At 43.6% G+C, this 144,179-nt stretch overlaps 1 protein-coding gene across 1 annotated transcript; it reads right to left on the bottom strand.

Moving 5' to 3' along the window:
* Positions 1-42,709: 42,709 nt before the first annotated feature.
* Positions 42,710-133,484, bottom strand: LOC131760859 (contactin-associated protein-like 3). The gene is given in 10 exon segments (XM_067041073.1): positions 42,710-42,843; positions 45,775-46,036; positions 49,191-49,305; positions 49,307-49,332; positions 50,390-50,565; positions 51,528-51,731; positions 63,738-63,885; positions 114,073-114,266; positions 127,515-127,625; positions 133,379-133,484. Coding segments are annotated over 10 exon segments (1,476 nt in total).
* Positions 133,485-144,179: the final 10,695 nt, after the last annotated feature.

Below are 144,179 nucleotides of genomic sequence, written 5' to 3'. Positions count from 1 at the left end.
TGACTGTACTTAGAACACAGTAAACTACGCTTTCCATTCGAAGAGGGCAGGCACGGAATTGGAAGCCTCTGTTCTCTGGGACAAGTGGGTGGTGCGACTTCGCCTGTGTATTTGGTGGCTCACTGCCCACTGGCAATGTTTCTCCTCGCCGCTGTAGGACAAACGTTGTTCAGCTCAGCTCACTTAGGAAGTACAAGTGCCAGAGTTCCTTTCTGGGGCACCATCGAGATATCACATTCGTAGCATGTGGGTACTTTCCTCCTAAGCTCTGCATTCGGAGCCAGCTTCAAGGTGTTCCTGTTGTGGATAGACTCTCTTGGAGATGCCGCTGGAGACGGCCTCTGCTCTATGCTCTTTGAGAAGTCTGCTATGAGGAACCTCTGACCGTAACCTCTGCCCAGTAGAGGCTTCTGCATCTCTCAAATACTCACTTACCTGTAAGAGCTTGTCTTTCATTTGGAGAAACAGAGAGACCTTTTCCTGAAGGGAAAATGTCCGTTCTCTGTTCTTCTTTGGCACACATTGAATTGCCTTCACGGCTGGTGTTCGGCCTTCAACCACTCGAGGGAGGGTAGCTTCCCATTCACTTTGGAGATGGCACTCCTGCAGCGCTGTGGGCCATGACTGCACTTCGAAGACAGTAAACTACCCTTTCCATTCGAAGAGGGCACGCACGGAATGGGAAGTCTCTGTTCTCTGGGAGAAGTGCGTGGTGCTGCTGCGCCTGTGTATTTGGTGGCTCACTGCCCACTGGCAATGTTTCTGCTCGCCACTGTAGGGCAAACGTTGTTCAGCTCAGCTCACGTAGGAAGTACAAGTGCCAGAATTCCTTTCCGGGGCACCATCCAGATACCACATTCGTAGCATGCGGGTCCTTTCCTCCTAAGCTCTGCATTCGCAGCCAGCTTCAAGGTGTTCCATTTGTGGATAGACACGCGTGGACATGCGGCTGGAGACGGCCTCTGCTTCTATGCTCTTTAAGAAGTCTGTTCAAGGAAACACTGACCGTAGCCTCTGCCCAGTAGATCCTTCTGCCTGTCTGAAATCCTCACTTACCTGTGAGAGCTTGTCTTTCCTTTGGAGAGACAGAGAGCCCTTTTCCTGAAGGGAAAATGTCCGTTCTCTGTTTTTCTGTGGCACAGAGTGTAATGCGTTCACGGCTGGGTTTCCGCCATCACCCAGTCGAGGGAGGGCAGCTTCCCATTCACTTTGGAGATGGCACTCCTGCAGCGTTGTCGGCCATGACTGTGCTTCGAAGACAGTAAACTACCCTTTCCGTTCAAGGAGGGCACGCAGAGAATGGGAAATCTCTGTTCTCTGGGAGAAATGGGTGGTGCGACTGCTCCTGTGTATTGGGTGGCTCACTGCCCACTGGCAATGCTTCTGCTCGCCACTGTGGGGCAAACGTTGTGCAGCTCAGCTCACTTAGGAAGTACAAGTGCCAGAATTCCTTTCCGGGGCACCATCGAGATATCACATTCGTAGCATCCGGGTCCTTTCCTCCTAATCTCTGCATTTGCTGCCAGCTTCAAGGTGTTCCTGTTGTTGATAGACTCTCATGGAAATGCCGCGGGAGACGGCCTGTGCTTCTCTGCTCTTTGAGAAGGCTGCTTTGAGGAACCTCTGACCGTAGCCTCTGCCAAGTAGAACCTTCTGCCTCTCAAATACTCACTGACCTGTGAGAGCTTGTCTTTCCTTTGGAGAAAGAGAGAGCCGTTTTCCTGAAGGGAAAATGTCCGTTCTCTGTTCTTCTTTTGCACACAGGGAAATGCCTTCAAGTCTGGTGTTCTGCCTTTACCCACTCGAGGGAGGGCAGCTTCCCATTCACTTTGGAGATGGCACTCCTGCAGCGCTGTGGGCCATGACTGTGCTTCGAATACAGTAAACTATCCTTTCCATTCGAAGAGGGCATGCACGGAATGGGAAGTCTCTGTTTTCTGGGAGAAGTGGGTGGTGATACTGTGCTTGTGTATTTGCTGCCTCACTGCCCACTGGCAATGTTTCTGCTCGCCACTGTGAGGTAAACGTTGTGCAGCTCTGCTCACTTATAAAGTACAAGTGCCAGAATTCCTCTCAGGGGCACCATCCAAATATCACTTTCGTAGCATGCGGGTACTTTCCTCCTAAGCTCTGCATTCTCAGCCAGCTTCAAGATGTTCCTTTTGTGGATAGACTCTCGTGGAGATGCCGCTGGAGATGGCCTCTGCTTCTATGGTCTTTGAGAAGGCTGCTTTTAGGAACCTCTGACCGTAGCCTCTGCCAAGTAGAGCCTTCTGTCTCTCTCAAATACTCACTGACCCGTGAGATCTTGTCTTTCCTTTGGAGAAACAGAGAGCCCTTTTCCTGAAGGGAAAATGTCCGTTCTCTGTTCTTCTTTTGCACACACGGAAATGCCTTCACGGCTGGTGTTCGGCCTTTACCCACTCGAGGAGGGCAGCTTCCCATTCACTTTGGAGATGGCACTCCTGCAGCGCTGTGGGCCATGACTGTGCTTCGAAGACAGCAAACTACCTTTTCCATTCGAAGAGGGCACGTACGGAATGGGAATTCTCTATTCTCTGGGAGAAGTGGGTGGTGCTACTGCGCTTGTGTATTTGGTGGCTCACTGCCCACTGGCAACGTTTCTGCTCGCCACTGTGGGGCAAACGTTGTGCAGCTAAGCTCACTTGGGAAGTACATGTGCCAGAATTCCTTTCCGGGGCACCATCCAGATATCACATTCATAGCATGCGGGTACTTTCCTCCTAAGCTCTGCTTTCGCAGCCATCTTCAAGGTGTTCCTGTTGTGGATAGACTTGTGGAGATGCCGCTAGAGACCGCCTCTGCTTCTATGCTCTTTGAGAAGGTTGCTTTGAGGAACCTCTGACCGTAGCCTCCGCCAAGTAGAGCTTTCTGCCTCTCTCAAATACTCACTGACCTGTGAGAGCTTGTCTTTCCTTTGGAGAAACAGAGAGCACTTTTCCTGAAGGGAAAATGTCCGTTCTCTGTTCTACTTTTGCCCACACGGAAATGACTTCACGGCTTCAGTTCTGCCTTTACCCACTGGAGGGAAGGCCGCTTCCCATTCACTTTGGAGATGGCACTCCTTCAGCGCTGCGAGACATGACTGTGCTTGGAATACAGTAAACTAGCCATTCCATTCGAAGAGGAAACGCACGGAATGGGAAGTCTCTGTTCTCTGGGAGAAGTCGGTGGTGCTACTGTGCCTCTGTATTTGGTGGGTAACTGCCAACTGACAATGATTCTACTCGCCACTGTGGGGCAAACGTTGTGCAGCTTAGCTCACTTAGGAAGTACAAGTGCCAGAATTCCTTTCCGGGGCACCATCCAGATATCACATTCGTAGCATGCGCGTCCTTTCCACCTAAGCTCTGCATTCCCAGCCAGCTTCAAGGTGTTCCTTTTGTAGATAGACTCTCGTGGAGCTGCCGCTGGAGACGGCCTCTGCTTCTATGCTCTTTGAGACCCTGCCTTGACCAACCTCTGACCGTAGCCTCTGCCAAGTAGAGCCTTCTGTCTCTCTCAAATACTCACTGACCCGTGAGATCTTGTCTTTCCTTTGGAGAAACAGAGAGCCCTTTTCCTGAAGGGAAAATATCCATTCTCTGTTATTCTTTTGCACACAGGGAAATGCCTTCAAGGCTGGTGTTCGGCCTTTACCCACTCGAGTGAGGGCAGCTTCCCATTCACTTTGGAGATGGCACTCCTGCAATGCTGTGGGCCATGACTGTGCTTCGAAGACAGAAATCTACCCTTTCCATTCAAAGAGGGCACGCACGGAATGGGAAGTCACTATTCTCTGGGAGAAGTGGGTGGTGCTACTGCACCTGTGTATTTGGTGGCTCACTGCCCACTGGCAATATTTCTGCTCGCCACTGTGGGGCAACATTGTGCAGCTCAGCTCAGGTTGGAAGTACAACTGGCAGAATTCCTTTCCAGGGCACCATCCAGATATCACATTCGTATCATGTGGGTACTTTCCTCCTAAGCTCTGCATTCGCATCGAGCTTCATGGTGTTGGTGTTGTGGATAGACTCTCGTGGAGATACCGCTGGAGATGGCCTCTGCTTCTATGCTCTTTGAGAAGGCTGCTTTGAGGAACCTTTTACCGTAGCCTCTGCCAAGTAGAGCCTTCTACTTCTCTCAAATACTCACTTACCTGTGAGAGCTTGTATTTCCTTTGGAGAAACAGAGAGCCCTTTTCCTAAAGGGAAAATATCCGTTCTCTGTTCTTCTTTGGCACACAGGAAAATTCCTTCAAGTGTGGTGTTCGGCCTTTACCCACTCGAGGGAGGGCAGCTTCCCATTCATTTTGGAGATGGCACTCGTGCAGCGCTGTGGGCCATGACTGTGCTTCACATACAATAAACTACCCTCTCCAGTGGAAGAGGGCACGCACGGAATGGGAAGGCTGTGTTCTCTGGGAGATGTGGGAGATACTACTGCGCCGGTGTATTGGGTGGCTCACTGCCCACTAGCAATGTTTCTGCTTGCCACTCTGGGGCAAGTGGAATGGAAAAGTCACGTGCCGGTGAACTAAAGCAGATGACCGAATCAGGGCTTTCGGAGCTGCTGTACGCCTTCCGCTAGGCAAGGAAAATCATGACCTTACTTCGAAGCTAGTGCTCTCATTGAGGTTCCCATTGGGTATAGAGCAGAGCAGGATGAGCTTCCTACTAGGAAGTGGAAGCACAAGGTTTCTCTCCAGAAAACTCATTGTGTTCCCCGAACCAGGCCGGCAGAGACTGAGAGTCCTGCAAAAACAGTGCTGTTCAGGTGGCTTCCACGCCGCATAAAGGGAGCATTGAAAATGGGATCGAAAGCCTTGTGCGATCACTCTCACGTTTCCACATAGACTCGCAGCCGAAGTACATGTTGAGTCTAGCAAGTTACATGGGACACCATTTAGCCCCTTGGCCCTTCGCTGACTCACGTTTTTCTATACCCCCTGTTCTGTGTGTGGCGAACTGCCTCAACGAAGGATGCTCGAGGTCATCCAAGAGGCCTGTGCGCCTTGACTAATCCTGCAGTGTCACACCCCGAGCAGTGCTTATGTTGAAGTTGGAATGCAAGCTGACCCTCTCCGTGAGGAAGTGGTGACTTCTCCTAAGAGGTGTTTGAAGGATATATAAGCAGAGTGTATTTCTCAGTTGAGCTCGCCTAGGGCACGGGGGTTGAATTACTCGGCGAGTTAGGGATTCCAGAACAGTGCTCCCGAAGCTGTTTGAGAGCTTTAGAGTATCTAGCTTTCCAGGAATACTGCACTATGTTGCCTCTCACTCGGCATACACAGGGCTACTCTTTAGGTCCTACGAGGCAGGATGTGGCTTAAGTGGCCCAGAGCATCGTGGAGGTGTGGAGTGTTCTGAAACCGAAATGCTGGCTGACGCGAGGGCCCAGGGAGACCGGAAAAGCTTCCTGCCGGGAAAGTAAAGGAGGACCGCGATGAAGGGCTCACGGAGCTGCTGCACGCCTTCCATTAGGCACGGCATGTCAGAGAATTACTTCGTGGCTACTTCTCACATTGAGGTGCACATTTGGTATAGAGCACAGCAGGATGAGCTTGCAACTAGGAAGTGAAAGCACAAGGTTACTTTCCAGAAAAATCTGAGCCATGCCGGCAGAGACGGAAAGCCCTGCAAGAAAAATGCTTTTCAGCCTGCGTCCACGCCTCATGAATGGAGCATGCAAAATGGGAGGGGGGGAAAGCCTTGTGCGATCACTCTTCCCTTTCCAGGTTGACTCGCAGCGTACATACATGTTGTGTCTAGCAAGTCACAAGAGACACGAGTTAGCCACTGGGCCCACCTCTCATTCACGTTTTACTATACCCGCTCTTCTCTGTGTGGCGAAGTGCCTACACGAAGGATGCTCGAGGTCGCCCAAGAGGCCTGTGCATCTTCCCTAATCCTGCACTGTCACACAACGAGCTGTGCTCACGTTGAAGTTGGAATGCATGCTGACACTCTCTTTGACGCATCGGTGGCTTCACATAAGAGGTGTGTGAGGGAAATAGAAGCAGACTGCTTTTCTCAGTTGAGCTCACCTACGGTAAGGGGGCCGAATGCCTTGGCGAGTTAGGGATTCTAGACCTGTGTTCCCGAAGCTGTTTTAGATCTCAGAGAATCTAGCATTCCCAAGGAAAAGTGCAGTGTTTCCCCATCTCTGGGCAAACACCAGGCTACTCTTTAGGGACGACGAGCTTGGATTTTGCATGAGTGGCCCAGAGCACCGTGCAGGTACGGAGTTTTCTGATACGGAAACAGTGGCCGACGCGAGGTGCCGAGAAGACCAGAAAGGCCTCCTGCCGATTAACTAAAGCAGAACCGCGATTAAGGCCTCACGGGAGCTGCTGCACGCCGTCCGGTAAGCAAGACAAGCCATGGCCTTACTTCGAGGCTATTGCTCACGTTGAGGTTCACATGTGGTACGGAGCAGAGCATGAGGAGCTTCCACATAGAAGTGGAAGCACAAGGTTTCTTTCCAGGAAACTCATTGTTTTCTCTTAGCCATGGTGGCAGAGACTGCAAAGCCTGCAACATCAATGCTTTTCAGGTGGCTTCCAACCTGCATGAGTGGAGCTTTCAAAAATGGGAAGAAAAGCCTTGTGCGATCACTCTCCCGTTTCCAGGTTACTCGCAGCCTAGGGACATGTTGAGTCTAGCAAGTCACAAGAGACACAGGCTGGCCACTGGGCCCTTCTCTGACTCACGTGCTCCTATACCCGCTCTTCTGTGTGTAGCGAACTGCCTAAACGAAGGATGCTCGAGGTCGACCCAGAGATCTGTGAATCTTCCCTAATCCTGGACTGTCACACAACGAGCTGTGCTCATGTTGAAGTTGGAATGCACGCTGACACTCTCTTTGACGACTTGGGGGCTTCACGTAAGAGGTGTGTGAGGGAAATAGAAGCAGACTGCTTTTCTCAGTTGAGCTCACCTAGGGTAAGGGGGCCGAATTCCTTGTCGAGTTAGGGATTCGAGAACTGTGCTCCCGAAGCCGTTTGAGAGCTCAGAATATCCAGCTTTCCCAAGGAAATGTGCACTGTGTTGCCCCTCACCCGCCAAACACCGCGCTACTCTTTAGGGCCCACGAGGCTGGATTTTGCTTAAGTGGCCCAGAGCCTCGTGGAGGTATGGAGTGCTCTGAAACCCAAACGGTGGCTGACTCGAGGTACCAAGGGGAATGGAAAAGTCACGTGCCGGTGAACTAAAGCAGATGACCGAATCAGGGCTTTCGGAGCTGCTGTACGCCTTCCGCTAGGCAAGGAAAATCATGACCTTACTTCGAAGCTAGTGCTCTCATTGAGGTTCCCATTGGGTATAGAGCAGAGCAGGATGAGCTTCCTACTAGGAAGTGGAAGCACAAGGTTTCTCTCCAGAAAACTCATTGTGTTCCCCGAACCAGGCCGGCAGAGACTGAGAGTCCTGCAAAAACAGTGCTGTTCAGGTGGCTTCCACGCCGCATAAAGGGAGCGTTGAAAATGGGATCGAAAGCCTTGTGCGATCACTCTCACGTTTCCACATAGACTCGCAGCCGAAGTACATGTTGAGTCTAGCAAGTTACATGGGACACCATTTAGCCCCTTGGCCCTTCGCTGACTCACGTTTTTCTATACCCCCTGTTCTGTGTGTGGCGAACTGCCTCAACGAAGGATGCTCGAGGTCATCCAAGAGGCCTGTGCGCCTTGACTAATCCTGCAGTGTCACACCCCGAGCAGTGCTTATGTTGAAGTTGGAATGCAAGCTGACCCTCTCCGTGAGGAAGTGGTGACTTCTCCTAAGAGGTGTTTGAAGGATATATAAGCAGAGTGTATTTCTCAGTTGAGCTCGCCTAGGGCACGGGGGTTGAATTACTTGGCGAGTTAGGGATTCCAGAACAGTGCTCCCGAAGCTGTTTGAGAGCTTTAGAGTATCTAGCTTTCCCAGGAAAACTGCACTATGTTGCCCCTCACTCGGCATACACAGGGCTACTCTTTAGGTCCTACGAGGCAGGATGTGGCTTAAGTGGCCCAGAGCATCGTGGAGGTGTGGAGTGTTCTGAAACCGAAATGCTGGCTGACGCGAGGGCCCAGGGAGACCGGAAAAGCCTCCTGCCGGGAAAGTAAAGGAGGACCGCGATGAAGGGCTCACGGAGCTGCTGCACGCCTTCCATTAGGCACGGCATGTCAGAGCATTACTTCGTGGCTACTTCTCACATTGAGGTGCACATTTGGTATAGAGCACAGCAGGATGAGCTTGCAACTAGGAAGTGAAAGCACAAGGTTACTTTCCGGAAAAATCTGAGCCATGCCGGCAGAGACGGAAAGCCCTGCAACAAAAATGCTTTTCAGCCTGCGTCCACGCCTCATGAACGGAGCATGCAAAATGGGAGGGGGGGAAAGCCTTGTGCGATCACTCTTCCCTTTCCAGGTTGACTCGCAGCGTACATACATGTTGTGTCTAGCAAGTCACAAGAGACACGAGTTAGCCACTGGGCCCACCTCTCATTCACGTTTTACTATACCCGCTCTTCTCTGTGTGGCGAAGTGCCTACACGAAGGATGCTCGAGGTCGCCCAAGAGGCCTGTGCATCTTCCCTAATCCTGCACTGTCACACAACGAGCTGTGCTCACGTTGAAGTTGGAATGCACGCTGACACTCTCTGTGACGCATCGGTGGCTTCACATAAGAGGTGTGTGAGGGAAATAGAAGCAGACTGCTTTTCTCAGTTGAGCTCACCTACGGTAAGGGGGCCGAATGCCTTGGCGAGTTAGGGATTCTAGACCTGTGTTCCCGAAGCTGTTTTAGATCTCAGAGAATCTAGCATTCCCAAGGAAAAGTGCAGTGTTTCCCCATCTCTGGGCAAACACCAGGCTACTCTTTAGGGACGACGAGCTTGGAATTTGCATGAGTGGCCCAGAGCACCGTGCAGGTACGGAGTTTTCTGATACGGAAACAGTGGCCGACGCGAGGTGCCGAGAAGACCAGAAAGGCCTCCTGCCGATTAACTAAAGCAGAACCGCGATTAAGGCCTCACGGGAGCTGCTGCACGCCGTCCGGTAAGCAAGACAAGCCATGGCCTTACTTCGAGGCTATTGCTCACGTTGAGGTTCACATGTGGTACGGAGCAGAGCATGAGGAGCTTCCACATAGAAGTGGAAGCACAAGGTTTCTTTCCAGGAAACTCATTGTTTTCTCTTAGCCATGGTGGCAGAGACTGCAAAGCCTGCAACATCAATGCTTTTCAGGTGGCTTCCAACCTGCATGAGTGGAGCTTTCAAAAATGGGAAGAAAAGCCTTGTGCGATCACTCTCCCGTTTCCAGGTTACTCGCAGCCTAGGGACATGTTGAGTCTAGCAAGTCACAAGAGACACAGGCTGGCCACTGGGCCCTTCTCTGACTCACGTGCTCCTATACCCGCTCTTCTGTGTGTAGCGAACTGCCTAAACGAAGGATGCTCGAGGTCGACCCAGAGATCTGTGAATCTTCCCTAATCCTGGACTGTCACACAACGAGCTGTGCTCATGTTGAAGTTGGAATGCACGCTGACACTCTCTTTGACGACTTGGGGGCTTCACGTAAGAGGTGTGTGAGGGAAATAGAAGCAGACTGCTTTTCTCAGTTGAGCTCACCTAGGGTAAGGGGGCCGAATTCCTTGTCGAGTTAGGGATTCGAGAACTGTGCTCCCGAAGCCGTTTGAGAGCTCAGAATATCCAGCTTTCCCAAGGAAATGTGCACTGTGTTGCCCCTCACCCGCCAAACACCGCGCTACTCTTTAGGGCCCACGAGGCTGGATTTTGCTTAAGTGGCCCAGAGCCTCGTGGAGGTATGGAGTGCTCTGAAACCCAAACGGTGGCTGACTCGAGGTACCAAGGGGAATGGAAAAGTCACGTGCCGGTGAACTAAAGCAGATGACCGAATCAGGGCTTTCGGAGCTGCTGTACGCCTTCCGCTAGGCAAGGAAAATCATGGCCTTACTTCGAAGCTAGTGCTCTCATTGAGGTTCCCATTTGGTATAGAGCAGAGCAGGATGAGCTTCCTACTAGGAAGTGGAAGCACAAGGTTTCTCTCCAGAAAACTCATTGTGTTCCCCGAACCAGGCCGGCAGAGACTGAGAGTCCTGCAAAAACAGTGCTGTTCAGGTGGCTTCCACGCCGCATAAAGGGAGCGTTGAAAATGGGATCGAAAGCCTTGTGCGATCACTCTCACATTTCCACATAGACTCGCAGCCGAAGTACATGTTGAGTCTAACAAGTTACATGGGACACCATTTAGCCCCTTGGCCCTTCGCTGACTCACGTTTTTCTATACCCCCTGTTCTGTGTGTGGCGAACTGCCTCAACGAAGGATGCTCGAGGTCATCCAAGAGGCCTGTGCGCCTTGACTAATCCTGCAGTGTCACACCCCGAGCAGTGCTTATGTTGAAGTTGGAATGCAAGCTGACCCTCTCCGTGAGGAAGTGGTGACTTCTCCTAAGAGGTGTTTGAAGGATATATAAGCAGAGTGTATTTCTCAGTTGAGCTCGCCTAGGGCACGGGGGTTGAATTACTCGGCGAGTTAGGGATTCCAGAACAGTGCTCCCGAAGCTGTTTGAGAGCTTTAGAGTATCTAGCTTTCCAGGAATACTGCACTATGTTGCCCCTCACTCGGCATACACAGGGCTACTCTTTAGGTCCTACGAGGCAGGATGTGGCTTAAGTGGCCCAGAGCATCGTGGAGGTGTGGAGTGTTCTGAAACCGAAATGCTGGCTGACGCGAGGGCCCAGGGAGACCGGAAAAGCCTCCTGCCGGGAAAGTAAAGGAGGACCGCGATGAAGGGCTCACGGAGCTGCTGCACGCCTTCCATTAGGCACGGCATGTCAGAGCATTACTTCGTGGCTACTTCTCACATTGAGGTGCACATTTGGTATAGAGCACAGCAGGATGAGCTTGCAACTAGGAAGTGAAAGCACAAGGTTACTTTCCGGAAAAATCTGAGCCATGCCGGCAGAGACGGAAAGCCCTGCAACAAAAATGCTTTTCAGCCTGCGTCCACGCCTCATGAACGGAGCATGCAAAATGGGAGGGGGGGAAAGCCTTGTGCGATCACTCTTCCCTTTCCAGGTTGACTCGCAGCGTACATACATGTTGTGTCTAGCAAGTCACAAGAGACACGAGTTAGCCACTGGGCCCACCTCTCATTCACGTTTTACTATACCCGCTCTTCTCTGTGTGGCGAAGTGCCTACACGAAGGATGCTCGAGGTCGCCCAAGAGGCCTGTGCATCTTCCCTAATCCTGCACTGTCACACAACGAGCTGTGCTCACGTTGAAGTTGGAATGCACGCTGACACTCTCTGTGACGCATCGGTGGCTTCACATAAGAGGTGTGTGAGGGAAATAGAAGCAGACTGCTTTTCTCAGTTGAGCTCACCTACGGTAAGGGGGCCGAATGCCTTGGCGAGTTAGGGATTCTAGACCTGTGTTCCCGAAGCTGTTTTAGATCTCAGAGAATCTAGCATTCCCAAGGAAAAGTGCAGTGTTTCCCCATCTCTGGGCAAACACCAGGCTACTCTTTAGGGACGACGAGCTTGGATTTTGCATGAGTGGCCCAGAGCACCGTGCAGGTACGGAGTTTACTGATACGGAAACAGTGGCCGACGCGAGGTGCCGAGAAGACCAGAAAGGCCTCCTGCCGATTAACTAAAGCAGAACCGCGATTAAGGCCTCACGGGAGCTGCTGCACGCCGTCCGGTAAGCAAGACAAGCCATGGCCTTACTTCGAGGCTATTGCTCACGTTGAGGTTCACATGTGGTACGGAGCAGAGCATGAGGAGCTTCCACATAGAAGTGGAAGCACAAGGTTTCTTTCCAGGAAACTCATTGTTTTCTCTTAGCCATGGTGGCAGAGACTGCAAAGCCTGCAACATCAATGCTTTTCAGGTGGCTTCCAACCTGCATGAGTGGAGCTTTCAAAAATGGGAAGAAAAGCCTTGTGCGATCACTCTCCCGTTTCCAGGTTACTCGCAGCCTAGGGACATGTTGAGTCTAGCAAGTCACAAGAGACACAGGCTGGCCACTGGGCCCTTCTCTGACTCACGTGCTCCTATACCCGCTCTTCTGTGTGTAGCGAACTGCCTAAACGAAGGATGCTCGAGGTCGACCCAGAGATCTGTGAATCTTCCCTAATCCTGGACTGTCACACAACGAGCTGTGCTCATGTTGAAGTTGGAATGCACGCTGACACTCTCTTTGACGACTTGGGGGCTTCACGTAAGAGGTGTGTGAGGGAAATAGAAGCAGACTGCTTTTCTCAGTTGAGCTCACCTAGGGTAAGGGGGCCGAATTCCTTGTCGAGTTAGGGATTCGAGAACTGTGCTCCCGAAGTCGTTTGAGAGCTCAGAATATCCAGCTTTCCCAAGGAAATGTGCACTGTGTTGCCCCTCACCCGCCAAACACCGCGCTACTCTTTAGGGCCCACGAGGCTGGATTTTGCTTAAGTGGCCCAGAGCCTCGTGGAGGTATGGAGTGCTCTGAAACCCAAACGGTGGCTGACTCGAGGTACCAAGGGGAATGGAAAAGTCACGTGCCGGTGAACTAAAGCAGATGACCGAATCAGGGCTTTCGGAGCTGCTGTACGCCTTCCGCTAGGCAAGGAAAATCATGACCTTACTTCGAAGCTAGTGCTCTCATTGAGGTTCCCATTGGGTATAGAGCAGAGCAGGATGAGCTTCCTACTAGGAAGTGGAAGCACAAGGTTTCTCTCCAGAAAACTCATTGTGTTCCCCGAACCAGGCCGGCAGAGACTGAGAGTCCTGCAAAAACAGTGCTGTTCAGGTGGCTTCCACGCCGCATAAAGGGAGCGTTGAAAATGGGATCGAAAGCCTTGTGCGATCACTCTCACGTTTCCACATAGACTCGCAGCCGAAGTACATGTTGAGTCTAGCAAGTTACATGGGACACCATTTAGCCCCTTGGCCCTTCGCTGACTCACGTTTTTCTATACCCCCTGTTCTGTGTGTGGCGAACTGCCTCAACGAAGGATGCTCGAGGTCATCCAAGAGGCCTGTGCGCCTTGACTAATCCTGCAGTGTCACACCCCGAGCAGTGCTTATGTTGAAGTTGGAATGCAAGCTGACCCTCTCCGTGAGGAAGTGGTGACTTCTCCTAAGAGGTGTTTGAAGGATATATAAGCAGAGTGTATTTCTCAGTTGAGCTCGCCTAGGGCACGGGGGTTGAATTACTTGGCGAGTTAGGGATTCCAGAACAGTGCTCCCGAAGCTGTTTGAGAGCTTTAGAGTATCTAGCTTTCCCAGGAAAACTGCACTATGTTGCCCCTCACTCGGCATACACAGGGCTACTCTTTAGGTCCTACGAGGCAGGATGTGGCTTAAGTGGCCCAGAGCATCGTGGAGGTGTGGAGTGTTCTGAAACCGAAATGCTGGCTGACGCGAGGGCCCAGGGAGACCGGAAAAGCCTCCTGCCGGGAAAGTAAAGGAGGACCGCGATGAAGGGCTCACGGAGCTGCTGCACGCCTTCCATTAGGCACGGCATGTCAGAGCATTACTTCGTGGCTACTTCTCACATTGAGGTGCACATTTGGTATAGAGCACAGCAGGATGAGCTTGCAACTAGGAAGTGAAAGCACAAGGTTACTTTCCGGAAAAATCTGAGCCATGCCGGCAGAGACGGAAAGCCCTGCAACAAAAATGCTTTTCAGCCTGCGTCCACGCCTCATGAACGGAGCATGCAAAATGGGAGGGGGGGAAAGCCTTGTGCGATCACTCTTCCCTTTCCAGGTTGACTCGCAGCGTACATACATGTTGTGTCTAGCAAGTCACAAGAGACACGAGTTAGCCACTGGGCCCACCTCTCATTCACGTTTTACTATACCCGCTCTTCTCTGTGTGGCGAAGTGCCTACACGAAGGATGCTCGAGGTCGCCCAAGAGGCCTGTGCATCTTCCCTAATCCTGCACTGTCACACAACGAGCTGTGCTCACGTTGAAGTTGGAATGCACGCTGACACTCTCTGTGACGCATCGGTGGCTTCACATAAGAGGTGTGTGAGGGAAATAGAAGCAGACTGCTTTTCTCAGTTGAGCTCACCTACGGTAAGGGGGCCGAATGCCTTGGCGAGTTAGGGATTCTAGACCTGTGTTCCCGAAGCTGTTTTAGATCTCAGAGAATCTAGCATTCCCAAGGAAAAGTGCAGTGTTTCCCCATCTCTGGGCAAACACCAGGCTACTCTTTAGGGACGACGAGCTTGGATTTTGCATGAGTGGCCCAGAGCACCGTGCAGGTACGGAGTTTACTGATACGGAAACAGTGGCCGACGCGAGGTGCCGAGAAGACCAGAAAGGCCTCCTGCCGATTAACTAAAGCAGAACCGCGATTAAGGCCTCACGGGAGCTGCTGCACGCCGTCCGGTAAGCAAGACAAGCCATGGCCTTACTTCGAGGCTATTGCTCACGTTGAGGTTCACATGTGGTACGGAGCAGAGCATGAGGAGCTTCCACATAGAAGTGGAAGCACAAGGTTTCTTTCCAGGAAACTCATTGTTTTCTCTTAGCCATGGTGGCAGAGACTGCAAAGCCTGCAACATCAATGCTTTTCAGGTGGCTTCCAACCTGCATGAGTGGAGCTTTCAAAAATGGGAAGAAAAGCCTTGTGCGATCACTCTCCCGTTTCCAGGTTACTCGCAGCCTAGGGACATGTTGAGTCTAGCAAGTCACAAGAGACACAGGCTGGCCACTGGGCCCTTCTCTGACTCACGTGCTCCTATACCCGCTCTTCTGTGTGTAGCGAACTGCCTAAACGAAGGATGCTCGAGGTCGACCCAGAGATCTGTGAATCTTCCCTAATCCTGGACTGTCACACAACGAGCTGTGCTCATGTTGAAGTTGGAATGCACGCTGACACTCTCTTTGACGACTTGGGGGCTTCACGTAAGAGGTGTGTGAGGGAAATAGAAGCAGACTGCTTTTCTCAGTTGAGCTCACCTAGGGTAAGGGGGCCGAATTCCTTGTCGAGTTAGGGATTCGAGAACTGTGCTCCCGAAGCCGTTTGAGAGCTCAGAATATCCAGCTTTCCCAAGGAAATGTGCACTGTGTTGCCCCTCACCCGCCAAACACCGCGCTACTCTTTAGGGCCCACGAGGCTGGATTTTGCTTAAGTGGCCCAGAGCCTCGTGGAGGTATGGAGTGCTCTGAAACCCAAACGGTGGCTGACTCGAGGTACCAAGGGGAATGGAAAAGTCACGTGCCGGTGAACTAAAGCAGATGACCGAATCAGGGCTTTCGGAGCTGCTGTACGCCTTCCGCTAGGCAAGGAAAATCATGACCTTACTTCGAAGCTAGTGCTCTCATTGAGGTTCCCATTGGGTATAGAGCAGAGCAGGATGAGCTTCCTACTAGGAAGTGGAAGCACAAGGTTTCTCTCCAGAAAACTCATTGTGTTCCCCGAACCAGGCCGGCAGAGACTGAGAGTCCTGCAAAAACAGTGCTGTTCAGGTGGCTTCCACGCCGCATAAAGGGAGCGTTGAAAATGGGATCGAAAGCCTTGTGCGATCACTCTCACGTTTCCACATAGACTCGCAGCCGAAGTACATGTTGAGTCTAGCAAGTTACATGGGACACCATTTAGCCCCTTGGCCCTTCGCTGACTCACGTTTTTCTATACCCCCTGTTCTGTGTGTGGCGAACTGCCTCAACGAAGGATGCTCGAGGTCATCCAAGAGGCCTGTGCGCCTTGACTAATCCTGCAGTGTCACACCCCGAGCAGTGCTTATGTTGAAGTTGGAATGCAAGCTGACCCTCTCCGTGAGGAAGTGGTGACTTCTCCTAAGAGGTGTTTGAAGGATATATAAGCAGAGTGTATTTCTCAGTTGAGCTCGCCTAGGGCACGGGGGTTGAATTACTTGGCGAGTTAGGGATTCCAGAACAGTGCTCCCGAAGCTGTTTGAGAGCTTTAGAGTATCTAGCTTTCCCAGGAAAACTGCACTATGTTGCCCCTCACTCGGCATACACAGGGCTACTCTTTAGGTCCTACGAGGCAGGATGTGGCTTAAGTGGCCCAGAGCATCGTGGAGGTGTGGAGTGTTCTGAAACCGAAATGCTGGCTGACGCGAGGGCCCAGGGAGACCGGAAAAGCCTCCTGCCGGGAAAGTAAAGGAGGACCGCGATGAAGGGCTCACGGAGCTGCTGCACGCCTTCCATTAGGCACGGCATGTCAGAGCATTACTTCGTGGCTACTTCTCACATTGAGGTGCACATTTGGTATAGAGCACAGCAGGATGAGCTTGCAACTAGGAAGTGAAAGCACAAGGTTACTTTCCGGAAAAATCTGAGCCATGCCGGCAGAGACGGAAAGCCCTGCAACAAAAATGCTTTTCAGCCTGCGTCCACGCCTCATGAACGGAGCATGCAAAATGGGAGTGGGGGAAAGCCTTGTGCGATCACTCTTCCCTTTCCAGGTTGACTCGCAGCGTACATACATGTTGTGTCTAGCAAGTCACAAGAGACACGAGTTAGCCACTGGGCCCACCTCTCATTCACGTTGTACTATACCCGCTCTTCTCTGTGTGGCGAAGTGCCTACACGAAGGATGCTCGAGGTCGCCCAAGAGGCCTGTGCATCTTCCCTAATCCTGCACTGTCACACAACGAGCTGTGCTCACGTTGAAGTTGGAATGCACGCTGACACTCTCTGTGACGCATCGGTGGCTTCACATAAGAGGTGTGTGAGGGAAATAGAAGCAGACTGCTTTTCTCAGTTGAGCTCACCTACGGTAAGGGGGCCGAATGCCTTGGCGAGTTAGGGATTCTAGACCTGTGTTCCCGAAGCTGTTTTAGATCTCAGAGAATCTAGCATTCCCAAGGAAAAGTGCAGTGTTTCCCCATCTCTGGGCAAACACCAGGCTACTCTTTAGGGACGACGAGCTTGGATTTTGCATGAGTGGCCCAGAGCACCGTGCAGGTACGGAGTTTTCTGATACGGAAACAGTGGCCGACGCGAGGTGCCGAGAAGACCAGAAAGGCCTCCTGCCGATTAACTAAAGCAGAACCGCGATTAAGGCCTCACGGGAGCTTCTGCACGCCTTCCGGTAAGCAAGACAAGCCATGGCCTTACTTCGAGGCTATTGCTCACGTTGAGGTTCACATGTGGTACGGAGCAGAGCATGAGGAGCTTCCACATAGAAGTGGAAGCACAAGGTTTCTTTCCAGGAAACTCATTGTTTTCTCTTAGCCATGGTGGCAGAGACTGCAAAGCCTGCAACATCAATGCTTTTCAGGTGGCTTCCAACCTGCATGAGTGGAGCTTTCAAAACTGGGAAGAAAAGCCTTGTGCGATCACTCTCCCGTTTCCAGGTTACTCGCAGCCTAGGGACATGTTGAGTCTAGCAAGTCACAAGAGACACAGGCTGGCCACTGGGCCCTTCTCTGACTCACGTGCTCCTATACCCGCTCTTCTGTGTGTAGCGAACTGCCTAAACGAAGGATGCTCGAGGTCGACCCAGAGATCTGTGAATCTTCCCTAATCCTGGACTGTCACACAACGAGCTGTGCTCATGTTGAAGTTGGAATGCACGCTGACACTCTCTTTGACGACTTGGGGGCTTCACGTAAGAGGTGTGTGAGGGAAATAGAAGCAGACTGCTTTTCTCAGTTGAGCTCACCTAGGGTAAGGGGGCCGAATTCCTTGTCGAGTTAGGGATTCGAGAACTGTGCTCCCGAAGCCGTTTGAGAGCTCAGAATATCCAGCTTTCCCAAGGAAATGTGCACTGTGTTGCCCCTCACCCGCCAAACACCGCGCTACTCTTTAGGGCCCACGAGGCTGGATTTTGCTTAAGTGGCCCAGAGCCTCGTGGAGGTATGGAGTGCTCTGAAACCCAAACGGTGGCTGACTCGAGGTACCAAGGGGAATGGAAAAGTCACGTGCCGGTGAACTAAAGCAGATGACCGAATCAGGGCTTTCGGAGCTGCTGTACGCCTTCCGCTAGGCAAGGAAAATCATGACCTTACTTCGAAGCTAGTGCTCTCATTGAGGTTCCCATTGGGTATAGAGCAGAGCAGGATGAGCTTCCTACTAGGAAGTGGAAGCACAAGGTTTCTCTCCAGAAAACTCATTGTGTTCCCCGAACCAGGCCGGCAGAGACTGAGAGTCCTGCAAAAACAGTGCTGTTCAGGTGGCTTCCACGCCGCATAAAGGGAGCGTTGAAAATGGGATCGAAAGCCTTGTGCGATCACTCTCACGTTTCCACATAGACTCGCAGCCGAAGTACATGTTGAGTCTAGCAAGTTACATGGGACACCATTTAGCCCCTTGGCCCTTCGCTGACTCACGTTTTTCTATACCCCCTGTTCTGTGTGTGGCGAACTGCCTCAACGAAGGATGCTCGAGGTCATCCAAGAGGCCTGTGCGCCTTGACTAATCCTGCAGTGTCACACCCCGAGCAGTGCTTATGTTGAAGTTGGAATGCAAGCTGACCCTCTCCGTGAGGAAGTGGTGACTTCTCCTAAGAGGTGTTTGAAGGATATATAAGCAGAGTGTATTTCTCAGTTGAGCTCGCCTAGGGCACGGGGGTTGAATTACTTGGCGAGTTAGGGATTCCAGAACAGTGCTCCCGAAGCTGTTTGAGAGCTTTAGAGTATCTAGCTTTCCCAGGAAAACTGCACTATGTTGCCCCTCACTCGGCATACACAGGGCTACTCTTTAGGTCCTACGAGGCAGGATGTGGCTTAAGTGGCCCAGAGCATCGTGGAGGTGTGGAGTGTTCTGAAACCGAAATGCTGGCTGACGCGAGGGCCCAGGGAGACCGGAAAAGCCTCCTGCCGGGAAAGTAAAGGAGGACCGCGATGAAGGGCTCACGGAGCTGCTGCACGCCTTCCATTAGGCACGGCATGTCAGAGCATTACTTCGTGGCTACTTCTCACATTGAGGTGCACATTTGGTATAGAGCACAGCAGGATGAGCTTGCAACTAGGAAGTGAAAGCACAAGGTTACTTTCCGGAAAAATCTGAGCCATGCCGGCAGAGACGGAAAGCCCTGCAACAAAAATGCTTTTCAGCCTGCGTCCACGCCTCATGAACGGAGCATGCAAAATGGGAGGGGGGGAAAGCCTTGTGCGATCACTCTTCCCTTTCCAGGTTGACTCGCAGCGTACATACATGTTGTGTCTAGCAAGTCACAAGAGACACGAGTTAGCCACTGGGCCCACCTCTCATTCACGTTTTACTATACCCGCTCTTCTCTGTGTGGCGAAGTGCCTACACGAAGGATGCTCGAGGTCGCCCAAGAGGCCTGTGCATCTTCCCTAATCCTGCACTGTCACACAACGAGCTGTGCTCACGTTGAAGTTGGAATGCACGCTGACACTCTCTGTGACGCATCGGTGGCTTCACATAAGAGGTGTGTGAGGGAAATAGAAGCAGACTGCTTTTCTCAGTTGAGCTCACCTACGGTAAGGGGGCCGAATGCCTTGGCGAGTTAGGGATTCTAGACCTGTGTTCCCGAAGCTGTTTTAGATCTCAGAGAATCTAGCATTCCCAAGGAAAAGTGCAGTGTTTCCCCATCTCTGGGCAAACACCAGGCTACTCTTTAGGGACGACGAGCTTGGATTTTGCATGAGTGGCCCAGAGCACCGTGCAGGTACGGAGTTTTCTGATACGGAAACAGTGGCCGACGCGAGGTGCCGAGAAGACCAGAAAGGCCTCCTGCCGATTAACTAAAGCAGAACCGCGATTAAGGCCTCACGGGAGCTTCTGCACGCCTTCCGTTAAGCAAGACAAGTCATGGCCTTACTTCGAGGCTATTGCTCACGTTGAGGTTCACATGTGGTACGGAGCAGAGCATGAGGAGCTTCCACATAGAAGTGGAAGCACAAGGTTTCTTTCCAGGAAACTCATTGTTTTCTCTTAGCCATGGTGGCAGAGACTGCAAAGCCTGCAACATCAATGCTTTTCAGGTGGCTTCCAACCTGCACGAGTGGAGCTTTCAAAAATGGGAAGAAAAGCCTTGTGCGATCACTCTCCCGTTTCCAGGTTACTCGCAGCCTAGGGACATGTTGAGTCTAGCAAGTCACAAGAGACACAGGCTGGCCACTGGGCCCTTCTCTGACTCACGTGCTCCTATACCCGCTCTTCTGTGTGTAGTGAACTGCCTAAACGAAGGATGCTCGAGGTCGACCCAGAGATCTGTGAATCTTCCCTAATCCTGGACTGTCACACAACGAGCTGTGCTCATGTTGAAGTTGGAATGCACGCTGACACTCTCTTTGACGACTTGGGGGCTTCACGTAAGAGGTGTGTGAGGGAAATAGAAGCAGACTGCTTTTCTCAGTTGAGCTCACCTAGGGTAAGGGGGCCGAATTCCTTGTCGAGTTAGGGATTCGAGAACTGTGCTCCCGAAGCCGTTTGAGAGCTCAGAATATCCAGCTTTCCCAAGGAAATGTGCACTGTGTTGCCCCTCACCCGCCAAACACCGCGCTACTCTTTAGGGCCCACGAGGCTGGATTTTGCTTAAGTGGCCCAGAGCCTCGTGGAGGTATGGAGTGCTCTGAAACCCAAACGGTGGCTGACTCGAGGTACCAAGGGGAATGGAAAAGTCACGTGCCGGTGAACTAAAGCAGATGACCGAATCAGGGCTTTCGGAGCTGCTGTACGCCTTCCGCTAGGCAAGGAAAATCATGGCCTTACTTCGAAGCTAGTGCTCTCATTGAGGTTCCCATTGGGTATAGAGCAGAGCAGGATGAGCTTCCTACTAGGAAGTGGAAGCACAAGGTTTCTCTCCAGAAAACTCATTGTGTTCCCCGAACCAGGCCGGCAGAGACTGAGAGTCCTGCAAAAACAGTGCTGTTCAGGTGGCTTCCACGCCGCATAAAGGGAGCGTTGAAAATGGGATCGAAAGCCTTGTGCGATCACTCTCACGTTTCCACATAGACTCGCAGCCGAAGTACATGTTGAGTCTAGCAAGTTACATGGGACACCATTTAGCCCCTTGGCCCTTCGCTGACTCACGTTTTTCTATACCCCCTGTTCTGTGTGTGGCGAACTGCCTCAACGAAGGATGCTCGAGGTCATCCAAGAGGCCTGTGCGCCTTGACTAATCCTGCAGTGTCACACCCCGAGCAGTGCTTATGTTGAAGTTGGAATGCAAGCTGACCCTCTCCGTGAGGAAGTGGTGACTTCTCCTAAGAGGTGTTTGAAGGATATATAAGCAGAGTGTATTTCTCAGTTGAGCTCGCCTAGGGCACGGGGGTTGAATTACTTGGCGAGTTAGGGATTCCAGAACAGTGCTCCCGAAGCTGTTTGAGAGCTTTAGAGTATCTAGCTTTCCCAGGAAAACTGCACTATGTTGCCCCTCACTCGGCATACACAGGGCTACTCTTTAGGTCCTACGAGGCAGGATGTGGCTTAAGTGGCCCAGAGCATCGTGGAGGTGTGGAGTGTTCTGAAACCGAAATGCTGGCTGACGCGAGGGCCCAGGGAGACCGGAAAAGCCTCCTGCCGGGAAAGTAAAGGAGGACCGCGATGAAGGGCTCACGGAGCTGCTGCACGCCTTCCATTAGGCACGGCATGTCAGAGCATTACTTCGTGGCTACTTCTCACATTGAGGTGCACATTTGGTATAGAGCACAGCAGGATGAGCTTGCAACTAGGAAGTGAAAGCACAAGGTTACTTTCCGGAAAAATCTGAGCCATGCCGGCAGAGACGGAAAGCCCTGCAACAAAAATGCTTTTCAGCCTGCGTCCACGCCTCATGAACGGAGCATGCAAAATGGGAGGGGGGGAAAGCCTTGTGCGATCACTCTTCCCTTTCCAGGTTGACTCGCAGCGTACATACATGTTGTGTCTAGCAAGTCACAAGAGACACGAGTTAGCCACTGGGCCCACCTCTCATTCACGTTTTACTATACCCGCTCTTCTCTGTGTGGCGAAGTGCCTACACGAAGGATGCTCGAGGTCGCCCAAGAGGCCTGTGCATCTTCCCTAATCCTGCACTGTCACACAACGAGCTGTGCTCACGTTGAAGTTGGAATGCACGCTGACACTCTCTGTGACGCATCGGTGGCTTCACATAAGAGGTGTGTGAGGGAAATAGAAGCAGACTGCTTTTCTCAGTTGAGCTCACCTACGGTAAGGGGGCCGAATGCCTTGGCGAGTTAGGGATTCTAGACCTGTGTTCCCGAAGCTGTTTTAGATCTCAGAGAATCTAGCATTCCCAAGGAAAAGTGCAGTGTTTCCCCATCTCTGGGCAAACACCAGGCTACTCTTTAGGGACGACGAGCTTGGATTTTGCATGAGTGGCCCAGAGCACCGTGCAGGTACGGAGTTTTCTGATACGGAAACAGTGGCCGACGCGAGGTGCCGAGAAGACCAGAAAGGCCTCCTGCCGATTAACTAAAGCAGAACCGCGATTAAGGCCTCACGGGAGCTTCTGCACGCCTTCCGTTAAGCAAGACAAGTCATGGCCTTACTTCGAGGCTATTGCTCACGTTGAGGTTCACATGTGGTACGGAGCAGAGCATGAGGAGCTTCCACATAGAAGTGGAAGCACAAGGTTTCTTTCCAGGAAACTCATTGTTTTCTCTTAGCCATGGTGGCAGAGACTGCAAAGCCTGCAACATCAATGCTTTTCAGGTGGCTTCCAACCTGCACGAGTGGAGCTTTCAAAAATGGGAAGAAAAGCCTTGTGCGATCACTCTCCCGTTTCCAGGTTACTCGCAGCCTAGGGACATGTTGAGTCTAGCAAGTCACAAGAGACACAGGCTGGCCACTGGGCCCTTCTCTGACTCACGTGCTCCTATACCCGCTCTTCTGTGTGTAGCGAACTGCCTAAACGAAGGATGCTCGAGGTCGACCCAGAGATCTGTGAATCTTCCCTAATCCTGGACTGTCACACAACGAGCTGTGCTCATGTTGAAGTTGGAATGCACGCTGACACTCTCTTTGACGACTTGGGGGCTTCACGTAAGAGGTGTGTGAGGGAAATAGAAGCAGACTGCTTTTCTCAGTTGAGCTCACCTAGGGTAAGGGGGCCGAATTCCTTGTCGAGTTAGGGATTCGAGAACTGTGCTCCCGAAGCCGTTTGAGAGCTCAGAATATCCAGCTTTCCCAAGGAAATGTGCACTGTGTTGCCCCTCACCCGCCAAACACCGCGCTACTCTTTAGGGCCCACGAGGCTGGATTTTGCTTAAGTGGCCCAGAGCCTCGTGGAGGTATGGAGTGCTCTGAAACCCAAACGGTGGCTGACTCGAGGTACCAAGGGGAATGGAAAAGTCACGTGCCGGTGAACTAAAGCAGATGACCGAATCAGGGCTTTCGGAGCTGCTGTACGCCTTCCGCTAGGCAAGGAAAATCATGGCCTTACTTCGAAGATAGTGCTCTCATTGAGGTTCCCATTGGGTATAGAGCAGAGCAGGATGAGCTTCCTACTAGGAAGTGGAAGCACAAGGTTTCTCTCCAGAAAACTCATTGTGTTCCCCGAACCAGGCCGGCAGAGACTGAGAGTCCTGCAAAAACAGTGCTGTTCAGGTGGCTTCCACGCCGCATAAAGGGAGCGTTGAAAATGGGATCGAAAGCCTTGTGCGATCACTCTCACGTTTCCACATAGACTCGCAGCCGAAGTACATGTTGAGTCTAGCAAGTTACATGGGACACCATTTAGCCCCTTGGCCCTTCGCTGACTCACGTTTTTCTATACCCCCTGTTCTGTGTGTGGCGAACTGCCTCAACGAAGGATGCTCGAGGTCATCCAAGAGGCCTGTGCGCCTTGACTAATCCTGCAGTGTCACACCCCGAGCAGTGCTTATGTTGAAGTTGGAATGCAAGCTGACCCTCTCCGTGAGGAAGTGGTGACTTCTCCTAAGAGGTGTTTGAAGGATATATAAGCAGAGTGTATTTCTCAGTTGAGCTCGCCTAGGGCACGGGGGTTGAATTACTCGGCGAGTTAGGGATTCCAGAACAGTGCTCCCGAAGCTGTTTGAGAGCTTTAGAGTATCTAGCTTTCCCAGGAAAACTGCACTATGTTGCCCCTCACTCGGCATACACAGGGCTACTCTTTAGGTCCTACGAGGCAGGATGTGGCTTAAGTGGCCCAGAGCATCGTGGAGGTGTGGAGTGTTCTGAAACCGAAATGCTGGCTGACGCGAGGGCCCAGGGAGACCGGAAAAGCCTCCTGCCGGGAAAGTAAAGGAGGACCGCGATGAAGCGCTCACGGAGCTGCTGCACGCCTTCCATTAGGCACGGCATGTCAGAGCATTACTTCGTGGCTACTTCTCACATTGAGGTGCACATTTGGTATAGAGCACAGCAGGATGAGCTTGCAACTAGGAAGTGAAAGCACAAGGTTACTTTCCAGAAAAATCTGAGCCATGCCGGCAGAGACGGAAAGCCCTGCAACAAAAATGCTTTTCAGCCTGCGTCCACGCCTCATGAATGGAGCATGCAAAATGGGAGGGGGGGAAAGCCTTGTGCGATCACTCTTCCCTTTCCAGGTTGACTCGCAGCATACATACATGTTGTGTCTAGCAAGTCACAAGAGACACGAGTTAGCCACTGGGCCCACCTCTCATTCACGTTTTACTATACCCGCTCTTCTCTGTGTGGCGAAGTGCCTACACGAAGGATGCTCGAGGTCGCCCAAGAGGCCTGTGCATCTTCCCTAATCCTGCACTGTCACACAACGAGCTGTGCTCACGTTGAAGTTGGAATGCACGCTGACACTCTCTTTGACGCATCGGTGGCTTCACATAAGAGGTGTGTGAGGGAAATAGAAGCAGACTGCTTTTCTCAGTTGAGCTCACCTACGGTAAGGGGGCCGAATGCCTTGGCGAGTTAGGGATTCTAGACCTGTGTTCCCGAAGCTGTTTTAGATCTCAGAGAATCTAGCATTCCCAAGGAAAAGTGCAGTGTTTCCCCATCTCTGGGCAAACACCAGGCTACTCTTTAGGGACGACGAGCTTGGATTTTGCATGAGTGGCCCAGAGCACCGTGCAGGTACGGAGTTTTCTGATACGGAAACAGTGGCCGACGCGAGGTGCCGAGAAGACCAGAAAGGTCTCCTGCCGATTAACTAAAGCAGAACCGCGATTAAGGCCTCACGGGAGCTTCTGCACGCCTTCCGGTAAGCAAGACAAGCCATGGCCTTACTTCGAGGCTATTGCTCACGTTGAGGTTCACATGTGGTACGGAGCAGAGCATGAGGAGCTTCCACATAGAAGTGGAAGCACAAGGTTTCTTTCCAGGAAACTCATTGTTTTCTCTTAGCCATGGTGGCAGAGACTGCAAAGCCTGCAACATCAATGCTTTTCAGGTGGCTTCCAACCTGCATGAGTGGAGCTTTCAAAACTGGGAAGAAAAGCCTTGTGCGATCACTCTCCCGTTTCCAGGTTACTCGCAGCCTAGGGACATGTTGAGTCTAGCAAGTCACAAGAGACACAGGCTGGCCACTGGGCCCTTCTCTGACTCACGTGCTCCTATACCCGCTCTTCTGTGTGTAGCGAACTGCCTAAACGAAGGATGCTCGAGGTCGACCCAGAGATCTGTGAATCTTCCCTAATCCTGGACTGTCACACAACGAGCTGTGCTCATGTTGAAGTTGGAATGCACGCTGACACTCTCTTTGACGACTTGGGGGCTTCACGTAAGAGGTGTGTGAGGGAAATAGAAGCAGACTGCTTTTCTCAGTTGAGCTCACCTAGGGTAAGGGGGCCGAATTCCTTGTCGAGTTAGGGATTCGAGAACTGTGCTCCCGAAGCCGTTTGAGAGCTCAGAATATCCAGCTTTCCCAAGGAAATGTGCACTGTGTTGCCCCTCACCCGCCAAACACCGCGCTACTCTTTAGGGCCCACGAGGCTGGATTTTGCTTAAGTGGCCCAGAGCCTCGTGGAGGTATGGAGTGCTCTGAAACCCAAACGGTGGCTGACTCGAGGTACCAAGGGGAATGGAAAAGTCACGTGCCGGTGAACTAAAGCAGATGACCGAATCAGGGCTTTCGGAGCTGCTGTACGCCTTCCGCTAGGCAAGGAAAATCATGACCTTACTTCGAAGCTAGTGCTCTCATTGAGGTTCCCATTGGGTATAGAGCAGAGCAGGATGAGCTTCCTACTAGGAAGTGGAAGCACAAGGTTTCTCTCCAGAAAACTCATTGTGTTCCCCGAACCAGGCCGGCAGAGACTGAGAGTCCTGCAAAAACAGTGCTGTTCAGGTGGCTTCCACGCCACATAAAGGGAGCGTTGAAAATGGGATCGAAAGCCTTGTGCGATCACTCTCACGTTTCCACATAGACTCGCAGCCGAAGTACATGTTGAGTCTAGCAAGTTACATGGGACACCATTTAGCCCTTTGGCCCTTCGCTGACTCACGTTTTTCTATACCCCTGTTCTGTGTTTGGCGAACTGCCTCAACGAAGGATGCTCGAGGTCATCCAAGAGGCCTGTGCACCTTGACTAATCCTGCAGTGTCACACCCTGAGCAGTGCTTATGTTGAAGTTGGAATGCAAGCTGACCCTCTCCGTGAGGAAGTGGTGACTTCTCCTAAGAGGTGTTTGAAGGATATATAAGCAGAGTGTATTTCTCAGTTGAGCTCGCCTAGGGCACGGGGGTTGAATTACTTGGCGAGTTAGGGATTCCAGAACACTGCTCCCGAAGCTGTTTGAGAGCTTTAGAGTAGCTTTCCCAGGAAAACTGCACTATGTTGCCCCTCACTCGGCATACACAGGGCTACTCTTTAGGTCCTACGAGGCAGGATGTGGCTTAAGTGGCCCAGAGCATCGTGGAGGTGTGGAGTGTTCTGAAACCGAAATGCTGGCTGACGCGAGGGCCCAGGGAGACCGGAAAAGCCTCCTGCCGGGAAAGTAAAGGAGGACCGCGATGAAGGGCTCACGGAGCTGCTGCACGCCTTCCATTAGGCACGGCATGTCAGAGCATTACTTCGTGGCTACTTCTCACATTGAGGTGCACATTTGGTATAGAGCACAGCAGGATGAGCTTGCAACTAGGAAGTGAAAGCACAAGGTTACTTTCCGGAAAAATCTGAGCCATGCCGGCAGAGACGGAAAGCCCTGCAACAAAAATGCTTTTCAGCCTGCGTCCACGCCTCATGAACGGAGCATGCAAAATGGGAGGGGGGGAAAGCCTTGTGCGATCACTCTTCCCTTTCCAGGTTGACTCGCAGCGTACATACATGTTGTGTCTAGCAAGTCACAAGAGACACGAGTTAGCCACTGGGCCCACCTCTCATTCACGTTTTACTATACCCGCTCTTCTCTGTGTGGCGAAGTGCCTACACGAAGGATGCTCGAGGTCGCCCAAGAGGCCTGTGCATCTTCCCTAATCCTGCACTGTCACACAACGAGCTGTGCTCACGTTGAAGTTGGAATGCACGCTGACACTCTCTGTGACGCATCGGTGGCTTCACATAAGAGGTGTGTGAGGGAAATAGAAGCAGACTGCTTTTCTCAGTTGAGCTCACCTACGGTAAGGGGGCCGAATGCCTTGGCGAGTTAGGGATTCTAGACCTGTGTTCCCGAAGCTGTTTTAGATCTCAGAGAATCTAGCATTCCCAAGGAAAAGTGCAGTGTTTCCCCATCTCTGGGCAAACACCAGGCTACTCTTTAGGGACGACGAGCTTGGATTTTGCATGAGTGGCCCAGAGCACCGTGCAGGTACGGAGTTTTCTGATACGGAAACAGTGGCCGACGCAAGGTGCCGAGAAGACCAGAAAGGTCTCCTGCCGATTAACTAAAGCAGAACCGCGATTAAGGCATCACGGGAGCTGCTGCACGCCTTCCGGTAAGCAAGACAAGCCATGGCCTTACTTCGAGGCTATTGCTCACGTTGAGGTTCACATGTGGTACGGAGCAGAGCATGAGGAGCTTCCACATAGAAGTGGAAGCACAAGGTTTCTTTCCAGGAAACTCATTGTTTTCTCTTAGCCATGGTGGCAGAGACTGCAAAGCCTGCAACATCAATGCTTTTCAGGTGGCTTCCAACCTGCACGAGTGGAGCTTTCAAAAATGGGAAGAAAAGCCTTGTGCGATCACTCTCCCGTTTCCAGGTTACTCGCAGCCTAGGGACATGTTGAGTCTAGCAAGTCACAAGAGACACAGGCTGGCCACTGGGCCCTTCTCTGACTCACGTGCTCCTATACCCGCTCTTCTGTGTGTAGCGAACTACCTAAACGAAGGATGCTCGAGGTCGACCCAGAGATCTGTGAATCTTCCCTAATCCTGGACTGTCACACAACGAGCTGTGCTCATGTTGAAGTTGGAATGCACGCTGACACTCTCTTTGACGACTTGGGGGCTTCACGTAAGAGGTGTGTGAGGGAAATAGAAGCAGACTGCTTTTCTCAGTTGAGCTCACCTAGGGTAAGGGGGCCGAATTCCTTGTCGAGTTAGGGATTCGAGAACTGTGCTCCCGAAGCCGTTTGAGAGCTCAGAATATCCAGCTTTCCCAAGGAAATGTGCACTGTGTTGCCCCTCACCCGCCAAACACCGCGCTACTCTTTAGGGCCCACGAGGCTGGATTTTGCTTAAGTGGCCCAGAGCCTCGTGGAGGTATGGAGTGCTCTGAAACCCAAACGGTGGCTGACTCGAGGTACCAAGGGGAATGGAAAAGTCACGTGCCGGTGAACTAAAGCAGATGACCGAATCAGGGCTTTCGGAGCTGCTGTACGCCTTCCGCTAGGCAAGGAAAATCATGACCTTACTTCGAAGCTAGTGCTCTCATTGAGGTTCCCATTGGGTATAGAGCAGAGCAGGATGAGCTTCCTACTAGGAAGTGGAAGCACAAGGTTTCTCTCCAGAAAACTCATTGTGTTCCCCGAACCAGGCCGGCAGAGACTGAGAGTCCTGCAAAAACAGTGCTGTTCAGGTGGCTTCCACGCCGCATAAAGGGAGCGTTGAAAATGGGATCGAAAGCCTTGTGCGATCACTCTCACGTTTCCACATAGACTCGCAGCCGAAGTACATGTTGAGTCTAGCAAGTTACATGGGACACCATTTAGCCCCTTGGCCCTTCGCTGACTCACGTTTTTCTATACCCCCTGTTCTGTGTGTGGCGAACTGCCTCAACGAAGGATGCTCGAGGTCATCCAAGAGGCCTGTGCGCCTTGACTAATCCTGCAGTGTCACACCCCGAGCAGTGCTTATGTTGAAGTTGGAATGCAAGCTGACCCTCTCCGTGAGGAAGTGGTGACTTCTCCTAAGAGGTGTTTGAAGGATATATAAGCAGAGTGTATTTCTCAGTTGAGCTCGCCTAGGGCACGGGGGTTGAATTACTTGGCGAGTTAGGGATTCCAGAACAGTGCTCCCGAAGCTGTTTGAGAGCTTTAGAGTATCTAGCTTTCCCAGGAAAACTGCACTATGTTGCCCCTCACTCGGCATACACAGGGCTACTCTTTAGGTCCTACGAGGCAGGATGTGGCTTAAGTGGCCCAGAGCATCGTGGAGGTGTGGAGTGTTCTGAAACCGAAATGCTGGCTGACGCGAGGGCCCAGGGAGACCGGAAAAGCCTCCTGCCGGGAAAGTAAAGGAGGACCGCGATGAAGGGCTCACGGAGCTGCTGCACGCCTTCCATTAGGCACGGCATGTCAGAGCATTACTTCGTGGCTACTTCTCACATTGAGGTGCACATTTGGTATAGAGCACAGCAGGATGAGCTTGCAACTAGGAAGTGAAAGCACAAGGTTACTTTCCAGAAAAATCTGAGCCATGCCAGCAGAGACGGAAAGCCCTGCAACAAAAATGCTTTTCAGCCTGCGTCCACGCCTCATGAACGGAGCATGCAAAATGGGAGGGGGGGAAAGCCTTGTGCGATCACTCTTCCCTTTCCAGGTTGACTCGCAGCGTACATACATGTTGTGTCTAGCAAGTCACAAGAGACACGAGTTAGCCACTGGGCCCACCTCTCATTCACGTTTTACTATACCCGCTCTTCTCTGTGTGGCGAAGTGCCTACACGAAGGATGCTCGAGGTCGCCCAAGAGGCCTGTGCATCTTCCATAATCCTGCACTGTCACACAACGAGCTGTGCTCACGTTGAAGTTGGAATGCACGCTGACACTCTCTGTGACGCATCGGTGGCTTCACATAAGAGGTGTGTGAGGGAAATAGAAGCAGACTGCTTTTCTCAGTTGAGCTCACCTACGGTAAGGGGGCCGAATGCCTTGGCGAGTTAGGGATTCTAGACCTGTGTTCCCGAAGCTGTTTTAGATCTCAGAGAATCTAGCATTCCCAAGGAAAAGTGCAGTGTTTCCCCATCTCTGGGCAAACACCAGGCTACTCTTTAGGGACGACGAGCTTGGATTTTGCATGAGTGGCCCAGAGCACCGTGCAGGTACGGAGTTTTCTGATACGGAAACAGTGGCCGACGCAAGGTGCCGAGAAGACCAGAAAGGTCTCCTGCCGATTAACTAAAGCAGAACCGCGATTAAGGCATCACGGGAGCTGCTGCACGCCTTCCGGTAAGCAAGACAAGCCATGGCCTTACTTCGAGGCTATTGCTCACGTTGAGGTTCACATGTGGTACGGAGCAGAGCATGAGGAGCTTCCACATAGAAGTGGAAGCACAAGGTTTCTTTCCAGAAAACTCATTGTTTTCTCTTAGCCATGGTGGCAGAGACTGCAAAGCCTGCAACATCAATGCTTTTCAGGTGGCTTCCAACCTGCACGAGTGGAGCTTTCAAAAATGGGAAGAAAAGCCTTGTGCGATCACTCTCCCGTTTCCAGGTTACTCGCAGCCTAGGGACATGTTGAGTCTAGCAAGTCACAAGAGACACAGGCTGGCCACTGGGCCCTTCTCTGACTCACGTGCTCCTATACCCGCTCTTCTGTGTGTAGCGAACTGCCTAAACGAAGGATGCTCGAGGTCGACCCAGAGATCTGTGAATCTTCCCTAATCCTGGACTGTCACACAACGAGCTGTGCTCATGTTGAAGTTGGAATGCACGCTGACACTCTCTTTGACGACTTGGGGGCTTCACGTAAGAGGTGTGTGAGGGAAATAGAAGCAGACTGCTTTTCTCAGTTGAGCTCACCTAGGGTAAGGGGGCCGAATTCCTTGTCGAGTTAGGGATTCGAGAACTGTGCTCCCGAAGTCGTTTGAGAGCTCAGAATATCCAGCTTTCCCAAGGAAATGTGCACTGTGTTGCCCCTCACCCGCCAAACACCGCGCTACTCTTTAGGGCCCACGAGGCTGGATTTTGCTTAAGTGGCCCAGAGCCTCGTGGAGGTATGGAGTGCTCTGAAATCCAAACGGTGGCTGACTCGAGGTACCAAGGGGAATGGAAAAGTCACGTGCCGGTGAACTAAAGCAGATGACCGAATCAGGGCTTTCGGAGCTGCTGTACGCCTTCCGCTAGGCAAGGAAAATCATGACCTTACTTCGAAGCTAGTGCTCTCATTGAGGTTCCCATTTGGTATAGAGCAGAGCAGGATGAGCTTCCTACTAGGAAGTGGAAGCACAAGGTTTCTCTCCAGAAAACTCATTGTGTTCCCCGAACCAGGCCGGCAGAGACTGAGAGTCCTGCAAAAACAGTGCTGTTCAGGTGGCTTCCACGCCGCATAAAGGGAGCGTTGAAAATGGGATCGAAAGCCTTGTGCGATCACTCTCACGTTTCCACATAGACTCGCAGCCGAAGTACATGTTGAGTCTAGCAAGTTACATGGGACACCATTTAGCCCCTTGGCCCTTCGCTGACTCACGTTTTTCTATACCCCCTGTTCTGTGTGTGGCGAACTGCCTCAACGAAGGATGCTCGAGGTCATCCAAGAGGCCTGTGCGCCTTGACTAATCCTGCAGTGTCACACCCCGAGCAGTGCTTATGTTGAAGTTGGAATGCAAGCTGACCCTCTCCGTGAGGAAGTGGTGACTTCTCCTAAGAGGTGTTTGAAGGATATATAAGCAGAGTGTATTTCTCAGTTGAGCTCGCCTAGGGCACGGGGGTTGAATTACTTGGCGAGTTAGGGATTCCAGAACAGTGCTCCCGAAGCTGTTTGAGAGCTTTAGAGTATCTAGCTTTCCAGGAATACTGCACTATGTTGCCCCTCACTCGGCATACACAGGGCTACTCTTTAGGTCCTACGAGGCAGGATGTGGCTTAAGTGGCCCAGAGCATCGTGGAGGTGTGGAGTGTTCTGAAACCGAAATGCTGGCTGACGCGAGGGCCCAGGGAGACCGGAAAAGCCTCCTGCCGGGAAAGTAAAGGAGGACCGCGATGAAGGGCTCACGGAGCTGCTGCACGCCTTCCATTAGGCACGGCATGTCAGAGCATTACTTCGTGGCTACTTCTCACATTGAGGTGCACATTTGGTATAGAGCACAGCAGGATGAGCTTGCAACTAGGAAGTGAAAGCACAAGGTTACTTTCCGGAAAAATCTGAGCCATGCCGGCAGAGACGGAAAGCCCTGCAAGAAAAATGCTTTTCAGCCTGCGTCCACGCCTCATGAACGGAGCTTGCAAAATGGGGGGGAAATCCTTGTGCGATCACTCTTCCCTTTCCAGGTTGACTCGCAGCGTACATACATGTTGTGTCTAGCAAGTCACAAGAGACACGAGTTAGCCACTGGGCCCACCTCTCATTCACGTTTTACTATACCCGCTCTTCTCTGTGTGGCGAAGTGCCTACACGAAGGACGCTCGAGGTCGCCCAAGAGGCCTGTGCATCTTCCCTAATCCTGCACTGTCACACAACGAGCTGTGCTCACGTTGAAGTTGGAATGCACGCTGACACTCTCTTTGACGCATCGGTGGCTTCACATAAGAGGTGTGTGAGGGAAATAGAAGCAGACTGCTTTTCTCAGTTGAGCTCACCTAGGGTAAGGGGGCAGAATTCCTGGTCGAGTTAGGGATTCGAGAACTGTGCTCCTGAAGCCGTTTGAGAGCTCAGAATATCCAGCTTTCCCAAGGAAATGTGCACTGTGTTGCCCCTCACCCGCCAAACACCGCGCTACTCTTTAGGGCCCTCGAGGCTGGATTTTGCTTAAGTGGCTCAGAGCATCGTGGAGGTATGGAGTGCTCTGAAACCCAAACGGTGGCTGACTCGAGGTACCAAGGGGAATGGAAAAGTCACGTGCCGGTGAACTAAAGCAGATGACCGAATCAGGGCATTCGGAGCTGCTGTACGCCTTCCGCTAGGCAAGGAAAATCATGACCTTACTTCGAAGCTAGTTCTCTCATTGAGGTTCCCATTGGGTATAGAGCAGAGCAGGATGAGCTTCCTACTAGGAAGTGGAAGCACAAGGTTTCTCTCCAGAAAACTCATTGTGTTCCTCGAACCAGGCCGGCAGAGACTGAGAGTCCTGCAAAAACAGTGCTGCTCAGGTGGCTTCCACGCCGCATAAAGGGAGCGTTGAAAATGGGATCGAAAGCCTTGTGCGATCACTCTCACGTTTCCACATAGACTCGCAGCCGAAGTACATGTTGAGTCTAGCAAGTTACATGGGACACCATTTAGCCCCTTGGCCCTTCGCTGACTCACGTTTTTCTATACCCCCTGTTCTGTGTGTGGCGAACTGCCTCAACGAAGGATGCTCGAGGTCATCCAAGAGGCCTGTGCGCCTTGACTAATCCTGCAGTGTCACACCCCGAGCAGTGCTTATGTTGAAGTTGGAATGCAAGCTGACCCTCTCCGTGAGGAAGTGGTGACTTCTCCTAAGAGGTGTTTGAAGGATATATAAGCAGAGTGTATTTCTCAGTTGAGCTCGCCTAGGGCACGGGGGTTGAATTACTTGGCGAGTTAGGGATTCCAGAACAGTGCTCCCGAAGCTGTTTGAGAGCTTTAGAGTATCTAGCTTTCCCAGGAAAACTGCACTATGTTGCCCCTCACTCGGCATACACAGGGCTACTCTTTAGGTCCTACGAGGCAGGATGTGGCTTAAGTGGCCCAGAGCATCGTGGAGGTGTGGAGTGTTCTGAAACCGAAATGCTGGCTGACGCGAGGGCCCAGGGAGACCGGAAAAGCCTCCTGCCGGGAAAGTAAAGGAGGACCGCGATGAAGGGCTCACGGAGCTGCTGCACGCCTTCCATTAGGCACGGCATGTCAGAGCATTACTTCGTGGCTACTTCTCACATTGAGGTGCACATTTGGTATAGAGCACAGCAGGATGAGCTTGCAACTAGGAAGTGAAAGCACAAGGTTACTTTCCAGAAAAATCTGAGCCATGCCGGCAGAGACGGAAAGCCCTGCAACAAAAATGCTTTTCAGCCTGCGTCCACGCCTCATGAACGGAGCATGCAAAATGGGAGGGGGGGAAAACCTTGTGCGATCACTCTTCCCTTTCCAGGTTGACTCGCAGCGTACATACATGTTGTGTCTAGCAAGTCACAAGAGACACGAGTTAGCCACTGGGCCCACCTCTCATTCACGTTGTACTATACCCGCTCTTCTCTGTGTGGCGAAGTGCCTACACGAAGGATGCTCGAGGTCGCCCAAGAGGCCTGTGCATCTTCCCTAATCCTGCACTGTCACACAACGAGCTGTGCTCACGTTGAAGTTGGAATGCACGCTGACACTCTCTGTGACGCATCGGTGGCTTCACATAAGAGGTGTGTGAGGGAAATAGAAGCAGACTGCTTTTCTCAGTTGAGCTCACCTACGGTAAGGGGGCCGAATGCCTTGGCGAGTTAGGGATTCTAGACCTGTGTTCCCGAAGCTGTTTTAGATCTCAGAGAATCTAGCATTCCCAAGGAAAAGTGCAGTGTTTCCCCATCTCTGGGCAAACACCAGGCTACTCTTTAGGGACGACGAGCTTGGATTTTGCATGAGTGGCCCAGAGCACCGTGCAGGTACGGAGTTTTCTGATACGGAAACAGTGGCCGACGCAAGGTGCCTAGAAGACCAGAAAGGTCTCCTGCCGATTAACTAAAGCAGAACCGCGATTAAGGCCTCACGGGAGCTGCTGCACGCCTTCCGGTAAGCAAGACAAGCCATGGCCTTACTTCGAGGCTATTGCTCACGTTGAGGTTCACATGTGGTACGGAGCAGAGCATGAGGAGCTTCCACATAGAAGTGGAAGCACAAGGTTTCTTTCCAGGAAACTCATTGTTTTCTCTTAGCCATGGTGGCAGAGACTGCAAAGCCTGCAACATCAATGCTTTTCAGGTGGCTTCCAACCTGCACGAGTGGAGCTTTCAAAAATGGGAAGAAAAGCCTTGTGCGATCACTCTCCCGTTTCCAGGTTACTCGCAGCCTAGGGACATGTTGAGTCTAGCAAGTCACAAGAGACACAGGCTGGCCACTGGGCCCTTCTCTGACTCACGTGTTCCTATACCCGCTCTTCTGTGTGTAGCGAACTGCCTAAACGAAGGATGCTCGAGGTCAACCCAGAGATCTGTGAATCTTCCCTAATCCTGGACTGTCACACAACGAGCTGTGCTCATGTTGAATTTGGAATGCACGCTGACACTCTCTTTGACGAATTGGGGGCTTCACGTAAGAGGTGTGTGAGGGAAATAGAAGCAGACTGCTTTTCTCAGTTGAGCTCACCTAGGGTAAGGGGGCCGAATTCCTTGTCGAGTTATGGATTCGAGAACTGTGCTCCCGAAGCCGTTTGAGAGCTCAGAATATCCAGCTTTCCCAAGGAAATGTGCACTGTGTTGCCCCTCACCCGGCAAACACCGAGCTACGCTTTAGGGCCCACGAGGCTGGATTTTGCTTAAGTGGCCCAGAGCATCGTGGAGGTATGGAGTGCTCTGAAACCCAAACGGTGGCTGACTCGAGGTACCAAGGGGAATGGAAAAGTCACGTGCCGGTGAACTAAAGCAGATGACCGAATCAGGGCTTTCGGAGCTGCTGTACGCCTTCCGCTAGGCAAGGAAAATCATGGCCTTACTTCGAAGCTAGTGCTCTCATTGAGGTTCCCATTTGGTATAGAGCAGAGCAGGATGAGCTTCCTACTAGGAAGTGGAAGCACAAGGTTTCTCTCCAGAAAACTCATTGTGTTCCCCGAACCAGGCCGGCAGAGACTGAGAGTCCTGCAAAAACAGTGCTGTTCAGGTGGCTTCCACGCCGCATAAAGGGAGCATTGAAAATGGGATCGAAAGCCTTGTGCGATCACTCTCACGTTTCCACATAGACTCGCAGCCGAAGTACATGTTGAGTCTAGCAATTTACATGGGACACCATTTAGCCCCTTGGCCCTTCGCTGACTCACGTTTTTCTATACCCCCTGTTCTGTGTGTGGCGAACTGCCTCAACGAAGGATGCTCGAGGTCATCCAAGAGGCCTGTGCACCTTGACTAATCCTGCAGTGTCACACCCCGAGCAGTGCTTATGTTGAAGTTGGAATGCAAGCTGACCCTCTCCGTGAGGAAGTGGTGACTTCTCCTAAGAGGTGTTTGAAGGATATATAAGCAGAGTGTATTTCTCAGTTGAGCTCGCCTAGGGCACGGGGTTTGAATTACTCGGCGAGTTAGGGATTCCAGAACACTGCTCCCGAAGCTGTTTGAGAGCTTTAGAGTATCTAGCTTTCCAGGAATACTGCACTATGTTGCCCCTCACTCGGCATACACAGGGTTACTCTTTAGGTCCTACGAGGCAGGATGTGGCTTAAGTGGCCCAGAGCATCGTGGAGGTGTGGAGTGTTCTGAAACCGAAATGCTGGCTGACGCGAGGGCCCAGGATGACCGGAAAAGCCTCCTGCCGGGAAAGTAAAGGAGGACCGTGATGAAGGGCTCACGGAGCTGCTGCACGCCTTCCATTAGGCACGGCATGTCAGAGCATTACTTCGTGGCTACTTCTCACATTGAGGTGCACATTTGGTATAGAGCACAGCAGGATGAGCTTGCAACTAGGAAGTGAAAGCACAAGGTTACTTTCCAGAAAAATCTGAGCCATGCCGGCAGAGACGGAAAGCCCTGCAAGAAAAATGCTTTTCAGCCTGCGTCCACGCCTCATGAACAGAGCATGCAAAATGGGAGGGGGGGAAAGCCTTGTGCGATCACTCTTCCCTTTCCAGGTTGACTCGCAGCGTACATACATGTTGTGTCTAGCAAGTCACAAGAGACACGAGTTAGCCACTGGGCCCACCTCTCATTCACGTTGTACTATACCCGCTCTTCTCTGTGTGGCGAAGTGCCTACACGAAGGATGCTCGAGGTCGCCCAAGAGGCCTGTGCATCTTCCCTAATCCTGCACTGTCACACAACGAGCTGTGCTCACGTTGAAGTTGGAATGCACGCTGACACTCTCTGTGACGCATCGGTGGCTTCACATAAGAGGTGTGTGAGGGAAATAGAAGCAGACTGCTTTTCTCAGTTGAGCTCACCTACGGTAAGGGGGCCGAATGCCTTGGCGAGTTAGGGATTCTAGACCTGTGTTCCCGAAGCTGTTTTAGATCTCAGAGAATCTAGCATTCCCAAGGAAAAGTGCAGTGTTTCCCCATCTCTGGGCAAACACCAGGCTACTCTTTAGGGACGACGAGCTTGGATTTTGCATGAGTGGCCCAGAGCACCGTGCAGGTACGGAGTTTTCTGATACGGAAACAGTGGCCGACGCGAGGTGCCGAGAAGACCAGAAAGGTCTCCTGCCGATTAACTAAAGCAGAACCGCGATTAAGGCATCACGGGAGCTGCTGCACGCCTTCCGGTAAGCAAGACAAGCCATGGCCTTACTTCGAGGCTATTGCTCACGTTGAGGTTCACATGTGGTACGGAGCAGAGCATGAGGAGCTTCCACATAGAAGTGGAAGCACAAGGTTTCTTTCCAGAAAACTCATTGTTTTCTCTTAGCCATGGTGGCAGAGACTGCAAAGCCTGCAACATCAATGCTTTTCAGGTGGCTTCCAACCTGCACGAGTGGAGCTTTCAAAAATGGGAAGAAAAGCCTTGTGCGATCACTCTCCCGTTTCCAGGTTACTCGCAGCCTAGGGACATGTTGAGTCTAGCAAGTCACAAGAGACACAGGCTGGCCACTGGGCCCTTCTCTGACTCACGTGCTCCTATACCCGCTCTTCTGTGTGTAGCGAACTGCCTAAACGAAGGATGCTCGAGGTCGACCCAGAGATCTGTGAATCTTCCCTAATCCTGGACTGTCACACAACGAGCTGTGCTCATGTTGAAGTTGGAATGCACGCTGACACTCTCTTTGACGAATTGGGGGCTTCACGTAAGAGGTGTGTGAGGGAAATAGAAGCAGACTGCTTTTCTCAGTTGAGCTCACCTAGGGTAAGGGGGCCGAATTCCTTGTCGAGTTAGGGATTCGAGAACTGTGCTCCCGAAGCCGTTTGAGAGCTCAGAATATCCAGCTTTCCCAAGGAAATGTGCACTGTGTTGCCCCTCACCCGCCAAACACCGCGCTACTCTTTAGGGCCCACGAGGCTGGATTTTGCTTAAGTGGCCCAGAGCATCATGGAGGTATGGAGTGCTCTGAAACCCAAACGGTGGCTGACTCGAGGTACCAAGGGGAATGCAAAAGTCACGTGCCGGTGAACTAAAGCAGATGACCGAATCAGGGCTTTCGGAGCTGCTGTACGCCTTCCGCTAGGCAAGGAAAATCATGGCCTTACTTCGAAGCTAGTGCTCTCATTGAGGTTCCCATTTGGTATAGAGCAGAGCAGGATGAGCTTCCTACTAGGAAGTGGAAGCACAAGGTTTCTCTCCAGAAAACTCATTGTGTTCCCCGAACCAGGCCGGCAGAGACTGAGAGTCCTGCAAAAACAGTGCTGTTCAGGTGGCTTCCACGCCGCATAAAGGGAGCGTTGAAAATGGGATCGAAAGCCTTGTGCGATCACTCTAACGTTTCCACATAGACTCGCAGCCGAAGTACATGTTGAGTCTAACAAGTTACATGGGACACCATTTAGCACCTTGGCCCTTCGCTGACTCACGTTTTTCTATACCCCCTGTTCTGTGTGTGGCGAACTGCCTCAACGAAGGATGCTCGAGGTCATTCAAGAGGCCTGTGCACCTTGACTAATCCTGCAGTGTCACACCCCGAGCAGTGCTTATGTTGAAGTTGGAATGCAAGCTGACCCTCTCCGTGAGGAAGTGGTGACTTCTCCTAAGAGGTGTTTGAAGGATATATAAGCAGAGTGTATTTCTCAGTTGAGTTCGCCTAGGGCACGGGGGTTGAATTACTCGGCGAGTTAGGGATTCCAGAACAGTGCTCCCGAAGCTCTTTGAGAGCTTTAGAGTATCTAGCTTTCCCAGGAAAACTGCACTATGTTGCCCCTCACTCGGCATACACAGGGCTACTCTTTAGGTCCTACGAGGCAGGATGTGGCTTAAGTGGCCCAGAGCATCGTGGAGGTGTGGAGTGTTCTGAAACCGAAATGCTGGCTGACGCGAGGGCCCAGGATGACCGGAAAAGCCTCCTGCCGGGAAAGTTAAGGAGGACCGCGATGAAGGGCTCACGGAGCTGCTGCACGCCTTCCATTAGGCACAGCATGTCAGAGCATTACTTCGTGGCTACTTCTCACATTGAGGTGCACATTTGGTATAGAGCACAGCAGGATGAGCTTGCAACTAGGAAGTGAAAGCACAAGGTTACTTTCCAGAAAAATCTGAGCCATGCCGGCAGAGACGGAAAGCCCTGCAACAAAAATGCTTTTCAGCCTGCGTCCACGCCTCATGAACGGAGCATGCAAAATGGGAGGGGGGGAAAGCCTTGTGCGATCACTCTTCCCTTTCCAGGTTGACTCGCAGCGTACAAACATGTTGTGTCTAGCAAGTCACAAGAGACACGAGTTAGCCACTGGGCCCACCTCTCATTCACGTTGTACTATACCCGCTCTTCTCTGTGTGGCGAAGTGCCTACACGAAGGATGCTCGAGGTCGCCCAAGAGGCCTGTGCATCTTCCCTAATCCTGCACTGTCACACAACGAGCTGTGCTCACGTTGAAGTTGGAATGCACGCTGACACTCTCTGTGACGCATCGGTGGCTTCACATAAGAGGTGTGTGAGGGAAATAGAAGCAGACTGCTTTTCTCAGTTGAGCTCACCTACGGTAAGGGGGCCGAATGCCTTGGCGAGTTAGGGATTCTAGACCTGTGTTCCCGAAGCTGTTTTAGATCTCAGAGAATCTAGCATTCCCAAGGAAAAGTGCAGTGTTTCCCCATCTCTGGGCAAACACCAGGCTACTCTTTAGGGACGACGAGCTTGGATTTTGCATGAGTGGCCCAGAGCACCGTGCAGGTACGGAGTTTTCTGATACGGAAACAGTGGCCGACGCAAGGTGCCGAGAAGACCAGAAAGGTCTCCTGCCGATTAACTAAAGCAGAACCGCGATTAAGGCATCACGGGAGCTGCTGCACGCCTTCCGTTAAGCAAGACACGTCATGGCCTTACTTCGAGGCTAATGCTCACGTTGAGGTTCACATGTGGTACGGAGCAGAGCATGAGGAGCTTCCACATAGAAGTGGAAGCACAAGGTTTCTTTCCAGGAAACTCATTGTTTTCTCTTAGCCATGGTGGCAGAGACTGCAAAGCCTGCAACATCAATGCTTTTCAGGTGGCTTCCAACCTGCATGAGTGGAGCTTTCAAAAATGGGAAGAAAAGCCTTGTGCGATCACTCTCCCGTTTCCAGGTTACTCGCAGCCTAGGGACATGTTGAGTCTAGCAAGTCACAAGAGACACAGGCTGGCCACTGGGCCCTTCTCGGACTCACGTGCTCCTATACCCTCTCTTCTGTGTGTAGCGAACTGCCTAAACGAAGGATGCTCGAGGTCAACCCAGAGATCTGTGAATCTTCCCTAATCCTGGACTGTCACACAGCGAGCTGTGCTCATGTTGAAGTTGGAATGCACGCTGACACTCTCTTTGACGACTTGGGGGCTTCACGTAAGAGGTGTGTGATGGAAATAGAAGCAGACTGCTTTTCTCAGTTGAGCTCACCTAGGGTAAGGGGGCCGAATTCCTTGTCGAGTTAGGGATTCGAGAACAGTGCTCCCGAAGCCGTTTGAGAGCTCAGAATATCCAGCTTTCCCAAGGAAATGTGCACTGTGTTGCCCCTCACCCGCCAAACACCGCGCTACTCTTTAGGGCCCACGAGGCTGGATTTTGCTTAAGTGGCCCAGAGCATCGTGGAGGTATGGAGTGCTCTGAAACCCAAACGGTGGCTGACTCGAGGTACCAAGGGGAATGGAAAAGTCACGTGCCGGTGAACTAAAGCAGATGACCGAATCAGGGCTTTCGGAGCTGCTGTACGCCTTCCGCTAGGCAAGGAAAATCATGACCTTACTTCGAAGCTAGTGCTCTCATTGAGGTTCCCATTGGGTATAGAGCAGAGCAGGATGAGCTTCCTACTAGGAAGTGGAAGCACAAGGTTTCTCTCCAGAAAACTCATTGTGTTCCCCGAACCAGGCCGGCAGAGACTGAGAGTCCTGCAAAAACAGTGCTGTTCAGGTGGCTTCCACGCCGCATAAAGGGAGCGTTGAAAATGGGATCGAAAGCCTTGTGCGATCACTCTCACGTTTCCACATAGACTCGCAGCCGAAGTACATGTTGAGTCTAGCAAGTTACATGGGACACCATTTAGCCCCTTGGCCCTTCGCTGACTCACGTTTTTCTATACCCACTGTTCTGTGTTTGGCGAACTGCCTCAACGAAGGATGCTCGAGGTCATCCAAGAGTCCTGTGCGCCTTGACTAATCCTGCAGTGTCACACCCCGAGCAGTGCTTATGTTGAAGTTGGAATGCAAGCTGATCCTCTCCCTGAGGAAGTGGTGACTTCTCCTAAGAGGTGTTTGAAGGATATATAAGCAGAGTGTATTTCTCAGTTGAGCTCGCCTAGGGCACGGGGGTTGAATTACTTGGCGAGTTAGGGATTCCAGAACAGTGCTCCCGAAGCTGTTTGAGAGCTTTAGAGTATCTAGCTTTCCCAGGAAAACTGCACTATGTTGCCCCTCACTCGGCATACACAGGGCTACTCTTTAGGTCCTACGAGGCAGGATGTGGCTTAAGTGGCCCAGAGCATCGTGGAGGTGTGGAGTGTTCTGAAACCGAAATGCTGGCTGACGCGAGGGCCCAGGGAGACCGGAAAAGCCTCCTGCCGGGAAAGTAAAGGAGGACCGCGATGAAGGGCTCACGGAGCTGCTGCACGCCTTCCATTAGGCACGGCATGTCAGAGCATTACTTCGTGGCTACTTCTCACATTGAGGTGCACATTTGGTATAGAGCACAGCAGGATGAGCTTGCAACTAGGAAGTGAAAGCACAAGGTTACTTTCCGGAAAAATCTGAGCCATGCCGGCAGAGACGGAAAGCCCTGCAACAAAAATGCTTTTTCAGCCAGCGTCCACGCCTCATGAACGGAGCTTGCAAAATGGGGGGGAAAGCCTTGTGCGATCACTCTTCCCTTTCCAGGTTGACTCGCAGCGTACATACATGTTGTGTCTAGCAAGTCACAAGAGACACGAGTTAGCCACTGGGCCTACCTCTCATTCACGTTTTACTATACCCGCTCTTCTCTGTGTGGCGAAGTGCCTACACGAAGGATGCTCGAGGTCGCCCAAGAGGCCTGTGCATCTTCCCTAATCCTGCACTGTCACACAACGAGCTGTGCTCACGTTGAAGTTGGAATGCACACTGACACTCTCTGTGACGCATCGGTGGCTTCACATAAGAGGTGTGTGAGGGAAATAGAAGCAGACTGCTTTTCTCAGTTGAGCTCACCTACGGTAAGGGGGCCGAATGCCTTGGCGAGTTAGGGATTCTAGACCTGTGTTCCCGAAGCTGTTTTAGATCTCAGAGAATCTAGCATTCCCAAGGAAAAGTGCAGTGTTTCCCCATCTCTGGGCAAACACCAGGCTACTCTTTAGGGACGACGAGCTTGGATTTTGCATGAGTGGCCCAGAGCACCGTGCAGGTACGGAGTTTTCTGATACGGAAACAGTGGCCGACGCGAGGTGCCGAGAAGACCAGAAAGGCCTCCTGCCGATTAACTAAAGCAGAACCGCGATTAAGGCCTCACGGGAGCTGCTGCACGCCTTCCGTTAAGCAAGACAAGTCATGGCCTTACTTCGAGGCTATTGCTCACGTTGAGGTTCACATGTGGTACGGAGCAGAGCATGAGGAGCTTCCACATAGAAGTGGAAGCACAAGGTTTCTTTCCAGGAAACTCATTGTTTTCTCTTAGCCATGGTGGCAGAGACTGCAAAGCCTGCAACATCAATGCTTTTCAGGTGGCTTCCAACCTGCATGAGTGGAGCTTTCAAAAATGGGAAGAAAAGCCTTGTGCGATCACTCTCCCGTTTCCAGGTTACTCGCAGCCTAGGGACATGTTGAGTCTAGCAAGTCACAAGAGACACAGGCTGGCCACTGGGCCCTTCTCTGACTCACGTGTTCCTATACGCGCTCTTCTGTGTGTAGCGAACTGCCTAAACGAAGGATGCTCGAGGTCGACCCAGAGATCTGTGAATCTTCCCTAATCCTGGACTGTCACACAACGAGCTGTGCTCATGTTGAAGTTGGAATGCACGCTGACACTCTCTTTGACGAATTGGGGGCTTCACGTAAGAGGCGTTTGAGGGAAATAGAAGCAGACTGCTTTTCTCAGTTGAGCTCACCTAGGGTAAGGGGCCCGAATGCCTTGGCGAGTTAGGGATTCTAGACCTGTGCTCCCGAAGCCGTTTGAAAGCTCAAAATATCTAGCTTTCCCAAGGAAATGTGCACTGTGTTGCCCCTCACCCGGCAAACACCGGGCTACTCTTTAGGGCCTACGAGGCTGGATTTTGCTTAAGTGGCCCAGAGCATTGTGGAGGTATGGAGTGCTCTGAAACCCAAACAGTGGCTGACTAGAGGTATCAAGGGCAATGGAAAAGCCACCTGCCGGTGAACTAACGCAGATGACCGAATAAGGGCTTTCGGAGATGCTGTACGCCTTCCGCTAAGACAGGGAAATCATGGCCTTACTTCGAAGCTAGTGCTCTCATTGAGGTTCCCATTTGGTATAGAGCAGAGCAGGATGAGATTCCTACCAGGAAGTTATAGCACAAGGTTTCTTTCCAGAAAACTCACTGTGTTCCCTGAACCAGGCCGGCAGACCCTGAAAGTCCTGCAAAAACAGTGCTGTTCAGGTGGCTTCCATGCTGCATAAATGAAGCTTTCAAAATGGGATCGAAAGCCTTGTGCGATCACTCTCACGTTTCCTCATAGACTCGCAGCCTAAGTACATGTTGAGTCTAGGAAGTTACATGGGACACAATTTAGTCCCTTGGCCCTTCGCTGATTCATGGTTTTCTATACCCCCTGTTCTGTGTGTGGCGAATGAAGGACTCACGGATCTGCTGCACCCCTTCCATTAGGCACGGCATGTCAGAGCATTACTTCGTGGCTACTTCTCACATTGAGGTGCACATTTGGTATACAGCACAGCAGGATGAGCTTGCAACTAGGAAGTGAAAGCACAAGGTTACTTTCCAGAAAAATCTGAGCCATGCCGGCAGAGACAGAAATCCCTGCCACAAAAATGCTTGTCACCTTGCGTCCACGCCTCATGAATGGAGCTTGCAAAATGGGCTAAAATGCCTTGTTCAATCACTCTTCCGTTTCCAGGTTGACTCGTAGCGTACATACATGTTGTGTCTAGCGAATCACACAGACACGAGTTAGCCACTGGGCTCGTCTCTGATTCACGTTTTACTATACCTGCTCTTCTCTGTGTGGCGAAGTGCCTACACGAAGGATGCTCGTGGTCGATCAAGAGGCCTGTGCATCTTCCTTTATCCTGCACTGTCACACAATGAGCTGTGCTCATGTTGAATTTGGAATGCACGCTGACACTTTCTTTGACGAATTGGTGACTTCACATAAGAGGTGTTTGAAGGAAATAGAAGCAAACTGCTTTTCTCAGTTGAGGTCACCGAGGGTAAGGTCATTTACTTCCTTGAACTCTGTTTCCGAAGCTGTTTTAGAGGTCAAAATATCTAGCATTCCCAAGGAAAAGTGCAGTGTGTTGCCCCTCACGCAGCAAATACCGGGCTACTCTTTAGGGCCTACGAGGCTGGGTTTTATCATTTTTAAATGCAATGCAGTCCCCAAAGTTCAAAAATAACATGACTTATAAGTGAGTCTATAAATAAATAGGTTCTTCTCAGAAAATTACAGAACATTCACCCAGTTAGATGAAGCCTTATCAAAAACAAGTAGGTACAAAGGAAGCAGTGGCTCTGATGTAAGAGGGAAAAACAACTTATATTATTTTGAAAATCAGTGTGTATATAGGTTAAAAAGGCAGTTCAAAGAAATCTATTTTCTCAAGACCAGTTGGGATTAGGCTAATGTCTTCTAGTATTTCATGTTTACTGCTAGTTAATGACCACAAACTTATAAATAATTTTTTTCTTTTTTTTTAATTTTATTTTTTTGAAGTATAGCTGATTTCCAATGTTGTGTTAGTTTCAGGTGTACAGTAAAGTTATTTAGCCATATGTAAATACATATATTCATTTTCAGTTTCTTTTCCCTTGCAGGTTATTACAAAATATTGAGTATAGTTCCCTGTGCTACACAGTAGGTCCTTGTTGGTTATCCATTTTATATATAGCAGTGCATATCTGTTAATCCCAAACTCCTAATTTATCCCTCCCTCTCCTTCACCTTTGGTAACCATAAATTGATAATCATTTATTTTTAAACTTTTTGATAATTATGCTTTGCTGTAGGTAAACTTCTGTCACATTGACTGACCCACCAGGAGCCTGGAGTTACCTATTTCAAAGGAAAAAAGAATCTAGTTCCCTCTAGTAGGATTATGAATATCTCATGGATTCAGTCATTCATTTATTTTAGAGATCACCAATCTTAGGTTTACATGTAAGAAGGTACAGTCATGGCACATACCTATACATCATCTCAGAGAAGACGTTTATTACCTGCTGTGACATCCCTTACTGGATGTCCAGGCTGGGAGAGACTCAGCTTGAGTTTTCCATCATTAAGAACAAGGATGAAAGCTCCTGGTCTGTGTTGAAACTGACTGGTCAGCAACAGCCCTGCTCTGTTCCACGTTCGAAATTGGAAGATGGCAGACACTTTGTCCTCTCCGGAGGTGCCTGGCAAAACCAAGTAACTCCTGGAGCTCAGAAAAGTCATGGGAACAGTTTGAGGGTGCGAGCAGGAGAAGGACACATTTCCCTGTGAAAACAGTGAAAGAGGCTTTAGGAAGGCATAGGAGGGATGTTTCCATTTCACTGACAACAGATTTTCCAAAATTTACAGAATTCCTTATCAATGATCCAGCAATCTAGGCCTTTAAAAATTAGGCTTCCCCATGAAACTTACATCCAGATTTACCTTATAGGTCCTTCTAAGCACTGTTCAGCTGGGCAAACCTATTTCTGAGTCTCTTAGAAACTGTCCATCTTCTCCATTTCTCAGCATTTGCAAAGGAATCCCAAGCCACATCTCTCCCAGGCCTAATGCTGGGTGTGGGATACAAGAGTAGAAGAGACAGTTTTCTTCCCTTGAGGTGCTAGATGTTTTTATCCAATGTGAAGCCTAGCACCAAGCATAACTTACACCAAGAACTTTCTTGTAGTTGCCTTGGTTATGTAAATGTGATTATAAGTTTGTCACTCAGGTAACAGATACATCTTACTCTAGGTAGGAGATGCACTTCTGTGCATCTGAAGAAAAGGATATGGCCAGGCTGGTCCTGCCATAGACAGGCTGGTATTGTCTCAGAAGCTCTCAAAAACCAAGTCACCCAGGGCGATCAGTCAGCCTAAGATCTGACCTGCCTCGCAGGTTGTTTTTATTTTTTATATAATTCTGTTTTTAAAGATGCTTTTAATCCCTAGGATACCTCTATTGCTTCAGGAAGAAACTATTTTTAATTATATTGTCTGGATGGGAAGGACTTAATGTAACTCCAACTAAGCTCTCTACAAAAACTTCCCCTGGGATTAAAAAAAATTTCATAAATTTCTGATAGAAGAATAAATGCCCAAACATTGCCCTTTCTCTCCGAAAAATACAATGCAAAGAAAAACAGTGAGGCAGAACTTAACTTACCAGATAGCAAAGCATACTATGAAGTCACTGTAATCAAGTCACTGTGTTATTACTATAGGAATAGACATAGCAGTGGAACAGAATAAGGGACCCACAAAAAGATGTGAGAATGTATGTAAAGTTAGTATGTAATGAAATTCAACTATGTGGGATAAAGTTTGGGTTAGTTACTAAATAGTGTAGGAACAAATGGATATCAATAAGGCAGCATATAAAAATTAAACTTTATCATATATCACGTGAAGAATAAATTTCAGACAAAGACTTAATTTTTAAAAGATTAAAAATAAATAGATAAATAAAATTGAAAATTAAAAATTTTTACAATTAAAAATTCTTACAAGAAAATCCATGAGACCATGTATAGGTTATAGGCATTTAGAGACATTCCAAAGCTAGAAAGAAATACACAGACCTACTGATCACATACAAATAAAAATATTTATATACTTAACATATCATATAATATTTAATATAGAATTAATAAATCTGAAAAAATATATGGACTATGAATGACAAAGGATTATCTATCAAATATAAAACTCTCTTGTAAATTAACAAAAAGTTAAAAAAATAAAATAAAAAATAGGGAAAAGAGTAAGGCTGAACAATGATCAGAAAAGCAAATCCAAATGGACAAGAAACAGGTGAAAAGATTATTTAATTCACCAGTAGTCACATAAACATGAAGTAATAAGTAACGATGAGATATTAGTTCATGTTCCTTGAGCTGGCAAGAGTCTAACAGATGTGGAAGATGTGGCTGCCTGAGATGTAATGGAAGGGCTCTATCATACTTTGCTGGTGGGAAGTGTCATGTTATAGCTTTTTGGAAGGTAATCCAACAACATTTATTAAAATTTAGAACTGTTTCAAACTTTCAACCAAGAAACTCTACTTTTGGAACTTTGTCCCATCAAAATGAAAGCCCCCAGTATCTGAAAACACATGTGCAATTGTGAGCTTATAGTTGTATAAAAGTAAGGATAAAGCAGATGCCTTGGGTAGGAAATGACTAGATAAATAATGGTACACTTTCATAATGGAAAATGATGTACAAATTCTAATGTGGAACTATTCCTGATAGCTTAAAAGAATTCCTACAAGTTATAGTTGAATCAGAAAATCAAGATGGAGAAAAGCTTATATAAAATGATTTTTTTACACAATACCAAAGGTGGAGGCATATAAATTCATAAATACATGTGTGAGTATGAGTGTACCTATCTATAGAGAATTCCTTTATAGATCGGTATAATATTATGGACCAAAGAAGGAAGGACAAATGCTAGCTTAGTAACATCTCAGCTTGATGGAGGGACTAGCCATGTGGAAAGAAGGGAGAAAGAAGGAAGAGGAAACCAATCAAAGAGAAAGACATGGACTTCCCTGGTGGCGCAGTGGTTAAGAATCCGCCTGCCAATGCAGGGGACATGGGTTTCATCCCTGGTTCAGTAAGATCCCACATGCCATGGAGCAACTAAGCTCGTGCGCCACAACTACTGAGCCTGTGCTCTAGAGCCCGAAAACCACGACGACTGAGATCACATGCCACAACTACTGAAGCCCACGTGCTCCGCAACAAGAGAAGCCACTGCAATGAGAAGCCCGTGCACTGCAACGAAGAGCAGCCCCCACTCTCGGCAACTAGAGAAAGTCTGCATGTAGCAACAAAGACCCAAAGCAGCCAAAAGTAAATACATAAATTAATTAATTTTTAAAAAAGACACTGCATTAAAAAGCTTTATATGATTGTACTTTAACATCTTTGTGAAAGTATTCATCTGTTTCCATACCTATATAAAAATTAAACCAAACATGAACGAAAAAGTACAGTAGGCTCTCTTTATGCTGGGTTCTGCATCCTCGTATTCAACCAACCAGGAAAATATTTAGAAAAAATATTCCAGAAAGGTCCAAAAGGCAAAACTTGAGTTTGCCCTGCACCAGCAACTATTCACATATCATTTGCATTGTATTTACAACTATTTATATGCCATTTACATTGTATTAGCTACTATAAGTAATCTAGAGTCAATTTAAAGTATATGCGAGGATGTGCCTAGGTTATATGCAAATGCTGTGCTATTTTATACAAGGGACTTGAGCATTCTTGGATTGCTCCAATAGGGGGGTCCTGGAACCAATCCCCCAAGGATACCTGTACATATGATTTGTACCTTCCCTGCCTTCAGAAGAGGTATATTTTAAAGATGAATCAATCAAAAAAAATTACAGCTCCCTTTTCTCTTGAACTTGCATATAGACTTCTTACCATGATGAGGACCTGTGGTTTGTGTTTCTTGGACAAATCAATGATATCCACCCCATTATAACAGAGATTTTCAAAGCAGCCATGAAAGTTTTTATGTGGGAACGCCACTGATTTTGTGTCGAGGAAGCCCTCCGAAGCTGATCTTAGAAAGAAAAAAATGACATAAATAATATTGTTTAATGATTTTCTGAGTACCTGCCTAAACATATATGATTAGCAGGTACAGTGACAATTGTCTCAAATCTATTTGTCATTATTTTACATTATCATGTTAATTTCAAATGAAGCTTCATAGGAAGATTTACCAATGTTTTATTTATTACATTTAGATAAATAAGTTAAATATCCTTCTTACAATTTGCTGCTCATATGGCTCTGTCATTTTTGTTGATGAAGAATGCTGCATCTTTATGTCCATGGTAAATCTTGATTTGTGCGACAACGCAGCCTACTGTGATGATATTCTACTTTATAAACCAGTCTGTAGGATCCTGGTCTTTGCCATGACTCTGATAGGTTAGAATAATAAAGCCACTGATAATATCATTCAAGACCAGAATCTCCAGCTGGTCTTTGCTGCTGAGGACACTCACACCAAACGAATGTTGAAATCTGGCTTGCTGAGAGATGCACTAAGCAGAACTGGCAGAACAAATGCTGCATTTCAGTGTAGGTTAGACACACATAGGCAACATGCTGCAAGTATTGTTAGGCCTTTAAAAATCCCAAGAAACAGTATTCTGAGTTGTGAGCATTTGGCTTTCTTGTTACTTAAAAAATCAGGTTGGAATATATGGTGATTACTTCTCCAAGTTATCCTAAGTAGCTATTCTTTTTGGATTGCCCTAGAACACAGAAATCTCCAAGGTAATATTCACAGCCAAACACCAGATGGAATACAGAAGAACTGTGCAAACAATTGCATTTAAAAATGTTCCTTGTTTTATTGGTACCTCCTCAGGTATAGGTTTCCTAAACTTAATGACTATTTACTCTCATGTGAAGACTAACATCTGTAAGGGATAAAATGTCTCAATAGCTCAAGCATGCATCTCCCACTGTGCAATTATCACCCATAGGGAATATTTTACCAGAATTCTGAATTACTAGGAAAGGGAATTTCTCTGTGTAGTAGTATTTTCTATAGAGGGTTACTTTGCATTTAAGTGATAAAATCTGTAATACTTTAAAAGTCACACCTTATAATCAATATCCACATAGCTGGACTCTCCCTTTGCCCGAAAATGATGAGTGTGCGTGTCCACGGTGAAGTTGACATCTGTATCGAGGAGCTCAATGAGGACAGAATGCCAGTGCTGGTAGTCCAGCAGGCTGCCCAGCATGAGGGCATCAGGGGAGGGCAGGTTAGCATCGCCTGAAAAGAGAAGAAGCGTAAAGGCACTGCTCCATCCAGTTCAATACCAAGATTTCTACAATATTTTGAAGTTCAGCACTTCCCACAATGGTTACACTTTCCTGACATCATTTTATCCCACGAACTGGTCAGCTGCTTTTATCTTAGTCTTAAATACAATCTTCTTTTGATCTTGAGTAACATATTCTATCTTGTTTTATTATTATTATGCACTGAATTTTCATTTTTCTTGAAAATAGTTTCTTCCTCGGACGTCATTCATAAGACTACTTCAAAAATTTCCGATAAGCCACTCTTGTCTTTATGATATTATCAGGTTATTTACTGAGCATCTGCTACTGATCTTATACAATTATCAAGCTATAAAGCTTTTTACGTAAAGACGTACTCAAGATACACAAATGTTGTTCTTAGTATAGCTCAGCTGTAGGTGACCATGTTTCCATTTGCCTGGACAGTTCTGGTCTTCAGAGTAATTATTTATAGGGTCTGCTTTCTTTCTTAAAAGATTTTTTTTTAATTTAAAGAAAAGCAGACTGCCACATGCAGTGCCTCATTTGGATGTGTCTGGAGTCTTGGAAGCTTGACTACCCTATGTTCTCTGACAAATGGACCTTGAGAGCTTGTTTGGAGGTTCTAGCAGGGGAGCAATGCTACTCGTATAGCCTTGACTGAAGAACGGTCCTTCTGTATCGGGGAAGGTCGTCGTCTTCGACCGAGCCCACAGCCTCGGGAGGGATGCACATGGAGCAGTGAGGGAGGAAGGGGACACCTGCCTAGACAGCCAGATCAGCCGAATCAACACTGGCGATCAATGGGGTAACAGATGTCACAGCCAGATCGCCCTCACATCCAAAAGTATTCTGGTTTTAAATTAACTACTTAACTGTGAAAGAATTCATTATAAAAAGATACTTTCGTCTAAATAGTATGTCCAAAAACACCACCTTGTAGTTTTTTACCTGAATTAATGAATAAGATGAGTTTTCCTTTAACTAACTCCAGGGTGATATGTTTACCATTGGGTCCTTCTCTGTGGAGTAGAATCCCATTGTTTTCTCTGGTTTTAAATTTCAAAGAAATAACTTCTTTTGTTGGATTCATGGATTTCTGTTTAAATGTGTACAGCAAGGAACTTTTCCCATCAAAATGAACCATCTCAGATCCTACAGTGAAGACATTAAAAAGTGGTCTAAGTATAATATATTCTTATTAGTGCATTGAAATGTGTAAGTCAACATACACATACACACATACATAGCATATCTCTGGTTTGTTTAATGCAGGGGGAAAAACTCTACTGCTAATTTTCTCTTGATACTGGTAGTTGATATATCTAAACTCCACTCTTAACCTTTTCTGACATTGTCCCAAAAATGTATCATCTAGAAATACTTTCGATGAATAATTCTAATTGCTCCTGTCTTTTATTGGCCTATTTTCATCCTGTAAATAATAAAGATCAGGAAAAAAGCTGAAGTCAATCTCCCTTGAATAAAGTCTCCTTGCATGTTTAACAATCATTCAACATTTCTGTTTTTCTGAAAATTTATAGGTGTTCTCACACACTGGTAAGAGGTAAAATACCAGTGTCACTCAATGTAAATGGCTTAATTGTTTCTGAACAAGCAGCTTTGACTTTTAACAATTTCCACATAAGCAGTCACTTCGATATACTTTTGTCTGTCCATAAAAGACACACATAAAAACACCAGACATACTAAATACTACTCTAAACTCATATTAAAATGTCTTCAGTTAACAGGATGAATTTTTCTCCCAACATTTTGGCCCAGTGACAGCACAAAAGGGTACACCTATTTTGTGTTGTGCCTTAAGCATGCTATGAAAATTGTTCTGCTGCAGCAGGCCATTGCTACACTGCTGCCATGTTCTCGCGACTTTCTCACAGCGTCTTATCTTTCCAACTATCAAGGTCACTTGCACTCAGTTTATATTAAGTAGTTATATTTTATCATTAGTATAAAAAGGACAGTGAAACCAACTGAAGACAGAACAAGATACACACAAAGTCATTTTTATTACTCAGAAAAATCTCATATTTTTCCTATTTCACAAGTAAAAAGAAAAGGCATAATTGTCCTTTAATTAATAATACATTTGTCATAAATAAAGGTCTAAGAGAAAGCCAATAAAATATGAAGCTGACGTCTTTCAAGCCAATGATAGGATGTTGTTTATTTAATTTCACAAAAAGTTGTGACTAATGGACCTGCATTTTATTGAGATTAACTAAAATATTTCCAGAAAACCCTTTATGTTCACAACTTAGAAGAATCATCCATTTTATGCAGCTAAAAAATTTAGAAAATTCACAAGTTTGATTCACATACATAGTGTAAAACATATAAACACTGCACTCTGTCTATAAGTTGTGTAAGCAAATAATTATTCTTCATTGCATAATTAAATAAACATGCCTGATAAAAACATAACTGTCAAATTCAAACGATGTCCCTTCGAGTATTAGATGACAAACTAATGAAAACTTGATAATAAAGAATGTAAATGCTTTCACATTTTTGAGCTACAGTTTATGTGTCACTGAAAGGCAATGATAATAATTAAGGCTTATTATTTCAGTCAGCTAATAATTTTTTTTCCATAAATGATTTTGCCAGGGTTATTTTGATCGAATGATTTTTGTCCTCATCTTCCCTGTTGCTGTTGTGTTTTGTAATAGTAATATTGATCTTCTTGGGATCAGAATCTCCTGGAGTGTTTGTTAAATACAGATTGCTGGGCACCATCTCAGAGTCTCTGTCTAACCAGGTTTGGTGTGGGACCTGAGAATTTGCATTTTTAACAAGTCCCCTAGTGATGTTGACACTGCCTGTCTGTGACTATATTTTGAGAACCACTGCTCTAAAGCACCTAAATTATATTTCCTGGAATATTCCCCTCAAGCAAAATGGAGTAGTGAAAAATTTATTAGGTGACAGAAACGCAAAAGAATGGTCTTAAAAAACCTCTTTTGTCCTAACGTTTTGACTTTCCTTCTACTGTGCTCACTAACACTTGTACCTAGAACAACAATTAACCACATGTGAGTCATCAAATTATATCTTATGAGGCAGATTCAACATGTATTTTGACAGATTTTTTAAGCCTCAAGTGGCTAAATTATAATATAGATAGCCAACTGAGTAAAGCAAAACCACTTAAAAATAATGTACTTTGTAACAGTCCTGAGATTTTAACTAAAATCTTAAATGATAATTTAAGAGGTTTAATATTCAAGAGGTTTAATAGAGATGGATAAAATTAAGGAATTGTTTTCAGAACTCCGGAATGTTAAGCTTCCCATATCCCTCTGCAGCCTGTTATTGTACAGTCTCATGAGCAAATTTTTAAAGATTTGTTGAAAAACGAGCTTAAAAACCAAGAGTAGGTGGCAGAGAGCACATGTGCCTGCAAAGCCTAAAATATTTGCTGGCCAGTCCTTTACAGAAGAAGTTTGCCATCCCCCAATCAGCAGAACCATCCAGTGATGGTTGCTGTGCTTGGTTTCTGATTGTTAAGCAGTAAGAATCAGCTCACAACCAGACATTTTGCAATCTTTCTATGATTGAAAAATTGAAAACCCTATTTTATATAGGAAATCACAAATTTCATTTTTTTTTGACCTTCGTGTTGCATAATTCAATACACTTTGTGGCTATTCTTGAATATATATTTTATAAGGTAAAGAATAGGTCAATACTTCAGATCCTGACTATATATTTTTTGTATAATATTGAAGATTGGTTTCTATATAGACAGTCTTCCATAGCTTCAAATTCTACTTTGGCAAGCATTTTGCTTTGGAGTAATATAGCTTTGTTATTAAAAGACCATTTTCTTTCCATCTTCCCTCTCCCCCAACCCCAACCCAATTTCCATCCATTCCACAAGTACAGTTTTATTTTCAGTTGATATTGATGTAGCACCTTCTAAGTATCACAAACTCTGCTGGATGCTGGGATAAAACATGGCCAGACATGGTCCAGCCTTCCTGGAGCTGATGGTTCTTCCCTCACTTTCTCACTTCTACTGTCGTGAAAAAACATATTGCACCTGTGATATCCTAGTGTCTTACTGTGGGTTGCTAGGAAACTACAGTGACAAGGAAATAGCTTACAGCCTAGGACGGAAGTAGGAGAAAGAAAGGCTCTTCTCTAGTGAAAATGTTTGAAAAGAATGCAAAATATCAAGGTAATCTAGGTATCGTATCATCACACAATACCCTTTACATGAAATTTACACACAGTAATCGGAAAGTAGCCAACAATGTTTCAAAAAATGGGCTACACTGTTAATCAAGAAGCCCTCCAGTTAAGCCCACACAATAAATAAGAATATGCATTATCACAAGATGATTTCTAACAGGAATGTTTAGATTGGAAAGTCAGTTATAGGCCTCATCATAGAGAATCCATTTTATAAAATGTCATTTACTAACAAATGTTCATAAAGTAACCAGAATATTTGAAAACAAATTGGCAAGTCAGCAAATACAATTAAAAAAAAATGAGCGCTATTTACTCAAACATGATTTGTAAAAGCAATAGATTAAAAAATGTAGCTTAAAAAAATATTCTCACCTTTTGGGATAGAGAGTATTTTGCTCAGTAGGTCATCAGCAGTGAGCTCTCCAAGTGTGGATGGTGGAGAACCCCAGGTGGCCCCCCTTGAGTTTAATCTCCACTAAGTAGAAGCTTCCTTGACCCTCATATCATTGACCATGGAGTGACCTAGAGAAGCCAACTTTCAAGTCTCAGAGGTCACTGGTAATGAATGCTAAAGTGACCTTGTTTCTATTGGTCCACTAGCATGAGATTTTTGCTACTGGACTGTTGTAAGAACAAATAAAATTTTATATGTCCATAATTAATACAAATAATCCATCATATTTATTTGAATGAAACCACCAAAATAATGCATTAAACTACCACTTAGCATCATACTTAACTTTTATAAGAAACCCTCATGAAAAATGTTCTTGTATGTAATTCAACTATTTAAATAATTGAGGTACTTGACACAGAAGTCACTTATGCACTGAAACAGGAAGCGATAGTTTCCCCTATTGTAAGAGTACAGAACCTACATTCTAAAAAAGAGTAGGAGGAAATGTGATACTTAGTTGAAAGTAGAAAGTGTTTTTCCAACTTTACATGATTTTTTTTTTTGCGGTACACGGGCCTCTCACTGTTGTGGCCTCTCCTGCTGCGTTGCACAGGCTCCGGACGCGCTGGCTCAGCGGCCATGGCTCACAGGCCTAGCCGCTCCGCGGCATGTGGGATCTTCCTGGACCGGGGCACGAACTCGTGTCCCCTGCAATCGGCAGGTGGACTCTCAACCACTGTGCCACCAGGGAAGCCCTATCATGTAGATTTTAAATGTCTTTTAAAAATAATTGAAAGGGTGAGACTTCTAAAATGGCTGAGTGAGAAGCCTGGCAAATCCTACCTCTCAAAAGCAATGATAAAACTTGAAAAAAAAATGTTAAGGATAAAAACTGAAGGACACTGGAAACTGACCAGAGACATACAACAGATCTAGAAGCATAGATTCAAGAAAATCTACTGAACCTCAATAAGGACAGTGGGAATCTGTGTTCTTTCAGCAAGAGGCTGTTCCACCCCCAGCCCCTCAGCACTGAACTTCTACTGTGCTTCTACCGCTGCAGAGCCAAGCACATGGAAAATTCCTTCACAAGGGACACTGTCAACAACAGCTATCTCAGTGACAAGCAATAAGGGAAGGCCAATATTGCAGCCAGCCTGAGAGTTCAATGCTGTTGAGGGTAAAGCACTGACAGGCTGACCAGCCAGACACTTAACAAATTTAGAGGAATTTGGAGGAACCAAATTTGTACCAGCAGTCAGGGAACACATCTCTGAGGAAGAGATATTTAAGTGGAGACCTGAATGATGGGATGTGGACAGACAGGTGAAAAATGGGAAGAAGCATTTCAAGCCAAGTAAACCACTTAAGCAAAGAAAAGAGTTTGTTGGCAAGTCTTGAGTTGCATTATGTGGGCGAGTTGAGTTGGAGAGATTTGAAATGACTTAGGGTATAATTTGGAGATAGCATATTCAGAATTTGATATTCTCTAGATATGTAGGGACACATGTATCAAAGGTGATTCCCATGTGTCTAGTGTAAGTTCCTGTGAATGATGGAATCATTAGCCAAGAGAAGGAAAACTAGAAGAAGAATAGGTTAAGGGGTAGGGTGAATCAGGTCAAGAAAGCAATTTGAAACTCATTAAGTTTTATGTACTTGTGAAAGAACAATGTTCCTGATAAGAGATTGATTCCATTTTCTTAATAATTGGTCCTATTGTCCAACTCTGAGGTTTTTCAAACATCAGAGGACATTTCAGGATTAAAATTCTGGTAACAAATTATAACATTTTAAATGCCTAGAAGTTATTCCTTTAGACTAATTTAGTTACTATAACCCACTTTGTTCTGCTCCACTTTATTAGATGTGTATTGGTATGTCTTTCAATATTTACTTTCAGCAAAAGCCTTAGATGTATTCCTTTAGATGCAATAATTTGGGAGGTGATTAAAAATAAATCAGTGAGTAGTTGTGTAATAACTTTAATTGAAATTAAATAAATTAAAATAGCACTAAACAAATGTCTATTACATACAAAAATATAAGAGGCTGCTCTGTTTCATATGATTTTAGGGTTAATATTATTTTAACTTTAATATTTTTCTACTTAATATCAGATAAAACCATAAGGCTATATTATCAAACTTCAGCAAAATTTATCACTTTACCCTTAGATAAAAATCTATCTTCTATTTATACTTGAACATAAATTGAGAATGAGAAACCTATGCCCCAGTTTAGCTGGTCTACAAAATAGACATTTCCCCTCACCTGCACTGGCTCCTTAGCACCTGGAGGACAGAAATTATGTCTTACTCATTTTATTCAGTGGGGGGGTCTTGAATGGGGTAAAAGTTCTATAAACACGTATTGAATTGAACTGACACTTTTTCTTACCGAGGTCCAGCCCCGGCAGAACCAGGGGTCCCTGAGATGGAGGCAACGGCGTCGGCGAGAAAAATAAATAAATAAACGGGGCAAGGGGGTAGGTGCAGGAGCTTCTGTTAAGCTTCTGACAGCTTTATTTTTGACATATCATTTCTTACATAGGATTTTCTAAACAATAGCATCAGCACTTTCTACGTAACTCCTGTTTTTGACTCATTACCTCATTTCTACACCTACACACAGAAACATTAGCAAGCATTGTTCCGTCTTAAGATCTTATCGCGCAAACAGGATGTTTAGGTCTAGAAAGCTAATTATTCTTTTCTACTTCAGCTAACATCATATATTGGCCTGTGTCCCAGTATTCTCAGTACCTTGTTCAAAACACATTGTGCGAAAATACAATTCTATTTTCTACGTAAGGCAATCAATTTTAATTTTCATAGTTACATATAATTCATTCGTAAAATATTTACAGTAAAGTCCTTCCGCTTCTCTCTTTTTCCTCCAATATACCGGAGAGGGGGCATGCCACATAATCCACCATTTGGGGGCATCCTGTACATAATACCCCACTATTTGCTTCCCTTCTATATCCCTTATTCCTTCTATGGGCCATAGCTCATCTAATTCTTCCTTTAAACTTCTACTCCTTAATTGAAACACCCCTTTGTTGCCTGACCAAGGGACTTTTTTCCAAAGTAAATTATTTACAGTGGGTATAGCTACTGTTGTGGTTACAGGGGTTGTTGTGGTCTCGTACCGAGGGGGATTTGCTTTGTAATACTTCCATCTTCTTGGCCTAAACCCTCCAGAAATCCCCTCAATTATTAGCAAGAATTTTCCTAGGATCAGAAGAGATGCTTTCCGCCGCCCACCAGGAGAGGAGCTTTGCTTCCTCATGCCATAACTTCTCGGAGCTTTGCTCAGGCAATGGTTGGCAATGCTGGACGGCTTCCAGAATTTTCTCATTGAGTTTGAGTATTTTCTACTGTTGCCATAATTGGTATGGATGATACAGATCAGCATTCTCTCATATGACTAAAGACCATTATTAACTTCCAGAGTTTTTCTTTGTCATGGTGACTATTTCTCCTTTCATCCTATGTTCTTCTGTTCCTATTAATGCATTTTCTAAACTGAAATCTACTTAGAGCAGAACCAGTACTGAACAGAAGGAAGTTCCATATGCAGACTTTTCTCTTGATAGTCTCCCTAAATATTTCAAAATACACATTATTGTTATAGAATGTTAACAACAGGTTTATAAATATTGACACATGTTGATGTTGTTACATAAAACCTACATTTAAAAAAAAAAGAAAAAAAAATCTATATTTTTTTCACTGCAACAGTCTATGTATTCTTTGTTTTTAATTGGAGTCTAATTGCTTTACAAAGTTGTGTTAGTTTCTGCTGTACAATGAAGGGAATCAGCTATATGTATACATATATCCCCTCCCTCTTGGACCTCCCTCCCCACCCCCATCCCATCCATCTAGGTCATCACAGAGCACCAAGCTGAGCTCCCTGTGCTATACAACAGGCTTCCACTAGCTATCTATTTTACACATGGTCATGTATTTATGTCAAACCTAATCTCCCAGTTCATCCCACCTTCCCTTTCCCTCCCTGTGTCCACACGTCTGTTCTCTGTGTCTGTGTGTCTATTCTTGCTCTGCAAACACGTTCATCTGTACCACTTTTCTAGATTCCACATATATGCATTAATATGCGATATTTGTTTTTCTCCTTCTTACTTACTTCACTCTGTATGACAGACTCTAGGTCTATCCACATCTCTACAAATGACCCAATTTCATTCCTTTTTATGACCGAGTAATATTCCATTGTATATATGTACCACATCTTCTTTATCCATTCATCTGTCAGTGGACATTTAGGTTGTTTCCATGTCCTGGCTATTGTAAATAGTGCTGCAATGAACCCTGGGGTACATGTGACTTTTTGAATTATGGTTTCTTCAGGGTATATGTCCAGTAGTGGGATTGCTGGATCATATGGCAGTTCTATTTTTAGTTTTTTAAGGAACCTCCATACTGTTCTCTACAGTGGCTGTTTCAATTTACATTCCCACCAATAGTACAAGAGGGTTCCCTTCTCTCCACACTGTCTCCAGCATTTATTGTTTGTAGATTTTTTGATGGTGGCCATTCTGACCAGTGTGAAGTGATACTTTATTGTAGTTTTCATTTGCATTTCTCTAATAATTAGTGATGTTGAGCATTTTTCATGTGCCTCTTGGCCATCTGTAGGTCTTCCTTGGAGAAATGTCGAGTTCTTCCACCCATTTTTGGATTAGGTTGTTTGTTTTTTTGATATTGAGCTGCCTGAGCTGTTTGTATATTTTGGAGATTAATCCTTTGTCAGTTGCTTCGTTTGCCAATATTTTCTCCCATTCTGAGGGTTGTCTTTTCATCTTGTTTATGGTTTCATTTGCTGTGCAAAAGGTTTTAAGTTTAATTAGGCCCCATTTGCTTATTTTTGTTTTTATTTTCATTACTCTAGGATGTGGGTCAAAAAAGATCTTGCTGTGATTTATGTATTCTTTTAAATAAACACAAGATTTTAAAACAGGCAATTATATGTTCTATTCCCTTCTTCTATTCCCTCTTAACCAATTTGATTTTCAATGCCTGATTTGACACAGGACTACAGTGCCACATGGATGACTGGTACACCCCCATGAGGCTTACCATTCTGTGCCTATCTAGTCCAGGTTTCTAATAATTTATGCACTCTTTCTCTCCTTTCTTCCCTACTCCTTTCCTGTCTTCCTTCCTTTCCTCTCTTATTCGAACAATAAACACAGTGATAAACATAAAATTACTTTACAGTAGTGGGGCTAATACAACACTATATGACTGGGAACACTTGAGAATGACTCAGAGCATGAACATGGGGAGACAAAGTAGATGGCAGAAAAGAAGGGACAGAAGAGACCTAAAAGATGACTAATAACCTCGTTAAAGAAACGAGGGTGGTGGGATTCCCTGGTGGTGCAGTGGTTGAGAGTCCGCCTGCCGATGCAGGGGACATGAGTTTGTGCCCCGGTCCGGGAAGATCCCACATGCCACGGAGTGGCTGGGACCGTGAGCCATGGCCGCTAAGCCTGCGCGTCCAGAGCCTGTGCTCCACAATGGGAGAGGCCACAACAGTGAGAGGCCCGCGTACCGCCAAAAACAAACAAACAAAAAAAGAAATGAGAGTGGAACTGGGGATGATTATCCAGATGTGTGGGGCTTCAGACACTTGTGTCAAGGATGTCAACTTGGAATTGGTCAGACAGTATGTAAATGTTGTTGAAAACTTAAGAAAGTGGATGAAAACTCAAATAGAAACCCTTTTAGAGTGGAATACAAAGCCTAGAACAAGTACATAGGGAATGTTGACATTGGATGGAGGGGACTGCTAGAGAGGGGTGGGGCAAGGGAAAGCGAGGAACCCCATGCCAGACACTAGCCTTGGTATGCAGGTCAGCAGGGACTCTAAGAAGACCCCATGCACTCCATTTCTACTCTAGAAATGGGGGAAGAGCTTTTCAGTTAGTGAAAATATATATGCCAAGCCAAGAAGCCATGAAAATCTGCAATTTTTACAGGAATAGTAAATATCATTGTAAATGGAATGTAAAAATATGAAACTGAAAAGAGAAGTTGCATATAAGAAACATTAAATGCCAAGGTAAGCAATTTGGACATTCTCTCACTATCAACAGAGCAGTGTAAATACACATCAAAAAAGATAATAATTATCATTTTGAGCTGTAAACCATATCACGCTAAATTACTGCCAAAAATAAAAATGCAAAGTGCTACACTTGAATAATTACTAATAATAAGAATGAAGACAAAACAGAGCCACTACTATTGAGGAATGTATTTTGTGTTGTTTTACAAATAGTGGTGATTATTTTCTGCTTGCATTTTTATGCTAGGAGTCCCTTATGCCCAACAGCTCGTGTTTGCTGAATTTAGGATGCAGGCAGGTTCCATGACAGCTGCACAGCCAACTGGCCCTTCAGGGGACCAGACACGCAGCTTTGATCTTCCTGGTACCTGACCTCTAACCCAAGGAACTAGAGTAATATCTCCTCACAAAGAACCTCACGCTAATGGCAAATCCCCATCAAAGAGCATGTTCTGCTTTGAAGTCAGTAAACCTCAAGTTGTTTCCAGAGTAATGGGGGAAGGAGATGCTAATTTCATGGGATCAAAGAGAAACTCTAAATATCAGGTGTCCTAGCCATTGCAGCAGTGAGCACACCAACAGATCCCAGAAACAAAAGGATGAGAGTTAATGATCAACAGAAAGAGGGAAAATAGATTCATAGCAATGCAACCTTATCTATGCTAAATGTTCCATGGATTCATAAATACTAGAGAGCAGAGGCGGGGTTAGGAAGCAGAGCCAAAGTGGAACAGGTCATTAGGAAGGGGTATGAAACAGAGGCTGAAGGTGCCCCTTGAATATGGGATGGGTGGCTTGGTGAGACTCACCTCCAGAACCACCCATTGTCTGTTGGGTTACAAAAATGGAAATGATATCCTTGCTATTCAACAACTCATGTCCACCTCCATCCCTGTACCATGAGAATACTAAATTCCTGCTCCCACAATTTATATATGCTGTTTCTTCCTACAAGCACCATCCCTGCCTCCTGTCTCACTGCCTATGCCCTCTACTTTGAAAACCGACTGCTGGAAAGGTTCCTTTTCCCACCCAACTGACTGAATACTCTATTCCTCATGCTCCATGTTCATGTTACAACATTTTATATTTGTTTTGTACAATTTTATGACTTCTCATAAAATCCTGACAAATAAATAATTTTAGAAGCATCCCCCACATCCAATACAGTTGTCTGCAAATAAATAAATTCATATATGACAAGTGAGGGAATAAAGAAATCAATGTCTGAATAGTATGGTAGTTATGAAAACAAAATTAGGAAAAAAGACAGATAGTTTTAAATCTTAGATGCAATATGTAATAGCTCCAGCAAACTTCTTAATTCCTTCAAGGTTCATTTTCTTCTTTCTCTGAAGCAGTGAGATTACTACTATACTGAATTCATTTGGTTGGTGTGGGAGATGAATGAGAAAATGTCTGTAGGAGGTAGGATCTGACACATTAAATATCCTGTATATGGTAGATCTTATGGTTACACTTTTCTGCAAAGTTAATGTGATCAGGTTCAGAATGAGGTGTGACCAAAAACCCAAGATGTTCCCATGTAACTTATTCTTTGGGTTATTCTCCAGTTTTCTAGATTATTTTTTAAATTAAGTTTTTCATTTTGTGTTAATTTAAGAAATACCAGTATACACTGGACCTTCAAAATGGCAGCTGTAGAGCTGATCCCCTATATATTTCACTGAATGCTTTTATGCCCATGTTTATGCTCACCTTGGCTGCCAGCTCTTTTACTTTTATCATCAGTGGGGAAAAGAGGGAAGACATAATACATAAATGATGTTCAAAAGAAGGTTCCGGGGCTTCCCTGGTGGCGCAGTGGTTGAGAGTCTGCCTGCCGATGCAGGGCACACGGGTTCGTGCCCCGGTCCGGGAAGATCCCACATGACGCGGAGCAGTTGGGCCCGTGAGCCATGGCCGCTGAGCCTGCGTGTCCGGAGCCTGTGCTCCGCGACACGGGAGAGGCCACAACAGTGAGAGGCCCGCGTACAGCAAAAAAAAAAAAAAAAAAAAAAAGGTTCCACAGTGATGCAAGTAAAGCAGAGGAAAAAGTGAGTCACAATGGGGAACAGGGAACACGAGGACACCTGCACTCACCTGTGTTCCCACAGGAGGATCATCCCAGTGTCAGAAGACAGCACCATCAATCACACTAAGTTAACTGTTCTTGATTTGAACTTTGTTCATTTTATGAACTGCCTGCTATGAAACAGATATTCTGCTAAGCTCTGCAAATCTAAGATTCTAAGGCTCATTTCAGGTCCTCCTCTGAATTCAACCTTAAAATACCTATAATATTATAAAGACTTTCCATAAACCCAGTTCTACATGTGCAGGTATTTAAAAGGTTGAAGAAGTCAAGTTCAGGTTTCAACTTGGTGTTTAGAACACATCACTCCGTCATCGATTTCCATCAGGGAATAAACACCACTTACTGTATGCACATCCATACACTTCAATCCTCATCCCAATCCTGCCCTTGGGATTCCAGGTTAAGGGGAGGAAGCACAGGAATCTGGCTTCGAAGGAAGGCTGGAGTCTGTAGTGCACCACGCTGTCTGCATTTGTGTTTCCTGGAAAACCCTGGGAGAAAATGGAGAAAGGCGTCAATGTGTCTGCAGAATATCATCTTCCTGTTGTCACCGCACGTGCTAATGAGCGATCAACCCTTCATTTTGTTAATATGAAAATGAATGCTTGCTTTTGAGAAACTCTGCTAACATTTAAGAGGGATGTGACAACCTCTCTTCAATGCCTGGATTAGTGACCATCGTCTAAATTTTCCTTATTTGCAGGGTAGTTTAAGTTTCGATGGCAAAATTAAAGCGGCTATAAACCTGCTACTTTTGAAGGCTTGCTTTTAGAAAGTTACTCATCCCCTAAATCATTTCCTAACCTCCAAGCAGTCAAGACACTCACATCCAGGACAATCAAGCACAATGGTAACCTGCAGGTTTTGCGATAAGAATCCTAGATCCAAAAATTTGAGAGCTGGTGTGGGTGGACCTGATCAGCATTCTAGTTCAAAACCCGTTACTTACAAATGCAAAACTCAAGCCTGAGAAAATGAAAAGATTCTGTGGAGTCAGGACAGCTATTATCCAGCATGGCCTGGACAAGATCCTGGGGCTTCCGATTTCAATCCTTGTGTTCACTGTGTGTTGTCAGGCTGCCCCAAGTCATCAGCATTTAGGGGGTGCTTGGGAGAAACACATCAATGCCACCTGCTACAAGACAGAGGTATGCTTTCTTAGCCGCAGTCATCTGGCTTCATGCTAGAAGGGGTCAGCATGAGAGGAAAGGAACTTGTTATAAGGAGTGTGACTTCATTTTCATGGTGTTCTTTGTAATGTAAATATCAGCAAGAAGGGAAAGCAAAGAATGCATGATGTTGTTGTACATAGAGCATCTTAACAGAAAACGTTGCCCCATCTAAGACCTGACCTGTTTAAGCTCTGAAAACAGAGTAAGGGCTCTCAGGTACGGGCCTCTTCTGAAATCTACTGTCAAATGTAAAAACTATCTAAATTTCACCAATTTTTTGGAACCCACAGTGAAAACATAAAATGTAGTATATTGGGGGATGGGTCACCTTCAAGTTCTGCAGTCTTTGATTTCACAAATTTTTATTATCCAGAAGTCAAAGGTGTTCACGTAATAGTTCTCCATTGAACAGTAGTAAAATTGGGGAACAAAAGGGGTCGATGCTTTCTTATGCTCACTTGCACTAGAGGGACAAACCCACTTACCTGCCATGCAGTTAATACAAACAGCCAGATATAATTACGCAGCCCAGGAGCAAGACTCTTTAGTTCTACCAAAAATGATGCTTGCCTAGTTATTTAGCTTTGTGAAATGCTGAGCCAGGTTTAACAACCAGATCAAACAAAGCCAGTAATCAGGTTTGTGAATCATGACCACTAGGGAGATTTCCTTGGTATAAATAGATGGAACTAAAACAAACAGAAAACTCAAATGTAATGAGAGTGCATGTCCCAGACATTATAAAGAAAATGGTTAGATTATAAGCCTATAAAATTCCTTACACTAACTCATCAAAATTCTAGGATAGAGAGTCTCGTTCCTACTTTACACATGAAAATGCTGACTTCCCCAAGGTCACAGAGGTAACAAGATGGAGAAGGATTTTGTGGAAGCTGGTTGCCACAGGTTAACTCTGCATAGGACTGCCTAGTCCACTGCTGAAACTCTGAACCCAGAGTAGGGCTGCTGAGGAAGCACTGGTGGCTCTTCGCTTCCATGGAGGACTTTTCTTCCTGTTCCTACGAGCTTCATTTTTTCACCTGTTAGAACAAACTTCTTGGTTAATGAATGAAACACCACCATGGAGGCACTCAATCATTTCTCTTCAATGAAAGCGAAATCTTTGACCTACATCATCTTTTCTTTCAAGAGTTAACAATCGTTGTGCCAATATCAGGTAAGCTCTTTTCACTGCCTCTATGCTCCAAAGAAGAACTCAAGAATGTCCACTCCCTGTCTTTACACTGGACCCCAGGCTGATGTGGGTATAAGCAGCATTTTCCCAGCTCCACTGCTGCCTAGGGTGTGGCCTTAAGCTGGTAATATCAGCTGCAAGTCACAGTTCCCTCGTCTAGAAAACCAGTTTGGTAAAACCTACTTTAAAGATTTGAGTACTAATTAAGTGAGATAATGTCTGAAATGTAACCCACCCACTGCCCCTGGAGGTAAATGCTCCAGGAGTGGTGGATGCTGTGATTGTGGCTGTGGCTGTGGCTGGTGTTTTGGTTATTACCGGGGCATTTGGTAGAGAGAGCTCATCTGTCAGACTCTGCATCCCGTCTATACATTTAATCTCAGGTTCAATATCCAAGACTTCCAGATAAACAGCCAGGAGAGGAACATTGCCTCCTACATTCGCTGCAATTCTAAGGTTATAATTCAAGGTAAGAAGTAAAATTGATATTTATTTTAGTAGCTGACAAAACTTGTAAACTTCAGCATAAACTACATAATGAAATTATTTCCTAGGAATGCTACTTAAATTGTTTTATTTTCCTTATATAGTATTACTTCTTTCTGAAGTATTTTGTTTATTGAATACAAACTCTGAAAACTGTACTTCAGCTTGGTGTGATGACAATGCCCTACAGCAAAAGGGATTTCTCTTTTTGTTTTAACGAAATTTGACAGAATACTCTTTTTTTTTTTTGAGACAGAGTACGCTTCAAAAAATATTTCAGGTGAGAATAATCGATGTTAATAGTATATGCAGGGCTTCCCTGGTGGCGCAGTGGTTGAGAGTCCGCCTGCCGATGCAGGAAATACGGGTTCATGCCCCGGTCCGGGAAGATCCCACGTGCCGCGGAGCAGCTGGGCCCGTGAGCCATGGCCGCTGAGCCTGCGCGTCCGGAGCCTGTGCTCCGCAACGGGAGAGGTCACAGCAGTGAGAGGCAAGCGTACCGCAAACAAACAAACAAACAGTATATGAATAGAGGACATTAAGAACACACTCTTTACAACTTCTGAGATCTGCACACAAAACATTCATTCCATGTGATTTTAATCACAATCAGATATTTGAAATGTATGTACCTATACATATATGTATACCTATGTGATTATCTTAATTCTAATTTCAAGAAATTACATTATTTTTGCCCTATATAGAGCTATCAATAGTTCCTTTGAATATAAATAAATGATACATTTCTTTAAAGATACAGAAATTTAAATGAAATGAGTTTGGAGTAGAAGGGATCTCTACTAGCATGCCACTCAGACATTTGGGGCTTATTACTGAAATAATCTCATATTTTTTACTAGGCTAATGTTCATGTTTTAAAAATGTGGCATAATCTATTATTTGGATTATATAATTTTGCTTTGGTGTTTCTAGAACAGACATAAATGGACAGGCTGAGCATAGAATGTTGGGAACAAAGGCCCACTCTTGCTTTGTTCTAACAAGTGAAAAAATGAAGCTCATAGGAATAGGAAGAAAAGTCCTCCATGAAAGCGAAGAGCCACCAGTGCTTCCTCAGCAGCCCTACTCCGGGTTCAGAGTTTCAGCAGTGGACTAGGCAGTCCTATGCAGAGTTAACCTGTGGCAACCAGCTTCCACAAAATCCTTCTCCATCTTGTTACCTCTGTGACCTTGGGGAAGTCAGCATTTTCATGTGTAAAGTAGGAACAAGACTCTCTATCTTGGAATTTTGATGAGTTAATGTAAGGAATTTTATAGGCTTATAATCTAACCATTTCCTTTAGAGCATTTCTCTGTTGGCTATTACAGAATTAAAAAAAACCAAACCAACAAAACTCTTCCCACTATTGATCACCAGAACAACCTTAGTTGGATGTAGACTCAATAGTCAATAGCTTAAGGACATCACAATTGAATGTTTTATCCACTATTAAGAACAAACATTGTTTGATAAAGTTTTCAGTTTCTACAAGCATGTTTTTTAGCTACATGAGAAAGTGACTAGAGTCTGTGGCTTGTGGTCCACTCACATGCTATAAATGTATTTCCAAAATAATTTATTTAGAAATTGATGATGCTGGGCTTCCCTGGTGGCACAGTGGTTGAGAATCTTGCTGCCAATACAGGGGACACGGGTTTGAGCCCTGGTCCGGGAATATCCCACATGCCGCAGAGCAACTAAGCCTGTGAGCCACAACTACTGAGCCTGCGCATCTGGAGCCTGTGCTCTGCAACAAGAGAGGCCGCGATAGTGAGAGGCCCGTGCACCACGATGAAGCATGGCCCCCACTTGCCGCAACTAGAGAAAGCCCTCGCACAGAAATGAAGACCCGACACAGCCATAAATAAAATAAATAAATAAATAAATAGCAAATTAGCATCGTACTTAATTCTGAATATTAAAAATAAATTGATGATGCTTCTGAAAAGCTGCCAAGTCTTCATTTAGCTTGTTTAGCAATCACATCAGTGGCATCTAAACAATCATGAGAAAGGACGGGTGTGAGGCTCATGTAGGGCCATGGTTTCTGGTATAATGTTGAGTCATCACAATGCTCTATTGAACGACCTTCAAGATGCCTATAATGCGTTTATCAGTTTATGTTTGAAGTATTTGTGACTTAAGAAAGACTTTTTACATCAATTCTTTACTTCAAAATGTGAGAGGCACTGCTTATAGCAATAGGTCTCAATGCATTAAAAATAAATGAAGATTGTCTCTACTCTCTGTCACTAGGAAATCAGGGATTCATAATTCAAGCACACTGTTAAGAGTATTTTACCACCTCTGAGGTAAGGGGTAGGATGTTGTTGGGATTAAAAGGGCACACAGAAATCCCCAAGTTCTAATTCTGGCCTTTTTAATTGCTGGACCATGAAGATCTTACACAAAACATTTTATCTTCCCAAATCTCAGCTTCTTCATGAGTAATGTGGGAACAGTAATAAGTACTATTGTTAAAAATAATAATACTCTGTTCCTGTTATTTCCAGAGGTTCACAGACCATGAAAAAGTATACTAAAATTACTTCCTATAATTAGACAATGAAAAAGTTGTACTAAGTTGCTTTAAAGCAAATGGTCTTGCTAATTATTTTTAATATTTTCTTGAACTGCAAAATACTTCAACATTTATACATGAATAAAACTGAGGAAAGTATCCTTTCACTTTAGTTTTATCCAGTGAACCAAAAATCCAGTAACACAGTTTGTGATGCCAAATATGTGACCTGGAGTGAGTCACTCACTCTTTGAGACCTTGTTACAGGGAAGAACCAAATCTTTTACTTTAACCTTTGCTTCCCATTGCTTTTGTTCACTAAAAGGATACTGTATGAACATAATGGCCTGCCTCGGGGAACGCTGCCCCTCTGCCTGAACGTTAAACCAAAGTGCCTTTATTCAGGGAAACATCTGGACTCTGTCCATCTGTGGATGGCTGCAAGAAAGAAGAAATTAACACATCCCCTCCCAGAGGCTGGCTATTCCAGGGGATATTCGCAAAACTTATGGTCTTTTTACTTTACTTCCTCATCTCCTCCCCCTCTCTGTGCTGTAAAAGAAACGCGCATCCAACCCGCCCCCCCACCCCCGGGTAAAATGGTTATCTTGAGACCTTAGTCTGCCATCTTCTCGGTCTGATGGCTTTCCGAATAAAGTCATATTCCTTCCCTCAATACGTCATCTCTGATTTATCGGCCTGTTGTGCGGTGAGCAGAACATACTTGGACTCGGTAACAACCTCAGTTTATCCAGATGCGGGTGCTTTGTACCAAGTGAACTCTAAAGTTTTCCCTTGTGTGGATAAGTTTACCTCAACACGTTCCAGAAGGTAAAAGAATAATCTCTCCTTCTGCTTGATTAAAGTAAGCAAACATCTCCCTAAAGTGTACTTAAAATATTTGCTTTCCAGACATTTATGTAATATATTCTGCCATGAAAATCTCAAGTTGTGGTCAATGTGTTGGAAAAAGTATGCACTTAATCAGTATTTCCAGTTTTGGTTTATGGCCTCTTGGTGGAAGCAAGTCACGAGAGTCAAAAGCAGAAAGAGACAATCATCTCCGTGTGTCCCACCACCTTCTCCTACAGCAAGAGGGAACCCACCTGCCCCATGGCTGAGCACAGCTACACCACACAGGAACTCAGAGCGCCTGGCCCTGAAATAATCCAAAACCCAGGGCCAGTGCAGATATGTGAACCTGGGTCCTAAATTCTGCTTTTAATTGACATGCTTTTGTTATCTGTATTGTTTAGACAGCTGCAACGAAAGCATTATAGAAATATTATTGAAATCAAGTATTTTTCAAACACATTGCTAAAGTTATAGGCTTTTATTTATTTTTTCCTCTCCTGTTTGAAATATTATTAATCTAGGATGGAAGACAGCTCACCCTTCCTGTGCAGCAAAAGTACAGCTCAAGTTTCTCAATACTCTTTCTTTCCCAATCTTTCTAAATGATCAGGAAGAAAACATTTTAGAAGACATCTGGGAACATATCTTTTGCTGGCAAAGATGTTGAAAACAGAGAAAAAGTCAGAAAAAAATTACTTCCAGTGACATCAAGACCATATTTTGAAATTGTTACCGACCAGGGTTCTTGGCATCCTTAAACAATAAAAATTGATCAAAGGCCAGACAAGAAATTCAGGCAAGGCTTTATTGGGGCCCCTGCTGCAGCAGGGCAGAGCGAGAATAAATAACAGTTTCCTTTGCTTGCTTGCTCCCTAAGCGGGGGCGAGCTTGTTCCTTATATGGCAGTGCAGTGGTACCCAAATCTTTTTGGCACCAGGGATCAGTTTCATGGAAGACCATTTTTGATGGACCACCAGGGGGTGGGGTGGGGGGATGTTTCAGGCGGTAATGTGAGCCATGGGAAACGGCAGATGAAGCTTTACTTGCTCCTCTGCCACTCACCTCCTGCTGTGCAGCCTGATTCCTAACAGGCCGCGGCCTGGAGGTTGGGGACCCCTGTTATATGGCGTGAGGGCGGGGGTGTGTCCAGGGGTCAGGCCAGAAGGGTGGCTTAGGTGGTGTGCCCACCCTTTAGGTGGTGTTGTGTGCAGGGGGCATGCGCAGTACCTGCTTTTGCTCTGGGCTCTTCAAAAGTGGCAGTTGGGTATTTTGGTCTCTTTGTATCTTTTGTCCAGAATTTGCCCCAACTGGGCATGCACGTAGTTATTTTTAGTCCCATACAGTTTCTCTGTATTTTGTCGCTTGAGGAGAGGTGTGTCAAGGTGCAAGCACTGCAGCACTGCAGCAAAGGCCCCAGCCTGTCTCAAAATCAATATATGGCTCTTGAAAACAATACTAGAACACTGCAAATAAAAGTATGTTATTTGATACATGGCACAAATTTAGTTCTGACAAATGAATTGGCTTCTAAACTTCAAGAGTAACACAAAAGAAGAAAATGAAGTATGGTTAGTGTTATAAGGAATGCCTCAAATGAGTGTTGGGTAGTGGGCATATTCTATTAGCAGCTTCACGGAATTAAATAAATTAATGAAATTAAAGGAATTAAAGTATTTAACTGTGAGTCTAGACTGTTTTAGGAATACTGGGAGAACAGGACTAACCCAGTGGCCTCCTGTATATGTTGAAAATAGTAATATGCAAATTGGGTGATTTGTACAAAATTTAGGAAGATTTCTCATTAAGAAGTTCCATTGACTTAAAGTGATACCAATATGTGTTTAGTTCAACATTAACCTACTTCAAATGGTAGGGAATTCCTTTAACCTACTGTTATGTTGAAGCCCTAACCTCCAGTACCTCAGAATGTGACTGTATTTGAAGAAAGGGTCTTTAAAGAGGTGATTAAGGTAAAAGGAGGCCATTAGGGTGGGTCCTAATCCAATCTGACTGGTGTCCTTACTAGAAGAGGAAATCTGGACACAGAGAGGCACCAGGGAAGTGTGCACACAGAGGAAAGACCATGTGAGGACACAGCAAGAAGACAGTAATCTGTCAGCCAGGGAGAGAGGCCTCAGAAGAAACCAACCAACCCTGCCAACACCTCGATCTGGGACTTCTAGCCACCAGAACTGTAAGAAAATAAATTTCTGTTGTTTATCTGAATGTGGCATTTTGTTACTGCAGCCCGAGGAAAAGAATACTCTTAGCTTCTGGATTGGCCTGTCATGGCCTTGCTGAGTGACTTGGATCAGTAAGTCCCTTATGGCTCTAAAGAGCCACAATCCATTATACTCATGACCCTCAGAGTCTCACAAGGTTTGCATGCTAGGTGGGTGCCATGTTCGCTACCGCTCTCTAAGTCTGTCTTATTTCCAAAGTAGTTTAAATTTCTCCTCAGACCATCACTGACCAGTCTAGTTCTGCTAAGCAGAAGGCACTCAGTGGCACTGTTGAAATTCAGGAGTTTTTCAAGTTTCATTGTGTCTGCCAGCTGAATTCCCGGAAGAGTATGTAGCTGAGAAGGACCATGATGGTGCCTCCTAGCTAACTCAGACCATCCTTAACCATATTCCACACCGTCCATGCCTAACAGACACTTGTTTTGTTTTGTTTTGTTTTGTGGTACGCGGGCCTCTCACTGTTGTGGCCTCTCCCATTGCAGAGCACAGGCTCTGGACATGCAGGCTCAGCAGCCATGGCTCACGGGCCCAGCCACTCTGCGGCATGTGGGATCTTCCGGGACCAGGGCAGGAACCCGTGTCCCCTGAATCGGCAGGTGGATTCTCAACCACTGAGCCACCAGGGAAGCCCGACCCTTGTTAACTGACTCAATTTTCAGAGCCAATTGGTCATTTCTAGGCCTCTCCATTCTTCCTAGTGCAGGCTCCTTGTTTTTTTCCTATAGAGAGGGCCAGTTCAGAGGTGTCCTCTATGAGTCATCACTCGTAAGGACTTAGGGAAATTACCCTGAATCCTGATTTTTGAAATGCGGCATCACTTATTTTTGAAATGTCACAGATTAAGCTCCTTACAAGGGAATGACCATTTCTCAGTTAATGAATGAAGGGCCTTGGTCGTGCCCTCCTCAGGAGCAGAGCCTCCAGAGCTTCAGAAGGAGTTGGTGTGTTCTGTCCACCTTAGCACAGAACTGGTATTTTCATGCTGGTATTTTCATGAAAGAAACTAAGGGTGTTAAACCAGATCATCTTATTAAAATAATAGAATATAAGATTGAAGGAAAGCTCCAAGGTAAGAAAGACTGAAGGAAAGGAGGAAAAAAAATCAGAACCAAAAGAGATAACAGTGATAACATCCCAGGCCTGAGTCACCATCCTGAAAAAGGCTTGCTGGTGTCTAGGAACCTGGCGTTTGGGAGGGCTTTCACCACTCCCAGAATTGATAAGAGTGGCTCACTGCTGCCTAAGATGTTTATGCAAACAATGTGGTTGATGCTGAACACTTGCTTTCCTTCTGGAATCTGGGATTTTTATATGTGCCAGGGAGAGGGTGCCTACATGACCGTCCCCCATAAAAGCCTGGACTCCTAGGCTGAGGCTAAGCTTCCCTGGTTGGCAACATTTCACCCATGTTGTCCTCATGGCTGGAGGACTTAAGCGTGTCCTATGTGGTTCCATTGGCAGAGGACTCGAGGGAGCTTGCTCTGGTTTCCTCCAGACTTTGGCCCACTTGCCTTTTCCTTTGTTGACTGAACTTTGTGTCCTTCTGCTGTAATAAATCACAGCTGTGAATATAACCCTATGCTGATTCCTATGAGTCCTTCCAGTGAATCATGGAGCCTGGGAGTGGCGTGGGGGACCCCAATACAGGAGTGATCATGGAGAACTGCCAGAGGCAAAGAACCCAGAGAGGAATGCATTCTGGAGACATTCCCTATAGGACACAAGTCACCTCCATGAGAACTGCACAGAACAAGCTCTTAACATAGCATCTTCCTTTCCACCTGTCACAGATGGGACTTTCATACTAACGGGAGATCTGTTCTGCATTTCCAAACTTTAAGTAACAATCACAGGTCACAGGGAGATGCATAACACAATATACTTATATATTCCAAGCACTTTATCTAGTAACAGGGCAACTTTACGAGGCATTCTCAAGATTTGGTTCTTTCGGTGATTTCATTGCTTCTGAGAATGAGATTATTATCTTGTGCTCAATAAAATATACAAATAAATAAATGTGTTAATGCCTTTACTAACTGTTAGATTTTGGTAGACTAGTATAGGCTATGTGTGGTAGGATTAATTCTTAGATTTGCCAAAGTCCAAAAGAAGAGAACCAGGTAAGCATCAAACTTCACACTTCTCATCACAAGAAAAAGCATGTGTAATAATGTGAAGTGATGCTTGTTAACTAAACTTATTGTGGTAATCATTTCACAATACAGACATATATCAGATCGTTATGTTGTACACTTTAAACTTACACAATGTCATGTGTCAATTACATCTCAATAAAACTGGAAAATAAATTTCACGCTAATGGTAGACATCTTGAACAAAAATTCCATTTTTAAATAATTTGTGAGGGAGAGTGAAAGCCACTGAACAACTTAACACTTCTGAGACGTTCCGTATGGATTTTTAACCTCTTTCAAGAGGCTAACTGTCCATTTTAATATTAGGGGAAAGTAGACAATCCTGCAACAGTGGAATGAAAAATTCCTCCATTCGAAATTTTCTTCTCAAATCAGAATATTTAGATTTATCCTCCTACACTGTGTTTATAAGGGAAACATACTTACTACCACAAGATTTTGCTCTCATTTATTCAAAAAATAGTAGCTCTCTTACAGTGTTTGTCACAATTCTAATTTCAGAGGAAGTGTTAACTTAAATAGGATTTAGCCAAATATGTTTAAAAATATGTCAAGATAGGGACTTCCCTGGTGGTCCAGTGATTAAGACTTTGCTTTTCAATGAAGGAGGTGCAAGTTCGATCTCTGGTCAGGGAGCTAAGATCCCACATGCCTCAGGGCCAGAAAAGCAAAACATAAAACAGAAGCAATATTGTAACAAGTTCAATAAAGACTTTAAAAATGGTCCACATCAAAAAGCTCTTTAAAAAAAATATGTCAAGATCAAACAGCTGTTTTTAAAGTAATTGTGTATTTAAAGCTGTTTTGGTAGTTTTAGTGACAAAATAGAGATGCCTTTTTCTCAGCATTTTAAATTTGAGTTAGCAATACTGTTAAACCAAAATGATTAGGGTCATACGGTTCACACTGTAATTTCAAAATTAACTCTTACTCAAGAGAAGTTAATCTTAGAATAGGACAAAGAAATATATATTTGAAAACTAAGTTTAAGTAAATGTGAAATAAGTCCTTTGGAACATATAATTGCCATTTCATAAGAAAAGTAAAAGGCTGTGTGTTAGCCAGAGCAGAGGTTAAGACAATTCTCCATGGGTTTCTCACATTTCTGCACATCTTACAAACAGAAGCACCAACAGCCCTTTATTCTCAGCTACCTTTCCAAGGATGTTTATATAGAAAACAGCCTTGTAAGATAATGTCTTCTTCCAGAGGTAAGGGCAAGCATGCTTACCTCCCAAAAGATTCTGATTCCCTGAACTCTTGTATTATAACCCACTGTGTGTGCAGGCATCCATCTGGGCCTATCCACACAGCCCCTGTGTGACTCAGGGTCAAGGAGAACCAAGGCAAATAGTCTGATGCCCATGCTGCCTGCAGAGGTTTATGAGGAACCAAGTAAGTAATAGAGTCCTTTGTTTCTGACCCATAAGTCTTCTGTCTTCTACCTGCATCCATGAAAACGGCAGGCTAACTTGTTGCAAATAGGGCAAAATCTCAGATACTCCAAAGTTCTGGATGGAAAGATTAAAGTTCATCTCTCAGAAGACTTACTATAGAATGCATATGAAAAGGTCTATGACTAAATAATCTATTTATTTCAGGTCACTATGCAAACATTTATGTATTTTAACATATTGATCTGCTCAATATGTTAAAATATATATATATATGTTTGTGCTTTTTTTATTGATGCATGATTAGAAATTCTTTGTTTCCTTTTTAAAAATGGTATGTATTGCATTGTTTTTTGATAGAAAATAACAATGAAAAAAAATGTAGTCTGTGGTCTCACTAGTCAGAAAATCCCTGGTGTCATAAAAAATAAATAATAGACATAGGCACACTTGGCTAGAAAATTCAAATAGTACAGAAACTTAAAGAACACAGAAGCCACTCTTTCCCCCAGCACCACCTTAACCATTTTTATGGTTTATTAAAATTGTCTTTTACTTCTGCATTTACTGCTTCCCATAAATCCTTTCTTTTCAAATTTTCTGGTAGGAAACTCCACAATCTAAGACAGGGAAGGCATCAGGTTCCTGGTTTAGGCACAGCAGCCACCATCCCTCTGCCATGAGATCCTTCTCATCATTAACAATGTTCTAGGGAAGCTGCTGCTTAGGTTCCAGGCACTGGGGGAAATGTAAGCAAATACTTCCTCATTCCTTTCCCAACAGGGAAGTGTGCCAGGCCCACAAGACTCCAGTCCCTGTCACCTGGAGACACCCTCTCCTTTTCTCTTCCAAAAGGAAAACAGAAAAAGATCTACCATGGCTATAGTTAATCTTCTGAAGAGCAGATCAGGAGCTTATTTTTGCTTTAACCATTTAGAAGCAGGATCAACCGAAGTCACTATTGTGAACTGATTACCATTCATTGTTAATTAAAATGTGACATAATGAAAAGCATGCATCTCATTAACTAGATGTCACATTTGCTCAGCTCTAAATTTTGCTACACTATATTCTATTTATGTAATTTCAGTCTTTGAGTTTGTTTCTGCAGTAAAATTTCCACCTATATAAAATTTTACGGAATTGAAGAAACCTATACTATGTTATGTGTACAGCCAGATCTTTATCATTTTGAAATGTTTACATCCATACTTCAGTATGCTTTGATGATCTTATTTTTAACCTCAGAGTACATGCTGGACTCGTTAGAGATGCAGATTAATCTATGATCTTGTGATTTCAGAGTCACAGGCAATGATGGTATTATTCACCAACCAATTGCTAGTGTCAGGAAGCAGACTTTTCTTCTGCCCTATTAGGTTTAGTAATTAGGGGCCTGCAAATTAAAATGACAAAAGATAGTTTAACAGGAGAAGTTTATTCATATATACGGGGGCTAACAAGCGAAGTAACTATCTCACTAAATGTTTAAAGTTAGAGGTTTATATATCTAACTCAGCAGAGAAAAGGAAAGTGGAAGAAAGGACTTGTGTGGAAAGAACAAAAAGGTTTCTCTAGAGAAGACAAGTGAGTTTTTAGAAGAATAAATGAAAGATAAGTAATTTTGTGATTATTTTGTGTCTGCACATTCAAGGGGTCTTTCTTTCTTCTACACGAATCTCCCCAGAGAGGGGATTTGTGGTAGGTTTACTCTTGATTTATCTCCTGGGAGTAGATCTGTCTTGAAGAGGGAATTATAGAAGCCTCATTTCTCAGAAATGTCTGCTTTTACTCAAATAAGGAAAGCTCTTTCTGCATCTGTTGATTCCCAAATGTTTTGAGCTTAAAATAATCTCCATACCAACTCTGAGGTTCCAACTGGGTCTCTAGGCATTCCTCCCTATATGTCCTCACTTGTAATGTCGTGAGGGAGTGCCTACTCTACCTTGTACAGATAAGGAAACTGGCTCAGAAGGACTCAGTTACCTGCCCCAGGTGAACAACTAGCCAGTTTCAGAGCTGGATTATTACCAGGGACACATCTGAATCCATAGCCCCACCTCTTAGCCCTTTGAGACATGATCACTCAAGAGATCTTAGAGGGCTTCCCTGGTGGTGCAGTGGTTAAGAATCCACCTATCAAGGCAGGGGACACGGGTTCAAGACCTGTGGATAATGATGTTGTGTGTTTGTGGAGTGCTTCCCATAAATGACGCCCTGAGCCAAGCAGTTGGCTTAGATCACCTCACTTAATTGTCTAGACAGCGTAATCACTCTCACCTAAATATGAATTCAACCAGTCTGACTGGTTGAAATGCAAGGAAGAGTTCACTGATGTTCTCTGGTTTATAAAGAAAATTGCTTGTTATTACTTCTCTTCTGGATTATTTCACAGACATTAGACCGAAGTTTTAGAAGAAAATTCCCCATTTTAGTTTAGCAGATCTTCCCATATTTTTATCATGTCTTAGCTATAAAAATTTCAGAAATGCAAATATATAATGTAATATAACATACTCTTTACAAATAAATAAAAGCAAAGATTTATCTCATTCATGAAAATGCTAACAAAGCAAGATAGCAGAATTAATGCTTTAAACTTAACACCTGACTACTACAGGCTAGTGCAGATGGATAAAGGTCTCTAGAAGACCAACTATAGGCACTTCCCTGGTGGTGCAGTAGTTAGAAGTCCACCTGCCAATGTAGGGGACATGGGTTTAAGCCCTGGTCCGCGAAGATCCCACGTGCTGCAGAGCAACGAAGCCTGTGCTCCACAACTATTGAGCCTGTGCTCTAGAGCCCACGAGCTCTGCGACATGAGAAGCCACTGCAATGAGAAGCCCGCACGCGTCAATGAAGAGTAGCCCCTGCTCGCCGCATTATAAAGAAGGACTATATGATGAACAGCATCAAATTTATAATCATTGGGCAAACTATGAGGTACGATTTGAAATATACTAGAAACGGTCAGTGTCTTTCAAAATATCCCTTCTAGTCTTCCCCATAGTGTCTAAGGGGCCACCATGGCATCGAAATATTGGTTTACTGTGAATCTCCGACTTTTCAATCTTAAGAAGTGTCTTTCTGAAATGGAACTACCCTTTGTGGCATTCTTTTTTTAAAAAAAAATAAATAATTATTTAAAAAAACAGATCTTTATTGGACTATAATTGCTTCACAATACTGTGTTAGTTTCTGTTGTACAACAAAGTGAATCTTTTAAGTCAGGGTCTCTCATCCATTTATTCATCCAACAATATTACTTGAACCACAATTGCCAGCAGGCGCCGTGTAAGGCTCTGAAGAGGACGGGAGACAGAGGCAGAGCTTTCCTAGGAAAGCTCACATTTTTACCTCCTTTATTCTCACCTGAGAGCAGCTGACAAAGAGTGGGAGAAAATGTTGATGTCTGAGTAGGTAAGAGGGGAAAGGACAGAACACTTTCTATGACCACCTTACTATGAGCTGCCGTGGGCTGGCTCTGTGGATAGAACATAAAACAGGTGGAAAGACTCTGCCTGGGTAAGTGGTTTCTACATGGACTATTTCTAAGACAGTGTTGTGCTCTTACAATTTCTCACTTTCATTGTATAACTGTCTCTGCTCTGAGTACATTTCAGAGAAAAATCTTAAGTGAGCACTCAAGTAAAGCCATGAAAATGTAATGCAGTGGGATCAAGCGGGTATTTTAACGATTTATAATTATGCCTCTAACATAGAAAATGCTCCACACTTCATAAGTTGGGCTTGTTAGGAGGCAGATAAATTCATGAATGTGTGCAGTCTCTATTATATTTCTATTCTGGACTATTTTTCTTAAAGATTTTTATAGCTGCATATGAGGTGATTTTAAGAAAAATACTTTGACTTCTTTTTTCATTTTAAATACTCACTACAAATATTGTAGGAATATTCAAAGATAGAATTCTCCTGTTCACCTCCTGTCTTGAAGAAGCATTTACTTTGTGTTTTTGAGTGACACAAAGTCAAAGTGACTTTGTGTTTGAAAGTGACATAAGTGTGGTAGGTGTCCTGATACAAGGATGGCATTTTCGGTTCCGTGCCTGTTTCTCAAAGGTTCAATTAAGCACAGAGGACCGGGTGACTTCCTTACTGTTTCTGTGTGGGCTCTGCCTGTCCCATCACTGAGTCTGCCTGTCATCCTCGTGCAAACTGCCAGGCAGTTTACAGGCCCCATGGGGTCTGTGTCCTGGCTTCAATGTTGGACCCTTTAGGAGAGCCCTGGGGGACCATGAGTTGCACACAGGGTCCTACCTGAGCTCAGGGGAGTAAAGGGGGAGATTAAGGGCAGTGAGAACTCTCAGCACTGCTGCCCCTGGGCTCCCTCCCTGGAGATAGTGATGAATGCCCAGACCTAAGAGCTTTTTCTGCCCATGTTTGCTGCACATATGTACTTAGTGAGGCAGTGATGAATTTGTGGAGAAAACAATATTTTTTTTAAGTCAGAAGAACTAAATTAGAGTTCCTGACCTGTTGTGATTCCAACTTTGTATACATCTCTTAATCTCCATGAACCTCCATTTTTCTGTACAAAAGAGAGGTAACAGTGATTGCCCTGACTGCCTCCACGATGGAAGATGTACTGGTGTTTTATGTACAATGAAAAACTATACAGGAGTTCCCGGGATGACCAGTGTTTCAATGTTGCATCAACGTTAACTAATAGGAAGCCAGTTTCCTCTCCCTAACTTTCAGAGAACTAAGGATTGTATATTTTGGAAAATAAGGTTGAAAATGAGAATAAAGAGTGAAAATGACTGGATTGCACATTTTAAAAAAAATTTCCTATTTTCCTGCTGCCTCAACACTCAGGGGACCAGGTGCGCGGGTGTGCCCAAGCTGGTTCCTGCCGCAAGAGTCCCTTTTTGCCCTCCCCGACTGTGACCTAGACATTCCAAGAAACAATGAGATCTCCTCAAGCCTTGTTTCTGCTCCACCCAGACCGGCCCAAGGTCCTCGCTCTCTCTCGGCTCCCCACCTGCTAGGTGGCTGCTGCATGGTGAGGTGCACCCTGTCTTCTCTAGGACCTGTGAGTATAATAAACCCTTTAATTTCTTTTGCAGAAATACTGCAGTGGCCCTTAAAAACCCTACAAGGGGGACTTACTACCCCATTTACAATGATACTGGCAGCAAATGGAATTTTAATTCCAAATATATGCAGTTTGGGAAAGCTAGATGATTTCCTATACAGACTATCTAGAAGGTTCTGTAGGCACCTAGACACCCAATAAGCTATTAGAGAGTCTGTTTCCTGGACATTGGCTCACAATAGCTCAGTTTCTCAGGCCCCATCTTTATTTTCATTCTCCCCATTTACACTGGTGCTTATGACTGGCAGCCATGGTTTATGACTAATAAAACCCTGTTGTGTAAAATGCACTAGAGTGAGGACCTTGCACAACAGGTGATTTAGGCATAAGAAGCTATCCTTCTGCTATATTCTTTTAAAATACTGAATAGCTTTTTAAAACATGAATTACAAGCTGTCAGGGATGTCAGTCATGTACACGCGGATATGCAACTAAAACTCTCAGATTGTTTAGTGCTTACAATTCTTTTTTTTTTTTTTTTTTTTTCAGTATGCGGACCTCTCACCGTTGTGGACTCTCCCGTTGCGGAGCACAGGCTCCGGATGCAGGCTCAGCAGCCATGGCTCACGGGCCTAGCCGCTCCGCGGCATGTGGGATCTTCCCGGACCGGGGCATGAACCTGCGTCCCCTGCATTGGCAGGCGGACTCTCAACCACTGTGCCACCAGGGAAGCCCCTACAATTTATTTTTGAAAGACATTTTGTGCTAAGTGAATGTAATCTAACATATAATTTTGGTATGTTTTATGAAAGGGACAATCATACTTCCCACTATTATCATTTAACTAATATGAAAAGAGTTAGTTTGGCTTTTGCTCAATTTTAAATGTGATTTTTAAATCTCATTTTATTAATTTAGGTGAACTAGAGAACTATGGTATAGCATAGTATCAGCAATATAGAAATCCTCAATGCAGTTTAACTTTCAACCTGTTCCAAGAGGATTTAAGGGCATCATAATGTCCCAGGGCTATAAAAATTTGCTTGTGGATGTATTAAGCATATGCTTATCTCACGTACAACTTCTCAGTCTTAGAATGAATGGTTTTTGTGAATTAAAAATTATTCTGCAAAAATTAGCATAGCTGTCCTTGCCTTTAAACATCACTCGGGTGAGCTGGTATTAGGAATAATGAGAAGAAACTTGTATCAACCCTGCCCCCCAACACTGGTTAAGCTACACTATGCTCTATATGCCATGAATCACTTCTTTTAAGAAATTTATCTTATAGGATGGCAGCTGCTTATACCTGGAAATGTAGAAAATACTTCACTCACACATTTACAGAGACTAACTGATGAGGAAACACCCAAGGCAGAGACAAATGAGACGGAGCTGTGCACTCAGGAATGCACAGGCGGGGATGCAGGAAGCAAAACTAGCACCAAGTGGCCCCTGACCTGACATGATTCTGCAAGGAATTGCAGCAGATACGTTTGCTGGGAAATCAGGCAACGCTCAAGGAGGAGGAGGCTGCAGATTTGTAATTTAATAACGAGGAATTTAAACTGTTGCCACGAAAGGAGGGGCATTTCTGGTAGAGCAAACCTCCATGCAAAGGCATGGACTTGGAAGAAGGCGGCGCACTCTCTGGACAGACAAGCAGGATGCTGGGTGGAACTTGGCTGAAGTTTAGGAAACAGAATGATGAGAAGAGTCTGGGGAGTCAGGTCAGGGCCACTCTGTGAGGGGCCCTGAGTGTGAGAGTAAGGAAGGGAGACCGCAGTCTCCAGGCAAGGGGGTGCCCAGGGAGGCATGGGGGAGAGGGGGGAATATGCCCACCTTCTCTGGGGGAAGATGCTTCCCCACTCCCTAGGCCCCACAGGGGTGGGAGGCGAGGCTGGGGGATTTGCTTCAGAACACAGACGGGAATCTGTTGTTATAGAGTGTATCTGAAATGAAGAAAATTAGTAATCAGTAATGAGTTAAAATAGAGATCATTTCATTTGGAATTAGACAAATCCTTAAAAGGTGCAACATACACATGGAAGTTCATTTATCTTCTGGTTCAGAGTCAGGTTTTGGTTTTAGTTTTGTTTGTTTTCCCTTTTTTCTAACCAGCCACAATGAAATCAGGGCTGTGGTAGAGTTCTCAGTAGCAGTGACTCCGTTCCCTGAGGGAGGGGCAGTGAGCAGGGTCTCACCTCCTTGCCTGGATGCAGCTCACCAAGCCCTCAGGGAGGAGGGAGAGCACCCTGCCGTCTTCTGCGGTCCCAAGCCCTCGTCCTTCTCCAGCCCGAGGTCAGAGAAGTGAGCTGTCCCTCCCTCCTCAAGGGCAGAGTCCTGCCTTCCCCTCCTCAGGAGTCTCTCCTGGGATGAGCCCTGGGTGTGGGACCCTGAGAGGCTGCTCCCGGCAGTTCCCTGTAGTACTAAGGGCTCCTCCCAGTGTTTGCCAGCAGCTTCCATGCTGGTGCTTGTTAGGACTGCTGGGCTGGGAGGACGTGGCCCACAGAAATGTGCCATTTGGTGAATCCACAAAGTGGCATCACTCAGCCCGGGATGTTAGGATCACATCCAGATGGCTCTCAGGAAACATCTGATAGAAATTGGTAAGTGTAGGTCACCTGAAATGCACCTAGAGAGAGGAGATCCTGGGGCAGGGAAGGGTTTAGGGGACTGGCAGAGCCAATGACAGCCAGACACAGGATAAGATAAGGCCTGGGTGGGTCAATAGGGAGACATTAGATGAAGTCATTACAGGAGCTCAGAGTCACGTCTGGTTTCTAACTGCAATACTAATTTTTTATCAAATCAAATCCTGGCCGCCACGTACTTCCTGTATGGAGTAAAGGCTGCCTTAGAAACCAGCATGTTTTTATATCTACAGTACTTCTGTCACTTCCTGAACAAGTATTGGCCTAGGAGCATTGTCAGTGCCCTTGAATTTTTGTGGGGTGTCCAGGCATGCAGTGTTCCATTCCCAGCAGCACCCTCAGAAGACGGAGCAGAGCTGTGTTTGAGGGGAAGCATCTCCAGTTATACAAGGTCAATTGGTTCTCTGTAAAAAGTGACAGTGTCCACGTGCAGTCCTAAGGGCCCTTTTATCCATCACACATGACAGGTTGGCAGAGTAAAGACTCTTTTCTTCCAGCAGTGACGAGAATATGTTCCTGTTTTGATTTAAGTACATAACCAGAAACAGACTAAAATGGCATTATAGAAACTATAGAAATGAGCCAAAGATCTACAACAACCAAGTGAATGCACAATCCAAAAAATGTCACATTTAAAAGGGTAGGAAACCTGTGGCAGTTTTTAGTCAATTTTTAGTGCAGCTTGAGGAAAGTGGCAGCCAGATCCCCAGCCCCCTTTTGCAAACCTAAGAGAGAGCAGACTGATCTGCAGTGTTCTAACCTGTCTGTGGGCTGCCTAAGGATTGGTCTCTTGACACCTAACTCAGAGTTCAGACAAACAAAAATGGCTCAGATCTCAGAATAAGGGCACCTTGGGAAGCAGCGGGTATGATTTGTAAAAACGGTTGCAAAGGTAACTATAGACCCACAGACACCAAGGACAAGGGATGACTGATTGAGGAGTACAATAGAACAGCTAAGGCCCCAAGAGTAAGCAAGAGTGAGACTCTTAGAAAAGTAAGACATTTAAAAGCAGATGTATAAATAGGAGAACTGGGGAAAAAAAAAAACACACGCACTGGTCCAGAGATAACACATGCCTGAAAAGACCCTAAGACATCACATTAGGCTGATTACAAAGGTCTTTCCCTGTGTAGAGCAAGTATAAGAAGACTGGGAGAGGTGGCTGTCTTTTTAAAATGCCCGGTTTTCAACAAAAGATCACCAGGCATACAAAGAAACAGTAAAACTAGGCTCATTCAAAGGAACAAAATAAATATCCAGAAACTATACCTCAAGAAACAGGTTTTGGACTTACTGGAAAAAGACTGTAGAACAACCATCTTATATATGCTCAAAACGTTAAAGGTATACAGCAACAAAGGACTAAAGGAAATCAAGAAAACAATGAAATGAAAATGAAAGCACAACTTACCAAAACTCATGGGATGCAGAGAAAGCAGTACTTAGAGGAAAGTATAATATAAAAGCTTACATTGAAAAAGAAGAAACATATCACAATCAGCCACCTAACCTTACACCTTAAGGGACTAGAAAAAGAAGAACAAATTAAATTGAAAGCTCAAAGAAAGAAGGGGATAATACAGATTAGAGCAGAGATAAACAAAGAGAGACTAGAAAAACATTAGAAAAAAATCCATGAAACCAAGAGTCAGTTCTCTGAAAATCAACAAAATTGACAAATCTTTAGCTAGATTGACTAAGGAAAAGAAAAAAAAGAAGACTCAAATAATTGAAATCAGAAGTAAAGACAAAGACATTGCTACATATTTAACAGAAATAAAAGGGTTATAAGAGATTACTATGAACAACTGTACACTAAAAAACTGGATAATCCAGGTGAAATGGATGAATTCCTAGAAACACATAACTCACCAAAACTAAACCAAAAAGAAACAGAAAATTTGAATAGACCTAAGTAAGGAGATTTAGTTGGTAACCAAAAGTTTCCTGGCAAAGAAAAGCCTTGGATTGGATGACTTCATGGATGAATTCTACCAAATATTTAGAAGAACTAAGAAGAACCAACACCAATCCTCTCAAACTCCTACAAAACTTAATGGAGAAGGAACACTCTCTAAGTCATTCTGAGGCCAGCATTTCTCTGATACCAAAGCCACATAGACACTACAAGAAAAGACAACTGTAGACCAACACCCCTTATAAACAATGATGCAAAAATCCTCAACAAAATATTGGTAAATCAAATTTGCAGCATATTAAAGGGATTATACACCATGACCAAGTGGGATTTATTTCTGGAATGCAAGGGTGGTTCAATATACAGAAAACAAGCAATGTCATACACCACATTAATGAAATGAAGGGGAAAAGCACGGGATCATCTCAATTGATACAGAAAGAGCACTTGACAAAAGTGAGCACATTTACATGATAAAAGCACTCAAGAGACTAAGCATAGAAGAAACTACCTCCACATAATAAAAAGCCATATGTCAGGGTGAGCGAGAAGATGGCGGAAGAGTAAGACGCGGGGATCACTCTTCCTCCTCACAGATACATCAGAAATACATCTACACGTGGAACTTCTCCTATAGAACACCCACCGAACGCTGGCAGAAGACTTCAGACCTCAGACCTCAGGCAAGAAACCCCCCCACGTACCTTGTTAGGGCAAAAGAAAAAAGAATAAACAGAGACAAAATAATAGGGACGGGACCTGCACCAGTGGGAGGGAGCCGAGAGGGAGGAAAGGTTCCCGCACACTAGAAGCCCCTTCGCGGGCGGAGACTGCGGGTGGCGGAGTGGGAAGCTTCAGAGCCGCGGAGGATACCACAGCCAACAGGGTGCGGAGGGCAAAGCGGAGAGATTCCCGCACGGAGGATCGGTGCCGATCAGCACTCACCAGCCCGAGAGGCTTGTCTGCTCATCCGCCGCGGCGGGCGGGGCTGGGAACTGAGCCTCGGGCGGATCCCAGGGAAAGGTCTAGAGTTGGCAGAGCGAAAACACCCTGAAGGGGTTAGCGCACCACGGCGGGCCGGGAGGGAGTTCGGGAGAAGTCTGGAGCTGCCGAAGAGGCAAGAGACCTTTTCTTCCCTCTTTACCTCCTGCTGCGCGAGGAGAGGGGTTTAAGCGCGCCGCTTAAAGGAGCCCCAGAAACGGGCGCGAGCTGCGGCTGTCGGCGCGGACAACAGAGACGGGTGTGGGGCGCTACGGTTGCTGCTGCCGCCACCAAGAGGCCTGTGTGCGAGCGCAGGTCACTCTCCACACCGCCCCTCCCGGGAGCCTGTGCAGCCCGCCAGCGCCGGGGTCCCGGGATCCTGGGACAGCTTCCCCGGGAAAACGCGCGGCGTGCCTCGGGCCGGTGCAGCGTCACGCCGGCCTCTGCCGCCGCGGACTCGCCCCACATCCGTGCCCCCCCACCCACCGCCTGAGTGAGCCAGAGCCCCCGAATCAACTGCTCCGTTAACGCTGCTCCTTTGACCCCGCCCTCTCTGAGCGAAGGGCAGACGCCCTCGGACGACCTGCGCACAGAGGCGGGGCCAGGTCCAGGGCTGAGCCCCAGGAGTTGTGCGAACAAAGAGAGGGGGTGGTCCCTCCCAGCAGCCTCAGAAACAGCAGGGTAAAGCTCCACAGTCAGCTTGAAGTGCCCTGCATCTGTGGAAAACCTGAATAGACAGCGAAATATCCCAGGTTGAGGAAGTGGACTTTGGGAGCAAGATATACTATTATTTTCCCCTTTTTTCTTTTTGTGAGTGTGTATGTGGGTGCTGCTGTGTGAGATTTTGTCTGTGTAGCTTTGTTTTCACCATTTGTCCTGGGGTTAGACCGACCTTTTTTTTTTTTTTCTTTAATAGAAATTTTTCTTCTTAATAATTATCTTGTTATTTTAATAACTGTATTTTACCCTACTTTATTTTGTCTTCTCCCCTTTCTTTCTTCCTTTCTTCCCTCCTTTTCCTATTTCCCTCCTTCCTTCCTTCCTCCCTTCCTTCCTTCCTCCCTTCCTTCCTTTATTCCCTCCTTCCTTCCTCCCTTCCTTTCTTTATTCCCTCCTTCCTTCCTCCCTTCCTTTCTTCCTCCCTCCCTTCCTTCCTTTATTCCCTCCTCCCTTCCTCCCTCCCTTCCTTTCTTCCTCCCTCCCTTCCTTTCTTTATTCCCTCCTTCCTTCCTCCCTCCCTTCCTTTCTTTATTCCCTCCTTCCTTCCTCCCTTCCTTTCTTCCTCCCTCCCTTCCTTTCTTCCTCCCTCTCTTCCTTTCTTCCTCCCTCCCTTCCTTTCTTTATTCTCTCCTTCCTTCCTCCCTTCCTTTCTTCCTCCCTCCCTTCCTTTCTTTATTCCCTCCTTCCTTCCTCCCTTCCTTTCTTCCTCCCTCCCTTCCTCCTTTCTTCCTTCCTTTCTTGACTTTCTACTTTTTTCTCCCTTTTGTTTTGAGCCGTGTGGATTAAAGGCTCTTCGCACTCCAGCCAGGTGTCAAGGCTGTGTCTCTGAGGTGGGAGAACTAACCTCAGGACACTGGTCCACAAGAGACCTCTCAGCTCCACGTAATATCAAACGGCGAAAATCTCCCAGAGATCTCCATCTCAACACCAAGACCCAGATTCACTCAAGGACCAGCAAAGAACAGTGCTGGACACCCTATCCCCAACAAAGAGCGAGACAGGTCTACAGGCCCATCCATTAGCAGAGAGGCGGCCTAGAATCACAGTAAGGCTACCGACATCCCCATACACGCCCCCAGACGTGGACCTACCCACCAGGGAGACGGGATCCAGCCTCATCCACCAGAACAGGGGAACTGGTCCCCCCAACCAGGAAACCTGCTCAACCCACTGAACCAACCTCAGCCACTGGGGACAGCCACCAAAAATAGATAGAAATTCGAACCTGCAGCCTGCAAAAGGGAGACCCCAAACACAGTAAGATAAGCAAAATGAGAAGACAGAAAAACACACAGCAGATGAAGGAACAAGATAAAAACACACCAGACCTAACAGATGAAGAGGTAATAGCCAATCTACCTGAAAGAGAATTTAGAATAATGATGGTGAAGATAATGCAAAATCTTGGAAATAGAATAGACAAATTGCAAGAATCAGTTAACAAGGACCTAGAAGAAATAAAGAGGAAGCAAGTAACGATGAGCAACACAATAAATGAAATGAAAAATACTCTAGACGGGATCAGTAGCAGAATAACTGAGGCAGAAGGACGGATAAGTGACCTGGAAGATAAAATAGTGGAAATAACTACTGCAGAGCAGAAGAAAGAAAAAAGAATGAAAAGAACTGAGGACAGTCTCAGAGATCTCTGGGACAACATTAAACGCACCAACATTCGAATCATAGGGGTCCCAGAAGAAGAAGAGAAAAAGAAAGGGACTGAGAAAATATTTGAAGAGATTATAGTTGAAAACTTCCCTAATATAGGAAAGGAAATAGTCAACCAAGTCCAGGAAGCACAGAGAGTCCCATACAGGATAAACCCAAGGATAAACACGCCAAGACACAGAATAATCAAACTGTCAAAAATTAAATACAAAGAAAACATATTAAAAGCAGCAAGGGAAAAACAACAAATAACACACAAGGGAATCCCCATAAGGCTAACATCTGATCCTTCAGCAGAAACTCTACAAGCCAGAAGGTAGTGGCAGGACATATTTAAAGTGATGAAGGAACAAAACCTACAACCAAGACTACTCTACCCAGCAAGGATCTCATTCAGATTTGATGGAGAAATTAAAACCTTTACAGACAAGCAAAAGCTGAGAGAGTACAGCACCACCAAACCAGCTTTACAACAAATGCTAAAGGAACTTCTCTAAGCAAGAAACATAAGAGAAGGAAAAGACCTACAAGAACAACCCGAAACAATTAAGTAAATGGTAATAGGAACAAACATATCAATAATTACCTTAAATGTAAATGGATTAAATGCTCCCACCAAAAGACACAGACTGGCTGAATGGATACAAAAGCAGGACCCATATATATGCTGTCTGCAAGAGACCCACTTCAGACCTAGGGACACTTACAGTCTGAAAGTGAGGGGATGGAAAAAGATATTCCATGCAAATGGAAATCAGAAGAAAGCTGGAGTAGCAATTCTCATATCAGACAAAATAGACTTTAAAATAAAAACTATTACAAGAGACAAAGAAGGACACTATATAATGATCAAGGGATCGATCCATGAAGAAGATATAACAATTGTAAATATTTATGCACCCAACATAGGCGCACCTCAATACATAAGGCAAATACTAACAGCCATAAAAGGGGAAATCGACAGTAACACAATCATAGTAGGGGACTTTAACACCCCACTTTCACCAATGGACAGATCATCCAAAATGAAAATAAATAAAGAAACACAAGCTTTAAATGATACATTATACAAGATGGATTTACTTGATATTTACAGGACATTCCATCCAAAAACAACAGAATACACATTTTTCTCAAGTGCCCATGGAACATTCTCCAGGATAGATCATATCTTGGGTCACAAATCTAGCCTTGGCAAATTTAGGAAAATTGAAATCGTATCAAGTATCTTTTCTGACCACAACGCTATGAGACTAGATATCAATTACAGGAAAAGATCTGTAAAAAATACAAGCACATGGAGGCTAAACAATACACTACTTAATAACGAAGTGATCACTGAAGAAATCAAAGAGGAAATCAAAAAGTACTTAGAAACAAATGACAATGGAGACACGACGACCCAAAACCTATGGGATATAGCAAAAGCAGTTCTAAGAGGGAAGTTTATAGCAATACAATCATACCTTAAGAAACAGGAAGCAACTCGAATAAACAACTTAACTTTGCACCTAAAGCAATTAGAGAAGGAAGAACAAAAAAACCTCAAATTTAGCAGAAGGAAAGAAATCATAAAGATCAGATCAGAAATTAATGAAAAAGAAATGAAGGAAACAATAGCAAAGATCAATAAAAGTAAAAGCTGGTTCTTTGAGAAGATAAATAAAATTGATAAACCATTAGCCAGACTCATCAAGAAAAAAAGGGAGAAGACTCAAATCAATAGAATTAGAAATGAAAAAGGAGATGTAACAACTGACTCTGCAGAAATACAAAAGGTTATTAGAGATTACTACAAGCAACTCTATGGCAATAAAATGGACAACCTGGAAGAAATGGACAAATTCTTAGAAATGCACAACCTGCCAAGACTGAACCAGGAAGAAATAGAAAACATGAACAGACCAATCACAAGCACTGAAATTGAAACTGTGATTAAAAATCTTCCAACAAACAAAAGCCCAGGACCAGATGGCTTCACAGGCGAATTCTATCAAACATTTAGAGAAGAGCTAACACCTATCCTTCTGAAACTCTTCCAAAAGATAGCAGAGGTAGGAACACTCCCAAACTCATTCTATGAGGCCACCATCACCCTGATACCAAAACCAGACAAAGACGTCACAAACAAAGAAAACTATAGGCCAATATCACTGATGAACATAGATGCAAAAATCCTCAACAAAATACTAGCAAACAGAATCCAACAGCACATTAAAAGGATCATACACCATGATCAAGTGGGGTTTATTCCAGGAATGCAAGGATTCTTCAATATACGCAAATCAACCAACGTGATACACCATATCAACAAACTGAAGGAGAAAAACCATATGATCATCTCAATAGATGCAGAGAAAGCTTTTGACAAAATTCAACACCCATTTATGATAAAAACCCTGCAGAAAGTAGGCATAGAGGGAACTTTCCTCAATATAATAAAGGCAATATATGACAAACCCACAGCCAGCATTGTTCTCAATGGTGAAAAACTGAAACCATTTCCACTAAGATCAGGAACAAGACAAGGTTGCCCACTCTCACCACTCTTATTCAACATAGTTTTGGAAGTTCTAGCCACAGCAATTAGAGAAAATAAAGAAATAAAAGGAATCCAAATAGGAAAAGAAGATGTTTGTCATCTGTTTGCAGATGACATGATACTATATATAGAGAATACTAAGGATGCTACCAGAAAACTACTAGAACTAATCAATGAATTCGGTAAAGTAGCAGGATACAAAGTTAATGCACAGAAATCTCTGGCATTCTTATACACTAATGATGAAAAATCTGAGAATGAAATTAAGAAAACACTCCCATTTACCATTGCAACAAAAAGAATAAAATATCTAGGAATAAACCTACCTAAGGAGACAAAAGACTTGTATGCAGAAAACTATAAGACACTGATGAAAGAAATTAAAGATGATACAAATAGGTGGAGAAATATACCATGTTCTTGGATTGGAAGAATCAACATAGTGAAAATGACTGTATTACCCAAAGCAATCTACAGATTCAATGCAATCCCTATCAAATTGCCACTGGCATTTTTTACAGAACTAGAAAAAAGAATTTCACAATTTGTATGGAAAAACAAAAGACCCCAAATAGCCAAAGCAAACTTGAGAACGAAAAATGGAGCTGGAGGAATCAGGCTCCCTGACTTCAGACTATACTACAAGGCCACAGTAATCAAGACAGTATGGTACTGGCACAAAAACAGAAATATAGATCAATGGAACAGGATAGAAAGCCCAGAGATAAACCCACACACATATGGTCACCTTATCTTTGATAAAGGAGGCAAGAATATACATTGGAGAAAAGACAGCCTCTTCAATAAGTGGTGCTGGGAAAACTGGACAGCTACCTGTAGAAGTATGAAATTAGAACACTCCCTAACACCATACACAAAAATAAACTCAAAATGGGTTAAAGACCTAAATGTAAGGCCAGACACTATCAAACTCTTAGAGGAAAACATAGGCAGAACACTCTATGACATCAATCACAGCAAGATCCTTTTTGACCCATCTCCTAGAGAAATGGAAATAAAAACAAAAATAAACAAATGGGATCTAATGAAACTTAAAAGCTTTTGCACAGCAAAGGATACCATAAACAAGACCAAAAGACAACCCTCAGAATGGGAGAAAATATTTGCAAATGAAGCAACTGACAAAGGATTAATATCCAAAATTTATAAGCAACTCATGCAGCTCAATAACAAAAAAACAAACAGCCCAATCCAAAAATGGGCAGAAGAACTAAATAGACATTTCTCCAAAGAAGATATACAGATTGCTAACAAACACATGAAAGAATGCTCAACATCATTAATCATTAGAGAAATGCAAATCAAAACTACAATGAGATATCATCTCACACCGGCCAGATTGGCCATCATCAAAAACTCTAGAAACAATAAATGCTGGAGAGGGTGTGGAGAAAAGGGAACACTCTTGCACTGCTGGTGGGAATGTAAAATGATACAGCCACTATGGAGAACAGTATGCAGGTTCCTTAAAAAACTACAAATAGAACTACCATATGACCCAGCAATCCCACTACTGGGCATATACCCTGAGAGAACCATAATTCAAAAAGAGTCATGTACCAAAATGTTTATTGCAGCTCTATTTACGATAGCCAGGACATGGAAGCAACCTAAGTGTCCATCAACAGATGAATGGATAAGGAAGATGTGGCACATATATACAATGGAATATTACTCAGCCATAAAAAGAAATGAAACTGAGTTATTTGTAATGAGGTGGATAGACCTGGAATCTGTCATACAGAGTGAAGTAAGTCAGAAGGACAAAAACAAATACCGTATGCTAACACATATATATGGAATCTAAAAAAAAAAAAAATGTCATGAAGAGATTAGTGGTAGGAGGGAATAAAACACAGACCTACTAGAGCATGGACTTGAGGATATGGGGAGGGGGAAGGGTAAGCTGTGACGATGTGAGAGAGTGGCAGGGACATATACACACTACCAAATGTAAATTAGATAGCTAGTGGGAAGCTACAGCATAGCACAGGGAGTTGACCTCTGTACTTAGTGACCACCTAGAGGGGTGGGATAGGGAGGGTGGGAGGGAGGGTGACAAAAGAGGGAAGAGTTATGGGAACATATGTATAAGTATAACTGATTCACTTTGTTGTAAAAGAGAAACTAACACACTATTGTAAAACAGTTATACTCAAATAAAGATGTTAAAAAAAAAAAAAAAAAAGCCATATGTGAAAAACCCACACTGAACATGATACTTTTTGGTGGAAGGTTGAAAGCTTTTCCTCTAAGATCAGGAAAAAGACAAGGATGCTAGATTTTGTCACTTCTGTTCAACATAATACTGGAAGTCCTAGACAGAGAAATTAGGCATGAAAGACAGCCAAATTGTAAAGTAAGAAGTAAAATCATCTCTGCAGACAACATGATTTTATATGTAGAAAACCCTAAAGATCCCCCTCCCAAAATTGTTAGAACTAATCAGGGAACAATGTTTCAGGATACAAAATCAATACACAAAAATCAGTTGCAATTCAATACACTAGTAAGGAACAATCCAAAAATAAAATTAAGAAAGCAATTCCATTTACAACATTATCAAAAAGAATAAAATACTTTGGAATAAGCTTAGTCAAGGAGGCAAAAGACTTGTACTCCGAAAACTACAAAACATTGTTAACAGAAATTAAAGACACAAATAAATGAAAAACCATTCTGTACTCATGGATTAGAAAACTTAATATTTTTAAGATGTCAATGTTTCACAAAGTGATCTACAAATCATTTCAACAAGGTTACCATGTATTCAGAAAGGACAGTCTTTTCAACGATTGGTGCTGGGAAAATTGGATATTCACATGTAAAGGAATAAAATTGGACCCTTACCTTATACCATACACAAAAATTAACTCAATATGGATCAAAGTCCTAAACATAAGACCTAAAGCTATAAAACACTTAGAAGAAAACATAGTATAAAAATTTCATCACATTGGATTTGGCAATGATTTCTTGGATATGAAACCAAAAGTACAGACAACATAAGCCAAAATAGACAGCAATATAACATATAGCTATAAATGCTTACATTGAAAAAGAAGAAATATCAAAACATAACAACAGAATTTAAAACTTGGATACATCAAAGAACATTATCAACAGAGTGAAAAAGCAACCAATGGAACAACAGAAAATATTTGTAAATCATATATATGATAAGGGGTTTATATCCAGAATATATAAAGAACTTTGTACATCTCAACAACAAAAAAAATCAATCTGATTTTAAAATGCACAAAGTACTGCAATAAACATTTATCTAAAGAAGACACACAAATGCCCAATAAGCACAGAAAAAGGTGTTTGTTAGGGAAATACAAATCAAAACCATAGTAAGATACTACTTCACTCCCTTTAGGTTGGCTATTTTCTTTTTAATGGAAAATAAGATGTGTTGGCAAGGATATATAGGAAACTTCATGCACTGCTGGTAGGAATGTAAAACAATGCAGCCACTTGCAAGACCATTATGGCAGTTCTTCAAAAAATTTTAAAAAGAATTACCATATGATCCAACAATTTCACTTCTGGGTATATATCCAAAAAAGTTGAAAGAAGGGTCTCAAGGAGATATCTGTACACTCATGTTCACAGCAACATTATCCACCATAGCCAAAAGGTGGAAGCAATCCAAATATCTACCAACAGATGAATAGATTAAAAAAATCTGGGATATACATACAGTGGAATATCATTCAGCCCTAAAATGAAGGAAATTCTGACACATGCCACAACATGGATGACCCTTGAAAACATTACATTAAGTGAAATACACTAGTTACAAAAGAACAAAAATTATATGATTCCACATATATGAGGTATCTATTCAAATTTATAAAGCCAGTAAAATGGTGATTGCCAGTACCTGGAGAAAGAAAGGAAATGGGGAGTTAGTTTTTAATGGGTGGCAAGTTTCAGTTTGGGACGAAGAAAGAAGTTCTGATGGATGGACTTGGAGGGCATTGTGCTGAATGAAAGAAGTCAGACAAAGACAAACACTGTATGATAGTACTTACACGTGGAATCTAAAACCTATAACAAACTAGTGAATATAACAAAAAAGAAGCAGACGCACAGATACAGAGAACAAACTAGTGGTTAATGGGGGTAGGGGGGCCAAAAAAGTGTGGGGAGTGGGAGGTACAAGCTATTGGGTGTAAGAGAGTCTATAAGGATGTATTGTACGACATGAAGAATATAGCCAATATTTTCTAATAACTGTAAATGGAGTGTAACCTCTAAAAATTGTATAAAAAATATAGACATTCAATAAATATTAGTTGTTTTACCTCTCAAAAAAGTTCTGAAGATGAATAGTGGGGTGATAGTGATCCAACAATGTGAATGTACTTAATGCCACTTAAAATACTTAAAAGGATAAATTATATGTTATGGATATTTTACCACAATAAAAATTTAAACAAAGTAAAAGTGCATTTTCATTTAGGTGAATGTTAGCCATGAGACCCAGACTGATACAATGAGACACAGAAAGTTTCCTGCCTATGAACTCCCTGTGGTAATGGGAGACTCTACTCATCCCAGCCAAGGCTGCAGATTTCCTGGGCACTCTGGGAGGTTGCCACCACACCCATCCTCAATTTCATGTCAGTGGCACAAAGCCCATTGCGACTGTACCTTGTTTGGTGTCACGCAGTGGTAGGACACGACAGAATTTCTCAGTTCTTACCAGGGAATATAGTCATCATCAACTTCACACAGTGAGAGTCTCAAATTGCCCACAATCTTATCTAGCTCTTGCCAGCAGGAACACTTTTGTATCTTAAGGTAATGAACTCTGAATCCTTAATACGAATCAAGGGCTGAACAATGGAAAGTTACACACCCATGATTCAATCAAGATAAACGCAGCGAGTCCACATCCTCCCACCCCCTGTGATTTGGATGCTTATATTACCCAGCTATGAAGAGCCAGTTGTGACTGCAACTGCTTCCCACTGAAAATGGGTAGCAGAAGGTCTCCCAGGAGATTGCCTGTTAGGCAGCCTCCCCACTATTTCTTGGGGGAACACAGTGAAGTAAACAGATCATCTCAGGGGGCTGTCAAATAGACAAAACAGGAGTGAAGGTAACAAAATCAGCCCTTAGCAAACAACGTAAACTGGCATTAATAAGAAGAAAATGGTGATTGAAAGAAAAGTATTACTTGAAAGTAATAAAACCAAAATCCGGAGAAAAAAGCAGAAAGCAAAACCAAAGTAAGTATAAATGAGAAAACAAATTAAAATGAAATATGAAAATGACTTAACAACTTTTTAATAGAGAGAACTGAATCCAGTCAAGCTCTTCAGGCTCCAACCTGGAGGCAGGTAAAGTGAGGGGTGAACAATCAAGGCCACTTGCTTCTGTTCTGCAGATGACAGCTGAGCTAGGACCCTTACCTGTGCACCTCTCCCCTGCATCCTCCTTTCATCCTTCCTCCCCTTCCCTGGTTGACTCTTGGCCTAAGGTAGTTCTTGAGGACCAGGCATTGGGTTCAGATTGATTTAGGGAATAATATACATCTTGATGCCTCTTGAGGGAGTCCTATGACTGAGGAAAGGACAAGTAAAGGACAAAGACTCAGGAAAAACTGACGCTCAGAGAGGTTGTGTCCAGATAAGAGTGCAGAAAAGCAAAGCCTGGCCTAGAACTGCTCTGTCTCTCATTTCCCTGAACCAAGACGCCCCAGGTCCTGAGCTGAGCAAGTCCACAACCCTTTATGAAGCAGGGAATGTGTTTTGTCCAACACTGAACTCCTCATCGCTGGCTTCCAAACCTGGCAGGAACATCTGTGTCTATTCTACATCTCACTCTCAGTAGGGAGACAGAATTCACAGAGGCACCAAACAATCCAGCATCTTTGTTTCTATGTGGAACCTTGAGCAAAGATGGCAGACCCCCTAAGAACAGAGCCACAGCCTGGGCTGGGACAACAGCAAAACCACATCACATAGATGTCCATTCAGGATCTTGAGGTCAGCAGTTCTCCAGGTCTTTTCTGACCACTGCCCTTGGGCGCACCCTCACCTCCTAAACCCAGCCCTAAGGTGACCCAGACTTGCCTCTGCCCCACCAAGAACACATTTGCGTTGTAAAGTCTTCCTCTCATCCTCTCTTTCTTCTGTGTGCTCTGGGAATCTATCTCACTGCAGGCAATTAATAATAATAATAATAATAAACAGGAAAATAAAGGGCTACGTCAATCATACGTTAGAATGTTCCAGAGTAACACAGAAATTGACCATTGTGTAACTCTGAGCCTCACTTTCTTCGTCTGTAAAATGAAGACACTCATGGAGAAAGATTAAATGATATGATGCACCTGAAATGCTTATAACCATGCCTGGCTCACAATAAACACTCGGTAAATGTTAGACACCAACCACGGTTCTTCACCTTGACACAAACTCCAGCCTCCCCTTCTAGATGCCACTCTTTGTAGTACTCAGGAGTACTGTTTGCTCACTTTCTCACATTCCATTTGCCATGGGGTCCAGAAGCATTTCTTATCAATTTCTGGTCAATTCCAGATTAAACTTCTTCGTCCCTTACAAAAGTGGACACAACAAAAAAAATGAGAAAGTGCCTGTTTTCCTTTATGATAAGCATCGTTTGACTATAGCCACCTCTGTCCTTCCAGGCCACTGTCATGTTCACGTTGAGATATATTGGGGTTCTAACTCCGGAACCTGTGAATGTGAACTTATTTGGAAATCTGGTCTTTGCAGAAGTCACCAAGTTAAGATGAGGTCATGGCAGTGGACCCTAATCCAATATGACCTGGGTCCTTACTAGAAGAGAAGAGACACGCACAGAGGGAAGATGAAATAAAGACACAGAAGAGAACACCCCATGAGAGTGGAGGCAGAGATTGGAAGGATGATCTACAAGCCAAAGAACTCCAAGAATTACTGACAACATCACAAACTAAGAGAATGACCTGGAAGAGATTCTCCCGAGATCCTTGCCCTGCCCATGCCCTGCCAAGACATTGATTTTGGACTTCCAGCCTCCAGAATTATGAGAGAATAAATTTCTGTTGTTTTAAGCCCCTCATTTTCCAGTACTTTGTTACAGCAGCCCTAGGAAACTAATACAGGGATAGATTTAATTCCTTTCAGTTTAAAGGTGCCCCGTACTGTTTGACAGGGGAGGGTTTTCAAAAGACCCTAGATATCACAGTCACGTTCCTTTAATAAGTGATTCATGTATTTATTATTTATTTAATCTAAGGATAGAAAACCTATTGGCGATATAATTCACTGACCATTTCACTTATTATTACTTGGGGATATATGGATGAAAAAAGTGTTGCCACATTAATTTTGCATTCCATTCTGACGATATTTTTTGGTAAATCTCAAATTTTCTTCCAATATGCAGGAGCTTTTCCTATGTCTGAATTTTCCATCAGTGGGAACTTTAGCTAATAAAGCGTTTGCTGCAGCATACAAAAGAGCTCCCCAGGGATCTCTTTCCACTGCTCAAGTAATTTTTCTCTTCTCTCTCTTCTAAAAAAGAAGGATATTGAATCATTAAAACATTCAAAGCTCTGAGAGGAAGATAAGCCATTCAGGTTGAATGATTAAGAACATCAAAAAACACAGAAGAGAAGACAGGAGATCAAATCCAAATAAACTTCATTTGTCTAATGCACATCAAACATTATTTATTTTGACCTTCTCTCCATTGGCCATAGGTGTAGTGTGAGGCTAAGTTCTGGTATTTCCACCTCCTGGCCTTCTTTAGCACAGGCTCCAGACGCGCAGGCTCAGCGGCCATGGCTCACGGGGCCCAGCCTCTCCACAGCATGTGGGATCTTCCCGGACCGGGGCACAAACCCGTGTCCCCTGCATCGGCAGGCGGACTCTCAACCACTGCACCACCAGGGAAGCCCCCTTCTTCTTTCTTACTCACAGCTCCTTCTAGAAAAATGCCCTGACCTTCGACTCTTCTTCAAAACTGCTCCTCCTTATCCCTTAACTGATCCCACCTCAAGGACAAAGTAAAAGGTGGATTATGCCAATAAAATAAGCAGAGGGTTTCCAGCATACCACAGGGTAATTGGGAAAATGACTGGAAGATGAGTCATGTGCTTCAGGGCTGGAGCTCACCCTACAGGTATTTAGGGTGCATGGCAGACAGATGCACTCCTGTCCATGCATCCAAACCTCTGTAATATAATCTCAGAGACAGCTTATCCTTTTATATGCCAGAAGAAAGTCACCTCACCATACAACTCTTAGAAGAGAACATAGGCAAAACATTCTCTGACGTAAATAGTACCAATGTTTTCTTAGGTCAGTGTCCCAAGGCAATAGAAATAAAAGCAAAAATAAACAAATGGAACCTAATCAAATGTACAAGCTTTTGTACAGTAAAAGAAGCTATAAACAAAATGAAAAGACAACATACCGACTGGGAGAAAATATTTGCAAATGATGCAACCAACAAGGGCTTGATTTCCAAAATATACAAACAGCTCATACAACTCAATAACAACAACACCAAAACCCAATTGAAAAATGGGCAGAAAACCTAAATAGATATTTCTCCAAAGAAGACTAACAAATGGCCAACATGCACATGAAAAGATGTTCAGCACTGCTAATGGTTAGAGAAATGCAAATCAAAACTACAGTGAGGTACCACCTCACACCAGTCAGAATGGCCAGCATTAAAAAGTCTACAAATTACAAATTCTGGAGAGGGTATAGAGAAAAGGGAACCCTCCTACACTGTTGGTGGGAATGTAAACTGGTGCAGCCACTATGGAAAACAGTATGGAGGTTCCTCAAAAAACTAAAAATAGAGTTGCCATATGATCCTGCAATCCCCCTCCTGGGCATATATCAAGAGAAAACTATAATTAGAAAAGATACATGCACCCCAATATTCATTACAGCACTATTTACAATAGTCAAGACATGGAAAAAACCTAAATGTCTATCGACAGATGAATGGATAAAGAAGGTGTGGTACACATATGCAATGGAATACTACTCAGCCATAAAAAGCATGAAATAATGCCATTTGCAGCAACACAGACAGACCTAGAGATTAACATATTAAGTGAAGTAAGTCAGATAGAGAAAAAGAAATATCCGATGCTATCACTTATATGTGGAATCTAAAATACAACACAAATGAATTTATCTAGGAAACAGAAACAGACTCACAGATGTAGAGAACAGACTTGCAGTTGCCAAGAGTGAGGAGGGGTGGAGGAGAGATGGATTGGGAGTTTGAGATTAGCAGATGCAAACTGTTATATATAGAATGGATAGACAACAAGGTCCTACTGTATAGCACAGGGAACTATATTCAATATCCTGTGATAAAACATAATGAAAAAGAATATGAAAAATAATGTGTATATATACATAACTGAATCACTTAGTTGCATGGCAGAAATTAACACAACATTGTAAATCAACTATATTTCAATAAAATTAATTTTTAAAAAAGAAGAAAGTCACTCAAAAAGGTTTTCCTTAAGTTGAAATAGTACTTATTCTTATCTATATCATCTAAAAACCTGTATTAGGAATATATTCACTGTGGAAATGACTTAGAATCTACTTACATGAAGGAAACTCAAGTCTAAATCCCAATTTGAGCTGAAAATCTCAAGTAAGTAATGAGCATATTTTTATATTTTTTATGTTTAATAAAAAGGCCATATAAATGGTTTGACTTCTAAGTTAGTATACATAACTGTTATATTTGACGTAATTTATGTCGAGTGTATTATTTGCTAAACAAGATCAGCACAAAAGCACCATGAAACAGAAAAGACAATAACTGAAAGCATTCCAAACACCAGCACAGAGAGACTGAGCGTCGTATAGTTCATGGTTATCCAGAAAGACATCTGGGAAATGGCACCCTTTTGGAAGCTGTTCATGTGGCAGAGACATGGCTTAATGAATACTGCCTCAGTTTCCCATGAACCTCCCTATGTGCTACAGGTAATGCAAAGGATCCAGGATGGGTGATGCTGCAGGCAGTGGGCTGCTTTAGAGGATCAAGCACCACGCTTGGGGGATTCACTGCTCTTATAATGAGAAGATGCAGACCTGCTCCTTGTCTGGGGGAGGTTGGCCTCTCATCTCTCAGGACTGCTGTTTCTCTAGCACACCCTGAGAATGGCCTGGATAAAATGCAGCTAGAGCCTTCACTCTTAGCCTATCCAGAAAGAGCACACAGGCACTCAGGGTCCATGTGGACTGCATCTCCCCACATATCTTGAGGGTATTTCAGTGGGTAAGGGAACCAAATAAAACACTATTTAGGGGAGGATGCAGAGAAATTGGAACCCTTGTGGAAATGCAAAATGGTACAGCCACTATAAAAAAACAATATGTAGCTTCCTCAGAAAAAAGTAAAAATAGAATTAGCATAAGCTCCAGCAATTCCTCTGCCAGGTATATGTCCAAAACAACTGAAATCTGGATCTTGAAGGGATATTTGTATACCCATGTTTATCACAGCATTATTCACAATAGCCAACAGGTACAAACAACCCAATTGTCCATAGATGGATGAATAGATCTCTTAGTCCATTCAAGTTGATATAACAAAATACCACAGACTGGGTGGTTTATAAACAATAGAAATTTATTGTTTACAGTTCTAGAGGCTGACAGTCTGAGATCAGGGTGCCAATAAGTTTGGGTGAGGGCCCTCTTCTGGGTCTCAGACTTTTGCTGCATTCTCTCATGTTGGAATCAGGTAGGGATCTCTCTGGAGCAGCTTTATGAGTCACTAAGCCCTTTCTTAGTGGAAGACTTAGTCACTTCCCAAAATCCCCTACCTACTAATACTATCACCTTAAGGGGTTAGGATTTCAACATATGAATTCTGGTGGGATACAAACATTCAGACCATAGCAACTGATAAACAAAATCTGGTATATACATACAATAGAATATTATGCAGCCCTAAAAAGAAGGAAATTCTGTCATGTGCTATAATATGGATACTCAAGGACATTATGCTACTTGAAATAAACCATCACAAAAGGACAAATACTGTATGATTCCACGAATATGAAGTATCTAAGGTAGTCAAAATCATTGAAACAGATAGTAAAGAGATGGCTGCCAAGGGCTGAGGGGATGGGGAGGGAAATTTGTGTTTAGTGGGTTTAAGTTTGTTTTACAAGATGAGAAAGATCTAGAGATCTATTCCACAACAATGTGAAACAGTGAACACCACTGAACCATACACTTAAAAATGGTAAGGATGGTAAATTTAATGTTATGTTTTTTTTATCACAATTAAAAAACTATTTTGTATTTCCTTTGTTTTTTTCCTCTAATCCTTTCAAAACCTGGTAGTGAACAGCAATATACGCATGTAGTTTAAAAATACCATTCATTGCGTACTCATGGCATATCTTTACCCAGAATGAGAAATGCTATTAATAATTTATCTTGTTTGCTTCCAGAAATAGTCTACATATATTTACATGCACATATATGTATATGTTCATCTTGGAAATTTCTAATGGAAGCACAATAAATACATCCCTTTTCCTAGCTGTAAAAAATAATGTTTCTTAAATCTCATTATGAATAAATGTATTTGATAATCTTGTACACATGAAACATATAATGTTTTAAACCAATGTTACCTCAAATAAATAAATAGATCAATTAATTAAATAACCTCATTGTTTTCAAAGGAATGAATTCCACATAATATTATATTATTCCATAAAATGGAGGATCATAATTTATTTGTGTCCACCTATTGACAGAAAACTGGATCTTGACTGTAAACAATGCACTTAGTTTTCTCACAGGCACTTTCTGTGCACCTCTGAGTGTTCCTGTGGGACTAACTCCTAGAAGTGGAATTGTTACTTGGTGGAGACGAAATACTGATAGGACTTAAAAGCATTGCTCCTTTTGCACTGTCATCTTCAGCACTCTCAACAGTGGGTGCTTTTGAACACTTAAGTTTATAGAAATTGTCCTCCAAGCACGTGAATAATGCTGTGATAAACATGGGTGTACAAACATCTCTTCAAGATCCCGCCTTGGGTATATACTTTGGGCATATACCCATCTTATGCCATTTTATGCTCCTACCAGCACTGTCTGAGAGCACCTGCTTCCCATGCCCTAAGGAAGAGGATCCCCATCCTGTATCATCACTTTATTCATCTCCAACATGAATCCTCTGTACTGTGGTAAGGTGGTTTGAGTGTGGGCCCTGCAGCCAGACAGCTGGGGTTCAAATCCTTGTTACATCACTAACTAGTTCTGTGATTTGAGGATAGTGAACTTGAGCTTTTCATGCTTCAGTGCCCCTTTCTGTAAACTGGGCATAAGAGGGCTGTTGTGAGGATGTGTTTAATAAATATGGATAAAGCACATGAAGCAGTGTCAGGCACTCACTGAGTACTCAGTATTACACTTCTTATTGGTTTAATATTTTTCTTTAAATTGATTCTCTTTTTAACCTTAGTTTTATGCTAAATGCTATGTAATAATATCATAGATCAGATGTGTACTATTTATATCTTATTCTGAAAGACATCAAATTACATGCATACATTTAAAATGAAAAGACAGTTTTTCTAGGACACAATTTGAAAAGGACTGTCCTAAGCAACAGTATTAGCAAAGGTTTTATGGAGTTCAAGTGTGAGAGGTTACATTGTGTCACACTGATGTTGTAATTTTTATTTCTTCATACTGGATCCATACATCATATCTTAAATAGATAAAAAGTGGACTAGACCAGGGGTAAGCAACCTAAACCCAGAACCAGCTGGCTGTATGGCTTTTAAAATAAAGTTTTATTGGAACACGGCCACACTCGTTCATTTACATATTGCTTCTGGCTACTTTCACACAACAGCAGAGTTGAGCAGTCACAACAGAGACTGCATGGCCTACAAAACCAAAAATATTTATTATCTGCCCCTTTATAGAGAAAGTTGGCTGGCCCCCAGTCTAAACCAATATTTCTCTCTGTCTGAGACCCTTAAACATGCTTGAACAGCATCCAGCTTCTCAACTGCTGCCCTAATCTTAACTACTCTGAAAGTTTGAGGTTTGCTGCTCAGAAATTCTCAACATCTCAGAGTTTTGAGACTGTGATATTAATATTTTTAAAAGTACTCAAAGCCTGTTTTCGTCTTTTGCAAAGTTTTAAAATTTCATCATCGCTTTTGTCTATACAAATTTATAAAATGTGGTCTGCATCCAAGGCAGAAAATTGTTCTGTTAAGTGGCATAGGACTGCAGAGCGCAGAAACCATAGGAATTATCAAGGGCTGTGAACACAGCAGTGCTCTAAACACTCCACCTCTGCTGTGGGCCATTTTCTCAAGTTCCCAATGAGTTTGGTACCAAGCCACTTGAGTCTTTTATGTCAAAACAACAGACCCAGGAAATCACCCATGAATAGCCTGAAGTACATACCGTATCTGTGCATTCTGTACATTTACACAATGTGTGCAGATTGTAGAATTTGTAGACTTTGATTGTCGTTCCATATGAGACCCACTATTAGTACAACATCCTATGAAGCTAAGCTGCCAGAACTGCAGTCACAAGGAAGAATTTCCATGAAATCCTGGTGAGATGCCCCCTGAGCTGTCCTGCCTTCCACCTTCCTAAAACTTGGCTCAGCAACACTTCCTTTCAATGAGTCTGCTGCCGGAGCACCTTTTTTTTGTAAAAATTCACTTTTTCCATCATTTACTTTTCTTGATTAAAAACAATATTTTTGCCATCTCCCAAGTGAATAAAAAATTCTACTTATAAAGCTATTTCCCCCACAACTCTGCCATACTCTGTTCATATTACTGTTTAAGATTTACCTTTTTCATAAAATATATCCTAATTTCCATATATCTCTAGTAACACCACTTCTGCAACTACTTCATTCTATGAAAAGTAAAACTGTAATTTGTAAGATGTCTCAAGAGTTGCTATTTATCCCGCTACATATTTAAAATTCTACTCACCACCACGTCCCTCCCTCCCAACCGGATAACACGTGGCAATTCAAATGAGCAAAATCATTACTTTTGCAAAGCAATAAAGTAGGTACAAAGGATATCGGGATAAACAAGCTGTAGTCCCTGATGCCAGAACTGATGTGAAATAAGCATGAGGTGAATAAATATGGCAAAAGAAAAGTAATACTTGAGAAATAAAAATGAAAAATCCTAGGAGTAGAAAAAGAAGGGAGTGTCTACACAATTTTAGTACAGAGTAAAGGGGATTTGAGTGAAGGTTTTCAGGTTGGGAAGGACTGTAATCGACAAATGGAAGAAAGGATGCTCCATGCCCACCGAATGCAGCTGGCCCTGGCAAGAGGCAGTTGTTACTGGATCCTGGGTTTCCAGGGACCCATCGATTACCTTGTGGTAACAGCTCAGATGTCTCATTCACTTCTCTGCCTCAACATTTTCAGCTGCTCTGAGAGTTTTCGACAGACCAAATCCAGCTTTTATCTCTATTGTCACTGAGACCTGCAATGAAGGGCAAATGGAACCACCTCTCTCTCGGGTTCAGTAGGGCATCATCCTTGTACAACTTTGTGGGGAAAAAGTGTTAAGCCTCCTGTTACACTTAGGCTTGGTACCGAAAGCCTCCCATCACACAAGCAGCATCACACAGTTGGCTAAGTTTTAACTTAACTAACCATCTGGGTGGAGGTCTGTTTGAGAACAGCAACTTTTCCTTAATTCAATCTAACAACTCCTTATTGAGAATCTGTAATAGGCCTGGCCCTCTGAGGAGATTAATTCCTGACCTAATGGCTCTCAGAGCCCAGGACAGGGAGACATGTACAGAAAATTCAATTGTGGTCCACAATGGTAAGTGCAATCAACAAGACTGTCCATGGTACAAAGTCACTGCCTCGGGGATCAACGCGCTTGATGTAATGAGGTGAATGGTTAGGAAGGAGAGGGCCGTGTCCCTGACAAGGCCAAGTACATGGAAGAGATCGATACAGAATCATTGAAATGCTGCTCCTATTCTTCCCAAAACCACCCAGTCTCAGAGTCAAACTTGAAATCGGCAAGCCTGGAGCTGGCACAAGCCCCAGACAGCCAAGGCACCCTCTGCAGACCCTTCTTTGCAACCTCCTACCTGATGTGGGGCTTGGCTCTGTTGAGTCATCAGCTCATTAGCAATAAATGTATTAACTTAGACCTGAAATTAACCAACGTATATTTACATGACTGAATTAACAGGAATCTCTGTCAAGAGAATTTCCGCTCCTTCTACCAATAGAGCTTCACACTTAGCAGAGTGTCTGCTTCCTTACATACAAACCCTCCTTCTCTCTGAGTCCAGTTTTTCTTATTATGATTTGACACTGTTCTTATCCCTCTTTATTGTGAAACTACAGTCATATGATCTTTTTATTTATACCAAGTAAACATAATTCTTTTAAACCTGAATCCAATATTCTTTATTAACTTGATTATGCAATACTTCAAACATCCCCCCAGAACAGATATACGTGTACTGATAATCTAGATTTATTTTAACAAGGTAAATATTTTGCCATATGTGCTTCAGCTCTTTCTCTTAAATAAATGAAGTGGTGCAGGTATAACAAACGGTCCCCATCCCACCCCCATGCTTCCAGTATTTCCCTGTCTTTTTTCTGCCCTGCAAATTTGGGGTCATCTTTGTTGCTCTCTTAGAGCACTGTGAGATTGTTGTGAATCTTTCAATACAATATTAATTAGCCTCATTAATTAGTCTACTTGGTATTCTAGGTTGGAAATGATCTGAAGAAGAACAAACTTTCAAATGATTTGCTATGTCTATCTTATATTCATTTAAGGACATACTGCTACCTATTTTTTCAAGGTGAAAGAAATCTATTAAATAGAATTATTTATACTAAAACTTACGTTTATTTCAAGTGATTTCTTTTCTTATTTTTCTCAAATATATTTTGCCAGTCCTTTTTTAGAAGAATGCCTTTTTCACACAAAGGGCCTGCATAGGAAGAAAAATCCACTTAAATTCTAGGTTTAATTCAATGCATTTTGAATAACAATTTCCATCTTAAATTCATAAAGGATATAACTTCTGAATTAGAGTTCTGATGAGTTTTTAATATGAAGAATAAACTCCTACTGAATGCAGAGTATAGAGATTCAGGAAATATTAGAGTTCTCAAAGATAGGACTAACTTTAACCACTTGATTGTTATTCACTGATAACAATGAGAAAATACCTGGGCTCCACCCCACTAGGTTGGTGACTATCAGGGAGAAAGAGGGTGTCTTGCAGTCAAAGGGCACTGGAGCAAGGTTCCTGAGGTTACAGAGAGCATCACCTGTTCAGGCTAACACGTGTGTGGGATAAGCTGCATCCTTGAGCAGGGGGCACAGTCCCCTCTGATCCAGGCAGCTGGAGGGTAGTTAAGGGGCAAAACAATTTCCCCCAAAGATGGGACTTGGCTCATCCCAGCCAGTGCTTCTCACAATCTAGCTTGTACTGGAATCATCTGCTCATCTTGTTAAAATGCAGATTCTATTCAATAGGTTGGGGTGGGGGCTGAGATTCCATATTTATATCAAGATCCCAGGTGATGCTGCTGGTCCGTAGGTTACATGTTGAGTAACAGGACTCATAGCGATCTAGGTCCTTTAATTCACAGAGAAAAATGGAAGGTGGGGAGTAGAAAGATAAGATGTATAAGAGGAAAGAAGAGAAATAGAAAAGAAAGCAAAAGGTCATGGAGACAGAGTGAAAGAGAGAGAGAGAGAGAGAGAGAGAGAGAGAGAGAGAGAGAGAGAGAGAGAGAGACAAGGAACAGGAAATTTGATAATATGGCCCTCCCAGCATCCCTCCTTTCTAAGGGCCCCCATCAGCGTGGACATAAAGTCTTTACATGGCCCCACCCACCAATCCAGGAGCTTCGGTGCTAAGTGTAGGGTGGACTGGGAGCCGTCCTGATCAGATCAGCTCTTCACAGGTGGTGAGATCTGAGACTCCCCTCAGCCAGAGCCAAGTAAGTCCGAGCATTTCCTCAGATTTTTGAACCAATATAGGAAAATAAATGCCCGAAGCTAATCCACAGAAGGCACAGGGCAGGGCTGCCTCTTAGTTACACACATGCCAGAGACTCAGCTAAATCCTCCCTTCTCCGTTTGGTCGGATTCCCAAATTACCTAGACTGATTCAAGTTGATTTTCTAGAATTTGTAACAATACAGATAGAAGAGGGATATAGGGAAAAATGCAGAGAGAAGAGAGAAATAAGGAGAAAAATATTTAATGATAGGTGAAAAAAATAGATAAGGAAAGAATAGAAGGATAGAGGAGAAGAGGGAGAAATAGTAAGGAGATGAGAATGAAGACAAAGTATTGATAAAATAGAAGAAAAACACCCAGGAACTGCAGGAGGAAAGGTGTCCATGGCCAACAGGGACCCAGTGGTCCTGGGCCAGATGAGCGTCAACAGAGGACACCATTGCAGTGGACACCATTAGCCACAGTCTCCCGAGAGGAGAGGTGGGTATTGGCCTGGCTCTCATAGAGTCAGCCCATTGTTCCCAAACAACTGGAACGGGAAGGGAGAAGAGACAGAGTCAGGGCAGGCAGGTAGCCTGGGAAGGACAAGGCTTGCTATAGGGTCCCAAGAAGACCAAATAGGTGCCCAGGAGGGTGGTGATGGAGCTGCCCCAACACCCCTCTAGAATACTGCCAGCGCTCTAGACTGCCCACTCACGGACCTCTCCTGCCCACCAGGGATACTCACAGACCCAGACTCAGAGCAGGACAGTGGTTGGAGCCCACACCTCTCCCCAGCCTGGTCCAGAGGCCCTCAGGGAGCTCAGAGCTCACATTAGCTTGCAGGTAAGAATCCTGGTTCGCAAGGGCTGCCCCACAAAATTCTTGTAATGAATCTAAGAGTCACAGTAGAATGATGTAAGTGTTTGCTGACATATTCTCAGGGAAACAGTAGAAAATAAACATTAGTGCATTTTGTCAGTAATCACCGATCTGTTGCATTGCTCACTTCAATGCTGTTCTATGATCCTCAGTGTCCTAAGACTCTGGCTATTTTCTGATTTAGTTGGGCTGAAGTTGCAAACTCATCTTGTAAGTCCTATGGATGTTTAGCATCAAGCTTGGTCAAGCCACCTGGTTTACTAAATGACAGATATAAACCATGATTGTTCACATCGTATAGGAAATGCACCCTTCCTAAACTTGCTCGAACAGTGATACTTCTTCCACTACATTTCAAGTGAGGACATTTACTCTGCACATCAAAAGAGTCTGTATGACCTGAGATGTAGTGCATCCCTTGGTGAGAGATAGTGATGCCTTTTCTGTCATGTAAGGCACATTCCTATATTTCCATTTAAATAAAACCCTTTTGGAATGTATTTCACAGATCTGAGTACTTGTTTAATTTATTTGGTTATTTTCACATAGAAATCCAGTTTAGCCATGGAAGCAGTCACTCATTAAGAAAATATATTAAAGTGGAACATATCACCAGTGAAGAACATAATTTCTTTTTTTAAAGAAAATCAATTTGGATAACCTTCAGTAACTGGACCTGCAGTCTTCAAATCCTTTAGTCAAAGACTTTGTGGCCAGCCATGTTTCAATTCTATAACTTTGAGAATTTAGAGAGGTATATATTGCATTTCACATATTAATTAATATTCCATGGCAAACATGTGGCAGAGCATATGGACAACTTGCCCAAAGTAACATAAGTAAAGACCTTTTGTCTTATTATCATCTCATGTCCATTTTCAGTAAGGAGTTAGGATAAACCTTTTTCTCAGAGTTTTCGGAATTTGGAAAGAGTTAACATGTATTAGTGGACAAAGTTAGCACAGACAGCAGACAGACCCAGAAGAACAAGAAAAGTCATTTAAAAAAATTACGACAGGGAGAATATCCACAAAACTTTTAAGGCCAGAGAAGGAGTGCTTGATTTGGACTTTCTTATAAAAGTAGGAGGCTTCCTGAGAAGAAAGCCAACACACAGTCTTTCTTGCTGGGGGTCAAGGTTACATCAGTGAGGCCACAAGCTGGGGGGACACTGCTGTGGGTGAGAGCCACACTACTGATGGCGGGGCAGCAGCCTCTCAGAGGGGACACCTGTGACACACCAACTGCGAGCAGGTGCTCAGATACCCCTGCAACATGACTTCATATGACTCTGGAAAACATCTTCAGATCCAATGAGAAATGTGTTTGCCAGGAAAGGATACCAAATGCAGAAAGAAAAAAAATCAGAGATGTATAAATACAGTGGGGTGGGCAGAAAGGCCTCAAAGATGTCCAGGCCCTAAAGAAAGGAACTGTGAATATGTTACTTTGCATGGCAAAAGGGACTCTGCAGATGGGATTATGGTTAGGAAGACTGTCCTGGATTACCCAAATCGATCCAGTCTAACCACATGAGCCCCCTTAAAGTAGAGGACTTTCTCCAGCTAGAAGAAGAGGAAATCAGAGAGATGCGGCAGAAGGAGAACAAGAACAAAGAGCGATTTAAAGATGAAAGGGACTTGACCCGCTGCTGCAAGAACAGGCCACATAGAAAGCATAAGGGATGTGGGAAACCTCTAGGAGCAAAGACAAGCCCCCAGCTGACAGCCTACAGGAGATCAGTGTCTCAGTCCTACACCCACAAGGAAGTGAGTGAGTGTGTATGCAGAAGCATCAGGAGGGCAGTCCTGACTGCTGCCCTCTGAAAGGCCTGCTTGCGAGGCTGGCCCATTCCCAAGACTCTAACGATAAAGGTGGCTTACTGTGCCTAATGTTTGTTCAAACAGTGTGGTTCATACTCAATACCTGCCTTCCTTCTGGAAGTCTGGAATTTTGTTACATGCAAGGCAGAGGCTGCCTACATGACCAGCCCCCAGTACATGAGCTCCCCTGGTTGGTAATATTCCATGTGGGTTGCTATAACTCACTGCTGGGGGATTAAGCTAGTCCCGCATGACTTCCCTGGGAGAGGACTGTAGAAACTTGGGCCTGATTTCCTATGGACTTCACCCCATGCACCCTCTTCCTTTGCTCATTTTGCTGTGCCCTTTCACTGTGCTAAATCATAGCTGTATGACTACACACTGGTCTTGTGAATCCTCCCAGCAAATCATGGAACCTGGGGAAGGTTCTGGGAATCTCCAGACACCCTGAAGGACAAGTCTTCCCCAGAGCCTCCAGGAAAAATGCCCTAAGCAAGAGAACCCAGCCAGGTCTACTGTACTTTAGACCTACAGAACTATGACATAATAACTATGTCTTGTATTAGGTCACTAAATCCATGAAAAGTTGTTAAAGCAGTGATAGGAAATTAAGTAAATGGCACCATGAATAAACATGTTACTTTCACTAATGAAGAGTATAATATCTCAAGGAAATTTTTTAAAATCTTAAATTCATTCTCAAGTTAACATCAGCAATTCATATCTAAAACAACCACCTGAAGAAGGGGTAGAACCTCTGGTAAGGTGTATGGTTGATTTTTAAGAGCAGCTGACATTTTGTGAGAGGTCTGGAAAGCAGCCAAACCAGCCCAATCTTTTTAAAGAAACTGTGAGCATAATGTCAGAATCATCAACTAGTGTGATTTACTGCTGTCAATGCCAGTCTGTATAGTCGGGCCCAGATTAGGAGATGAATTCACTTAACCCATGGTGGTGCATGCAGAAGATGTGAGGATCAGCCCTTTTCCTAAAGGAGCTCAAAATGTGAGAGGAGAAACACCTACACTGGAGCTTCAAGGATCACTAAGCTGAGACCAAGGGCTACAGAGAAGCACAGAGCAGGAAGCTAAGGAAGGCATCCTACCAGAGCGTAGATTCCACTCATTCGTTTTAATTCAGCAAACATTTACCAGCGTGCTCGGCCCCAGGCACATGAAGTGCTGGGGACACAGGGAGGGGTGCAAGCTCAGCAGGAGTGTAAGGCAGGCCACTTTACCCATGTTTACTGTGTGATAGGATGGATAGGATTGAGGGGTCCACTTCCGTCCTCACCTGCATGATCTAGGATTAATAATGCTACTATATTCTTGACCCTACTTCCCCAAGGGTGCCTGACCTTTAAAGAAATCAGCAGATGGTGATGCTTACATATGATTCCTCTCCAACCTGCTTCACTAAAAACAAGAATTTTTAGAGTTACTCAATCAAATGGGATTGGAGCGGGGTGAAAATATGAACCTAATTAATACAATGAAGAATAAGTAGGCATTAACCATTAGTTAACTACTTTTGAAAAATAATATTTAATTTTGAACAAAAGTTTTCCATGTAAGTAAATGTTTCATTAAGCTTTAATTTACTTAAGCAATATTGACCTTAACCCTGCTTTGGACTTGGTGTTCTTAGAATGGGCACAACATTAATATCTGCTTCTGATCATACACATGGCAACTACTTGTTTGGAACCTTAGGTCAGCCAGCCCTACAAACACTCACATATTTCCTCCCACTTTGTTCTTTTCTCTAGTATTAGACAACTAACTAGTTTTTCTTGATTCAATTTGCATCGACATTTATTGACTAACTAATAAAAGCTCCAGGGATAAGAAATTAAGTAGACCACAATCTATTAAGTTATAATAAGTTACAGAGTTCTAAGGAAATTCAAATGAGGGCAGTTTGTTACCCAACGAATATTATCATTTTGTTGCCTGTTAGTTTTATAGATAAGCTATGTGCTAAGACATAATGGCTTTTTAGCTGACAATTTTCTTCTTATCCTGAATTAAGAAAAGAAAATTTTTAAGTTATACAACATTCTTAGCCTAAATTAAATGGAAGATACACTGTGTATTTTCTATTGTGGTAAGATATACATAACAAAAGTTTAGCATTTTAGCCACTTTTTTTTTTTTTTTTTCCGGTACGCGGGCCTCTCACTGTTGTGGCCTCTCCCGTTGCGGAGTACAGGCTCCGGACGCGCAGGCTCAGCGGCCATGGCTCACGGGCCCAGCCGCTCCGCGGCACGTGGGATCTTCCCGGACCGGGGCACGAATCCGTGTCCAGTGCATCGGCAGGCGGACTCTCAACCACTGCGCCACCAGGGAAGCCCTTAGCCACTTTTAAGTGTACAGTTCTGGACATTAGCATTCACATTGTTGTGCAAACATCACCACCCTCCATCTCAAGAACTTTCTTATCTTCTCAAACTGAAACTTTGTCTCCATTAAAGCACTTACAGTCCATTCCTCCCTTCCCCCGGCTCTTGGCAAGCATCTAAATTATATTTTTAATAAGAAGAAAACAGTAATTTCTTCTCCACCTGATGAATCTTCTTCAGGCCACACCCCATCAGCCAATTGCAAACCTGCTGCAGACCTTTACAACACTCTACTTTTAGAGCTTCTCATTCAGAGCAGACTGTGATTTAAAGATATGAAATGCTAAATATATAATAAATTACATATATTTAAAAAGTTAAGCAAACAAAATTTAATTCTTCTAAAAGAAGCATGGATATGTAATCAGAAGCAGAAACTATGTCACTGATGTAAAATAGTTATGATTCCAAAGAATTCTAGGGATCTATTGTCCATAAATTACAAGAGGCCACATGATGCCCAAGTTCCTGTTAGAGCAGGAACTCAACACATCCCTCAACAAGTCCTCCACAGAGAGACTCTCCATTACATCTATTTTTACATGTTCAGGGTCTTTCAGAAATTTCATTTTATCAGAGGGCATAGAGAAAATGAATTTGCTTTATTTTAAAATGCTGAGGCAATATAAACTATCATGTCTGTTATAAAACAAAAATAAAATCAGTTGTATTTGACTTATTTATTCCTTAGACTTAACACTATTTAAAGGAATAATAGGAAGACATTTTCAATATTTCACTACATTATAAAATTGTTTTACTTATTTCATAAATTAGCCATGGACGCTGTATTCTGGAATGTCACATGTGGCTTACATTCAGTGGAAACATTTTCAAGTAACTTAGGAGGCTCTGTTTCTATACTTGATCTGACAGATGGGCAGCAACATGCAGTAACTAGCATAATTCATACTCCAACAGACTGCCTTTCAATAAAGCACATACCCAGATGCTTTCCTCTCGTCGATATTGCTTCCAGTTCCTCCCGCCATCGCTGAACATCAGGAGGTAGCTGTTCACCCAGTCGGAGCTCCCGTATCCTCCCTGGGTGGCCACAGCTGTGACCTCCATTCTTTCTCCAAGGTCAATCTGCAGCCACTGGTATTTATTTGACACAAGGGGAGACCAGCCACCAGCCCCTTTTTGTGGGAATAAAAATAAGAAAACCAGTAAAGACAGAGAAATCTTTGAACTTTATATTAACCTGTAAGAATGGGAACATAAATAAGATTTATGAAAATCACAGTTTCAAATTCTGCATTATATAATGCCTCATAATTATACAAACACATACACAAACACAAAATTAAAACACAGGTTAAATGTAAATGGATGAAGCCTATATTAATTGTTTTGTTTCTTAGTTAATAACCCCTGACTCTCTGGTATTGGGGTGTCCCGCTAAGTGAAATTGCTCAATGTAATAGGTGGACAACTAAACACCATGCCATTACATCAGTGCTTGGAACTAGTGTCTTTATTGGCTTCAATGCATGACTTGCCCTTTGTTGGACATAAAGGAAAATAAAGCTAGAATACCTTAATTCTGGATTCCCAGCATGAGTAAGTACAATGTTGAATGTTGGGATAACAAAGATGGCCATGGCATAGCCCTACACTCAGGGTGCTTACAGGCTCATAGGAGAAGCAGACATTTCAAAGAACAATTTGAAATGTAATACGGGAGGGGTGGAGGTGAAAGTGATTTCTGTGCAGGGAGAGCGAGTTCTAAAAAGGCAGCAAGGAGGGTGAGAAAGAACCCAGAGGAAGTGAATGAGGAGGAGTTTCTCAGGTATTCAAGACAATAGGTGCAGAGTGGAAATTACTGCGCTTTGTTTTCTCCAGTGCCTGTGAGAAACCAAAGAATTAGGGATAACTGTGAATGTATTATTGATATATTTTGTTCTTCTAGTTTAACAGAAACATGAGTTTTGAATTTGGATTTAGATGTCATATTAAATTTTCTGAATTTAAATTATTATGCAATATAAAAAATGGGAAATGGGTTTGAAATGCATTCTGGAACTGATATTTTGCTAATTATCCATGTCTAGAAAACACAGTGTCATGTAAACAGTCCTTAACACAAAAACACTAGCTTTAAAAAAATTTTTCTCCATTGTCCTGACATCTAATTTGAGGCTCTCATAATAAGGTCTGACACTTTAGACAACATTTATTATCTTTTTATTAGGGACTATTAGTAATATCCATGTCCTGTTTACAAAAGCTGTTATGACCATGTACATGTCAGGAGGTGTGTGACATGGTTACAAGACAGCTCAAAGGAAAATGGAAGTGTAGCACTTACATCAGGGTGTGGAGGTGAAACTAGCAAGTGGGTACATCTGTTGCTTCACTATGTCCTCCGTTAACTGCACTACATGTATAACCCTCAGCAAAATTTAAAGCTTACAAATTCTTTAAAACTCAAATTCTTTCTAAGATTTCCTCATTTCCCACAATCTTTATTCCAAAATTTCCTCTCAACCACAAACATAATGTCTTTTCCTTTGATCCACATCTTAAATACGCCACAACTCTGGTTGTTCTGTAATGCATTTTTAAACTTTTTATTTTGAACTAATTTCAGACTTACAAATGAGTTGCAAAGATGGGATAGGGAATTCCTGTCTACTTTTTACTCAGTGTGTCCTAATGTTAATATCTGACATAACCATGGTATTTTGATCAAAACTAAGCTATTAACACTGGTACAATGGTAACAAAATGACAAACTTTATTTTGATGTCTCCAGTTTTTCCACTAACTCCCTTCTTCTGTTCCAGGATCCCACATTGCATTTAGTCACCTTGGCTCCTTAGTGTCTTCCAACCTGTGATAATTTTCAGTCTTCCTTTGTCTTTAATAACAAGATTGATCACCACCCAACACCTCCCTGCTACTTCTACTGATTTGTACAAAGGTCCCATGTAATGTTTGATGAATGTTAAGTCCTTCTGTGTTCTAGCTGAGGGTTAACTAATAGTCCCAAGTAACATTACTCTGCAACTGCCTGCAATTTTATAATAATTGCCAAAAGAAGTCAGAAATTAGGTATTGGCATTTAGCTGATCATTTTAACTTAAAGGTTCTACATTTGAAGTTTTATATGAATCAGTTTAAATCTCTCAGAAACTGCTAAATGTCCTGTATTCTTAGTATCAAAGCTGTAAAGATTGTACTGAAGATACTTTTTGTTTTTGCATTTCACAATCTTTCTCTGTCATCTTTAATCTCTCTTGAAGCAGGAAGTATCATTAACACGGGTACCACATGTATAGAAATGCAACAGAATAAAAAGCATCAGCATGCTTCCAGCATGTTGCCCTGGGACCAGCCTCTCCCACAGATGCAGCCACATCTCTGTCAACCACTCTTCAACATCTGCAGGTAATCAACCTTGAACATTTCATATTCCTTACCTGTGGTGAGAAGGTGCTACTAGTATGCAAATTAAGCTATCTGATTAAGTAGGTACTCTGATAAAGTAATGAAACTGCAGAATTCCCTGTGCTGCAAAGCAATTCATTTCAGCTGGATAACATAGCCACAGCGGAATCCCCAGACCCCTGCAGGGTGATGATATGAGTTACTGTGCATTCGTCCATGCACACAGCCCACTGGGGTAGATGCCCTTTTTTCTAATGACTGGAAAAAGTGGGAAATGCACAAATATAACCAGAGGACTATTAGGGAGCACCCAATAGTTTTACTGACGGGTAAGGGAGATCACTGTTCTGTAATGGAAAACAAAACAAAATACACTGAAACATTAAAGTGGGTATGCTTGAGCACAGCCACCCAGCTGGCAGCCGCAGAGCAGTGGTTCTGAAACTGATCAGCCTGCATTATTAAATGTTGCAAATCTTCAGTAAATTCCCCCTGGGAACCAACACCCCCTGAAACAGAGCCCAGGAATTTGCAATTGCTGTTTTGGAGTCACCAGTGCTGAACCCACAAGAAAGGCACTTGCCCTCCCACCCAGCTCTTCCCCTGACCACACCAGACTGTCTTTTTCCATGTCACCCTCCTGTCTCCTGCCTCAGCCCCTTAGTTGAATAAAGTGTCACAATTTATACAAAGGAAAACATGTCCAGAGGGTTTGACTTGCACAGAACAAGGCTCCACAGCTTAGGACACTGAACAAAAAACATCCCTCCCAGCCAACTGTGATAGGTATGCTTTAGGCCTGCAATGAGAATTCAAGAAGCTGTATTAGAGCATCTAGCACAATGCTTTCTCTCCCATACAGGATCACAAGACGGGAGACAGTCATGGTGAAAGAGGGGTGACATCCAGAGTGTGGGGCATTACAGTCTTTTCATTACTGAATGGCCCATTACCTGCCACTTTATACTAGATAAAGGAGAGAAAATGAGGAAAGCCAAAACTTGTCACAAGCATGTGATGTGTTCAGGACCCTCCCAGATGCTCTAAATGCTACTTCACAACTCCTCCATGAACCGGGCAAGTGGGACAGGTGTTACAATCTCTGCTTTGCAGACAAGCAAAAGACAATCATTTTAGGTTTCGGTGAGGGTATTTTATTAAAGCTTAGCTCCCTTTTCATTCTCTACGGCTTCTAAGAACATATCCCTGTGATTTGTCAGTTATTCAGTATTTTTTGCTTATCAATAGCCAGACTGTCTTTTATATTGATACACTGGTAGATATACTGGAAGGTTTCTGTCTCTAGTTATCCCTGTGTAATTGTTTCCCCCACCTTTGGTTGGCTCAGACACAGGCAGTGACTTGTGCCTTTGGGGAGAGGAAAGGCTGAACAGGAAACTATCAGCTAGGGCCTTAATTATTCTGATCACTGATCTAGATGAAAATGACCCCTGCTTCTGGTGGCCAGGGGGCATGCACTGTCATAATGAGTATCAGCTTTGTGCAAAGGGGGAAATTACCCAGAGGTGGAAATTACCCAGAGGTGAAAAGGAGAATAGCTCATGCCTTTTTTAAGTTGGAACAAGGTCCAGAGCAGAAAGATACCTAAGGGAGGAAAGTCAAGTGCGATAATTTGAAGTGAACAGACTCACCTATCTCCAGGGCATCTAAATGTCAAGCAAGTAAATGGCTAAATTGAAATTGTAACCAAGGGAAGTTTCCCTCCAAGATCTTCATTACATTGTCTCAAATGGGAGCTCATCAAGCTCTGTGTATTTCTTTCCTCACTTAAATGCATCTTAATTCACAGAAAACTCATTCCAGATTTCAGGCCGGGCTGGGTGAGTGGGGAGAGGGTGAGATAAGCAGGAGTAACAGATGTTCCCAGGAAAAAGGGGCCATAGGGTGGCAGGCCCTGGGGATGCTCCCTGACCATCCCACTCAGAGATCTCTGGGATTTATATATTGATGTTTTTGTCACAACCCTGCCTACATTGCTGAGGGAAATTTAAGCATTTGCTCCAGCTCTGATTTCTTAAGGAGCAATTCCAACTATCTACATATACCATTTCTGGCTATCCAGATGTAAAAAATGCAGAAATCCTCCCTCTGGACCTGTCTAGGTAACCTCTGATTTCCTTTCTGCTGTGCCTCCTGCAGTCTGCTAGCAGCCTGAGCAGGAGAGAACAGGTAGTTTTCCAAAAAGTGCATCCATAATGAAAAAATCACACACAGCTGCCTAATTGTAAAACAAATTCCTGTACTGAATGCAGACATACCCTATAATGGCTTTGTAAATAGACAATTAAAAATTAAATAAAAATAAGTGTATACTTGTTAATTTGTGATTCAAATTAAATGCCAGTAATATTAAAGAAAAAAGGCACAGTGTGACTGTTCACATGTGACTCCCTTAAGTTCTGTGTGCAGTGTCCCAAGGGACAACTTTGAACGCCCTTGGCATTTAACATTCAGGGCTGCAGCTCTTTTCTGCATAAAATAAACAAAAATCCATTGCTACTGTGTGTTTTGTTTAGCTTCTCTCATAGACACTCCTGACCAAGTTTTAAAGAAACACACAGTAGAGAGACATTCAGATCTGAGTTGATCTCAGGCTTTGGAGTTCTTATTTGTTTGAAGTTCTGTATTGACAAGACTATAAGATGATTTTGCTAATTTCTCACCTTAGAAATAAAATAAGAATCGCCCAGCAAGCCTATAAACCATCCGAACATGTACTAAATACCTCACTCATGACTGAATAAAACGTATGACCAAGTTTATTTGTGTATCTCCCGTGAAATCTTCATGTTTATGAGAGATGCAGCTCTGAGATCTGGTCTAATTCTATAAAAGCATCATTGTGCATCTTTCAGAGGCCCCCTGAGTTATTCAGAACAGATATGATTCCAGATCATCCTCGAGGCCACTCAGAATAGCTGCATCTCCCTCTGATATGTAGAGAACAGTGAGGAATCCAGGATGCCCACAAGGGCAGAAGCCAGGCACTCTGCTCCAAGGCCCCCACCACTTCCCAGCAACACGCCGTTACTCTTCTTAAAGCAATGGCTCCTTTTTCTTTTTAATTAAATTAAGTGTAGGATCATGTCAGGAAATGCAAGGGTGAGATGCTCAGAAATAAAACCATGAGTACTAAATTATCCATCCATACTGAACTGCTCACTTAGCCACAAGCCTTTGGGAAAAGTGTCCATTGATGGTAAAACTTTCTTTAGGGATGTTATGTAGCTGAATTCATTACAATTTGTAAGCACACTGTGAAAGCCTTGGGTAAAAAGAGATATGTACAGACGAGCTGCTATACAAAATAGAGTAGTAAAATGAGAATGCAAAAAGGATGAGGTCTAAGCATCAAAAAATGTAAATACTACTGACAAAGGTGCATTTTTCTGGGAAGGTAGGCATTCATCCCCAGCAAAGTATGGCATTATTTTGTGTTGGAGAAAAGCCTGCTCCACTGGATTTCCTTGGAGGAAACAAGGCAATAAGGGAAGAGTCTACTGCAAGGATCACAGGACAGAGAGAACAGGGAACCCCTGAAATACCATCTTCCAGTCAGCCCCTAGTCCAGAAGCTCCTCATTAATGTTCAGAGCAAAGGTGGGAGTAGCTGACCACAGGGTCCACTGAGATAGATATTCCATTAGCCTTTGTCACTGGCTGTGGTCTTCCTGGACCAGTCTCTGTGCCACAAGTTAAACCAGAAGTTCAAGACTCCTGTGTGATTTAACATAGGATCCATGTATCATTAGTGATCCCAGATGCCTCAGGAAAGGCTGCTAATTGAACCTCACCCCTTTGGCAGGATTGAAGGTCACCTCACTTGGTACGTCTTTCATCAGTGACTCCAAAGAAAAAAGAGGGAATATCACTACAAGAGGTAATGCAATTGCATTGGATGAGTAAAGCAGTATGCGATGGGACAAAATATATCTCCATAGGGATGCCAATAATATTTATTGAAAGTGGAGTAGGGTTTCCCTGGTGGCGCAGTGGTTGAGAGTCCTCCTGCCGATGCAGGGGACACAGGTTCATGCCGCGGTCCGGGAAGATCCCATGTGCCGCAGAGCGGCTGGGCCCGTGACCCATGGCCGCTGAGCCTGTGCGTCCCGAGCCTGTGCTCCGCAACGGGAGAGACCACAAAAGTGAGAGGCCCGCATACCAAAAAAAAAAAAAAAAAAAAAAAAAAAGTGGAGTAAACAAAGACATCATGGTGTATGTCAAGGATACATACTGTTAAATAAATAACTTTCATGAACATTTTTGTATATTATACATTATATAAAAGTGAATTACTTTGGAAAAGAACAGTAGAATTTGCTAGACAACTATTTTTTAATTTGGATAGTGCCTAGAAGGGCTTCCACATATCTTTTGGGAAGTTGCCAAGTATGTCATAGGCAGTACTTACTCTTGGAAAAATACTATGGCAAAATTGTGGCCACCATGAGATACTTACTGTGCAGATTAGAAACACAGACATAATTTTGCAAGGATAAACTGTTGTGTTTTTCATTCCTCTCCGGTAAATCCTGTTAGCCAGTGATCATTATCCCATGAAGCCCTTAGAGAAGCCAGGGAGGGCGAAGATCAACTAAGAAAATAGGAAACAGGACGTGTGATGTCTCCCTCTTTGGCAGGAAGAAGAGATGGGAACCCATCTCTTCGTGGGAAAGAGAGGAAATGGAGGAAGGGTAAAAGGTGGTGGGAGGGTGATTCAGACACCTTGCTCAGGAACGAAGTCCCAGAGGGGTCAGAAAAGTGAGAGGAATAAGCAAGCTGTGGAATGGCTTTGTCTTGGCTTCCATTTGGAATTTTGGGAGATCACCTTGTAGGGGGCTGTGTAGTCATTACTAATGGTTGCCAACTATTTCCCTTCTTCTACCTTCCAGGCACATGGAGGATTGCGATTTCCACGACCCCTGGTGGTTGGGTGGGGCTATGTGACCAGCTCTGGCCAACAAGCTCTGAGTGGAAGTGACAGGTTACTTCTGGACTAAACTGCCAGGACAAAACCATTTGACGATCTTTTTCCCCTTGGCATCGTGAACCAGATTGCCCACAGGCCATCAAAAGGGGGCACAGAAGTGAGATGAGAGTCTGACTGGATCTGAACAGAAGGTCAACTTGGCAAAGGCAAATTAAACCTGTAACCAAGGCTGCTCAGGCTGGAAACCAAATGAGACTCATGGTCAGGCTTCAGTGAGGCAAGAAGTGACATCGCAAAGATCCCGAAAGGGACAGTGACCTGTTCCCTGGGAACACGGTCTTACCAAGAGGTAAATCCGCCACAGGCTTCAGGAGCAGGTGCCAAGTAACCCTCAGCGTTAAAAGCAGACAAACTCCCTTTAGCAGATAGCAAGGAGCTGAGTCCCAACATGAGAAGCCCCACCATCCAGCTCCATGAGGGTATAAGCCCTTCTGTAACCCAAACACTGTCTTGGAAAGAAGCAGGAACAAAGAAATCTGAGCATCCCTGGAAGATGCTCACCCATTCAAAAGCGTCTACTGAATCCAAAAGAGACTGAGGATTGCCTTATTCTGGGGGTAGTGCTATAATTTGGGCTACTTGGTAGAGAGAAATGACGACATTGCCTCCCTGAAGGTTGTTGACAACGCTGAGAAAACAAGTTTGGTTTGTCCTGGTTTGTCTCATCTAGCATCTTAGGTTCTATGGCGGTAACCTGGAGACTCCAGACCTTGAAAAGGACCATGGGAGAATCCGAGCAGATGAGTTCTGTGTGACAACTGTACAGCAGGGTCTGCACGAACCCTGGGATTTGGGGGCTTCTCCTCCCACATGCTACCATCATGCCGTGATTTAATAAAGTTGCACCATTGCCAAGACAGTGCTCTGTGCTTTAGTACATGGGTGTATTTTACATGGATGCTATTACATTTGGCCTGTCCACTGCCCTCAATACCCACAGTTGCATCTGCAGGATAACTTGTTAAGAAAAATCGGAAAAAGAATGTGTCTTGGCCCTAATAGGTCTATAAACTTTTAGGAAGCACAGATAAACAGAATGAAAAATCTGACATCCAGAGGCAAAAATTCCCCAGTACATTCATATGCCTTTATAAAAATCTGGTTTGCAAGCCCTTTTATTGCAATCTGAATTGTTCAGACTAGTATTTGGGAATACTGACCACTTCTACCAGGCACCTAGCCTGTGAATAAAAGATAGAAATCCTGGAGAACTACGATTTTATGAAAAAGTATGAGGGACAAGTTTATTATTATAAGATTTGCATCAAACATGTTTGATGTATTCAATAATATTCTGATTTATATCAGGAGTTGATATACATCTAGATATTTTAAATTATTATTCACTCTTTCCATTTTCTAACATTTCTTTGTAAAAAACAGTGAATTTTACATCATAGCTTATTTGGGATATTGCAGAGTCCAAATAATCAGACGTTCCAGGTTATAAGAAAATATTTAGTGTCTGATGCCCAGGCCTAAGCATTTTCTCCTAATCTAATCATGTGTATTTATTTCCTGCTAAAACCTGGAGTATTAACTTGTACTACTAAATGTACTTCCTAAAGTGAGAAATAAATATCTTAATGCTGAGAATTGTTTCTAATATGCTCAGACATTAATTGTATTGGGAGCATTAGACAAAATCTTTCCTGGTTCCACCAACACATAAGTCTGTCATGAGGAAATATGATCAATGTCTCGGTATGGGAAAGGTGAAGGATTACAAAGAGAAAAGAAAACATCCAGTCAGTTCAGCTTGTCTCCATCTACTTTCTGTTTGCAATACACAATATAGTAATCTGAAATGCCAGTTTTGATCAAGTTAAATTTAAAGCAGTCTCATTTGCGCTGTCAGTGATGAGTGGCTTGTCACATTAGAGGGTGTGATTTTCAGAATCTGGGCCATGAATGGAGTGGTCCCTCTTTCTGGGCATGATTGTTTATGCAAGCACTTTGGGGGAACAAAAAAGGAGAACAAAATGTGTGTACACTTCCTCCTAATCAATCTCAATCAGCTCTGGCCAGACCACTCATCTCACCACCATGCCCGCGGTGACTTAAAGAGAACATGTCACGTGGCTAAAGAGAATATGTTATCCAGAGTTGGAAAGCAGCATCTGAAATGCTAAAGCCAGTTTCATGAAGGGTCACCGAGAGTAACAATAATTATAAAAACAAAAGGTTATTTTCACATGCAAGATCTAGAATGAAAGTCCAGCATGGTTTACTCTAAGGTAGTTTTTTTACTTTTGGTTTTTTTTTTTTTTTTTTTTGCGGTATGCGGGCCTCTCACTGTTGTGGCCTCTCCCGTTGCGGAGCACAGGCTCCGGACGCGCAGGCTCAGCGGCCATGGCTCACGGGCCCAGTTGCTCCGCGGCATGTGGGATCCTCCCGGACCAGGGCACGAACCCGTGTCTCCTGCATCGGCAGGCGGACTCTCAACCACTGCGCCACCAGGGAAGCCCTGGTTTTTTAACTTTTGTTTTGAATAAACTTGGATAAACTGGATAAAGTTTCTTTAGGAGCTTTTTGAGAAGAAAAAAATGAAGTCAATATTATAGCATATTCTTATTCAGAACACACAGATTTCAGCAATCTTGATATTATATGAGAAATATTAGATCACTTGTAATTCTAGGAAATATCAATTTAATATTGATGGAAACAAATTCAGCTAATATGAATAGTCAAACCCATTCTGACTGTAAAGAACTTTACATTTTTATCTAATGGCATCAATTTTCTTGCATAGGTATATCAATAAATGTACGTGTCTGTGTTTCACTCCTTAAAAAAATCCATCAGTTCTGAAAAATTATACATTCAGGCATTTCCAGCAATTTGTGTTTCTTTGTATAAAAAGGTAAGGTTTATGACCTAAGAGTGGATACTTTGTTAAATGTATTATCTGGAACCCAATCCCAGACTTCAAAATGGGAATGCTAGAGGAACCAGACTAGAAATTTCAAAAGTAAACTCCAGGAGCACTTAGTCCAATGTTGAGTGATGATACTAGCCCATTACTATCTCTACAATAACCAACACTTCCATTAGGGAGCTCACAGAAAACACTGGCAAACAGGTGGTAACATGCTCAGGAATCATGGTTTTCAAAGCTCCTGCTTTGGCCCACCTGACCCTAGAAACACCTGGATCCCTCCTAACTTCTCTGCTCACCCCTCTCAATATCCTTCATAGACTTCTTTCTTCTATTTATTGCAAAGTCTCTTCTAAGAAATATTTTACTACTTTTCATAAATTAATAGAGAACAAAATAAATACATAAATAAACTGCATAAGTAAAAAATATGTAAGAGAGAAAACATGAAATGTGCAATAAGTTCTAGTCAATTAATTAACATTTGCTATGTGTTGAATCAGTGAAGTACTTTAAAATCATAAAATGCCTTAAAGTTTGAATTATTGGGCTTGGGGGTTTATACAGTGGGTCAAATTTATATATATGCACACACATACAATCAAAAATTATGTATAGACTATTCTCTTACTACCTTTATGTATCAGGTAGATGAACTGATCAGCTGCTATGTATAAAGTTCTTGGTGGAAGCTGTGATATTTGAGACATTTCTAATTCTTAATGAACATTCTAGAAGCGCAATGACTTATGGGCAAAATAAGAAACTACGGGTATAAGACAGACCACCTTCTCTAAAACTTCCAAATACCACAATACAGACCAAGGAAATTTTAACCATACAATCAGAGAGTCTAACATGATTTTTTTCCTCACTACATCATACACAAAATATTCAAAAAAGCTAAACTATGTATGAAGAATCATCGCCCTCATTATATTCATCCACATTTCATACTATCCACATTTTACATCAAAATAATCTAAACTAAAGTGAACTAATATGTTCTTCAGCATTTACCAAGGCAAAGGAAATGTCAATAAAGACTCTGGGATGCTGGCTTTTAACAGAAAACACATATAGATAATCCTTCAGAAGGAATATTGATAAATTGTGCTGTCTAAAGCATACTTTAGAAATGGGTCTGAAATCAGGTGGTAATATCTAGGAATATTTAGTGAAATGTACACTATATGCAATCAAGAGTAGCAACAACCATTAAAAAAAAAACCTCATCAGTTGATTGCCACTCTTAAAATAATTAATTTAAATTTACAAAGAGAGTAGTTTAAATATAAAAATAAGCTTTGTACTTACCATTTTATAGTGATGGCTTATAATATTCTGAGTTATTATTTTTTTAATTGAATATAATGCAAATAAGTTCATCTTAAGCTTCAGGATTTTCCCTTCTAATGTTTATAAACTTCCCAGTGCCCCCATACTGATAGCACCGGAGGCCTGAATCATAAAGATACTCTACACATGCAAATTAGAAACACAACACACAAGCCCTTCAGGCCTCTTGAAACTAATTAAATATGGCTTATTTAGTTTTTACAATTTTAGGGAAACCACTGGAAAGTTTAGATGTTAAGCTGATATTAGAATAACCATCAGATTGAAAATGGGTAATTTGATAACTGATCTCATTGAAATCTGATTTCAATGAGAATATATTTTTACTGGGGTGCTAAAAATGATTATGAATGATGCTTTGAGGAGTAAATATCTGGCCACAAAATGCTTTTTCCTGGGAAAAGACCATGAAGGTGGACAATCAATGGACATGCCTTCCCATCCTGAGCTCAATGAATTTCTTCACCTGTGTTCTTACTCTTCCCTGCCAATCTATTTGATCACTTACTAGGTTCCCGAATTTGATCCTTAAGGACACAGTAAAGTTCAAGCTAGACTTAAACTCTGATCTTAGAAATGTCCAAGAAAGGGAGGAAAACACTCAATTCTTTAGTAGTATCTCCAGAATTTACAGCAGTGCATTTACATGGGACACGGGTAATTTTAACTTTTACTTTCTGAATTAATCTTTCATTTAAAAAATCGATCCCTTAAAACAGTAGCAAAACAAAAGCAGAAATAGAGACACAGACGTAGAGAACAAATGTTTGGATACCAAGCTGGAAAGGGGTGGGGTGGGAGGAATTAGGAGACTGGGATTGACATATATACATTATTGATACTATGTATAAAATAGACAACTGATGGGAACATACTGTATAGCACAGGGAACTCTACCTAATGCACTGTGGTAATCTAAATGGGAGGAAAGTCCAAAAGGGAGGGGATATCTGTATGTGTTTGGCTGATTAATTTTGCTGTGCAGTGGAGGCTAACATAACACTGTAAAGCAACCATACTCCAATAAAAGTTAATCAAAAAAAGTAGCAAAGCATTTGAATTTGAAGTGTATGTACTCACTTATTTAATCCACTGAATTATTATCTGTGCAATAGAAGAGGTAATTCACTCTACAACATTCGAGTAGCAAAAATGGACCTTTCCAAAAAGTAAGTCATTAACTCCCTTCCCACTAATAGGAAGGGAATCTTTATTTTCAGCAGCATCCTTCACCTGGTCTCCTCCCAGGCCAAGTCCTGGGATGGAGTCATTTGTCCATGACATCCTTTGGCAGCTTCACATCTCACAAACATCATGCAGTGGCCTGTTCAGCTTTCCCCAGTGGCTGCAGCACTGGCTCCTTCATGTGCTGTTTTAGTTATTCATGACTAGCGCACTTGACTAGTCACCCTTCTATTGCCTGTCCTTAAACTAAAAAGGGATGATAACCCCGGAAATAATCTAGACTCCAATAATTCCCTTCTCATAAATCTTACTGATGATCATTTGCTGGCAATCAATAGGGAAGGAAGATATCAAAACAAACCCAAAAATGGATGATAAGCAAGAAGAAAGCTAGCAGATGAATACTAGCTGATATGATGAACCTGCTGCTTTCTTCAATTTCATTAAACTCAGTATAATTAACTTTTGAGCTATAAGAAGGAATATTAACTAAAAATGAAAATAATTCTCTCCGTGAAAGAATCAGGGTAGATTGACACGAAGACAGTTGCAGACTCACCGTCTCTGCGATTAAGACTTGCAAAGCCAGGGCCGTGGCTGCTGGACAGCTCTGAGGAGCTGCTGAAGGAAGCCCGGGGCAAGGCAGACGCCAGAGGAGCATCACAGCTATCTGGGGGGAAACACCACGTTCCGGTTAATACACTGATTAAAGCTTTCCTGTCTTCTCTTCCTCTCTTCTTCCTTCCGTTTTACTTTCCTTTCCTTCCTATTTCCCTGCCACCCTCCCCTCTTTTCTTCTTTAATTTCCTTTCTTTTTAGTTAACAGGCTAGGAAAATGTAGAGCCTGTCGCAAACATCAGTCTTGATCAGAGGTGTGTTAATAAATGTTTAACAACAGGCTCTTAAGGAAAATAAAGATTGGTAGCATTTGCCACTTTCCATGGTGTAAATACTTGTACCATGGCCAATTCAAAGCTATCAATGTGATGTCACTGACCATGAAGTTGGAAAAAGAATGCACATATCACATTATTATATAGTACTTTCACCACGCAGACACAAGGTATGTAAATAACCTCAAGAGCACTGATAACAGCAAGATGACATAAAATAAAGTAGGAAGTGGTGAGTTTGCAAAATGTATTACTTTTGTTTTAATGTGATTTAATTAATTATGTTTATATAACTTAATTTTTAATAATGATTGTATTTTCGTGCAAAATTCATGAAAAGTTAATGATTGGCTCTTGCTAGCTGCTAAAAATTGGTTCCAGCACATCACTACTAAATGGGAAAATATTAAAAGTATTTCCTTGAAAATCAGAAAGAACACTTTCACAGGCACCACTGTTTCTACTGAACATTGCACTGAAAGTCCTATCAGTAAGTAAGAGAAAATTTAAAAATTAAAAGCACAAAATTGGAAAAAAAAAAAAAGCAACTGTTATCATTTCCAGATGATATGATTATGGAGGTAGAAATTCTGAAAGTCACTGGCTAGCTTAACAATTCATTACACAAAAGCTGATAGTATTTCTAAACTTATCCATAGTTAGAAATTAAATTAAATAGAATAGCAAATACTAACAAAACATATAGAGTATCTAAGAATGAATCTTACAGAATTTGCAGGACATTTATGGAGATTATTATAAAGATTGTATTGAAAGACATTAAAGAAAAACTACATAAATTCAGACTGCAATGACTGCAAATAGGAAGATTTAAGGTACTGGTTTTCCGTAGCTTGATCGAAAGATTCATTAGAAGTTCAATCAAAGCTCAGGAGGGTTTTTCACAGAACTTGAAGCAGTGAACCACAGAGCTCAGGGGTTCTTAACATGTGGTACAAATATGATCTAGGGAGTCCGTTGAGATGAATAGTACAAATTACATCTTTATTTTCACTAACCTCTAGCTAAAATTTAGCATATTCTTCAGTCAAAAATGTAGACAAACCAGACTATATTCACCAGTGCCCATGCATTTGTTACCAACATAAGTTACAGATATTTTAATAGCAATCGTTGTCACAGATATCTAGAAATATTGTTTATGGTCCCCTTTACTTCAAAATAACAGTATTTATTAAAGTCACCACTTGTTTTTTAATGTGCTAATAACTAAGAAGACATTATGTTACACTTTCTAGTACATTGATATCAGCATTTCAATATAACTATTTACTTTGTAATCCTATGTATACATTTTATGCATTTACAAGCATTGCTGTGAGAAGGGGTCAGGCTTCAGCAAAGTGCCCAAAGGGTCCATGACACAAGGAAGAGCAAAGAAGCACCCGTGGTGTGTGCACTGCAAGTACAAAGCTGTTGAGACATTACTGGGGCATTATTAGCCATTCAGAAAATTCCAGAAGATGGGGATCATCCACAATCCACAGTCAGCTGTGCTAACTCGAATGTTAATGTGACAATTTCTCAGGGGTGACAGCCTGTTGAGCAGACCAGGCCCTCATCATTCCCCCTTTAGGTAAAGGGGTCCCAGGGATCTAAGTAACCTGCTCAAAGTCACAGAGCTGGTTGAGGGTAAGTGAAGATTATCTCCGTCAACTGTTTAGCTTGGGAAGCCTGCTCCTTTCCCAGCCTCCACCACTCCCCCAGCACGGCTTCCTTTCTGAGTCTCCCCAGACGCTCCCCACTCAGTCCCCTCTGCTCACATCTTTCTCATCTCACCATATTGGGGTCTCTCCTTTCTGGGTTGGAAACAGTGAGGACCAAGTGTAGATTCTGGAGCCAGACAGGGTGTGGGCATGGCACTTACCAAGCTGCCTATTCTTGGGAAGTCACTGGCCCTCCCTAAGCCTCAGTTACCTCATCTGTACAATGAGGATGTCACACAACTGAATCACACAACTGGACAAAGGGGAATCACACAACTCATAGGGTTTCTATGAGGATTAAAAGTGTTTGCTTTTATTATTTTCAGTATGGTAAGACAAGTCATCACATAAGCTTCTTCAAAATATTCTATAAGGACATTTTCCCTATAGAGAGATATAGAAGGCAGCATTCAACATTCCAAGCCATATTCTCATTTTTTATTCTTTCCTCAAAAGAAGGCATATGAATCTTAGTCTTTAAAAAAAAACAGAGTAAGATGTACTCGGTCTTATGAAGTCATCTTTGCCTTTGAGAAACAATTTTAAAAGTGATCATTTTCTTTTCAACCCTAATTGGTTGTTCCAATTCACTTCCACACAGTCAAATTTGAGAATGCATGTGATCAGAAAACGTGACCATGTCCAATAAGGTACTTGGAAAAGAGCGGCTCTGTTTCTGGACAGTGTTTCCTGTACATTCACTGTGTTTTTAACTAAATTACATTCAAGTAAGGTGAAGTCTCAGATGCCACCCCAAAATCTCCTTAACCATTGTTTCCAATCTGAAATGTCTATATTTTATACTACGATTCCTGGAGCCAAAATTGTTAAGACACAATTTAATTTTCTTTTTCTGGAATCATTAAAAAATATTTGATTTTCACTGAATATTATTCTTATCAAAAGTCTGATAGATACTATTTCTATCCAAAAACAAAAAAGATGAATCCTGAAATGTTTCAAAGCTACAACAATTGCTCATAAATAATTCTTTTTAACAAACGAGATGGCAAAACAACTGAAAAGTACAACTATTTACCACTTGGGGGGAAAATGAGGTGAGTACAACTAATAACCTTATAAGAATTAACAAATGAAAATAGACAGATAATATTACAATTAAATAGGCTAAAGCAAGTTTACTTCTCTTCATAAAAACACTCATATTAATAAGAAATTATTCTATGAAATAATCTCAGTTTTGAAATGCACTTATTCCTTCAAAAGTTCAAATGTACTCAGAAGCTCAGAAAAGCTTAGGAACTCTAAAGGGAAACTGATGATCCATTGTAATATGTCTTATAAAAAATACAAACACATTATAATTGTTCATGATTTATGTATGATTCAGATCAGAGTGCTCGGAACATCCTTGTGTGCATGCTTCTATAATAAATTCTTATGTATTAAATGATCAAACATTGTCTCAGTAGTTGTACCTATTGTAACATCATTATAATCAATAGCCTATTGTTTGTCCTGCCAACAGAACAGCTTTATACTGAAATTATTAAACAATATTTCAGCTTCTGTTTTTAAAAATTATATATATATTTTTCTCTCCAGGTAAAATCTTAGAAATTTGGAACTTCCCATAGCTGGGGAAAACATAGTTGCCTTAATCCTCTCAATCTAAGTCACACTATCTAAGTGTTTTCCAGACCCTTGACCTCCTCCTAAAACTACTTAAATCTACCCCCTCCATAAATAAAAAACAGTCCCAGACAAACCTCTTTGGATTACTACAGCTCATTGGTGATGCATGCTCTTAGTTTCTTCAGAACTTTCAAATCCAGTTTATACACAACTGTATATAAATGGCATCTTTCCAATATGCATTATGTTCTAAACTAGACTAAAAATTCATCAGCAAAGAAAATGCCACTTTACTGAATTCACTGATGAGCTCTAGTAGTTTTCTGGTAGCATCTTTAGGATTTTCTATGTCTAATTTCATATCATCTGCAAACAGTGACAGTTTTACTTCTTCCTTTTCCAATTTAGATTCCTTTTCTTTCTCTTCTCTGTCTGCCATAGCTAGGACTTCCAAAACTGTGTTGAATAAAAGTGGTGAGAGTGGACGTCCTTGTCTTGCTCCTGATCTTAGAGGACATGCTTTTGGATTTTCACTATTGAGTATGATGTTAGCTGTAGGTTACTTGTATATGGCCTATATTATGTTGAAATATGTTCCCTCTATGCCCCTTTCTGGAGAGTCTTTAGTCGTAAATAGCTGTTGAGTTTTGTCAAAAGCTTTTTCTGCATCTATTGAGATGATCATATGGTTTTTATTCTTTAACTTGTTGATGTGGTGTATCACAGCCATTGATTTACAGATACTGAAAAATCCTTGCATCCCTAGGATAAATCCCACTTGATCATAGTGTATGATACTTTTAATGTATTTTTGGATTTGGATTGCTGGTATTTTGTTGAGGACAGATGAATGGATAAAGAAGATGTGGTACATATATACAATGGGATATTACTCAGCCATTAAAAAGAATGAAATAATGCCATTTGCAGCAACATGGATGGACATGGAGATTATCATACTAAGTGAAATAATTCAGACAGAAAAAGACAAGTATCTATTAAAAATTTGAAACAATAATTCAAATAATTATTTTAATAATATTATAATAACCTTCCAAAACAGAAAGCACAAAGTCCAGAGGGCTTCCCTGGTGAATTCTGCCAAACATTTAAGGAAGAAATCATGCCATGTCTCCATAATCCCTTTTAGAAGATAGAAGCAGAGGAATACTTTTTAATTTATTCTATGAGGCTAATATTACCATAATACCAAAACCAATCACAGATATTATAAGAAAAGAAACATACAGACCAATATTTCTCATGAACACAGATGCAAAATCCTCAACAAAATATTAGCAATCAAATCCAACAATGTATAAGAATTACAGGAGACGGCTTAAAGATGGCGGAAGAGTAAGACGCGGAGATCACCTTCCTCCTCACAGAGACATCAGAAATACATCTACACGTGGAACTTCTCCTATAGAACACCCACTGAACGCTGGCAGAAGACCTCAGACCTCCCAAAAGGCAAGAAACTCCCCCACGTACCTGGGTAGGGCAAAAGAAAAAAGAATAAACAGAGACAAAAATAGGGACGGGACATACACCACTGGGAGGGAGCTGTGAAGGAGGAAAGATTCCCATACACTAGACGCCCCTTCGCGGGCGGAGACTGCGGGTGGAGGAGGGGGAAGCTCCGGAGCCGCGGAGGACGGCTCGGCCACAGGGTGCGGAGGGCAAAGCAGAGAGATTCCCGCAGAGGATCGGTGCCGATCAGCACTCACCAACCCAGCCCGAGAGGCTTGTCTGCTCACCCGCCGCGGCGGGCGGGGCTGGTAACTGAGCCTCGGGCAGATCCCAGGGAAAGGTCTGGAGTTGGCAGAGTGAAAACAGCCTGAAGGTGTTAGTGCGCCACGGCTGGCCGGGAGGGAGTTCGGGAGAAGTCTGAAGCTGCCGAAGAGTCAAGTGACCTTCTCTTCCCTCTTTGATTCCTGGGCGCGAGGAGAGGGCATTAAGCGCTCCGCTTAAAAGAGCCCCAGAAACGGGCGCAGAGCTGCCGAAGAGATAAGAGACTTTTTCTTGCCTCTTTGCTTCCTCGGGCGCGAGGAGAGGGGATTAAGAGCACCACGTAAAGGAGTTCCAGAAACGGGCGCGAGCCGCGGCTGTCGGCATGGACAGTAGAGACGGGTGAGGGACGCTAAGGTTGCTGCTGCCACCACCAAGAGGCCTGTGTGTGAGCACAGGTCACTCTCCACACCGGCCCTCCCGGGAGCCCATGCAGCCCGCAACTGCCGGGGTCCCGGGATCCAGGGACAGCTTCCCCGGGAGAATGCGCAGTGCGCCTCGCGCCTCGGGCCGGTGCAACATCACACCGGCCTCTGCCGCCGCGGACTCGCCCCACCCCCGTGCCACTCCCTCCCCCCAGCCTGAGTGAGCCGGAGCCCCCCAATCAGCTGCTCCTTTAACCCCGTCCTGTCTGAGCAAAGGGCAGAGGCCCTCAGACGACCTACACCCAGAGGCGGGACCAACTCGAACACTGAACCCCAGGAGCTGTGCGAACAGAGAGGAGAGGGGGAGGTCTCTCCCAGCAGCCTCAGAAGCGGCGGATTAAAGCTCCATAATCAACTTGAAGTGCCCTGCATCTATGGAAAACCTGAATAGACAACGAATCATCCCAAGTTGAGGAGGTGGACTTTGGGAGCAAGATATACTATTATTTTCCCCTTTTTTTTCTTTTTGTGAGTGTGTATGTGTGTGCTGCTGTGTGAGATTTTGTCTGTATAGCTTTGCTTTCACCATTTGTCCTAGGGTTAGACCGACCCGTTTTTGTGTTTTTTTTTTAAATATAAATTTTTCTTTGTAATAATTATTTATAGCAATACAATCATACCTTAATAAACAGGAAACATCTCGAATGAACCACCTAACTTTAAACTTAAAGCAATTGGAGAAAGAAGAACAAAAAACCCCCAAATTTAGCAGAAGGAAAGAAATCATAAAGATCAGATCAGAAATAAATGAAAAAGAAATGAAGGAAACAATAGCAAAGATCAATAAAACTAAAAGCTGGTTCTTTGAGAAGATAAGTAAAATTGATAAACCATTAGCCAGACTCATCAAGAATAAAAGGGAGAAGACTCAAATCAATAGAATTAGAAATGAAAAAGGAGATGTAACAACTGACACTGCAGAAATACAAAAGATTATTAGAGATTACTACAAGCAACTGTATGCCAATAAAATGGACAACCTGGAAGAAATGGACAAATTCTTAGAAATGCACAACCTGCCGAGACTGAACCAGGAAGAAATAGAAAATATGAACAGACCAATCACAAGCACTGAAATTGAAACTGTGATTAAAAATCTTCCAACAAACAAAAGCCCAGGACCAGATGGCTTCACAGGCGAATTCTATCAAACATTTAGAGAAGAGCTAACACCTATCCTTCTCAAACTCTTCCAAAAGATAGCAGAGGGAGGAACACTCCCAAACTCATTCTATGAGGCCACCGTCACCCTGATACCAAAACCAGACAAAGACGTCACAAAGAAAGAAAACTACAGGCCAATATCACTGATGAACATAGATGCAAAAATCCTCAACAAAATATTAGCAAACAGAATCCAACAGCACATTAAAAGGATCATACACCATGATCAAGTGGGGTTTATTCCAGGAATGCAAGGATTCTTCAATATACGCAAATCAATCAACGTGATACACCATATCAACAAACTGAAGGAGAAAAACCATATGATCATCTCAATAGATGCAGAGAAAGCTTTTGACAAAATTCAACACTCATTTATGATAAAAACCCTGCAGAAAGTAGGCATACAAGGAACTTTTCTCAACATAAAAAAGGCCATATATGACAAACCCACAGCTAGCATCGTTCTCAATGGTGAAAAACTGAAACCATTTCCACTAAGATCAGGAACAAGACAAGGTTGCCCACTCTCACCACTCTTATTCAACATAGTTTTGGAAGTTCTAGCCACAGCAATCAGAGAAAAAAAAGAAATAAAAGGAATCCAAATAGGAAAAGAAGAAGTAAAGCTGTCACTGTTTGCAGATGACATGATACTATACATAGAGAATACTAAGGATGCTACCAGAAAACTACTAGAGCTAATCAATGAATTTGGTAAAGTTGCAGGATACAAAATTAATGCACAGAAATCTCTGGCATTCTTATACACTAATGATGAAAAATCTGAGAGTGAAATTAAGAAAACACTCCCATTTACCATTGCAACAAAAAGAATAAAATATCTAGGAATAAACCTACCTAAGGAGACAAAAGACTTGTATGCAGAAAACTATAAGACACTGATGAAAGAAATTAAAGTTGATACAAATAGGTGGAGAAATATACCATGTTCTTGGATTGGAAGAATCAACATTGTGAAAATGACTCTACTACCCAAAGCAATCTACAGATTCAATGCTATCCATATCAAACTACCACTGGCATTTTTTACAGAACTAGAACAAAAAATTGCACAATTTGTATGGAAACACAAAAGACCCCGAATAGCCAAAGCAATCTTGAGAACGAGAAATGGAGCTGGAGGAATTAGGCTTCCTGACTTCAGACTCTACTACAAGGCTACAGTAATCAAGACAGTATGGTACTGGCACAAAAACAGAAATATAGATCAAAGGAACAGGATAGAGAGCCCAGAGATAAACCCACACACATATGGTCACCTTATCTTTGATAAAGGAGGGAAGGATATACAGTGGAGAAAAGACAGCCTCTTCAATAAGTGGTGCTGGGAAAACTGGACAGCTACATGTAAAAGTATGAAATTAGAACAATCCCTAACACCACACACAAAAATAAACTCAAAATGGGTTAAAGACCTAAATGTAAGGCCAGACACTATCAAACTCTTAGCGGAAAACATAGGCAGAACACTCTATGACATAAATCACAGCAAGATCCTTTTTGACCCATCACCTAGAGAAATGGAAATAAAAACAAAAATAAACAAATGGGATCTAATGAAACTTAAAAGGATACCATAGCAAAGGATACCATAAACAAGAGCAAAAGACAACCCTCAGAATGGGAGAAAATATTTGCAAATGAAGCAACTGACAAAGGATTAATTTCCAAAATTTATAAGCACCTCAGGCAGCTCAATAACAAAAAAACAAACAACCCAATCCAAAAATGGGCAGAAGAACTAGATAGACATTTCTCCAAAGAAGATATACAGATTGCCAACAAACACATGAAAGAATGCTCAACATCATTAATCATTAGAGAAATGCAAATCAAAACTACAACGAGATATCACCTCACACCGGTCAGATTGGCCATCATCAAAAACTCTAGAAACAATAAATGCTGGAGAGGGTGTGGAGAAAAGGGAACCCTCTTGCACTGCTGGTGGGAATGTAAATTGATACAGCCAATGTGGAGAACAGTATGGAGGTTCCTTAAAAAACTACAAATAGAACCACCATACGAACCTGCAATCCCACTACTAGGCATATACCCTGAGAAAAGCATAATTCAAAAAGAGTCATGTACCAAAATGTTTATTGCAGCTCTATTTACGATAGCCAGGACATGGAAGGAACCTAAGTGTCCATCAACAGATGAATGGATAAAGAAGATGTGGCACATATATACAATGGAATATTACTCAGCCATAAAAAGAAATGAAACTGAGTTATTTGTAATGAGTTGGATAGACCTGGAGTTGTCATAGAGAGTGAAGTAAGTCAGAAGGAGAAAAACAAATACCATATGCTAACACATATATATGGACTCTAAGGAAAAATAAATGTCATGAAGAGATTAGTGGTAGGACGGGAATAAAACACAGACCTACTAGAGCATGGACTTGAGGATATGGGGGGGGAGAAGGGTAAGCTGTGATGATGTGAGAGAGTGGCAGGGACATATACACACTACCAAATGTAAATTAGATAGCTAGTGGGAAGCTGCCGCATAGCACAGGGAGTTCACCTCTGTCCTTTGTGACCACCTAGAGGGGTGGGATCGGGAGGGTGGGAGGGAGGGTGATGCAAGAGGGAAGAGATATGGGAAGATATGTATATGTATAACTGATTCACTTTGTTGTAAAGGAGAAACTAACATACTATTGTAAAACAGTTATACTCAAATAAAGATGTTTAAAAAAAATAGAAATAGAAAAAAAAAATGTTTTCCTGTGAGGAGAACTCTTGGGATTTACTCTATCGAATGTCATGTATAACATACAGCAGTGTTAATTATATTTATCATGTTGTCCATTACACCCCTAGCAATTATATACCTTATCACTGGGAGTTTGTACCTTTGACTGCAGCTAACCAATTACCCCTCCCCCAATCTCCCGCCTCTGGTAACCACAAATCTGATCTCTTTTCCCAGGAATTTGTTTGTTTGTATTTGAAATATAATTGACCTACAATGCTATGTTAGTTCCTGTTACATAACATAGTGATTGGTTATTTTTATACATTTCAAAATGATAAATACGTTTATGATATGTCACCATACAAAGATATTACATAATTATTGACTATATTCCCCACACTGTACATTTCATACTCATTTATTTTGCAACTGAAACTTTGTACCTCTTAATCTACCTCACCTACTGCTTTCTCCCCCCCAACACTCTTCCTTCTGGCAAGCACCTGTTTGTTCTCTGTATCTATACCTCTGTCTCTGTTTTGTTATGTTTGTCCATTTGTTTTCTTTTTTAGATTGCACATACAAGTGTAATCATACAGTATTTGCCTTTGTCTGACTCACTTCACTTAACATAATACCCTCTAGGTCCATCCGTGTTGTCACAAAGGGCAAGATTTCCTTCTTTATCAGATATGTGATTTGCAAGATTTTCTCCAAGTCTGTAGCTTGTTTTTGTTTATATACATCTTTAATTTCTCTCAGCAATACTGTGTAGTTTTCAGTGTACAGATCTTGCACCACTTTGTTAAACTTATTTCTAAGTATTTTATTCTTTTCCATGCTACTGTGAATGAAATTAATTTGTTAATTTCTGTTTCATAGTTTTGTACCTAGTATATAGAAATGTAATTTATTTTTATAAGAAATGTTGTTTCCTCTGACCTTCTTTAACTTATTTGTTCATTCTGGTCTGTCTTGTTTTATTTTGTTTTGCTGGTTTCATTGGGCTTTTCCAACACATAGGGTCATGTCCTCTGCAATAAAGTTCTAATTCCACCATTTAAAGTTGGATGCCTTTACTTTCTCCTCTCCTACCTTCTTTCTTTTTCCCTTCCTTCCTTCCTTCCTTCCTTCCTTCCTTCCTTCCTTCCTTCCTTCCTTCCTTCCTTCCTTCCTTCCTTTCCTTCCTTCCTTCCTTCCTTCCTTTTTCATCCTCTTTTCCTTACTTCCTCCCTCCCTTCCTTCCTTCCTTCCTTTCCTCCACATCTTAGAGACTACATTTATAAGGACCTTGATTTTTAAATATGGTCTGTCAATCTTTGCCTTTAACTTTGTTTCATCTATTCACATTTAATTTGATTACTGATATGGTTGGAACGACATTTTCCACTTTGCTATTTGTTTTCTGTATGTCTCTTGTCTTTCCCCACACTTTTGAGACAGGCTGGGACCGGGCACCCTTTGCTGCAGTGCTACAGCAGATTTCTATAAACTGGTGTATGCATGGGCGAGAGTCCCAGCTGTGGGTTAGATTTCTATAGATGACATACAACTGTCTGGTTTCCAGGCTTGATCAGCCCGGTGGGCAGTGGACAGGGTGCAACTTCCTTCAGTGGCCCTTTCTGAAAGCTTGCAGGTTGGTGCCTGAAGAGACAGTTGCAGGGGGCAGGTTGAAACAGCAATGTCTCTCTTTCTCTTTTTCAGTCTTTTCTGTCCCTCCTCCCTTTACCTCTCCCTTGGTCCTTATACCTGCACCCCATCCCCTTTATCCTGAAAACTTCTTGTTTGTGTCTCAGTTTTTGTCATTGGTATCTTTGTTTTATGAGTTTTGTCTGTCCAACCACTCCTACAAGTCTCTGCCAACACTGTGGGCATGGTGGAGCACTTAAGCCTTGAAATACAAACGGTTCCCACATTGTCTGAGACTCGACTCCAGCCTTGGGTCACTTAGTGGGATTTTAAAGAACGAAAAAAGAAGAGAGGGGCTTGCACCTCTGTCCTCTGCCTTTGCAATGTAACTCTTCTGCCTGGACACTCAGGGACTCCCTGATCCATCTGTAGTCCCCCAGACTGAGGGAAAAATAAGAGGCCCTTTTTAAATTCAAGCAGGAAAACTGAGATCTCTGATTTTGTATAAATTCACTTGTCTGGCTTAAGGTTGTGGGTTTCATTAATACAGACCTCTGTGTATTATCCACATTAAGTATAACACTTCTATTGTACCTAGGCTTACTGGAAGTCAATAAGTGCATATTGTTTCTGTGATAAAATCTATTATCAAGGAAAACAACCTAATAGGATTAAACTTTTAAGTAAATATAACTGGATAAGAGCTTCTTAGTAAACTCTATGAGAATAATCATGTTTTCAAAATGTCCATTTAGAATAGTCCTGCCAGATTTTGGTAACTTGAAGCTAAATTAAATGATAGGAATCCATTGAGTATCTGGACCATTTCAAATAAGATGAAATATTGGAAACTTAATTGCTAAACAGGTCTAAATTTACCTACTTTTGCTTTCTTGTGAGAGGGAAACTAAGGATGTAGACACATATCTTACATCACATTAAGGAAAGAAATTGTGCTTTGGGAAGATACATGGGACCTTGCCATGGGATCTTGCCAACAGGTTATGGGATATTCCAATCAGGGAATGCTAATGTAAAAGACAGTTCATGGTGGCTTAAGGAAAGTTGGATGTGTGCTTTCAGAAAAGAAGGTATGAGGAATGGAAATGTATTTTGTTAGAAGGAAAAATGGGATTTTGTTCTACAGCTGATTATTTCTGAACGGAAAAAAGAAGGGACAAAATACAGCTACAGAAAGTTGCAGAAGATTTGTGGAAACGGAACATTGAGAAAAGAATTTTGTATGTGGTCAGGATTTTCTAAGGTTGGATTAAATTTAAATAGGTAACTGGATCTTAACAAGAGTAGGCTGTTATAAGACTGGATTTGGTTTCTTTCTCTCATAAGAAAACAACGTTTTCTGGGAATGCTCCTTTTGATGTTAACAGATTGTGTGAGTTTCTGTGCTTTTAAGGGAGCTGTATTTACTTTTGAAATCTTTTTATTTCTTTCCACCTTTGCTCAAGGAAGAATTGTATCACAGCAGCCTATGATTCTATTTGACTGGGTCTTTTAAAAGTTCTGAAAATGTTTGACAGATTTCCCAAATATCAAATTCTAATTGAAATTATTTTGACTTCAGTTAATTTTGGGATGCCTCATGGGGTCCCTGGAGCCTCCAAACAGAGATGCTAAACTAATTGTGTTCACTTGGTATGTTAAATTACATGGGAAACATGGTCCAAACTCATTGTTGCCTGTGTCAGATGGAATCATCAGGCTCTCCCCAGTTTTCTCCTAGCTGCCAAACAGATAGGGGAAAGGGTTTTGGGTTGTTCTGCTGTCTAGTCTCTCACCTTATTCTATGTCCAAAAACAAAATCCCCTGTGGGAATAATCCCAATGTAGGCCCTTAGGTCCTGACCCCCGTGGCGTTTCCCATTGCACCCAACTCCAATTCCTCCAGGAGTTCCTTTTTTGCACCTCTAGGACCCCTTTCACTCAAGGCCTTGGAAGCCCATACCTTGTTACAGACTACCTATTGGACAGCCACTTCCAAGCAGCCCACATCCTAGGCTTTAGAGATGCTCAAACTCGAGGAATACCCCCAGCATAGGGAAATATTATAGGACAACAGCCTCCTGGTAGACGTCTCTGGGACACTGGACTTCATTTCTAGGAGGGTTTTTTCACGGTTCCATGTTATTCAACATGGGATGATCCTCTTCTAAGCCAGAAGAAACACCTCTGGAGCATATCCTTAAAAATTGGAAATTTTCAAAAGAGACGGGGGTGAAAAGGGAGAATCTTAAACTCTGTTGTAACATTGCCTGACCCTTGTATAAGTTGGGGAATGGAGAAAAATGGCCTGAAAATGGGTCTCTGTTATATCGTCTTGCAACTGGATGTCTACTGTTGCAGGACAGGAAAATGGACTGAGGTTCCCTATGTTCAAGCCTTCATGGTCCTGGGAATTCCCTGGTGGTCCAGGTGTTAGGACTCTGAGCTGTCACTGCTGAGGGCCTGCATCCGATCCCGGGTCGGGGAACTGAAATCCTACAAACTACGTGGGGCTGCCCCCACCAAAAAAAAAAGCCTTTCGCATGGCAAAAAAATACCATAAGCAACATCAAAAGACAAATGATTGGATGAAAAGTATATCACCGTATAAATCAATATCTTTCACAGTTGAAGGGTTAATATCCCCACTTCATAAGAACTTTTAAAAATCAAGAAGAGGGGCTTCCCTGGTGGCCCAGTGGTTGGGAATCCGCCTGCCAGTGCAGGGGACATGGGTTCGAGCCCTGGTCCGGGAAGATCCCACATGTTGTGGAGCAATTGTGTACCACAGCTGCCATGGGCTATGTTCCACAACTGCTGAGCCTGTGCTCTGGAGCCTGTGAGCCACAACTACTGAGCCAGCATGCCACAGCTGGTGAGGCTCGTGTGCCTGGAGCCTGTGCTCTGCAACAGGAGAGGCCACCACAATGAGAGGCCCGCGCACCGCAATGAAGAGTGGACCTTGCTCACCGCAACTAGAGAGAGCCCGCATGCAGCAATGGAGACTCAATGCAGCCAAAAATAAATAAATTAGTACATAAATTTATTTTTTAAAAAAATCAAGAAGAAAATACCAGAGGTCCTATAGAAAAATGGACACAAGACATGATCAGACAGTTTACCAAAAGGTATAAAGAAATGAAAAGGTGTTCAACTTCACTCATGATAAGAAAAAAGCAAATTATAACTATACTGGGATACCATTTCTCACTCACCAGCTTGACAAAAATTCAAAAGCTTGAAAGTACTCTGTATTAGTGAGGCTGTTAGGAAATAGACATTTTAATATATTGTTGGTGGGAATGCAGAATGGTAGAAACCTTTTAGAGGGGAACTGGCCAATATTTAAACCGTATATACATACAAACCTATTGACACAGCAAGCACACTTCTAAGAATCTAAAGAGTCACTTGCAATTTTATGAATATACACATGCACATGGTTCTTTTTCACAGCATTATTTACAGTTGCAAAATATTGAAAATGGCTTGAATGTTTAAGCATAGGAGGCTCTATCAACTGCAGCATATACACAATGGAGTAAAATGCATGTGAGACAAAGTCTGAGAAGGAAGATATTAAAGAAATATTATGGAGGAAATGTTATTAAGTGAAAAGAGCAAAGGGAAAAAAGCATATATGGTTTGTTACCCCTTGTGTCAGAAAGAAGGAAAAATAATGAACATAATCTTTGACTATATATCCTCAGCCTTGGGCAGTTTATTTTTATATGTGTGTTAGAATTACAAAGAAATCTTAAACTCTTTAGTAGGTTTGTTTCTTATAGCAGTATGGTGAAGCAGTTTTGAAACTATTTTGGATGCATTATAGGATTGAGCAAATGAGTACATGTGTCTATGTTGTTGGGATCCAGGGTTTTCACTGTGGAAGAAAAGTCATACAAATATGGAATGGGACAAAGCAGGGAAGAATCCCATGAGGATGAGCGGGAGTTGGAAGTATTGGCGTGAACTTAAGATTTGGTAAGATCTGTATACGTGTGTTTGTACATGCTTATGTGCCCATGCATATTTGTACCCATATATATTCGTATATGTGTGTATACACCCATGTATTTTCTATGTCTGTCCACTGAAAAGTGCAAAAAGAATGCTCCAGTAGCACTGAGCACATCTAGCATCCAGATCTTAGTCTCTAACACCATTTTCCATTAGTGAAAAGCCTGGCTTCGTGGCTTACTGGCTGCTTCCAGGGTTAGGATAGGGTAAGCACAAGGTGATTCTGGATCCAGAAAGTAAAAACATGCTAAAAAAAACATGTTGGAGGATGACAGTAGGACTGGGGAGCCAGTTTGAAGGGATTCCCACCCACTGGCCAAATCTGGGATGATTTGAGCACCAAACTACTTGAGTACACTTATAAACCACTGGGAAGAAAAAGAGAAACTTACAAGTGTATAACAATAGATATATAAATCAATGACATCTATTGCTTACAGTAGAATGTCAATGACAACTGGTAACTTCACTTTTTCCTCCTCATATCAACAGCTTACACAATCATAGTACATTTATTAAAGCTAAGAAAGTAACATTGGGACATCACTATTAGGAACTGCACACTGTATTCAGATTTTGCACTACTGTCCTTTTTATGATCTAGGATCCAGTCTACGATCTGACACTGCATTTAGTGTCCTCAAATCTGTGACAGTTTCACTGTTTCCGTCTTTCATGACCTTGACACTTGAAAAGAGCTAGTCAGCTATTTTACTGAATGCCCCTCAATTTGGGATTGTCTGAAGTTTTCTCCTTAGACTTGCAGCATGGATTTTTTGCAAGAATACCACAGAAACGAAGTGTACCATATCAAGAGGTACATGATGCCAACATGATTTATTCCTGCTGATGTTAACCTTGATCACTTGATAAAGGTAGTGTTGGACAGGTTTCCCCACTACAAAATCAACCATTTATCTCTTTGCATACCCTGTTCATTAAAAGTAATTAGTAAGTGTAGCTCATACTCCTAGGGAGGGCAATTAAGCTCTACTTCCTGAAGAATGGACCTTGTGATTAGAATCACAACATCGTGACAGTGCTCCTTGCACTCCCCCACCCTACAGAAGAGAGGGGCCCAGTATTTCCTGGATCCCAAACTCACAAAAGACAGCCCAAATAGGCTCATTCCTCCCTGGATGGAAGGGAAGTCCTGCTGACAACACCAGGTGAGCCCAGCAGCACCAGCAGGTGGTATCAATTAGGATCCCTGATGAAGGGAAGTGCTCTCTTTTCTCACAGGACTGACA

Source organism: Kogia breviceps, chromosome 8, assembly GCF_026419965.1.
Source record: "Kogia breviceps isolate mKogBre1 chromosome 8, mKogBre1 haplotype 1, whole genome shotgun sequence".
Classification (NCBI taxonomy): Eukaryota; Metazoa; Chordata; class Mammalia; order Artiodactyla; family Physeteridae; genus Kogia; species Kogia breviceps.
Note: the sequence above shows the minus strand (reverse complement) of the source record. Positions and strands in the feature narration are given on the sequence as shown.